Source organism: Callospermophilus lateralis, chromosome 7 (genome assembly GCF_048772815.1).
Source record: "Callospermophilus lateralis isolate mCalLat2 chromosome 7, mCalLat2.hap1, whole genome shotgun sequence".
Lineage (NCBI taxonomy): Eukaryota > Metazoa > Chordata > Mammalia > Rodentia > Sciuridae > Callospermophilus > Callospermophilus lateralis.
The window spans coordinates 132,503,959-132,642,287 of NC_135311.1; the positions used below are offsets into that span (position 1 = coordinate 132,503,959).

Genomic DNA, 138,329 nt, shown 5'->3' on the forward strand with positions numbered 1-138,329 from the left:
GTCGGTGGGGGGAGGGGAGCGTGGGGCCAGGCCCCCAGACCCAAGGCAGAGCCCGGGGGCGGGGGTCGGGGAGGTGACTGGTGGCCCTGGGGCTCCCTGGCATGGAGAGTGGCCAGCCAGCGCCCTCAGGGACCCCAGGGCGTGCTGCCTGTGGGGGCCCCTGCCTTCTGCCTGGGGGCAGCTCAGGGGCAGCTCAGGGGCAGCTCAGGGCACCCGGACTCCGCACCTCCACGAAGGCGTTGTGTTCTCTCAACTTCTTGTTGGACAGAATGTCCTTTATCTTCTGCTGCTTTTTTTCTGTCACGGAGAAAAAAGGGGAAAAAATGAGGCAGAGGTCGACGCCCCTTCCGTCATGTGCCGCGGCGACTCAGTGTTCCCATCTGTGAACCGGGGACGGCCACAGTCCCCCGCAGGCAGGTTTGCTCTGAGCCTGTGAGGGACGGTCTGTCACAGACACGGGGACAGCGCGGGACGGATCCCTGAGACTGTGCCTCCCACCCCCTGAGATACCCGGTCTCCGGAGATCCCACTTAGAAGGAGGACGCAGGCCAGGGTGTGGTCAGTGACAGAGCCTGGGCCCCCAGGACAAGGCCCTGGGTTCCGTCCTCAGCACTCCAAAAAGAGGGAAAAAAGGAGCCAGTTCTGCCGAGTTTTCTCAACCTCTGACCCGCCCCATGTTGGTAGGATTTATTGAAGAAATCCAGTCTCATCCTGTGCTCAGAGGCGCTGAACGTCTCAGGTCCTTGGACGCATCTTGCTCTCTCCTGCCTCTGGGCCTTTGCACGTTCTGTTCCCGGTGGCGCATCTCCCTCCACCTCGTCCCCCTGCCAGCTCTCACCTCCTCCAGGGAGTCCTCCCGGGGCCCCACCAGATAGCCCTGGGGCCCTCTGCTCTGTCCACGGGCGTCCCCAGCACTCGGCACACAGTGCCTGGCTGCACAGTAGGTGCTCAGAACAGGTCTGTGCCTGGGTGGTCCCTGCCGGCAGTAGAAGGCCATGTGACGGCACCAGGGGACGGCCACTTACTCTTGACCCCTTGGAACAGCAGCAGCTCCCCGTGGCCCTCCTCCTGCTTCTCCTGGAACAGCCGGTAGCAGGACCTGGGGCTGGCCAGCAGCAGCCGGAAGCCCTGGGCGGAAACACGTGGAGGGCAGCTCGTCCCCGGCCGGCAGGAAGGGCCTGCTGGGGGCTGTGGACTTGGCCAGGTTCAGTCCCGGGGCCCTACCTTCCTGTCGGGTGCTGGGACGAAGCTCAGGAACTCGTCGATGTGCCCCACGGACAGCCAGTCGGAGTAGAGTGTCACGGGAGCCTGCACCCGCTGGGCGCCCAGGAAGTCCTGCAGGGTCTGGTGCACCTCCCGGCTGTCGCCGCTGCAGCGCAGGGATGGAGGGTGTTAGGGGGAGGGGAGCGGGGGTCCCCGAGGGACGGGGGCCTTTCAGGATCCCAGAAAGCCCCCTTATCATGTCCCTTCACATCTGAGGGACTTAGGAATTGTCATTCCACTTTCGCTGAGGGGAAACTGAGGCACGGGTCACTAACACGGAGCCTAGCACTGCCTGTGGGACCAGCCCAGCTGCTGGTGTTATGGGGAAGCACAGGATTCCAACCCAGTGCAGCCAAAGCTGGCAATCCCTATTAGCTGTGCAGCACTGGGGACGTTGCTTCACCTCTCTGAGCCTCTATCTTCTCCTGCAAGCCTTATGTGAGTCAGTCCCTTGCTCTTTCTCAGTCTGTAAAGCTGCCCTGGCCTTCATGAACACACCAAGCTCATTCCTGCCTCAGGGCCTTTGCATGCACTCGATCAGCCACCAGGACATTCTACCCCAGGTGTCCACACAGCTGTGTCCTTACTGTCATCAGGACTCAGCTCAAAAGAGCCTCCTCCAGAGAGGCCTCCCTGTCACCCTAACCCAGGCCCATTCCTCTCTGCCCTTTCTGTTTTCTCACTTTTTGAGATCACCCATGATCTGTCCCCCACAAGCACAGTGGCCGAGACCTGTCTGGTCATTCACGGCTGCGCCTCCAGCTCCTGGCCCATGACAGGACGTAAGCCACAGAGCTGGACGTTGTTTGGGGCTCTGTGTTCCTCGCCCACCCTCCCCTCCTCTCTCGCTCCCTAAGGTCTCTTGAGCCTCCTGGGCTGGGAGTGGGCAGGGGACACTTCCGCCTGCCCTTTGGTTCTCCATGGCACCTGGGTCCTGGCCTCCGTGGCGTCCCTGCCCTTCTTACCTGGGGTAGCCGCTGTTCCCGATGAGAATCCTGCCCAGCGGGTACTGCTTCTCCCCGACGGTGACCGGGGGGCTCACTTCCAGATTCCCAAAGGAGTCCAGCCCAGTGATCTCCTCCGTTTGGGGCCCGCGGGTCACGTAGCCAAAGTTTGGACCCTGAGGGGGGAGAAGAGCCAAGAGTTGGAGGCCGTGGGGAGCGAATCTAGGGATGAGCCGGAAGGAATCCAGTCACCAGCCCCAGGTACAGAGCAGGCGCCGCTCTTCCTGGGGGAGGTGGCAGGAATTTTGAATCGTTCGGGGGGCAAGGAAGGGAACTGGCGTTGGCAGCATCCTTAGCACGTGGCAGCTGCTTTGTGAGCCATCACCTGGGGGTAGTGACGAATCTGCAAACTTTCCTTTTTATCTCTGTTTTGCAGAAGAAGAGCCTGAGGTCAGAGTGGTGATGGGCTTCCTCGGGTCCTGTCTCCAGCTGGTGAAGGAGTGGAACTTGGACTATCCTGATGGGTGCCCTGGGTCCACACCAAGTGCATCCAGCTCTTGGGCTGGAACGGACTCCTCAGAAAGGCTTCAGTGTCTCCACGTGGGCCTCGTGGGAGAGGGAGAGACACATGGCTCACCCCTTGCATGAGCTTCATGACCGCTGTAGCAACTTGCCATCAAGTTAGTGGCTTAAAATAACGCAGGCTGCTCTCTGGCAGTTTTGGAGGTGGGACTCTGCCGTCAGGAGGGCTACGGTCAAGGCACGGCAGGCTGTCCCCCGCGGGGCTCTGCAGGAAGGGGCTGTTTTCTCGTCCCTTGCAGCTCCTGGTGTCCGGCTGGGCTGTGGCTCCTTCTCCATCTTCCAAGCCAGACCCTCCCGTCCCTGCCTCCCCCGCCCACCCCTCCTCTCGCCCTTGAGTTTACATGGACCCCCCCCCCCCCGCCCATTATCCAGGATTGCAGGCTCCTAACTTCCTAACGTCACACCGGTGACGTCCCTCCTGCCACCAAAAGGCTCTGCGGACGAGGGAACAGACATGGGAGGGGCATGAGCCGTCTGTCCCACCCCAAAAGGGGCTGCAGCCCTAGCCCCGCCCTGCCACAAATCAACTGTCCACAGGGCGGGATTCCATGGGGCCACCGCAGGACACACCCGGGGGGTCTTCTGGGGGAGACGCGTCATCTCCTGGGGTCCTTGATTTCAGAGTTTTAAAGCCATCACTTGCAGTTAGAGCGAAACTGCTCTGGTCAGGGTCCTCGTGGGCACCAGGCCACAGCCACCAGCAGCAGCCGGGTCCACTTGGTCTCGCCCATGTTTTCAGCTCCTGGCTTCCAGGACACCGTGAGCTCTCAGGTCACCTCCTACCTCCCGGTGGCTCCTTCTCGGCCTCCTTGGCACGGGGACAGGGCCAGGCCTGTCCTTGGTCTCCTGTGTTCTCCAGTTTCACTGGCTCTTGGCTGGGTCCTGGCTCATCCCGTGAAATTCCACCCGCGAGCTGATAACGCCCACGTTTTTATCTCCAGCCCCCCCTGCTCTCCAAACGCCTGCCGCTCGCCCCCGCCCCACGGAGGCTGAGAAGAGAGGGCTGGAGTCCAAGTGCTAGGGGTTGGGAGGGGTCTCCTTCAGATGGGGAGGGAGTAGGACTTGAGGCTGAGAAGTGAACTCCAGCCCCGGAGCAGGGAAGAACCTTCCTGGCAGAGAGACTGGCACGTGCAAAGGTCCTGAGACGAGGGAGAGGTGGCCGAGGTGAAGAATGGGAAGAGCCTGGGGGGCTGGAGCCGGGGAGGGACAGAGAGAGGCCAGCCATGATGCTGGAGGAGGCTGAGTCGGAAGCTGGTGGCGCTGGACTTGGACTCTGGATCTTCTCACTCTAAGTGATTCGGGTCGGGATGCTGCTTAGCCAGAGGCTGCTGCAGCCCCTTCCTCCAAGGCTGTCTGCAGGGGAGGCGAGAGGCCATGTGAGGTCTGTCCGCTGGACTCCCGAGGTTCAGTTCATGACATCGAAGAACTGGCCGTGGTCACTCTCGGGGTGTCAAAGTAGGAGACCGGGCCACTGAGGGCCACTCAGCAGGGTGGACTGAGGAGGGGGCGCTGGCACAGTGGAGCTGGCCTGTGGGTGCCGATGCTCCTGAGATGGGATCCACTTGATTGGGTGCCCAAGCAGACACGGCCTCCACTGGTCAGCGCAGGCGCGGCCAGGAGGTGAGGGCAGGCGCAGCCAGGGAGGAGAGGCAGGTGCTGACTAGACCCAGGCTCCGTTCCAAAGCCTCAGGTGTGGGCAGGGCCGCCTCCCCTGCCCTAGGGGAGCAGGATGCTCCACTCATCCTGGCCAACCTTGTGCCCACTCCCCTTCCTCATTTTCTCTGGGTGCCGGGGCCCACAGTGCAGGCCTGGGGTCCTCCTGGGGAAGCGGGAGGTGGGGTGGGGAAGGGCAAGCTCTCTGAGCTGGACGGGCCTGGTTTGAATCCTGACTTCTCCACTCTGAGCCTCAGTTTCTTCATCTGCAAAATGGGCCCACCGATAACATCTCCAGAAAACGTGGACAAGTTAAGTGAGTCAGTGCATCGTGCTCAACAAATGCGATCGTTATTGTTATTATTTTTTAATTATTATTCTGTGCTGAGTTTGCACCAACCTGCCAGCTCAGTCAAGCCACAAATGACATACTGACTCATCAACACTGTCACTTCCCACTCCCACGTGTGGCAGCGTTGGCTGTAACGTCACATCTAGGAAATGGCTGTCGATCCTAAAACTTCCTCAGTGGGGCCCCGGGAAATCAGACCCCACCCAATGGATGGGTCCTGCCCCACCCACACTGTGCAGCCAGAGCAGGTGGGTGGCCGGACCGGGCCTGCATCCAGGCAGGGTTGTCCTGAGGAGGAGCTGACCTCATGGGTGGCAAGGGCCACCAGGTCGTATCATGGTAATGACAAACATAACAGGCCCCACCTGCCGGAGCGGGCCTCTGCGTGGGCAGCTGGGCTCCCCGGGCGGGGACGGGCCTGGCGGGAAAGAGGCGAGGGGCAGGGGCCTCACGGCGAGGGGCTTGGGCAGCTGTGCCCCCTGCCCACCCCACGCAGGTACCATGACGCGTTGGATGGGGAAGTCCTTCAGGCCTCTGTCCCTCGGGGAGTCGAAGACCACGGGCAGCGTCTGGTGCGGGGCCTGGGTGTAGCCGATCTCCATTTCATCCTGGGGGGGCAGACAGGAGCCGTGGCGCGGGGCCGGGTCCACTCCCAGTGCCCGGATGGGCCCGGAGTCTGCCTCACGCCCTCGCCCTTGGCCTCAAGGGCAAATCCCCCCGAGGAGTCTGACCCCAGAGAAGGGGCCGTGAGAAGCAGAGCTGGTGTCCGGTGATGGCCCCGTCACAGAGCGGAGCCCGCAGAGCCCTCTCCCCCTCGGGGTGGACCCTGGGCTGGGGACACGGTGAAGGACACTGTCGTCAGGGCGTAGAGCCCGGGAGCCCGGCAGCGAGCACCCAGGGTCGGAAGTGGCCCGGGGGTCACTGAGGGGCACCAGGGTGGCTGGAGGGGCCAGGGGAGACCCCTGGGGGGGGGGCTGGAGCGGAGGGGCCAGGGGAGCAGCAGGCAGCTCCTGGTCCCTCCACGGAGGAGGCCCAGACCCTCTGGGGGAGGGAGGTGCAGGAGGATTTCAGAAACGCGTCTGGAGCACATCTGCCTCCAGGGCCGGTGCCCACGGGCAGGGTGCCAAGGACGTATCTGCTGGGAATCACGGTGGACCTGACATTGCCGTTGTGGGGGGAGGGGCGCATAGAAAGTGGCCGCCAGTGGCGAGAGAGGAGGCGACTTAGAGAACCAAAAGGAAGAGAGGGAATCCTCACCGGGGGGGGGCAGCGTCTGAACTGGGATTTGGTGGGCAGGCCCAGGACGTGGGGGACGGGAAGGCAGAGTGGGCAAGGCCGGAGGAGGGCCAGGGGCGGGGGGTGCCGAAGGCTCGGCAGGGAGCGGAGAGGGGTCTGGTGCCAGGCTCGGTGCTGAGCTGAGGAACACCCCCGGGTGCCCCTGGCAGCGTGGGGGGCACTACCACAGAGGCCCCGAGTGCCAACACCGTGTCCACCGCCTGCAGGGGGCCGGATGGCACCAGCTCAGGGAGGCAGCGTGTTGGGAGGGTCTGGAAGCAGGTGAGAGATGGGAGCCATGGAAAGCGCTGGAGTGGGGTGTGGCCTGGCTGGTGGCTGAGCCCTGGAAGGCCACTCAAACTGACCGAGGGCCACCTCCTGGGCTTAGCACTTTCCAGCAGGAAGGTGGCTTTTGCCTTGGTGACCCGCGTGGTGGTCTCAGGGTGGCCCACAACTAACGTCAGATGAGCCACTGGCCTGAGTCCCCCCCGGCCCCCCACCAGCAAGGACTTTCTGAGGCTCCGCCCTCGCCACCCAGAGAGGTGCTAGGCTGAGCGCCAGGGGTCCCTGGACACTTGGCCGCTCCCCTGCCCCCCGGGCAGGGCCACTCACCTGCATCCACTGGTCATCCATGTTCTCTTCCTCGGGACAGACGGTCAGTTTGCACTTGGCTTTCTTGGCCAGGGCAGCCACTGCCTCCAGGAAGTCTTCGTTGTCAAAGATCCTAGGAAGGTTCCAGAAGCAGCTCGTCAGGCTCCGGATTCTGGAGGTCAGGCCTGGCAGGAGCCGGGAGGCGACACAGGGGCCCTGGAGACGCTTGTGACCTGGACAGGGACTCCCCTCCAAGAATCCACGAAGCAGGAACTAACAGAGACCCCTTCCACAAAGGAGCAGCCCGCGGGGAGGCCACTGCCCAAGGCCAGGCCACCCGGGGCCAGCTTGCTTTGAAGCCCGCCTGGCTGGCTGCCTGCCCACGGGCTTCCCCTGTCACTCTTTCTGCCTCCAAAGCAGCTGGAAGGGGAGAGCAGAGGGGACCTCTGGGGCCCCAGCACTGTCACCAGGGCTGCAGCACGCAGGGGGACCCCATCCCAGAGACGGGGTGCAGCTCAGGGCTCAGCCAGGAGGGAGCCTGCAAGCAAGCTCCCGGAAGCCACCGGCGCAGCAGTCCCGGGCCCGGAAACCCGGCTCAGGGACAGAGGGGCTTATCCTCGAGGTCCAGCAACCTCTACGGGAGCAGTGGCCTCAGACAGGACCACTCCCTGCCTCCTCACGGTCCCAGCCAGGCTGAAAGGTGGCCCAGAGCCTGGGTCACCCACAGCGAGTGCTGCATCCAGACCTTGGGCCCCTCCTGGCCACCCGGACCCCAGTGCTCGGGGCCCCTCACCTGCTCACGTACACCTCCTGGGGGGGCTGGGTGTTGGGGGTCATGATCCAGGGGGCCACGCGGAAGGCCACACTGTCTTGGAAAACCAGGGCCTCGGGGAGCTCCTGCAGGGGAGGGGACAGGAGAGGCCGTCACGGCAGCCCGGCCCCCACCTGCCGGCTCTGCCCCCTGCCCCAGCCAGGCCGCGGCCCGGGCCCCGCCTACCGGGTTGGACACGTCCAGCAGCGAGACGCCGAGGGAGATGAGCCCCGGGAAGCTGGCGTCCGGGAAGGTGAGGCCCTCCAGGTAGAAGTCGCTGCTGTGCTGGCCGCCCGGGAGCTCCACCAGGTGACAGGGCTGCCCCGGCCCCAGCACCACCTTGAACCTGGAAGGCAGCTTGCACCCTGGCCAGGGCAGGAGGCTCAGGTCCGCGACCTCCCTCCGCAGACCCTGCTCTCCCCTGCCCCGTCCCGGGTGCCTCCCCAGGCCCCACACCCAGCCCCACGTCTGCCTGCGCCTCACCTTAGCAGAAAAGGACCCAACCCCCCGGGACAGCGCTCCTGGGCGGGGGACAGAGGGGCACCACAGGGGCCTGGGCCACTCTGACTTTGCCCGAAGCCCACGACACACCAGCCCTCAGTCATTTCCTGTCCCAGCTGACACTGGGGGTGGGAGCAGGGTCACCGTGTCCCCCACCCCCCAGGGAGCACGTGGGGGAGGGGACAGCAAAGGCCATTAAGACAGGTGCTGCCTTAGCCGCTGTGACCCAGGGGCCCAGGGCTTCCCAGAGGGGTGAGGCCTGGGCAGGGGCAGGAAGCTGTCACCAAGCCGGTGACAGCAGGATCACTTGGGACTGGAAGTGAAGGAGCTGGATCAAGGGGTGCCCCTGCAAGACCCCTCCCTGGCCCTCCCCCAGGAGAAGCCAATGCCACCACGTGCCACCCGGCCCCGCCCCTTTGCCCCCTGCCCCCCCCAGCAGCCCCTCCCTTAGCCCTGGCACAATCTCACCTGCCCGCCCTCCCCCAGGTATCCACCTGGCTGTCCCTAACTGTCCTGCTCAAATGACAGCCCTCGGGGTCGGGAGAGGCCTGACCCCACGCCCAGCTCCACTCCCCGCCCTGTGGACTCGGACGAGGGCTGCTTGATTATTTGCCTGTCGTCTCTCCCAGCCCACTAAGATGAAGGGACCAGGACAGGGCTTTGGTGTGTTCATAGCTCTGTGCCCTGTGCCCAGAACTGAGCCGGTCACTCCCCGGTGGCAGGAACTGGGAGGAGTTAGCGGGATGCATTGATGGGGAGTCGGCTTGCAGCTGACTCCGTACACAAGGGGGGGGGGTCTGTCTGAGAGGGAGGGAGGCTGGTCAGAGGGACCACCGTAGGGACAGAGGACAGACACCTCTAGGTCTTGGCGCGTGGCCTGGCAGCCATGAGGAGACAGTGTCAGTTTCCCTCTGCCCTCCCACCCCCATTCCCACCCCCATTCCCACCTCCATTCGCAGCTTGTCGGGTGTCAGGAGCGAGGTGGGTACCTCACCCATCCCCCATCAGCCAGACCAGCCTGGGGCCAGGTGCTCATGTGAAGCCACCAAAGGTGCAGAGCCATCAAACGGCAAATGCCCAGCGGCCGTAACTTGTCACCTGCCATGATTTGTGTTCGGTTCCATTTCCCACCGCTGTGTGCTCTTAATAGCCACAGCACCCAGGCAGGCACAGGGGCGCACGCCTGCAATCCCAGCAGCTCTGGAGGCTGAGGCAGGAGGATCCCAGGTTTGAGGCCAGCCTCAGCAACTTAGAGAGGCCCTAGGCAACTCAGCAAGAACTTGTCACCAAATAAAAAATAAAAAGGCTGAGGCTGTGGCTCCGTGGTAGAGCACTTGCCTAGCATGTGTGAGGCACTGGGTTCGATCCTCAGCATCACATAAAAAGTAAATAAATAGGGCTGGGAATGTGGCTCAAGCGGTAGCACACTCGCCTGGCACCGCGTGCGGCCCGAGTTCGATCCTCAGCACCACATACAAACAAAGATGTGTCCGCCGAAAACTAAAAAACTAAAAAATAAAGAAAAATTCTCTGTCTCTCTCTCTCTGTCTCTCTCTCTCTCTGTCTCTCTCTAAAAAAAAAGTAAATAAATAAAATAAAGTTTAAAAATTAAAAAGAAGGGGGCTGGGGATGTGACTCAGTGGTTAAGTGACCTTGGGGTTAATCCTCGGTACAAAAAAAAAAAAAAAACAACCACAAACATAAAAAAACCCCAAAACACTACAGCAACTCATCCTTATCCCCAGACAGAGACGTTCATATAGGATACAGCATCAATTAAAAAAAACCCAAAAACTAGCCATTAGCTCCAGGGTGACCCCTGTCTCCCTCGGGGCTGAGTGCCCTCAGAGCAGCACACACCGTGAAACGTGCTAAACCCCAGGCCCAGAAACAGCGCTTTGCCCCTGGGTAGGGCTGCAGCCCCTTGCTCTTAGGAGAAGCCCACAAACACCTGCCCTGCCTGGCTCCTGCCCACCTCTCCCACGGTCCCAGCACGAGACTCGACTCCTGTCTCTCGTACGTGCCCCTCATCTGGGAGGTAGTGGACACAGAGTCTGTCTTGCGGGGAGCAGTGTCCTTGGTTCTTGGAACCTGGCACACAGTAGCTGCTCAGGAATCATTTGACAGATCTCTGCGCTCCGCTGGCGGGGGCAGGAGCGAAGCCAAGACGGGAGGACGAGTCAGAGGGTGAGTGCGGGCGGGAGACTCACCCGTGGCCTGAAACACCCGCACTTTGTCCATCTCGGATTTGGCCACGTGCAGCACCAGCTGGTGCTTGCTGGAGAAGTCCTTGGGGGTCTTGGTGATCAGGGTCACCAGGGACATGTCCTGCAGGTCTGGAAGGAGGACGAGGCCTGAGACCACTGTCCCAGAGGCTGACCGCCTACAAGCCACCTCCTGGTGGCACCTGGCTGCACCTCTTTCCAGCATTTAAATGACTTTTTTTTTGGCTTTGGGTTGCGCTCTGGGTCTGGTGAGCGCGGAGGGTCCTCCACCTTCGGTGCCTGCTCCCCATCAGCCCAGGAGCAGGGGAGTCTCACCTCACCGTGAGCCGGTGGCGATGAGGGGAACACGTCAGGTGCTTGTCACCCACCGTGCCTGGTGCCCCAGAACTGCCCTGGTGGCAGCTGCTTTGATTATTACTAGGTGCCGGACACTGAGCAGAGGTTGTCCCCCGGCCTCAGGCTACCTGCAGACAACTTGAAACGCGTCCATCTCTAGGAATCCCAGTAGCTCCCCCAGCAAGGCCACAACGCTGCCCCGGGCTGCCACTCTCTGTCCCTTAGTGCCCTTTTTCAGGGTAGGTGGGAAATGTGTCCCCCCCATAAGGACATCCCTGAGGAGTGTCTGCAGAGACCCTGTGCCTGATCCTGTCCTTGTGTCCCTCAATCTACCCTGGTGTCTAGATGCTCGGACTTCAAATCCTGAGTCTGCTACTTATTAGCTGTGTGACCTGTGGCAAGTTGCTTAACTTCTCTGTGCCTGGGTTTCTCCCTCCATTAAGTTCTGGGTTGAGCCCTGAAAGAGCGACTCAGAGCAGTGTGCGGCTGACAGGAGGGACCTCAGGAGCTACTCTGATACGATTTGGGGGCAATTTCGTTTTGGTTGATTGGGGGGTCCCAGGAGGGTAGACGTCTGTGTTGGGTGGGGCTGGCATGGAACCTGGAGCCTCTGGGAGGCATCAGGGACTTGGGGTTGGTCCAGCTCTTCTCGGACTGCTGTGTGACCTTGGGCAGGTCACCTGCCCTCTCAGGACCTTTGTCCATTCCTTCACCTGTAAAATGGACCTCTAGCAACCGCCTCTCAGAGGCCCTTCTGAGGCCCAGGTCACGTGGACGGAGGGCTTATTAAGGACACCCAGGACACTAACTGAGGACACTCAGTGCGCTGGCCACAGGGCCTTACCTTTGCTGTCAAGCACCTCCTCGTCCTCGCAGTCCATGCCTGAAGAGCTGGGGTTGTCCCTGTCACAGTTCACCAGCAGGATGGCCCCTTGTCCACGGGGGCCCCAGGTCCAGGTCCTCTGCGCACACCAGAAGGGAAGGAGCAGGCTGAGGACGCCCAGCAGACCCCGGCCCTGGAGAAGCCCCTTCCCCTCTCCTCTCCTGTGCTGCCATCCCGCTCCCACACGGGGCAGCTCTCGGGTCCCGAGAGAGGGTGTCTGCCAGCGTCAGAACCGAACCCCCCTAAAATACAGGCCAACAACCTTTAAAAAGGAGCCCAAAACGGGCAACAGCTTTCAAAAAGGTGCCGGATTGACAAGCCCAGTAGGTCTGCCATTCACGTACGTCACGCTCCTGATTCCCATCGTCACTGTTATGTGAACTCACAGCCACTCACTCCCCAAACTGGGGGTCCTGTTCCCGGCAGGCGGCCGGTTACCATCTGCCCCCGCCCCCCGAGCAGGGACCTAAGGGGCAGAGCCTCAGTGGCAGGAGCCCCTTCACCCTTCACCCCGGGAGTGACTGGGGGACCCAAGGGGCTCCCTCTTCTCCACACTCAACAAACCAACCACCTATTTTTAAGGCTCTGGGGACGGACCGGGCCCTCAGTGCTGCCAGGCCAGAGCTCCACCGCTGACCACGGCCTTGCCCTTCCTATGCTTTTGTCTGAGCCCACCAGGGAGCTCTGTCCCCCCCCCCAGGGCACACATGCACACCCCCTCAGGTTCAGGGTCTCCGGGGCCCACCACACACCAGCACCCCATCTTTCCACAACATTCCAGGCCCCCGGGGCTGCCGCCCTCCGCCCGCCCCCTCCCCTTCCTCCCTCTCCTATTAATCACCCCACGTGGGCAGCACCGTGGGGGTCTCTCCTGTCAGTCATTAAGGCCTGGGGCGGGGCTTCTGACCTACCTACACACCTTTCCTCTGCTGTGTAAAAACTGGGTGGCTGTAGGTTCCAGACAATACATTATTTGAACCCCCAACCAGGAAGAATATGGTCTCATAAAAGATATGGGATTCATGCAAGCCAAAACATCGCTGGTGATTTTAATTTTCTCCTTTTCTGTCTTCCTGAATCATGTCTCTCTTTTTCCCAGTTAACATGGGACCCGGGACACAGACTGCCATTTCACCCTATCGCCACAAGGAGGCGCCAGAGCCCAGTGGGGCCACAGCAGCCCTGGGGCCGGTACCTGGTTTTTCGCGGCTCTGCTCGGCTTGGCCTTGCCCGGCTGCTTGGCCTTGCCCGTGCGGGTGATGTCTGCCTGCAGGGAGATTTCTAAAACCACAGGACAGAGGAGAGGGCTGGTGAGGTGCGGAGTCGGGGCTCTCAGCCTGGCCTCCATGGATGGCCCCTTCCCCAGGAGGGGGGGGAGCCTCTCCTTCAGAGGGGACAGCCCCCGATGTCCTCAGGAAGTCTGGCTGACACTCAGAGCAGAGCCGAGGCTTCTGACTGTCCTGCTGTCCTTCCGGGGCCGTGACTATGACGCCAATAGGGAACTGAAACCCAGGGATTTCAGAGACAACTCCCGGGCACCCCGTAAGTGTTCCATACGGAGCCCTGCGAGGTCACCCAGCCTTGCTTTCAAGGACTCCGGCCCAGTCCTCAGTGACCTCGGGTGACAGACACGGGCTGCACCCTTCCATCTGCTCTTTATCACACGTGCTGCACCAGGGACAAATCGCAGCCCCAGTCCCCTGCGGTGACCAATGAATGGTGTGGCTGAGACAGCTTGATTCTAGGTCCTCCCTCCCTGTGGGGAGAGAGGACACGCTGTCCTTCCAGCAGGGTAGACCCGCGTGCCCACGGCATCATCTGTGACCGTGTCCCCCCTGAGGTTGTCCCAGTGACCTGTTAAACACAGCCACACCACGGTATTAGTGCAGCGACAGGACAATATAGTCCCGAGTGTCTGCGCCTCGTCACCCCTTCACGACCCGGCGGCATGGGTGACCTTGGACAAGCCTGTTTACCTCCTGTGCCTCGGTTTCCTCACCTGGAAAGTGGGATGATGATCGTACTGACTTTACCACATTGTTGTAAGTTTTAAATGTCCAGTCTTAGCACATGGGCTGGCACGGGAAGTGCTCTCTTGTTTAAATGTGGATTCGAGAACAAGATTCGCTGGTGAGATGAAACCGGAAGGTTTCACATGCTCTTTGTATACTTAGTATACATTGTTTAAGATGAAGCCCAAAAATGGATTTTCTTTTTCTTTAGACACAGGGTCTCTCTATGTGGCCCGAGTTGTCCTGGAACTCCTGGGCTCAAGCCATCCCGAAAATGGATTTTATTCCACAAAGAATATTGAATAAATGCAGGGCCGGGATTGTGGCTCAGTGGTAAAGCACTTGCCTAGCATGTGGGAGGTACTGGGTTCGATTCTCAGCACCACATAAAAATAAATAAAGGTCCATCAACAACTAATAAAATATTAAAAAAAAATATTGAATAAATGGGAGTAGAGATGGATCTCTGATAAGACCAAAAATGTTGAACGTGGAGTGTAAGTAATGACACGTGGGGAACACGGAGACACAGCATCGTCATCTACTTTTGTTATAAACATACTAGGAGTCAAAAAGGTGCAGAGACTGTGCACTGAAATCCCTGCACCCTCTTCCTGACTTGAGAAATGAGTCACTCCCATGTCATTCCAGCGCCCGCCAGGCCCTCCCAGGTCCGCCCCTCTGTGGCTCCTCTGTGCTGGGCGGGAGATGGCCCCTTTGCTGGCCTATGTTTAAAATAGGCGGAGGGGTGACCTCCCCAGGTGAGGTGACCTGCAGAGGCTGGGGTCACTTACCCACCCCGGTGAGGTACAGCAGGGCCTGGACAGGTGGCGTCTTAGGGCCATAGTATGAAATCCGAACCTGCGGGGTGGCGGCAGACCGTTAGGAACTTCTCTGTCCTTCCCCAGACGGGTCTGGACCCCTGCGTGGGCCAGCTCAGCTCAGCTCCAGAGACCTTGGTGCTAAAGAGGGTCCCACAGGAGGCCAGAATGGAGGGGCTGGGCCTCCCGGGAAGGCCACGGGGGCTGTAGGAGCAGGTGCCCCCGGAGCAGATCTTGAGGGGAGTGGGGCGCGGCCTCTGGGGATGGGGCTGGAGAGGCCCTGGAAGGGGACTGTCGGTCACGAGCCCCAGAAAGGACTCTGGCAAGCAGAAGGGAGGGACAGACTTCAGGACCTCCCCGCCCCGGGGGTTTGGGGAGCAGGAGCTCTGGGGGTGCTGGTCTCCGGAGGCAGGTGCTGGGGAGCTGGAGGACCACGGACTCCCTTTATCGAGGCTCAAAACCCAGGGAGGGCTGGAGCCCGTGGGTGCAGCGTGCGCCTAGCAGGTGCGGAGACCCTGGGTTCAGCACCCGCCCCCCCAAAAAAAATAAATCTGGGGAGATCACGTCTGATTGGCCCAGCTGCCACAGGAGGGCGGGGATCTGGACTGACCCACGCAAGTGGCCGGGGAGTGTCCAAGACGAAACCCAAGGAAACCCAGGGCCGTGGCAGAGAGGCTCCTGCCGGGATGCCCAGGGGACAGTGGGCGTCCAGAGCAGTACCTGGGCCGCCATGGCTTGCATCGGGACCTTGGCATTGACCTTGCCTCTCAGCTTCGGGCTTTGCATGCTGACCGCTGCTCCGCTGTGGCCTGTTGACCGCTCCCTGGGCTTTCCCTCTCTCCCTCCCTGGCCATGGGGAGGCAGGTTGGCCTACTGTCTGTCCTGCTCTCTGTCCTTCGGCTCAGGGACCACAGGCGCGGAGGGATCCAGACCCGGGGGCTGCGGCTCTAAGCCTCGTGGTCTCCCGAGGCTGCAGGCGAACTGGACCCCCGCAGGGGCATAGCTGAGTCCCCAGGGTGGGCGCTCCTGTGTGCTCTCCTTTGCTCGGGAAGCAAGGAGACCTCTTTTCCCTTTTTCGCGAAGCCTTGTCCTCAGTATTGAATGGTCAGTGGACGGGCAAGAACCGAGCTTTCCCCTCGGCGGCTGCCGACCCGTCATCTAAGACGCCAACGCAGGCCTGGCTGGAGGCGCCCTTCGGCTTCCCGTTGCTCCCCGAAACTGGGGTTCCCGGTGCCAAACCCTCTGTGCCGGCTCCCTGTCCCTCTGCACCTGGTCACAAGAACTTCTTGGCCTCCCCAACGCCTGTCTCTCTTCTCATTCAGTGTGCACACAGGTCACCCCTCCAGGTAGGGCTCACTGCTTTTTCCCTCTCTCAGGCTGGTATTATTATTATTATTATTATTATTATTATTTCAGGGATTGAACCAGGTGCACTTTATCACGGAGCCACATCCCTCGCCCTTTTTATTTTTTGAGACAGGTTCTTGCTAAATTGCTTAGGCTCTTGCTGAGTTGGTAAGGCTGGCCTCAGATTTGCGATCCTCCTGCCTCAGCCTCCCGAGTTGCTGGGACTACAGTTGTGTGCCACCACACCCAGCTCCCCGGCTGGTCTTTTATATCATCCTCAGCTTGACACTTCTTCCAGAAATATTTTCCCTGAGCACATCTTCCTGGACAGATCTGTGTTCCTACAGCAGGTGACAATGCTTTGTCCCCAGGGAAGAACCTGGTTGGCTTGTTCCCCCAGGAGTTAATGACCGTGGGAACCCCGGAGGTTCTTGCCGGGACCATCTAGAGTCAGAGGGGTGGCGTAGGTTGAATGGCAGCCTCCCAAAAGATAGGTCCACATTCCAATTCCTGGAACCCCTGAATAGGGCCTTGTTTGTGGGGGACGTCTTTGTAGATTTGAGGAGGATAAAGAGCTTGATGGAGATAGAGGTCTTGAGGAGTCAGGCTGGATCGTCTAGGGAGACCCTCAGTCCCAACAGTGTTTGGTTGTTGTCTGGTGCTGGGGATTGAGACCCTCAGGAGCGCTCTACCCTGAGCCACACCCCCAGCCCTTTTTACTTTTGTTTTGGGGCAGGGCCTCAGTAAGAGGCTGAGTCTAGTCTTGAGCTTGAGAGCCTCTTGCCCCGGCCTCCTGAGTCGCTGGATTACAAGCACGTGCTGCTGCCCCCCCCCCAGCTGGGGGTGCTCCTTAAGCTTTGGCTGAACGGATGAATCTGATCCTGACCCTGTAGCCCGACACTGCTGTGTGTGAGGACACTGTGGTGGGACACCCCCAGGAGAGGAGGCTCTGGGGGGCTAAAGGGAGGGCCCCTGTGTGAGCTGCCCCGCCCCCGTCCTTCCACACCTGCACCCCCGCTGTCACCCACCTTCTGGTCACCTGTGACAGCACTGGCCGCTCTCACCCTCAGGGTGACCTCCAGCTCTGGGTCCAGGGGCCACTTGGAGGAACCCGTGCGGTTCTTCTTGGTCGGCGGGCCACGGGCAACGTCCACCACCACTCCTGGGGAGGCGCTGACGCTGAAAGAGGTGCAGTCCCCTGGGGCAGAGCTGTGGAAGGGACAGGGGGACGGGGACAGTGAGGAGGGGCCTGGCCCAGCAGGCCAGTAGGCGTAAGCTGCAGGCAGCACTAGCGCTTACTCTGAACCCAGGAGAAAGCAAGGAGAAGCGGTCAGGGGTTGACGAGAGGAAGAGAGTCCCTGGGCCTGGCCAGCTTACACTGGAACTAGAAAAACAGCGAAGGCTCTCACACCCGATGTGTGCACGGAGCGACTGCACACCCAGAGGCTTCCTCCACACCCGCCGCACACGGCATGCGCCTCTCCTTCTGGAATGGTGGCAGACCAGATGTTCCTGAGCGTCTTACTCTTACAAAGCACCGGATCAGGGGTGAAATACACTTTTTAAAGCTTTGCTGAGCCCACCCCCCTAAATGAGCACCCATGTGCATGCACCACGGTTCAATGGAACCAAAAGGCAGCCAAGGGAGCGGGGGTAGGTCTGCTAATACCAGACAAAATCAGTGAGCAGACAAAATCCACGCTATTATCGACACCGAAGATCCCCGCTTAATGACGTTGGCCTCAAACCACCTAGAAGATGTTCTCAGCTCATAGGCAACCAGCCACATGACCTCAGTACATAGAGAGACAGTCTCGAAGGCATTCAGACAGAAAAGTCAGAAAAGAGTAATTATTAGACTGAATGTGAACTTGTAAACGGTAACAATGAAATCCAGGAGATAGCTGAATAATATCTTCACTGCATTATGAAAGAATACTGTTAACCTAGAATTTACTGTCCCCCAAAATCTTGTTTTGGGGGGGTTCTGGAAATTGAACTCAGGGGCACTCAACCACTGAGCCACACCCCAGCCCTATTTTGTATTTTATTTAGAGACAGGGTCTCACTGAGTTGCTTAGCGCCTCACTTTTGCTGAGGCTGGCTTTGAACTTTGGATCCTCCTGCCTCAGCCTCCCAGGCCACTGGGATGACAGGCATGCGCCACTGTGCCCGTCCCAAAAATCTTTAAATAAAAACATTTTCAGCTGAACAAAACCTGATAGTTTAAGATCAATTTTAAGAGTTTCAGGAAAGCAACTTCTGAAGGTATAGTTTACAAAGAAGGTAGCTGAGGCTGGAGGCCTGATCTGAGATGCAGGAAAGAATGGTGAACAAATAAAATGGAAAATATTCTGGTAAATTAAAAAAAAAAATCATCTATAAAGTCATAAAAACATTCAATTTTTTTTTTTTTTTGTGGTATGGAGATTGAATCCAGGGGCACTCAACCACTGAGTCACGTCCCCAGCCTTTTTTGTATTTTATTTGGAGACAGGCTCTCACTGAGTTGCTGAGGCTGGCTTTGAACTTGCCATCCTCCTGCCTCAGCCTCCCCAGCCCCTGGGACTACAGGTGGGCACCACCATGCCTGGCGGAAAATGTCAAACCTGTGGGAGAAAAGGAGGCAGGATTTAAATTGGCAGGAGATAAAGAGAGCTGGGGTACTCTGAGGTCTCCGAATTCTCACCAAATGGATCTGTAAATTTGTGTAATTCCAGGGTTTCTCCTTGAACTTGACCAGCTGAATTGAAAATACACCTGGGAAACCAAGAGCCAAGCTACTCTTAAAAGTGAAAAGGTAAACGCGAGGGCTTGCTGTACCTTGTGTAGGACTTCCAGGACACCATGGAAATCAGGATGGGGTCGGAGCGACCCAGGCTGGGACAAAGGGGGGTGCGACTCAGAGGTCCTACTTGGTGCACGACAGAGTGGCTTTGCAGAGAACTGGGGATAGTGGACTATGTCACAGATGGTGCAGGACATTTGCTCAATCATGTGACAAACAATTAAATTGGACAAATAATAAAAGAAAAGAATCGATCCCAGCTTCACACCATTCAAAAAATGTCAGCCCCAGGCAGACTACAGTGTCCGTGGCAGGACTTTAAATCATTTTTTTTCTTTTTTTAGTACTGGGGGTTGAACTCTACCACTGAGCCACATCCCCAGTCCACTTTATTTTTGAGGCAGGGCCTCACTAATTGCTGAGGCTGAACTTGTGCCAATCCTCCTGCCTCAGCCTCCCCAGTGGCTGAAATTACAGGTGTGTGCTACTGGCTCCTGCGGAATCTTTTGAAAGACGAGGCAGGAGCACATCTGTATGTTCTTCTGAAACAAGACATAAAACCAGGAAGAACAAAGCAAAAGATGAGTAAATTCCGCTCGATGAAAATCAGTAATTTCTGTTTGCTGAAAGTCACCATAAAGTGAAAAGACAAACGCGGTCTATGGAGAATGCGCTCCTAGCACAAAACCCACCCAGGCTCAGCGTCCAGAATCCGTAAAGCCCGCCGGCCAATCAACACGGCGGAGACAACCTGGTGGGAAAAGAAACGGCCCAAGACACAGCAGGCAGTCAGAGGGGCTGGAACACAAGTGGACGACAGGCGCACAGAGCCTCCCCTTCCCAAAGGGAAGTGAGAACGTCAAGGCTGTAAGGGGACAGGATTTATGCCACTCAGTCGGTGACAAGTATGTTATAGACCACGTGACTCAACAGAAGCGCCAACCCCCTGCTCACAGGACCGTGGCGTTGACCTCTCTGCCCACTTGGGGTTACAGACATTAGCCAACCCGACCCCCCACGCCACACCTGGGCAGACACCGGAGCCGCTCTTCCACACATACTCCAGGAGACATGTTCCGGAAGGTTCCGAGCAGCCTTTTCTCTCGTACTGAGCAGCACAACACAGTGCAAATATCCACAGGCAGAAGAATGGCTCAGGACTTGTAGCTGACTTCCAGCGTGTGGGAGACTCATGCCAGGACGCCACACACACACTTAGGATCATGTTTTCTATTTTCAGTTTGGTAAAAGTTTTCATCTCTATCTTAAAAGCTGTATGCCTTCATGTTAGAGAATTAGGAACAGTGTGTGGGCCCTGTGTCAGCCAGTTCTGCGTTACTATAGTAAAATAGCCGAGGCAATCACTGAAAAGGAAGAAAGGTTTGTTTTAGCTCACGGCTTCAGAGAGTCCAGCCCATCGTTGCTTGGACCGTTACTTTGGGCCTGTGGCAACGGGGAACATCATGGCAGGAGTGTGTGGCACAGGGGGGCTGTGCTCTTTGTGGCATCAGGAACCAGAGAGATGGGGGGACATGTTCCTACAGCCCTTCAAGGACACACCCTGATGATCGGGCACCCACTAGGCCCCGCCTCCTGAGGGTTCTTCCACCCCAATAGCACCACGAGCTGAGGACCACACTTCAACCCAGGGGCCCTTGGGAGACACAAGACCCAGACTCCAGGAGCCCCAGCACGCCCCACTCTGGTGTCCCAATCCCTGGCACCTGGGGCTGCCACCTTACATGGGAGAGGAGACTTGCCACCTTGAGATGGCAGATTGTCCTGATTACCCAGGGGGCCCTACAGAGCCACCAGGGCTCTATAAGAGGGAGGCAGGAGGGTCACAGCGTGAGAAAACGTGGTGGAGGAAGCAGAGGCCGGGGGATGTCACTCTGGAAGTGGCCACAAGCCCCAGCTAGCGGGATGTGGAAGGTGAGGCGTGGGGTCTCCCCCGCAGCCGAAGGCAGAGCGTGGCCCCGACGTCCGTCGTCAGCCCTGAGACCCAGGCTTGGACCTGTGACTCCCAGAACTGTCAGGTAATGAAGGAAGGCTGTTTGAAGTCACTAGGAGTGTGGCCCTTGGTGACAGTGGCCTAGGGAACCTAACGCAGCTGCCATCTTGGTGGGCCTCCCCCTCCCCCTCCCCCAAACCCTGCTGGAATCGGTGTCACCCGCAGTGATCTTCCAGGTGGCACCCTCTCTTGTGGGATGGTGTCACCGAGATCCTTCACCAGGGCAAACCTGCAGCGTGTGGCCTCCCTCCACGAGGCCACTAACCCCACTTCACGCTCACCCCGTGGCCTGGTTTGCTGTCCCCATTTTACAGATGAGGAAACCGAGGTTCAGAGAGGCCAAGCGACGGGTCCAGGCAACCTGCCGACAGTGACAGACCGGGGTCTGCTCGCGGCCCTGCAGATGCCCCTGCCGCCACCTGCAGCTGCTTCTTCCTCTGCGCCTGCCCCTCCTTGTCCCCTCCCTGCCCCCCTTCACCAAGCTCCTCCTCAAGACCAGGGGTCTCCAGCGTGGTCCTCGCCGACAGCAATGGCCGCCTCGGCTGGGAGCTTGTTAGGGACGCAGATTCCAGGGCCCCACACCCGCGGGACTGCAGGTGCCAGGCGCTTGGTCACATGGTCCCCGGGATCCCAGGGAGAACTCTAATGCTGCCGTGCCCCCACCCAGCCCAGGGACAGGGACGGGCAGGGGTCAGCGAGGTTAGCGGACCGCGCGGAAGGCAGGTGTCTGTGTGGGCCACCAGGTGGCAGCAGCCCCGAATGGACCGAGTTGGGGGCAGGGCAGAGCTGTGGGCAGGGAGTCACCCAGGCCCAGGGGACAGGTGCAGCCCTGGAGCAGGCCTGAGGTCACCAGGGTAGGGGAGGAGCCCTGAGTGGGCACCGGGCACAGCTGCTGATTTTCAGCTGAGAGGATGGAGGGGCTCCTCGCTCCCAGGGTGACAGGGGACGGGGCCAGTGTGGCCCACAGGTCTCCCTCTGGTCTCGCTTCTTCTTTTTGCTCCTCTGCTCCTCCGGCCCCTGTTGAGTTCCCAGCACACTCGGGGTCAGGGTGTCTGGACAAAGCAGGACCGTGGGGACAGGCTGGACGGTGCCCCAGGAGCCTGAGACCGGAGGCCCCGCCCTGGTGAGCGGCGGCAGTGACTCACATATTTTGAGTAGCTGTGGCCACCACACACCTGCCTCCCGCCCTCTCGTTGCACAAAGATTTTGCAACAAGACTTTGCAACTGTGTGCCAGAGTGCACCGGACACTGTGGCAGGACACTGTGGTCAGTTCTTGCATTCACTCAACAAACACTTCAGAGCACCTACTCTGTGCCAGGCACAGTCTTCCCCTAAAACACAGTTAACATGGCACGTTCCGCACCTCCCGCCACCTGCCGGACCTCGTGCTGGACCCGAAGGTGGTGGGGCAGGCTGGAGGATCTGGGGTCCCACGGTGGGCTCCCCAAGTCCTCCTTGACAAGGAACCCAGTCTACATCTGTGGATCTCAAATAGCAGGTGTCCCCTGGACACAGGTGGCAGCCTTCCAACAGCTCCCAGCCTGGTCCCCAGGCCCATACGGGCCAGGGAGTGGGATGACCAGGCTGTCACCTGAGCCTGGCTGAGCTGACTCACGGGGTCAAGGAGAGAGCCAGGTGGGCGTGGACAGAGTGTGCCGGCCCCTCCGACCCACAGCACCGAGGCCAGTCTGTCCCCCGCAGCCGGCCAGGCCTGAACTTGCACGTGTGGCTTTGTGTGCGGGCGTGTGGCCAGGCCTGTCAGCGGGTTCTCCACGAGCCGCTGGCTGGGCCTCAGTGTCCGGGAAGCCTCCCAGGCCAGCTGGGGAGAGGCAGGGGACACCCGGTGCTTCCAACGGCTGCGAGCTGGGCCTGGCCACGGACCTCCTGGTCTGGGCTCCACCTCTGGAGCCGGCATAGGGCTGTGAGCTCCTGTGGGTGGGGCCGGGGCACCGGAGTGGCTGCTGCCCGGTGCAGGACAGTGACAGCAAAGGAAGGTACAGCTCAGCTTGTCCCCAGAGACGTCACCGAGTGTCACCCACCTGACCAAAGGCCCACGAAGCCTGGGCTCCCTCTCCCGGGCTTGGTGTCCCCAGGCCTCCCAGCTGCAGGGCACCCCGGAGGGTGGGGCCCGAGGGGACTGCCACGAGTCGAGGCGGGACTCAGAGGACAATGAGAAGCCACGTCGTTGGGCCAGGGCTCCCTCTCCCTCCACGGCTTCCTCCAGGGGCCACGGGGGAGGCAGGACATGTGGGTCGGCCACCTGCCGGGTCTAGAGCGGTGCCTCCAGGCCTGTCACCACCTGCCAGGTGGGAACCCGAGGATGGGACAGCGAGGCCTGCTCGGGTGGCCCGGCTGGGACTCCTGCGGGGCTGTGCCCTCGCTGGTGGCTCCTCCCCCTGTTCTCAGCTCCCAAACAAGTCACCCCATACACATCTGGGGGCCGTCCTCTGTGTGACCTTGAGAAGATCCAGGGCTGAAGCTTCCTGAAGCTCCCGGAACCCTCTGCAGAGCCAGCGCCGGGGACAAGAGCCCACACAGCGACGTCCCCTCCAGCTGTGGCACCATCTCCTCACTGATGACCAGAGGTAGGACAGTGTGCTGGCACTCAGAGGCTCCCGCGGTCCCCGCAGGAAAGGCCGCCCTGCGGACACTGGATGCCTTCATGGTCGCGTCTCTCCACCGCCCACCGGCAGGGATTCCTGTCCCCATTTTGCAGCTCAGTAAATGCTTAGGGACAGTCCCAGACTTGCCCACGCTCCTGGCTGTCCCTCGGGGGAGATGCTGGGGAGGAGGAGAGCACCCATCTGCCGCGGCTTCACAGTGACAGCCGTCCCCTGTGGTCGGCACCTCCTGGCCACGCGATCGCCAGGTGTCCTCAAGTCCTCTGGGGGCGGGCGGGCTCTGCCCACCGGGAGCAGTCCCAGCGCCAGGCGCCAGCCCCGCGACACTCGGAAGGGGTGAGTGCGAGCTGGGGGGCAGGGGTTAGAGTCCACTCCGCGTGGCCTTGGGTGGGTGTTTTCGCTTCCCGCAGCCTTGGTTCACTCATCTGTAAAATGGGCACGTGGTCCTGTCTTGCTTGTGGTCACTGAGGTCAGAAATCAAGATCTGGGGACGTGCTCAGCTGGTCGGGGGCGTGCCTCCGTGCTAAGGCCCTGGTTCCGTCCCCGCCACCACGGGCACAGAGACCAGGAGAGAAGGCCCGGCGCAGGGTAGCGGGTCCCGATGCCGCCCTGGCTCTGACAGGGGTTGGCGTTCAGCCCAGCTGAAGGGGGCTTGGACCGGGCACTTCCTGGGGCAGGGACAGCGGCTTCCGAACAACAAGTGAGCGCCAAGGCTCTGCCTCCCCGCGGCTCTGAAGAGGCGCCCGCAGCCCTGCGCCTGCTCCTGCCCCAGCACCTTGTCTGTTGACGCCTGGGGACTCTGAGCCTGGGGACAGAGGGCACAGCTGCCGGGGAGGGGGCGAGGACGCAGAGCCGGTGAGGAGGGGGCGGCTCCGCCTGCAGAAGTGGGGGAAGCCTGGCCGGGGCTATTGGCCACATGGGAGGTGACAGGGAGGCTTGGCAGGTGCAGGGACCGACGGGCAGGGAGGGTTCGGAGCCGGGCAGCTTGGGTTTGAGTCCTGGTTCCCCAACTTAGTAGCCGGGGCTTCGGGTGGGTCACTTGGCCACTCAGAGCCTCAGGATCCCCCTCTGGTGGCGTTGGGGCTGGAACCCAGGGCCTCGCACACACCCCTGAGCGCTGTCTGCCTCTCGGGGCAGCTGTGTGAGCCCCGGGCAGGAGGGCGATACCGACGTCAGCCATCGCCCTGGACACAGTCAGGGGACCGTGCCCAGCTCCGTGTCTGATGACGGAGGAGGAGACAAGGGTATTGAGGCACCTGTGGGTGGGAGACCTGTCCCTCTGAGAGGTGTGGGCAGTGCCCTCCTCTTGACCAGCCCAGCCAGCTCCCCACGGCTCCTCGGCACTGGGCAGAGGGCTGGCCTGGACATGCTGGGGGTGGCCCGGCCCTCCACTCCCTCCACCCGCCACCACAGCTCATCCTCGGGGGTCTCCAGGGACACAGCCGCGCTTTTCCCTTTATTCCAGGGCTTCTCCGTTTCTGGCCACCCCATGGCCCTAGGAGGTCACCTGGGCCTTGGCTGCTGTTCCTGGGCCAGGCAGTGGGTGACACACCCCAGGGTGACACACAGGTGCTCCCGTGGCCCCAACCCAAGACCACAGGTGCCCACCGGGTGGAGGCAGCCGAGGGCCACCACAGCCACAACGACGGCGTGCGCTGTCCTGAGAGAGCACCCTCCACCATCCTGGGTGACCCACAGTGGACAGGCCCCCACACAGCAGGTACTCAACAGGCGTTTGTTGAATGAATGAACGACCACGAGAGCTGCGCCCAGCACCATGCTGGGTGCTGACAAGCATTTTCACACCTTTCCACAGTAAATCCCAATGGCCTGTCCAGGGTGGGTGTTGACCCATTTCACAGATGAGGACACTGAGGCTTAGTTGCCCAAGGCCACCCGATAGCTCACAGCAGGCCAGTTCCTAGAGTGGTCTTCTCATGCCAGAGCCCATGTCACGGCCCAGCTGTCCCCCCGCTCCCCACCAGGGAGGCTCGGAAACCAGTGTGGACAACAGACTGCACTGTGAGCCAGGTGTGGGTCAGGAGGCTGTGTGACCTCAGGCAAGTCCAGACCCTCTCTGATACCTCTGTTTGCCCCATAATGACTCATCTGTGGTGAGGTCCTGGGAACGTACACCCGCACACCCCACACCCACACCCCGCACCCCACACCCCACACCCCACACCCGCACAGGCCAAGGAGCCGCTGCTGAGCCCAGCCCCTCCCGGCTGCCCGGCTTATCTCTCCAGCTGTGCCCCTGGCAGCCGCTACCAGGGCTGAAGCCTGAGCCTGGGCCACAGCTGTCGGCAGAACCAGCCCCTGGCGCCGGCTCCCCGCTGCCCCCCATGTCCAGAAGGCTCCCGCTCACCCGCAGACGTCCAGCTGGGTCGCGGTGCCCAGCACGCACACCGCGTGGGTGGGCTGCTCGGGGGCCACATGGATCACTGTCCCCTGCGCCATCCTCCACCAGCTGTGGGATCCCCTGGGCTGGCTGCCTTATACCGTCCAGCGGAGGCCGTGAGTCAGCACCTGCGGTCTGAGGCCCAGGGCTCAGCCCCTCCCCTCTGCCCTCCTCGGCCCTGGGGCCAGCTCTTGGGTCCCCCAGAGGGGGCCACGCTGGTATGGGAGCAGGGGGGCTCTGCCAGGAAGGGACGAGGCTCAGGAAGGTGGGAGGAAGGGGCAGGACCGAGTCCCGGAGCCTTCGCCCCCTGCCTGCCCCAGGGGCCAGGAACACCTGCTGGGCTCGCCATCAGGGAGGCCAGAGAAGGAGGTGAGGAAATGCAAGGGGATTCCAAGCCAGAGGTCACAGCTACCCGAGGACACACCAGGTCTGGGACAAACTCCCGCGTGCCGGTCGGCCGCCCACGTGACCTGTCACCCTCCTGGTGCCGGGGGCCCTTCTCCCTGCTGTTCACGGAGGAGCTCGGGAGCCTGTGAGACCCGTGCTGTTATCCTCCCCTCGGTCCACCCTCGAAGCAGCTGAGGTCAGCACAATTATAGGCCCATTTTAGAGAGGAAGAAACTGAGGCCCAGAGAGGTTCCCCAGCTAGAAAGTGACCGAGCCGGGATTTGAACAGGAAGGTGTCTGTCTCCAGAGTATGCGGCTCATTAGCTGCCCGTCCATGTGGCACCTGCCCGTGAGACTTCGTCACGGCTGTTTCTTACTCTGACACAAGTTACATATGGACTCACCGCAGCCCATTTCACAGAAGGGAAGGTGGAGGCACAGAGAGGGAAAGTGACTTGCCCAAGGAGCCCCAGCTAGTGCCGGGCAGAGCTGGGAGGGGAGAGCTGTAGCTGGTGCTCCCTGCAGACTCCGGGAGGCCTCACTGTCAGACGAGGCGTGCGGCTGCCCTGGGCCTGCCCTGCTGTGGGGACGTGCACTCGGGTGGTCACAGCTGGGCCAGGCTCTGGGATGCGGTGGGGGGTGCACGGTCTTCAAGCTGGGGTTGGGGAGGCTGCAGCTTCTGCACATTTTATTTGTTTGCTTTGACTTTGAAGCAAAGACTTTGCCTCATTAATTAGGAGTCTGGCTGAGGACCAGGCAGGCTGAGTGCCAATCCTCCTAGTGCCACCGTCCCCGGAGGTGGCTCCTAGCCCTGGAGCCTCAGGGCACAGCACTCCCAGCTCTGGCAGCCCACGATCCAGGCTCCAAAGCAGCGTCTCCTGGCTCCAAGCCCCCTTCTGTTCCCAGAGGCTGCGGCCAGGCCCGGCGCCCATGCGTCCCCGGGACTACCTGCACACAGTAGGTCCTAATTAGTCCAGACTCTCCAGCTGGTCACCTGATTAGAGCCAGGTCGAGTTTCACATGGAAAGTGGCAGGAGGGAGCCCTCGATTGTCAGAGTTGGGGGGCCCTCAGAGAACACCAAATCCAGTCCTCAGGCTGTAGACTGAGGCACAGAGAGGGGGTGTGAGAAGTCCAGAGTAACACAGCAAGTCAGGGGGAGCGCTGGGCCCCCCCACAGTCTCAGGTCTCTTGGGACAGTTTCCCTCCCTCCCTCCTCCCTCCCTCCTCCTCCTTCCCTCCTCCTTGGGCAGTTGAAGGGTTAAATCTGCTGTGAATAGGCAGCAAAGGGGGACAAACACCGAAGCAGTTTTCCTAATTCAACAAACGCTGAGGGTCGGCTGAGGCCAGCACCTTCCTAGGCCCTGGGAACGCAGTGGAGGAGAGACATCTCCTGGCTTCACGGAGCCTTCTTTCTGCTGGAGAGAAACAACCAGAAAACAATAAATAGAATAAGATATGTGTCATCTAGTGGATAAGGGCCACCTGCGATTTTAAATGGGGCGTCAGAGAAGGTGACATTGAGAAAGAAGGTTCTGGTTGAGGGAACAGCCAGTGCAGCTGGTGCAAAGGCCCTGAGGCTGGGACGTGCCTGGAGGGTTCAAGGAGCAAGGAGACCAGCCTGGCAGGAGTGCAGTGGGGCGGGCCTGCCAGGCACCGGGAGGTCTTCCGACTTCTACTCCAGGTGACTCGGGGCGCCACGGGGCCTGTTGAGCAGAGGAGAGCCTTGCAGGGACGTGTTTGAGCAGGTGACTGTGGCTGCTGTGGGAATGGAATGCAGGAGGGGGAGGAGGAGTGGAGCCGGAGCCCAGTGCAGGGAGCTGCTGCCTCGGGCAGGAGAGAGGTCTCAGCCCCGGGTGGGGCCGCGCAGGGCCAGCAGTGGTCGGGTTCTGCACATTTTGCTCCAGTTTCCTCCAGGGGGATAAGCAGGTGGACTGATCAGGAGTGTAAAGATGGCCCCAAGGTTTGGGGCCTCAGCACCTGGAAGGACAGAGCTGCCCGCACTGAGCAGGGCATCCGGGGCCAAAGACAGTGAATGAGGGCAGATAGGACCAGGGCTGGCGTGCTACAGTTTGCCCCTGAACCTCTCCCTGCCTCGTGGCACACGGGTGCTGCGTGCTGATCATGAGCCTCGCTCCCATGCGCTAACGGTGGCCACTCCTGTGGTGCGTGCGGGACTTTGTGGATTCACCTTTGCCCCTCTGCAGCCTCTTGCGGAGTCTTTTGTTCTCTGAGACTGGAGGCGCCTGGTGTTGAAATGTCTGTCCCCCTCCCCCCCCCGCCAGCCAAGAGAGCGGGGCCCTGGTCTGTCTTGGCTGCACCCCCAGCGCCCAGACTTATGGTAGCTGCTCATTAAAAACATGGTTTGTGTCCCCGCATCCAGCCCAGTACTTGACCCCCAGGCGGGGACCTTGCAGATGGCTTCTTGTGAGGAACCCCGGGCCAGTGAAGGCCAGCCTCTGTCACTCTTGTGGAGGGTGCTAACACTTGGAGCCCAGAGGGGACCTTGGTGCAGGAGGCAGACTCCCCTCCACGGGAGGACCCCCCAGACCAGAGCCCCAGAGGAAGGGGCCGTCTTCTTGCTGAAAGGCCATTTCCTGGAAGAAATGAGGGTGCTCTGGGGTCGTCCAATCCCCTGTGGGTGTCGGGGGCCCTGTGCTGGACACCTGAGCTGTCCTCCCAGGGCCTGGCCTCCGGCCTGCTCAGGGGACCATGATGGATGGTGTCATTCTGAGGAGAGGAACTGGCGTCGGGGATCTCTGCCCAACTTGGGGACAGGGCGCGGCCTGAGCTGCGATGGACTCCACAGCCGCCCAGACCCTGGGCGCCACCCGCTCCCAAGTCCCGCCCGGGTGTGTTGACGGAGTTCGGGGCTCGGGAGGCCTCCTGGGGTCCTGCTCTCCTGAGGGGAACTTGGGCCTTTGTCAGATGGAGTCACAAGACCCCGGGTGCCCACAGGGACCACCCTGTCACCAGCTCCTCGGGCTCCTTGTTTTCCTAATTCTCACCGTGACCCAGGGGGGCAGCAGTGACAGCCTCGAGCTACAGAGGTTCACGGTCACACGCTTCCTCGGGTTTCAGACCAGCTTTGCCAAGAGGCTCTGCACTGCGGTGGCTCTGACCGGTGCCAGGCCCCACCTGGGAATCGCCCCAGTCCCGGGGCAGGGCGAGGCCTAAGATCCGGGTTTTACTCTCCTCATTTCCAGGGGAGGAAGCCGGGTCTGAGGGTCAGGTGACCGCCCAAGGAAGGAAGAAGGGAGGGGCGATCCTTGGGTCAGCCTGACCCCTGAGCCGGAGCGTTCTGTTCCACTCTCTGGTCACACAGGTCCCTTGGCTGACGAGTCCCTGACAGCACAAACCCTCACCTCTCAGCGTCTCCGAGGCACGTCTAGGCCACCCAGACGGAGGGAATGAGGCAGAGTCCACCCCACCCCGCCCCCTGAAGCCTGCGTCCAGGGGGGTCTCTCCTCCCCCTGCCCGCAGCACCCATCTCTGCCCTCCTCTGCAGAATCCTTCCAGCCTCAGGAAAGATTTATGGGCACAGAAAGCCCCAACCACCCAGCAGGCCCTGCCCTGCGACGCTGCACAATAAGGGTTCGGCCCACGCAGGCGAACCCCGTAACCTCCTGGTGAACGCCAGTCACCGACCATGAGCGAGCCTCGGGCAGAGATGGGAGACAGATCAGACTGTCGGCCTCGAAGGCCTGCGACCTTCCACTCCACCATCTTCGAGAACAGAAGAGCAGATGGGGCCAGTGGTCCCGTGCTCCTGTCTGCCTCTGGCTCTAACCCATCCTGGTCCCCAGGCCCCCCGTCCCTTCTCCAGCAGCCTGGGCTTCTCCAGGGGACCATGGCCACGAGAATGTCACCCTACGGAAGCAGGGATTCTGTGCACTCTCAACTGTCCCCTCTGCGTTTAGAACAGTCCCTGGTACGGGGTAGGTGCACACCTACAGTCCTTTGCTGAACTGAAAACATGGCTCAGCTACGACATGCCCGTGACTCCTGCGCCAGTGTTGGACGCTCCCTCCCCTGGATCACTCGGACATTTCTGTGAAAACTCAGTTGGCTGCTTGTGAGTTCTCTGCTCTGTCCCACTGATCCGTGTCTGTACCTCCACCAATTCAACACAGTCTGATTACGGTAGCTACATAATAAGCCTTGAAATCGGGTAGGCCAATTGCTCCCACTTTGTTCTTCTTTTTAAAAATTATTTTAACTCTTGTAGTTTCTTGGCCATTCCATGTATTTTGAGGATAATTGCATATATCTATAAATTATTCTGATGGGATTTTCATAGCAGCCGAAATGTAATCTATATATCAGTTTGGGGAAGACTGACATCTTTATATTGCTGTCTTGCAATCCATGAACAGAGTATGTCTCTCTGTGTATTTAGATTTTTTTTTTTATTTCTTTCATCAGTCTTTTGTAACTCTCAGCATAAAAGGTCTTGTACCTATTTTGTTAAATTTATTCCAAAGTATTTCATTTTTTGTTGCTATTTTAAATTATAAATTATAATTTCAATTTCAATTTCCAAAAGATTTATTTCTAGTATACTAAAAAAAAAGGATTTTTGTGTGTGGATCTTGTATCCTGTGACCTTGCTGAACTTGTTTATTAGTTATGGGAGTTTGTTGGTAGATTTCTTGGGGTTTTCTCTATGGATTATTATGTCATCTACAAGTAAGGACAATTTACTTCTTCCTTTCTGATCTATATGCCTTTTATTTCTTTTCTTGCCTTATTGCACTAGCTAGAACTTCTAGTACCAGGTTGAATATTAGTGGTGAAAGCAGGGATCCTTGTGTTATTCCCATGTTTTAGGGGGGAAGTATTCAGACTTTTATATTGTCAATGTAGGCTTTCTGTAGCTGCCCTCTAACGATGTCCCCTCTATTCCTAATTTGCCAAGATTTTCTTTTTATTATGAATGACTATTGCAGGTTTTCAAATGATTTTCTACATCAATGGATATGATTAAGTGATTTTTCTTCTTTAACTGATAATATGGTAGACTATATTGGTTTTCAAATATTGTACCAAGTTATGAATCAGTTCTTCAAGAATTTCCAAGTTCATGTTTGTGGGGTTGTTTATGACATCTCCTTATTTTGATTTTTGTTGTCTGCATCGTCTGTGGTGATATTCTCTGTTACATCTTTTATTTTGGTCTTCAGTGTCTTCTCTTTTCTCTTTTTTTAGTTTTGCTTGATATTTGACGTGGCCAGAGCAGGGAGCGGGGCCCTGCAGGCGTGTGGGCCTGGCTCACTCCTCCTGGCCTTGTCCACTGAGGAGCAGGACGGGAGTCGGCAGCAGCGGCCACAGGGTCAGACCTGGAGCTGTGTTGGGATAACGCTGTCCTGTGACATTGGCACATGGACTTGGACCTGGGGCTGGTTTAAAATAATACTGACACCGCACAGTCTTTGGGGTCAGGCTTGGGTGACTCTCTTCCTGGGTTTATTGTCTGTGTGGTGGATTGACACCCAGCAGGAAGTCCAGAGGCAGGCCGGGTCCCTGTTGCCTGGTGCGCGTTGGCCGCCTGGGAGGCTGGTTCTCCTGTGCTCCTGTTCCCAGCCCAGACCTCACCAGGCTTCCCTCCTTACTCCGCAGGGCTGCCCGGGCATCGCTGATATCACCAGGGCCCTGTGGGTTTCGAATGGACGCGCCTCGGGCCCAGGAGCCAGGCGGAGAACCATCAGGCCTGGGGTGCCATGCACCTCCCACGAGGGCACCGTCCTCCTTGGCTCTGGTCGGTTTCTGTGGGTGCACCGCAGGGCAGGCTCCCGGCCCTCTCCCGGGTCTTAGGGACATGCGGACTTCAGACAGGCGGCCCAGCGGGGTCTTTCCTCCGTGTCTTGTGCAGAGAATATTGCAGCGCTGTTATCTGCATCCTGGTCAGGAGCGTTGGCTAAGGCCCGCTGGGCTCTGGGCAGGCTCCAGGCTATGAGATAGGAATTTGGGAACAAAGGGGAGACACTGAGCTTCAAAGGAAGCGCAGAAAGCATCCAGGAGGTTGTGGCTCCTGAGCGCCAAGCCCAGGAGCGTCAGCACCGTGTGCAAGTTCAGGGAAACTGGGTGAGATGTGTAGCTCTCCCTGCCTCCGCCTCGGGGTGTGTGCTTGTCGGCTTGGGCACTGGGAACGGAGCCCAGGGCTACCCCTGAGCCAGGTCCCAGCCCCTTTTTAAGTCCGGGTGTCCCTAAGTGTTTAAAACCTCACTGAGTTTCACAGGCTGGCCTCCAACTTGTGATCCTCCTGCCACAGCCTCCGGAGCTGCCGCCACACCTGGCTCTGTTTTTGTTCTGTGGCGCTGGGGATCGACCCAGGGCCTTGTGGCTGCCAGGCAAGCGCTCTCCCTCTGAGCCAATCCCCGGCCCCCTGCCTCCCTGCTAGTCCAGCCCCCAGCACTGCCCTCCAAGGGCTGCTGTCTCTCCCTGTGGACGGAGGCGCTTTCTCCCTGAGGGCACACTTGCTCTGTCCCCCGGGAGGCGCCCCATCCTCCTTTGTATCCGTATCTACCTTCCCCACTAAACCTGTCCATGCCTTTGACGGACACGCTCTGAAATTCCTTTCTGTCACGTCCTGAGTCATGTCCCTGGGAGCCGTGTCTTCTCCCACCACAGCCGGGCGGCCTGCGTCTCCTCTCAGAATCCTCGCATTTGCCCCAGCGGAAGGGGCTGTCCGTGTCATTTTACAGGCAAGGAAACTGCGGCTCAGAGAGGGTGAGAGACGGAACCCCCCACCTAAGAGACCAGGATGACAGTCCAGACCTAGCCGTCTGCAAAGACAGAACCGCAGGCTTGCCTAGGTAATTGGGGAAGGGGGTCAAAGACCCCAGAGTCTCTGTTTTTTTTTTATGCATTCAACAGACATCTGCAGATGAGGCAGGCAGCGGGGACACAGAGAGACAGCGCCCAGAGGAAATATCTCTCTGCTGCGTATGGGTGGATAGATACGTGCACATGGACATTGGTGTCAGGACCTGTTGAGCTCTGTCTGTGTGTGGAGAGAGACAGAGACCGTCTGCTCCCCGCAGGCTGCAGACCCAGGTGGTGTTGCAGCGGGAGTCCAAGGCCGTCTTCCCGGGAGTCCCCCCGCCACCCCAGGATGTCAGTCTTTCTTCCCTTAAAGCCATTGCCTGAATGGACAAGGCTCAGTACACATGGAGGGTTATCTGTGGGACTCAAAGTCTACTGATTTCAATGTTCGTCTCATAAAGACCCCTTCACGGCCACGCCCAGACTGGTGTTCGCCCAAATAGCTGGGTCCCCTGGCCCAGCCCTGTTGGCACAGAGGATCCGCCAGCACAGACACATCAGAGAGGGAGCACATCAGAGGGAGGCGCAGGGATGCGCTCAGCTTCCCTTTCCTTGTAGACGAGGACACTGAGGCAGGGAGGGGCTGTCACTGACTCAGGGGACGGGCAAGTCGATGCAGAACAGGATGGCAGCCTTGTTTTCTGACCCAGCTAATGTCCTTCATCTCCCTCGGGAGGAGTCTGGAACAGGAGTTGGAAGCGAGGGGGTTTTTCGGGAGGCGCAGGCCACCCCACGGGGAGCGGAGGCCGTCCAGGAAGGGGAGAAGTGGGTGCCCTGAGCTGTCGGGCTGGTTAGCACCTGTGGGCACCTGGAGCTCATCCCGCTGGGCAGTGCTGGGAGGTGGGTGGAGCGCGGGAGTCAGGGAGCCGGGGTGTGGATACACCCACTCCCTGCGGCCCTTGGTGGGAGCCGCTCCTGAAGGTCCTCGTTCCCTGGTACCTTGGTCAGTGACTTTGGTGGCCTGAGAAAGCCCCAGGCACAGAATGCAGGAGCTGGAACTTGGAGGCTGGGTCTCCATGTGCTGAAGAAGGAGGGGATATGGGGAGCAAGGGCAGGCACCCATGCAACCTGCTGCAGAATGAGGGGGAGTCACCACCCCGTGCGAAGCAGCCAGCCAGGAACGTCTACCTGTAAAAGCCACAGGGGCATCTGTATAGGGACCCCTGGAGCCGGACTTGGGGAGCCACTCTGACGCTCCTGGCTTCAGTCTCCCTTGGTGACTCATCCTTCCTCTTTCCCCTTGCCCGCCCACCTGCCCTGGCCAGGAGGCAGGTGAGGCTTCATTGACACAGCTGCCCTACACCCACAGGCTCTCACGGACTCTTCCAGAAGGAGGTGGCTTGGCAGAGGCATCAGGGTCTGCTTATCAGTGTGCGGGCGTCCTGCCCTTCCCTGAGCTTCCAGCACCTGGCCCACACACCCGCCCCAACACCCCTCCTCCTGGGTTGCATAGTTCTCTGCCTGCAGGAGGCCAGGATCTCCTCGTGGACTGGCCAGTATGAGTGGTGTTGAGTAACTTGACCCACTCACGTGTGCATCCCGCGGTGCCTTTATATCAGTGTGCATCTCTTAAAATTGCAATGTGTATCAAACGTCCAGAGGAGCATGTAAACATATGTGCACTTTCAGGAACAATATTAAAGTGAACACCACGTAAATGCCAGCCAGCTAATGAAACTGAAAGCCTTCCGTGTCTTTGAAGATGTTTGGGCATGTCCCTGACCACTTCCCCCTGCCTTCAGAATGAACAATTATGCAAACCTTTGTGATCATCATTCCCTTGTTTGCTTTATGATTTTTACACTATTGTTTAGTTTTGCCTTTGTGTTTGTGGTCTTTACATAAAAGGAAGCACACTTTGTTCCTTGGTGTCTTGTTTCTTTTACTCAAACTGTGAAATTCATCCATGTTGATGTGTGGGCTATAAATTGTTCATCATCATTACTGTCTGACATCCCATCATATGAATATGAGACAATTTAGTTTTCTGTCCTACTAGAAATGGGCATTGTTTCCAGTTGTTAGATAATATGACCAGTGTTGCTAGGAATATTCCTGTGTCCTAGGGTACAACATGAGGAGTTATTTAATTCTCTAGGAGTTGAATTTATGACATAGGGTGTGGACATTGTCAACTTTACTGGGTAGCAACAAACAGCTTTTTCAGTGGTTGTATCAATTTCATCCCCATCAGTAACTATAAGGTTCCAGTGGCTCCATACCGTCAGCAACAGTTCTACTGTATGTATGTATGCATTTTTGCCTATCTGGTGAGCATGCTCTAGTATATCATTATGGCTTCAACTTGGACTTCCTTGATGACTAAAAAGGTTGAATAATGGCTTATTGGAAAACGGTGTTTCCTACTTTGTGAAGGGACTAGTCAAAGATTTGTCTCCCCCCCCCCCAATATTAGGAATTGAATCCAGGGCCTCGCATGTGCTAGGCCAGCATTCTACATCTGAGCTCCATTTCTCGTCTGTCTGTCTGTCTATTTATTTTGGAGTACTGGGGATTGAATCCAGGGGCACTTTATCACTGATCCACAGCTGTCTCCCTTTTTATTTGAAGGCAGAGTCTCTCTAAGTTGCCCAGGCTGGTCATCAACTTGTGATCCTCCTGCCTCAGCCTCCTGAGTAGCTGAGGTCACCGGGCTGCACCTGTACCAGGCTGGTCTTATTTTTCTATTTGATTGTTCCCTTTTCTTTTCTTGTGCTTATCGAATGGTAGGAGTTGTTTATATATCCCAAATATTGGTTCAAAAAGAGTAAAATAATAAAGGAAAAGAACAGGGGCTGGAGATGTGGCTCAAGTGGTAGAGTGCTCGCCTGGCATGCGCGGGGCACTGGGTTCAAGCCTCAGCACCACATAAAAATAAAATAAAGATATTTTAATTTTTTTTTTATAAAAAGAATGGTAGACTACATTAAAACAAAGAGTGTCTTCGAATGAAAAGATAGATTAACAGAGTAAAAATATAAGCCACAGAGTGAGAAACAGTATATTTTAGACAAGTAAGAGAAGACAGACAAATATACAGGATTCATAGACAACTCCTATTACTCATAATAAGACGTCTGTCCCCCTGTTCCGTGTAATTGAATTATTTTTATATTTCTGTATAAGCTATGCATTATTTGGGGGGGATATTGAGGATTGTATTCAGAGGATCTCAACCACTGAGCCACATCCCCAGCCTTATTTTGTATTTTATTTAGAGACAGGGTCTCACTGAGTTGCTTAGTGCCTCACTTTTGCTGAGGCTGGCTTTGAACTCGCCACCCTCCTGTCTCAACCTCCGGAGCCGCCGGGATTACAGGTGTGCACAACCACGCCTGGCTAGTTATGCAGTATCTTAATCACATAAACTTTTACAATATGCCCTGTTACCTGGTAGAGCAAGCTTTCTCACCTTTCCTTCTTCAAGAGGGATGTAGCTATTCTCAGCTCTCCATACGTCTATGTAAATTTTAGAATCAGCCTGTAAATGTTTCTCTCTCTCTCTCTCTCTCTCTCTCTCTCTCTCACACACACACACACACACACACATACACACCCTTGCAGAGATTCTGATTGGGTTTACTTTACCTTGTGGATCTTGAGGAGAATTGCCATCTTTTCAATATCGAGTCTTCCATCTATGAACATGGTTTACCTCTGTTAATGAGATCTTTTCCATGAAGAATTTGCACATTTTTGTTAATATTTATTTGCTTTTTATTATTCACTTTTTGATGCTATTGTGTTATATTTAAGGTTTGTCATTTTCCGTTTCTTCTTGGTAGGTGGAAATAGGATTGATTTTTGTATGTTGACTTTATAGTAAGGGTCTTGCTAAACTCTCCTGTTAATTCTTGTAGTTTGGTGATCCTTCGGAATTTTCTAACTATATAATAATTCCTTTCTAATATTAAAGTTCAGTGGCAAAAGAATCTTCTGTTCAATGCTGAATATAAATAACGAGAGCATTCTTGTCCTGGAAGGAATGGTTTGAACATTTTATCACTAGTGTGATATTTGGTGCCATAGCCACACTTCTGTTATCCTTTACTAGAAAAATCCGATGTTGCCCTGAGCAAACCGCTCCTGTGAATCATTTAAACTAGCAGCACAAGACTGATTTACCTAAAATTTCCCTAATCTCTTTCTTCCCTTTTCCAGACTGATGCAAATCAACAGATTACTGGCTACTGAGGTTTCCTGAATCATTTCTCCTAAAGATAAAAGGAGCTTAAAACTGTTTTGCCAATGCTTGTGTATGTGTGTGGGTGGGGGGATGGCTAGGGATTGAACCTCAACCCCAACACCTGTTTTCAGTTAAGATGGTCTTTAGGATATAAGCCCACCGTCTTCTCCGGAACACGTGGCTCCAACGTGTCCTGGAGTCACTGGGCGCTTTTTGGACAGCGACTGAATGGCCTTGGGTTTGGTAACCATGTGGGTTTCTTGTAGATCTGTGGTTCTCAAACTTTAGTAGCAGTAGAATGACCTAGAGGGCTTTCAAAAACCCAAATCACTGCCCCCTCCCCAGGTTTCTGACTCAGACGATCCAGGTGGAGCCTAAGGATTTTCTCACCAGTTCCCCGGTGGTGTTGATGCTGCTGGTCCAGGGACCACACTTTGAGAACCGCTATGGTAGACAGTCTGTACTGGGTTAAAGATGTTCTTTTCTAGGCCTATTTTAAAATCACAAGTGGCAATTTTAGCTGCTGGTTTTTTTTTTTTTTTTTTTTTTTTTTTTTTTTTACAATTTGTTGAGATGGTCACGTATTTTTCTTCTCTCTTACTCTGTTGAATTGATCTTTCTAAGGTAGAGTTTGGGGTCCATCTCATGAGGTCTGACAAGGTCAATCTCATGAGGTCACCCAATATTGTATCTTTTTTAACAACTCAGTTTGCCATGGTTTTGCACAGGGACGGACGCTGTGTCCCCAGGTTGCTGTCTTGCTGCTTTGCTGGGGGGGGGGGCGTCCTACCTCAGGTTAGCGGTGACATGTGGCAGTTGAGCAGCTTCGGGTTGTCCGAGTTATTATCATGGCGTCCCCTCTTGCCGCTGGCTCCTCCACCCGCCTGTGAGCTCCTCCACCCGCGGGATCCCCATCTGTTGCTTCTGAATCCCCAGAGTCTACGACCGAGCTGGACACACAGTAGGGCAAACTGTGTTCCTATTGGGTGCGAGGGCCAAGTAGCTGCCTGCAGAGGACAAGTGAACCACTAATCCCGCAGGGGTGGAAAATAGAGGAAGGAAGTGTGTGGGCCCTGCTTCTGCCTGGTGCACTCTGGTCCTGAAATAACCCCGAAGGTGGGCGCCCCGTCCTTGTGCAGCCGAGCAGCCCGAGGCTGAGCCACGGGAGGTCTCTCGGGAGTGTACACGGTAAGCGGCGTTAGGAGCCTGCTGCTCCGCGGCCTCTTACAGAGGCCCACATAGGGCGAGGTCACTTTGCACACCAACCCCCTTTGAGAATGAGAATTGGAGGGCAACTCTGCTACCCTTTTTGCATTGGTTGCTGGGAAACTCAGGTCCAAATTCTGGGTTTGCCCACATGCCATAGGTCGGTCCTCGCCGTCACATATGTGCTTGCTTTTTTCCCATGGACTTCATTTCTTGGAAATCTTCCCTGCCTGATGCCTTTATTGTTCTCTACTTTTTAATCGTCCATTTTCTGAATACATTCAACTCCCTTGAGGACACATCTGGGAAATGGTTAAATAAATGGACAATACCCAGATGTGATGCTGAGCTGCCGGCACCCTCTGGCTCAGTGGCACTCAGAGAACCACTCCTCTGTGCCGGGCCTGCCCAGCCTGCTCAGGGCCCTGCCTGCAGGAGCCCTGGGAACTGCCCGGGGCAGCGGTGACTTCCCGGAGGGAGGTTTTTCAGATTAAGATGATTAAGGCCGAGGTGCAGTTTCTCAGGACACTGAGACTCGTTGAAAGACCCAAGAAAGGTTCAAAGAGGACGTGGGCTGGCTTCCATGTTGGCCTTAAGCTCTTCCTAGACAGAGCTGCTTCAGAGGCTGGCTCGGGGGCTTCTCCAAGGTGCCCGCCTTTCAGGGAACTCTGGGGGTGACTCTCGCCCCCGACAGCCTATCAGAAACAGGTCACCTCACCAACACAGTAACGAGATGCAGGAAACCAGGGCCCCCAGACCTGGACCCCAGGATTGGGGACACATTTGGGGGAACAGAGAGCCCACCTCCTGCCCCTGGCCTTGTGGAAACCCGTCCACCCTGTCTTCAGTCCAGGGGAGTGGTGCTGGCACACTGCGGTGGAAACCAGGGGACACACAAACCTCCTGTAGCCAGTCCTCCTAAGTGTCTAACTGTGACTTAAAAGTTTATCATCAAGAAAAAGTGAGTGAGAGGCTCCTTGGGTGGCGTGCAGAGCAGCTGAGACTTCGGAGCCAAACGCATTTGTGTTTTTAGTTTCCTGGGGCAAGTGACTTCATGGTGTGTCCTCCCCCATCTTGTAGTGGCAGTTCACGGGGTGCCAGGTACTGTGCCAAGCACTGCCCACAGCAATTCCCGGAGATCTGTGCTATTACTCTCCCCTTCTTACCAACAGAGGAGAGTAAAGTTCAGAGAGGTTAAGTAACTTGTCCAAGGTCACACAGCTGGCAAGCAGCAGAGCCAAGAAGCACATCCTGGCAGTCTCTGATCTGTGCTTCAGCCTTTGCCACTTGTTTCCTGGGGAACACATATGTGCTCAATAAGCATCTAATGAATTCAAGAAGAGTGTCCTTGAGAGGTGGCTCCCAGTACCAACCCCCACCTGCAAGGCTCTCGCTCGTGAAGAACGGGCAGGTACAGGTTGGCAGTGCACCTGCTCCTGCTTCTGCAACGGGGACCCAGTTGCACATTTGTTGCTTCATTGCCCGCAACACAGAGAAGCAGGAAAGACGGAGAGGCACTTCCCCAAATGGGGGCCGTGTGTGTGTGTGTGTGTGTGTGTGTGTGTGTGTGTCTGCTTGCACTGACGGAGCCCTTGACTCATTAATCTCTCTCCAGGAAGCTACTTACTGAGGCTTTGGGCCGGGGCCACAGAGCAGAGCTGCAGCATTAATGGGCCGGGGTGGGGCTGGGCGGGGTGGGGCAGCAGCCTCAGCCCGGAGGACGAGGACGGAATAACAGGAAGAGAAGGAGCAAGCCAGACCCGGGACGCCTTCTCCTGAGAAAGGGGACTTGCCCTGTCCCCCTTCTTTCACCTGTGGATCTACAAAGAACAAACCCGTCCCCTGTGCAGAGTGTGTCTGACCGTGGGCGGCGGCTGCCTAGCCCAGGCCTCGCTTCCCAGAGCCCCTGGTGTCCTGCTGTGTCCCCTGAGCTACAGGCCCCCTCTGGCCCCGGGCTGTCTCAGGGGGTGTATCCCCTCCCTGCTGAGGGCTGAGGGGAAGCCACACTTGGGGGACTCCATCAGCCTGGGTCCTGAGAGACGGTGGGGCACAGAGCCTCCCGCCCCACTCACCCGCCCCCTGGGCCACCTCCCGCTGCTGGCCTGAGCCAGGGGCCAACCTGGACTGTGGCGGAGCCCCTAGTGTCCTGCGTCCAGGTGCAGAGCAGTTGGGGCGGTGCTCCCTCCCAAACCGCCTGCTCCCCCTGCCCTCCCACAGCCTCGCTCTCCTGTGGTCCAAGGAGAACCTTCTGGACAAGTGTCCTGGGGCCTGGTGAATGTGCGCACCAGGAGCCTCCTCCGGGAACCTCCTCCTGGGAAGGCGGCATTAAAAAAGCCTCATTTCAGGGCCGGGACGGAACCGGGCCTCACGTGTGCTGGGCACGGCTCTGTCCCTGAGCTCATCCAGGGGCACGGCTTCTGGTTTTTTCTGCAGTGAAACAGAAACATCCCAATATCCACGGACAGAAAATTACACAAATCAGTTGTGCGTAGTAAGTTCCATTCATAAAGTGGAAAAGCACGTGGCAGTGAGACAGAAGGCACCACGGTGACCTCCCTGGGGCACGACACTCACCAGGCGGGTCAGGGAGCGGCCTGCGGTGGGGACCCTCCAACGCCACCCGACGGTGGCGCGACATCCAGAGGCAGAGTGGGAGCGAGGACAGACACGGGAAACCCGAAATGCAGCAGAGGGGCTGGGAAGGGCCACCCACAGGACCCCGAGTCTGGAATGATCTGTTTGCAGAGACCGGTGCTGGGGACCCTGGTTTCCCTCCATGATTCTGCCTTTGGTCACCTAGAAACAGCGTAGAGACCACTGGGGGTCATGAAATCCACGAGTGGCTCTGGGTGGCCTGCACCCCTCCCTGTCACCTCCTGTCTGTCCACGGCCGCTCCACACAAAGTGCACAGCTTGACACGTCACCTCTTCCGGCTCCCATCCCACCCTCACCCCCAAACCTTACATGGAGCTGTCCTTTAAAAAGTGTGGGCCCGTCGGTGGCTCTCACCAAGTGACCGCCAAGCTCGTCGCGGGGGCCACCTGCTGGCCCAACCCGCCACCATCCAATGGCTGCCCGAGAAGCCCTGGTAAGTTCTAGAACACGTCCAGCCACCCCTCACCCATGTGTCGGCACCAGCGGATCTACGCCCTGGATCCTTCCAGTCCCTCGATTCAGTCCAAGTTGTCACCTCCTCAAAAGGCGTCCCTGACCGCTGTCTGAAGTGGGTCCTCCGTGGCTCCCGGCTCACCCGTCCATTTCCTGCAGGGTGCTCACCTCTGTCCTGGGATTCCCTGAACTTGAGTTAGGTGAGCTCCACGCAGGACGGGCCTCCACGGTGGCCTCCAGGATGTCAGGACTATTTTGTCCCTCATGCTCTCTCCGCGCTTCACCTGTCCCCGCTGTCCCTGCTCCTTGATTTCCAACTGTGGCCACAGTCTTCTGCCCAAAGCGCAGGTCATTTTTATTTTATTTATTATTAGTTTTAAAGGCTCTTCTAGGACCTCGGCCTGTGATCCCAGCCACTTGGGAGGCCGAGGCAGGAGGATCCCAAGTTTGAGGACAGCTTTGGCATCTTAGAGAGACCCTGTCTCAAAATAAAAAAAATAAAAGTAAAAAGGGCTGGGGGTGTAGCTCAGTGGTGGAGCACCCCTGGGTTCGATCCCCAGCACCAAGAGAATAATAAAAAACAAAAGCCCCAGCGATCCCTTACGCATGGACACAGCCCGCGCAATGACCCGGGTGCCCACGTCACGCCCTCCTTTCATTTCTCTGCCTCCCTTGCCATCCCCACGCTGGCAACACATGGCAGAGTCACAGGCTGACACACGCATGGACACGCATGGGGCAGGGTGGCTTTGAGGCCACGCCCACCTCACGTGGCACATGCCCCTCTGCGTCTTGCCTTTCTCAACAGTGCCTCCTGCAAATCCCTCCTGCTGGGGGCACAGTCCCCTCCATTCTTTGTAAGAGATGGTCCAACAACAGCCGAGGGGTGGCACACGGCACACTGTGACAGCGCCCACCCCCTCCAGATGTTTTGCCACAGTGAACAGAACTAGCTGGAGATGTGGCTGGGCCCCCGGGGGCTGGCAGCCTGCGGGTGCCCAGGCCTGGGGCCCTGGAATCTGCCTTCTAGCACACGCTGGGGGAAATCGCGCGCGCTGCGTTTAGGAGCCAGGCTCCCAGCCAGTTTTTATGCCACTGGGACTTTCTGGTTGCGGAGGTACCACGGCGGCCCCAGCAGCCCCAGAAAAGGGAGAGCGCGGCTCCTGAGCTGCTGATCCCAGGTCGGGGGTCGGGGGAGGGACCTAAGGGAGGAAGAGGGAAGTCAGAGGTGCCTCGGGGAACAGGGGGTCCTCTAGGTCTGACGTCAAAGTCACCGGGCCACATGGTGCAGGATGCCCATGTCCAGGCAGAACGTCAGGGAGGGGCCTGGTCAGCTGGGTCCTCAGAGCTTCCAGGAGATTCCTCTAGCGCGTGGGGGGAGAGCCCAGGCTGCAGAGGTCGCCAGCTCTGTGACCAGCGGAGTGCTGTCACTCCTCTGTGCCTCGTGTCCCCATCTATAGAGGGACCAGGGAGGCTGGGGAGTGCTGTCACTCCTCTGTGTCACTCCTCTGTGCCTCGTGTCCCCATCTATAGAGGCACCAGGGAGGCTGGGGAGGCCCCTCCCCCTCCCTCCCTGCAGGGCGGCTGGAGGCCTCCTGAGGCCTCGGAATTGGGCAATCTCCTGCGGAGGCCCACAGTGACTTGTTCCTCCTGCCGTCCAGAGCTGCGAACCAGGTAGAAGGCCAGGCCCCGCTTCCTGCACAGCCAGAGCCGCCTCCAGGCTCAGTCCCAAGCCACTGAGGCCAGCAGGATGTGGCCTGGGAGTCAGGCCCCCTTCCCTGGCCCCCACAGCTGATGTCTGGGTCTGGAAGGGTCTTTGCCCATGAGAACACAGGACCTGGGGCGCGCCCTCACAGACATGGCCCAAGGAGGCCATCGTTTGCTGAGCGCTTACTATGGGCCACACTAGGTGTGCCACTACCACGTCCCTCGTTACCCTATTTAAGTTCCAGGTGAGCTCTGGGAGGCAGGCAGTCACTGTGCCCACTTCACAGAGGAGGACACTAAGGCTTGGAGGGGTCACGTGTGCCGCTGGTAAGCCTGCGGCCAGCTGGCAGGGGAGCGAGGGTCGGCCGGGTGGCTTCGGGGCTGAAGGCCCTGGAAGGGACCAGGCAGTGTGGCCCGGGCAGCTGTCTGGGAAGGCAGTGGAGGATGGAGGTCGCCCTTGTCCCCAGGTTTGATGGGGCAGCTCCCAGTGCCACGCCAGGGGGATCCAGGTCTCGGCCCAGCCTCACCTGAGGCTGAGCAGAGCCCTGGAGGCAGGGCCCGCGGGTCGCCCCTTCTTCTGCCGAGTCCAGGAAGCTCCCTGGGAGGCCATGCGGGCTTCCAGAGGGCCACTGTGGGGTCCGACTCATGGAGACCAGAGACCCACTGGGGCCCGGCTGCCTGGGGAAGGCCCCGTAATGGCTTCCAAGGATGTCCACGCCCCCATCCCAGGAATCTGTGCAGGTCACCGCCCCAGCAAGGAGGACTGTAAGGCTGTAGATTTGCTCAAAGGCTGGAGCTGGCTGGAGCCGGCTGGCCCTGCAGGCCCCCTGTGGTCCCCAGGCCCTTGTGGATGAGAGAAGAGCCAGGGGACACCTGGAAGGAGCCACCTGTGGGTGGCACCTGTAGGGGATGGAAAAGGGGGGATCAAGTTCCTTCCGGAGCGTCCCACCAACTCCGTGTCTTGTCAGAGTCAGATGACAAGCCTCCTCTTATGCTCAAGGTAGCCCATGGGGACAGAAAGCCCAGGCCATCAAACAAAGGACAAAGGTGTACAGGCAGGGTCCTGACTCCCGACGTCGTCGCAGGTGGAGTGGGGTTTAGTCGCGCCCGAACTCTTGGCCACGTCTCCCGGAGCCCGGGTCTCACGCCATCTCCAGTCGCTGCCTCCGTGTGATTCATTAGGCGATAAAGTACCAAAGGCCACTCTGGCAACTGGGCTGCACGTCAAGGCTCCTGCCCCTCACCTCAGCCTGCCTCTCCCTCCTGGGAGAGTCCCCAGGATTGTCTTCAGAGCAGGACAGATTGTGACCTGTCTCCGTGGGTGTGATTTTAATGACTTGTCTCTCGGCTGCGGCTTCCTGGTGTCTCTGCCGGCCACCGGGTCCTTGAAGGCCCTGCTGGCTTTTCAACCCCGTCTCCAGGGCCATCATCTTAATTTTACAGCCTCGAAGGCGGGCCCACTAGGAATTCCTAACTTTCTGGGGCGTCTGTTAACCCCGTAAGTCCGCTTGCCTGCCTCCTGCCCCGGGACGATTTCATTCCCTAGATCCTCCGGGGTCTTGCTTTTCTTGGGGATCTCACTTCCAGCAGGAGCCAGCCCTGCAGACACCCCGACATTGGCCCAGTGACATTGGCCCAGTGAGATGACTGTGTGTGACTCGGAGCCACTGAGTTGGTGACGTGCTGGACGCTGGAGGAAAGTGGTTCATGGTGTCCTCTGCCAGGTCGCAGGTGGATGGCGTTTGGGGATTTAGCCTGCGCCACCCCCATCCACGTGGTGGGGTTGGGGTTCCTGCCGTCCAGCTGACCCATCCACACCAGCTGGAGCACAGGGGGACCCTAAGTCCCCTGGAGCCTGTGTGGATGTCCTCAGCCTCCTCGCGGGATGGTTCCCCTGGGGGAGCAGGGTGCCCTCAGCCTGTCAAGACCTGGGCACGTGAGGGGGCGCTGGGAGACTGGAAGTACTGGGCGGCCAGGGCAGCCGTGGGGAAGCTGTGGTGGCCCCTCCTGTCACCTGGCAGCTGCCCTGGGTGTGTTTCTGCGTTTTACTCCTCAGGAGGAAACGGGGGGCTCTGGAAGACGCGGGTGGGTGCTCCACAGGCGGCTGTCAGCTGCTGGGCACGAACTTTGGGGCCTGTGCTCGGGCTGGGGGGCTGTTGCCCCTCAGGATGGCTAACACCCCTTTAAATTGCTCTTTTCAGATGAGAAAACCAGAAGGGACTGGTTTAAACCAGCCAATGCCACCCAACTCCTCTTTACACATTCTCCACCAGGGCACCCCCACCCCCACCCCACCGCCATTTTTAAGTGCTCAGCGTATGAAGTCGGCTGGGAATTGCCCATGCGCAGGAAAGCGCTGCCTCTACCTGTGACGGTCTCTCCAGTGGGTAAAGGCACCTCTGTCCCCAGAGTCCCTTGCCGTCTCTGCCCAGAGAGACACTGCTTCGCTCCTCACCTGGTGACTAACAAACCTTCACTCTTTGATCTCCTGATTGTGCTTTTTGGTTTTGGGGTCACCCCGGGAGAGCCCACTGGGCTAGTCACAGGGTGGGCCGAGCCTCTCCATGGGTGTGGGTGGGAAGGCGGGTGCTGCCAGGGCCGCAGCAGGCACCAGGTTCCATGGCACTCAGGCATCCCCAGGCGCCAGCCCCAGGGCCACCCCAGGGCCACCCCAGCCCTTGCCCTGCCACGTAGGCCTCCTCCCGGGGGCTCCCGCTCATCACAGCTGTCAGGGGCAGCCGCAGCCTGCTCTACGGCGACTTTACCTGCTTACCCAAATTTGGGTTTATCAGCCCCAAATTCTTGGAGGGCCAGCCAACAAGGCCTTCAGTGGCAGAAAGTCCCCAGTCCTTGCTGTCCCACCCCAAGCCCAAAGGGCCAAAGTTCTACCCACACCATTTGTGTTTCTGCGGATTTATTAGTCTGTGAGGGAAACGCAGCGGGAGGGTACGGAACACACCCCAAGCCCAAACCAAGCCTCTCCCCACGCCCACCCGGGCCCAAGCAGCTCATCCCCAAAGCTGTCCCTCCAGCGCTGTCTCCGTGGACCCAGCCCTGCTAGTCCGCCTCTCCTCAGCCTGGCAGGAGGGGAAACCCTGACCTGTGGTCAACAGAAGGCCTAGGCCAGGCCAACTCATCAGGGGTGCCCCCTGCACAGAGAAGTCCCAGGATTATTAAAGCATCTTCATCAGGAGGTGGACCGCCAGGGCCAGCCCTGTGAGCTCCGAAAGACACTTTCCATCCTCGTACCCAGGTCTTTCCAATCTCCACTAATTCCCCCGGGTACTTTTATCTCCAGAAATTCAGGTTTCTGTGTGTCAGATGATGGGGTCGTGCGTTTAAGTCTCATGTGACTCTACAGGCACCTGCCACATGAAGGCTCAGGTGGGGTGGACAGAGTTCGCCACCTGGCCAGGAGCTTAGAGGGAGATGATGGTCCCACTTTGTCCTAAATGAACCCTTAGGTCCCTCTCTACGGGGGTGGCTTTGGCAGGATGTCTCCTGTCCTGTGTGGAGGGGTCTGACTCTAAGATTGTGTCCCTGGGGGGGGGGGGCGGGAGGAAACCAGGCCAAAGCAGAATCCCAGGGAACACAGGCCCAGATGGCTGGTGACATGTGTGGAAACTTCTAGACCCCAAAGCGAATCTCCCACCAAACAGAGGAACTGGAGGTGAGGGGACTTTTGCGGGGAGTCCCCATGGGTCACATTGATCCACATGAGAGCCACAGAAATGAGGTCCTTCTTCGCGGGAGGCCAAGAAGATTCATGCCTGAGAACCAAACAGGCTGCAGGCGAGGGGTGGACGCTTCTAGGGAAAGGTTTCTGAGGGACGGGTCACCCCCCCCCCCGCCCCGCATTCGATCTGGAACCTGGGGATCTCTTGATGCTCGTTGTTGGGGGCCACCACTGTGGGGGGAGGGGAGGCTGGAGGGACGGGCTCAGGGCACCATGTGCCACCACTTGAAGGAGAAGGGCTGCCGGCGCACGTTGGTGCCACAGTGGACCTCGCCGTGCAGCATGTGGTAGGGAGTGAAGTCGTCGATGAAGGTGCAGTGCAGCCCCAGCGGCTCCAGCAGGGCGCGCACCTGCTCCTCCAGGCAGCAGCGGCCGTTGATGAGGGGCCCGAAGGGCTTGGGGATGCCCAGGTGCTTCCCCAGCACCAGCATGTTCACCTGCGGGGGGGGGGGGGGGACAGCGCTGGATCAACAGCTCCGGCCCGCGGAACCCCACCCTAACCCAGGTCGGAGCTGACCCCGGGAGAGTCCGCCTCCGCCTATGCGGGGCCTAGTTAGGTGGCCATATCCAGATCTGTCCCAGGGAGGGCAGCAAAGCCCGCACCCGGGAAGGAGAGGGAGGGCACGAGGAGAAAGGCCCAGCCCTCCTGCGGCCCACTGCGCTGTCCTGCCCTCAGGTTACGCAGTGTCCCTCTGGCCGAGGCCGCTGGGGAGAGCCTCTGAGCCTCCGTTTTGCCAACCCAAGGACCGGAACGTTGCCCAAGCTTCCAGGGGCACCTCGCAGGGCCACGGGAAGGAAGAGGCAGGAAGGGCAGAGCCAGAGAGGCAGGAAGGAGGTGAGGCAAAGGTGTGAGGAAAGGCCCCCGCGGCTTTCAGGAGGGTGAGTTCAGCTCCTGGGGGAAGCAGAGAGGGAGGGAGAGCAGGTGACCCAAGGGCACACCAGCGCCACCTGGGGGCGGATAGAGCTGCAGCAGCCTCCCGGGACCCTCCCTCAGGCTGCTGAATCCCCGGACCCAGTGGGCCCCAGGTGTGTGTTTCAGATGCAAGACTTGGAGGGCCGGGTGGGGGGGCAACCTCTTAGGGCTCGATGAGGCCCCTACCGGGAAGCCTTCCTGGACCCCCACTCCTACCCCTTAAACTGGGAGCACTCGCCCTCCCCTCCCAACTGAAATAGAAATATGAAGTAGATCACTGGGGCTTGTTTTCAGCGGTGAGGAGAGTGTCCCTCTCTACGGATCAGAGTGGAAGCTCCTGAGAGAGGGGCCATCTGGAACCACGTCAAGATAGACGTGGGTGTTGCCCAATCACGAGCTGGAGGACGAGGACAGAATAGCCCCAAGAACCCAGGTGCAAATACCCCTTCACTCCACCAACATCAGCGCCACCCCTCCCCTGCCCTAGAGCCAGGGCCTGTCCAGTTGCAGGGACCATGACGGACAGCCACCATAAGCCACGGCGTCAGACCAACCTCCAGCCACCACAATCCCAAACATGACTGCCATTAAATGTGTCCGCGCTTGGGGGACGGAGGCTTGGAGCCTCATCGTAGGAAGGCCCAGGTCCCAGGTGGTGGGCTCACCAAATCCGGGAAGAAGGCGGTGGCCTTTCTCCTCTCAGACTTGAAGAGCTGCGGAATGTCGATGATGTCGCGGTCGGCCAGCCCCAGCTCCCGCTTCAGCACCTCGCGGTTCCAGTCGATACAGCTCTGGGGGTGAGAGGGGCCGAGATGGGGACACCCTGCCACGTGTGTTGGGGGCATACGCAGTTGAGCAGGGGCATGAGGACCGAGTGCCCACGGATCAACCATCCACACAAACCTCACCTCTGTGCCCCTTGATGGAGATATACCTGCTCTGTGCCCCACTGGCTAAACTGAGAGTGCTCCGGAATGTTCCATCTTTGACCCTCTTCTCTGAAATCCTCCCTCCTTAGGGATCTCATTCAGTCTCTACATTAAAACACTGACAGGTCCCAAGATTCTACCTGCCCCTCTCTGTATAGGGTTGTCTATGTCCTGAGCTCAGACTCCTGAGGACAACTGCCCCCTTGGCATCTCTGCTCAGATGGGTCCCAAGATGGACTCTTGATCTCTACCCCCAAGCCAGCTCCTCTGGCTGCCCAGGCCACAAGTCTGCTGTCTTTCTCTCCCTCCTTCCCACCTCCATATCCAATCCAACAACAAGTCCTGGGGGCACTACCCGTAGAACCTGCCCCTGACCTGGCCACTTCCCACCGCCTCCACTGCTTCTGTCTGGTCTAAAGGCCAGCCCTCTGCCTGGGTGACCAAGCGGCTTGCCCACTGGTTTCTCGCCTCCTCTCCTCCTGCCCACGTGGTGGTCTCCATGATGCTCCTCACGGACTTCCAACCCTCCCTGTGTTTGAGGTCACACCTCTGCTGGATGCTGACAGCCAATGGCCACCTGTCTTCCTCAGGTGCAGGACACTCACACCTTCTCCCAGGAGGAAGGTGGGCACTGGAGCCCCTGTCTGGGCCATTCCAGCCTGCGCTGTCCTCAACTGTGAGTCAACGCCCCCTGCTACCCAAGCCCCGCCCTTGCTGTTTCTATCCCCGCCCACTTTCCACCCCGCCCCTTGTCCCAAGCCCCGCCCACTATCCACCCACCCTCTCCTGTCCCGAGCCCCACCCACTTTCCACCCACCCCTTGTCCCAAGCCCCGCCCACTATCCACCCACCCTCTCCTGTCCCGAGCCCCGCCCACTTTCCACCCGCCCCTTGTCCCAAGCCCCGCCCACTCTCCACCCCGCCCTCTCCTGTCCTGAGCCTGGCCCACTTTCCACCTCACTCCCTTCCCGGGCCCCGCCCACTTCCCACCCCGCCCCTTGTCCCAAGCCCCGCCCACTCTCCACCCCGCCCTCTCCTTCCCGAGCCCCGCCCACTTCCCACTCACAGCCACGCCTCTGTACCTGCACAAACTTATTAAAGCTGATGAGGTTTTCGTTGGAAAGGACCTGGTTGATGGAGATGGTCCTGACCCGCCCATTGCCTGTGGAGGGGAGAGACACGTAGAGGGCCACTGGCTCTGGGAGGCACTCGGGCAAAGGCCAAGTTCACGGCTCTCTGACTCCTGCACACGTAAGGCCCTCTGCAAGTCCAGGACCGACCGCAGAAGTCGGGGTCCCGCCGCCTCTGTTCCGTGAACCCTAGGCTTACTGAGTCACTGGAAGTAGGAAGGCGGTGAGTTGGAAACTCGCAACCCCCCAGGGCGCTGAGTAGCGGCTGCTCTTCCTTTGGCTGAGGGGACCTGGGGTCCGCCGCTGTCTGCCCCCACCCCAGGGTGGACCTCTGTCGGCTCTCTGAGCAGTCAATCAGCTAGTTTTGGGAGTGGACCCACCAGGTCCTGGCCTGCCCTTCAGGAGATGGCTCCCCAGAAGCCCAGCTTTCCTGCCGCCTGATGGGGTCCCATGGAGATGGCCGGACAGGTGCAGGGAGGCTAGGCCCACGGTTCTCAGTCCTCACTGGTCACCTGCACTTGGCCTGCGCTGCCCTGATTCCAGAGCCCAGCATCTCAGGAGTCTCACCCTACGAGCTCCGCGTTATCACCTCCACTTTACAGATGAGGAGACGAGGCTGGGGAGGCCAGATGACTCACCCAAGGTCATACAGCTGGGACTCGGGGGCTCAGTGGTCACAGGGCCTTAGGTTGAGACGGGGAGGAGAGGGCTCCCTCCAGCACACATACACCTGCGGTTCCTGTCCCTCCGGCCCAGTTGGAGGCAGCTGGTTCCACTGCTGCCCCAGCTCAGCTGCCCCCTCCAGCCAGTGCCTCCCCTCTCTGCGCCTCCCCCTCCTAGGGTCTGAAGGGGGCTGGCTGGAGTCCTCCCAGCCCTCTGGGGATCAGGGTGGTGATGTCCACGAGCACCAAGCATGGGGTGTGGCACACCGGGGTGCCTAATACTGTGCCACCTCTACCTCTGTGGAGCCATGACCACGCCTGTGGGTTGGCCCTGAGTACAGTGGCCGCATGGCCTGGGGTCTCCTTCCCAGCCAGGCAGTGGGGTAACTCCTCTCCACTAGATTCTGGGTCAGCTCACCGAGAACATGGTCCCCCAGGGAAGATGAGGGGGCACTCCCCTCCCCACCCCGTCTGGCCCGGCAGCTCCAAGCCGCTGTCCCTCTGGGAGCAATGGACTGGGAATTATGGGCTTCTACTTTATGGCCGGTTCCAGTGTCGTGCTGGGCACAGGGTGACGTCAGCACAGAGGCCGGGGCCCTTGGGGAGTGAGGATACTTGGGAACTCCACAGTCTCCTCTCTGGGGTAGCTTTGGTCTCGGGGTCATGTGCCTACGCAGGTGGCCACGGACCAAGAGAATCCGTGATCCAATGGCAAAGGGGCTTTTGCCCTGAGACCCCTGGGACCCCAGACTTCAGGAAGGTCCCCCTGGGGATAAGGTGGTCACAGTGGGGACGGGAGGGGGTGGAGTTGGCAGACACCCCTGCATGCTGGCCCAGACGGTGGCCCTGCCCCTCCAAACTCCTCCTGTGAGACACGAAAACGTGGGTTCCTCGTTCAAAAAGCAGGAGAAAGGAGCCGTTCAGGGTACTGACCCACAGCCGCTGCTCCTCCCACCTCTCAGCCTGCCACAGGGTTTTTAATTTGTTATTTGATGTGGCACTCCTTTGAGCTTGGGACATACATGGGACAGGGTGGACCCTCGAAGCACCCAGAGGCGGAGCCCTTGGTGCATGTGCCAGGGCACAAGTGGCCTGGCAGCTCCTGAATGAGACCCGCAAATTGTGCGGCTTGGAGGGCTCCCTGCCCTTCCCCTGAGGCCTGCCACCCCACCCAGCCAACGCAGGGGCCGCAATCAGAGCGTGGGGGCCCCTCACCGGCCATGCGCTAATGCGGGGCTCACCCCTGCCAAGCCCCCAGCACATGTCCCTGCAGGCAGATCCCAGGCCCAAGCTCCTGCTGGGGGAATAGGACCACAGGGTCCCTGGGCAGTGACAGAGACAGGGAGACCTGGCAGCTGGGATCCAGAGGACCAGGGAGTGGGCAGCAGAGAGCCCACCCGGGGAGGCAGGGAGGTTGGGAGGCAGAGGCTACAAGCCTCCAGCACATGCCTGATTTACCCCTCGGACTTCACTTACAAAACACAAGTTATTAGGATCCAAGACGGTGACACAGAACATTGAACTCCAAGTTCCAGAGCCTTCTAAGCAGAGAGCTTGGTGCAACTGTACTGGTCACAGGCTGGCTATGTCCCCAATTTCTCCATGCCCACCCATATGGACGGCCCCCCCGTCCTGCCTCAGCTCCGCCCCAACACGGGAAGCAGTGGCTGGAGTCAGGGGTCCCGAATCTGGGGGGACAGCACTGCTTTAAAACCAGCCATCCCTCTCTGAAGCCACCGTGCCCCTTCTTTAGTGACACAGCGCCGTTACCCACCGATGACACCCTCGAACAGGAGGGCCCTGCCGTGGCCCCGCTTCTTCTTTTCCTGGAAGAGCCTGAAGCAGGCGCCGGGGCTGGCCAGCAGCATGCGGAAGCCCTGTGTGCGGAGCGCGGACGGCTGAGCCCCGGCCCGGCCCGGCTCAGCCCCTGCAGCCCAGCCCCTGCCCCAGATGCCGGGAGGGGCCTGCCCCCGAGTCTCACCTTCCCATCCGGGGCAGGGACAAAGCTCAGGAACTCGTCCACGTGGCCCACAGCCAGCCAATCCACAAACAGCTCCACGGGCGGCTGCACCCGCTGGGCGTGGAGAAAGTCCCGCACCACCTGGGTGACCCGGCGGCCCCTTGACCTGGCACAGGGTTGAGAACTCATGTAACTAAGAAAGACTCCACGAGGAAATGGAAGCCCAGACTCCGAGAGTTCTGCAGAACCTGACTTTACAAAAGGCATTTCTTTGTAAGCAGGGAAGACCATAAATGTGTGCATTTCATACCCCACCAGGTGCGTTCCCGATGAGGCAGACTGGGGACAGGTCAGTCACACCAGAGCAGTGACCCACCAGGCCCTGCCACCTGGACAAATCCTCAGAACCACCCTCAGACCCTGTTCTCATAGATAGACTGCAAGTCACCAGTTTCACACCCACATTCCATCCCTCCATGGTCAGGCAGTTCTTGCTTGAGTTTAACTTTGATCTCTCTTGCTGCACCTTCACCTTCCTGGATGTCAGTGGGGAGAGAGGTGGATAAGAGCATCCCCAGGGCCTTACAGTGTTTTAGGTTTGTGGATTTAAATCCTGTTTATACTTCCTCTTTCTGGGGGATCATGTGCTTGAGGACAGCTGGTCCCCTCTAAAGCTCGACTCTGGATATCTACTAATTGATCCTGAGTCTGTTCTAACAGCTTTGCTGAATTGGTGTCTTGATCTGTTCCACAGCAAATAACCACTGTGGTGTCATTCCTTGTCCACCAGCTCTTCTGTGCCACACATTCAATAACTCACAGTCTGTGAGTCTATCTGTGTCACCAGCAGGTCACTTTGCACGTCTCATACAGCCCTTGCCCTACGCTCAGGGAAAGACCCTCTGTTAGTCATTTACACTATAGTATGAATGAGCTCGGGCTCAAATGCATTGTCTCCTGGGACAGGGGGGAAGAGAAGCCTGTCTTCTGTCACTGTTAACTGGTGGACGCTGTGGTCAGCATCATCTGTTTATTCCAGAATCAGAAGGTCCAGGCCTAGTCACCCACCCTCCCTGGGTCCACCTGGAGAACTAAGGGTCAAACTGAGCCATCTCCGAGGTCCCAGCTCTGGCTCTTAGGTGCCAACAGCATCGGGAACAGCCCTCCGCCCTCCCCCCCATGTAGGACTACAGTGACGTCACTCCCTGCTGGTGCCAAGGCGTGGAGTGGTCCCTGGCCCCGGCCTTGGTCACCATGCCCGCCCCAGCCTCCACTGGACGCCAGTCCCTCCCTGCCTCTCTCACCCGGGCAGGTTGCCCCCGATGAGGATCCTCCCCAGGGGGTACTCCTTCCCGTTGGCCACCACCGGGGGGCTGACCTCCAGGTTCCCGAAGGAGTCCAGGCCGCTCACAGACCTGTCCCGTGGTTCCCGAGTCACGTAGCCAAAATCCTGACCCTGGCGGGAGACGGGGGTCAGGTGAGCAGGGAGGCCAGGGAGGACTGGACTGACTCGGGGCTCTGAGCTCCCAGAGGATGGGTGGGCAGAGCCACCATGGCTGGGGGAGACCGAGTGACCACGGAGGGGAGACTGAGTGACCACGGGGGGTAGGCAGACTGAGTGACCACAGGTCAGACCCAGCAGCCAGTTCATGCAGGCCTAGGGCTAAAGCCGAGAACACAGGCCCTAGGCCAGTGCCAGCCCCTGGTCACAGGACCCCTGAGGTGGCTCTGTGCTCCCCTCAGACACACCGGAAGCAGCTGCCCGGCCCCTCTCGGCCCTCCTGCCACGGCCAGCCCAGGGGCCAGGGTCTGGCTACCTTGGGTGCCCGCGCCTGGGGATCAGGAGGTGGATGCCGGCCCTCAGTGTCTCCCCAGGGCATCTCTCAGAAGGAACTTATGTACCATCAAGGGCCAGCAGAGGTCCTGACCCTGTGTGTCCAGGAGGTGGAGGGTCCCCCATTTGGATATACTTACACCAAAAAGTTCCTCCTTGCTTCTCTGAAATTCCAACGTAACTGGGCATCTCCTGAACTGCACCTGGCAACCTGCCCTCATCCTTACAGAACAAGCTTCCAGAATGTTCCCCGTGCCAGCACCCCAGGGTGGCCCCTCGGCTCCCAGGCCAGCTGTGGTGACGACTCACCAGGATTCTCTTGTAAGGAAATTCCTGTAGCTCCCCGTTCCGGGGGGAGTCGAAGACCACTGGGAAGGTCTTGTGTGGCGCCTGGACATAGCCCAGCTCCATCTCATCCTGCCAAAGAGGGGACATGCCCAGCTGTGGACAGCCAGCAGCTCCCCACTTCCCCGTGGGCACTCTGGGGTCAGGATGCCTGCTGATTGGAGGAGGGGCTGGAAACTCAGAGAGGGCATGTGCTTGCCTGTGGTCACCCAGCAGGGCAGAGGGAATGAGAACATGGACATGACCTTGAAGCTGTCCCAGTATGGGGTCAGGCCAGGGTGGACCCAGAGAGGCCTGAGATGGACTAATAGGCCACTGGCACAAGTCATCTCCTGGGCCTTGGGACAGCGCCAAGGGCCCTGACAGGTGCAGATCCTCCTCCTCGGACCTCGAGGGCCAGGTCAGTCCTGACCCCTCTGGTTCTGAAGGCCAGGGTGGCCCAGGGTCCATGAACTGCACACCCAGGCCTGTCGTCCCTGGGTGGCAGACCAGGAAGGTGGGGCACAGAGATGGCTCGTTATTTGCCCGAGGGCCCCAGCGGAGCAGGCTGGCCTCTCCCTGCAGGTGGAGCCCTGACCAGGCCTGCCCGGGGCACGCTACCTGGATCCAGCGGTCATTGCGGTTCTCGGTCTGCGGGCACACGGTCAGCTTGCAGCCGGCCTTCCTGGCCAGCTCGGCCACCGCTTCCACGAAACCCGTGTTGTTCCTCACGCTGTGGACGAGCCAGGGACAGGGACTGAGAGCCAGGCGGGCGGCTGGGAGCCTGGGAGCCTGGGGACCCGCCGCCCACACTCACCGGCACACGTACACCTCCAGGGGCGGCAGGGTGCTGGGCGTCATGATCCAGGGCGCCACGCGGAACACCACCGTGTCCGTGAAGATGGGGGCCTCCGAGAAGTCCTGCGGGGACCGCGGGGGGGACAGCACAGGTCTGCCGTCTGGCAGCCGTCAGGGAGGATCTCGTTCTGTCCCCGGGTCCCTAACGAAGCCCGGCTTCTCCTGGCTGGAGAGGAGCCAGCAGCGCGGTGGAGAAGCCTGGGTCCCCGGGGCCCAGGTGTCACCTCTGTGCCTCTGCCAAGCCCCACCTCATTGGAGTCGTCCAGCAGGGTGACGTGGAAGGACAGCAGCCCCGGGAAGCCGGCGTCAGGGAAGCTGAGACCCTCCACGAAGAAGCGCTCTTCGTCCCCATGGAGCCGGGGCACCTCGTAGGACACCTTGTCCTGGCCCAGCACGCACCTGTAGGCCCCGCAGGAGTCCTCGGGGCCTGGGAGGGAGGCGGGGCCGCTGTGACCGCAGGGGCCTGGGCAGCGGGAGGCCGGGAGGGCCGCGCCTCACCCCGACTGCACACGGGACAGCCCCTGCCCGCCTCTCCCTGGCGAAGGGCAGTGGGTTGCAGGTGTGACCCCCGGACCTGCAAGGTCCCCGCTGTTGGCACTCTTCCCGGGACCCGAGCCTGCCCAGCTGCCAGGGCGACCACCTGGGCGGGGCCGCAGGGACTCACCGCAGACGTGGAAGACCCGGGCCCGCCTGGCGTCCGAGCTGGAGGTGTGCAGGATGAGCCTGTGGTCCTCAAAGAGCACTGCGGGGCCCTGGGTACGCAGGACCATGAGGGACATGTCTTCCAGGTCTGGGGGCCACACAGAGGGCAGTGACTCAGAGAGGTGCTGGGATCCCCTGCACCTCCTGCCTGGCCACCTCGTCCCCAGGAAGTGAGCGCCAGGACTCAGGTGTCCCACTGTGAAAACACTGGAAGCCACCACAAGAGCACCACGGAGCTGTGTGACAGTGTGACATGTGGTGCTACTGTGAGTCCTGTTGGGCCCCCGTTTCCTCATCTGTCCAGAGATGTGACATGCAGAGCCGCCATCCCCATGCCTGGCCCGGAGAGGGCAGAGGCCACCCAGCAGCCACACAGGTGGGCTGTGATGCTGGGCAGGCCCCTTCCTGCTGGGCCTCTGCGTTCCAATCTCCCGTGGCCCCTAGGAGCATCTCGTGGGAGCACTGGCCACCCCCACCCCAGGTTGTCCCTGCCTGGTCCCTCTGGTTGCTGTGGTCCAAGTGGACCTGGCAGAGCAGGTGCCCCTGAGAGAAGGTCAGAGGTCCGGGGTGGGGTCTGGATCAGGGGCTGGAGGGGGAAACCCTGGACTAAGCACAGGGAGGCTGGGAGCCTCCTGGCCTCTGGGCCTCATCTCTGGGTTGGGATGGTGACACCCTTCCACCCGATGACCAGACAAGATACGTGAGAAGGGCAGGGCATACAGTAGGTACTCAAACAATGCTGCATCCTTTGGTCCTCTAGAGGAAGGGGAAAGTAGGGTGGATCATTTCCAGAGGTTCTGCAGCAACGGGAGCGCCACTGGCTCTGGGGACACCAGAGAGACATGGCACCAACCTGAGGTGGGTTTTGAGCAGTGCCACAGTGTGCCCAGGGTGGCCACTCTGGCCCCCAGTTCTGCCACCAGAGCCCCACCTGGGGGTTGTCCAGAACCCCGGGGCATCTGAGCCATGACCTGGACGAGCAGGGGCCCAGGCTGCCCGGCCCCCACCTTGTAGGCAGCCCACGTGCTGGTCATAGTTGTCCTGGACATCGCTGCTGAGGTCGTCCCTGTCACAGTTCACCAGCAAGATGGCTCCATGCCCTCCAGGCCCCCAGACCCACTGCCGCTGTCGGTGAGGAAACAGAGCAGGCGAAGGGCTTGACCCGGCCCGTGCTGCCCTCCAGCCCCGTGAGCTGGGGCCCCTGCCCGTCCCTGCACCCGAAGGCTGCCGAGTCCTCCTCGCCCACCAGCCTCCTGGACCCTCTTCTGGACACGGGCTGCATTGAATGCACCACTATGGGGTGCAGAAGTCAGTCACAGTTTCACGTTCAGCAGGTCCCTGTTCACCCAGATGGGGTCAGCTTCTTGTGGCCAGCGCCACACCTGCTGGCTGGCTGTCCCCGTGGTCAGGTTCTGTAGCCTCCCTCCCTGGCTAGGACAGTTGCACGGGTTATGTGCTGACTGTGGCCACTTTTACCCCACTGAGGCAGGAAGACGCCCGGCCCAGGGCCTCAAACGTCCACCATCTGACCTTTATTTTTTGAAACGCTTGCCCACCCTTGACTTTGCCCACAAATCCAGAACTTTTCAGGAGGCTGGGAGCCTCGTGCCTGGTGATTTCTGGTGAAGATTTCTCTCTTGGTGAATGAAGATCCCATCCATGCCTGGTCCCCTGGGCCTCAGCATCCGCTGGGAAGCAGGGGGATGCCTGTAATGGCCTCTCCCCGTGACCTGGGCTTACAGCAGCTTGACACTCCACCCCCACCGCCTGGGCCCAGGTGGAGAAACCTACCTTGTCCACGAAGTTCCCGTCCTGCCCGCCCCCACGGTTCAGGTCACAGTCCAGAGCGATGTCTGCAGGGGAGGCAGCGGGTGAGTCCCCACGAGGTCCCCAGGAGCCCAGAACAGATCATGACTCCTGTGTTTGTAGCCCAGTGTCAGGGCCCGTCTGGGGCTGGACAGAGGTGTGGCATCTCCCAGCAGGCACAGCCAGAGGTAGAGGCTCTGTAGCCTCCCTCCCTGGGCTGGGTAAGAGCCCACGGGGAAGATGAGGGGCAGGGCCACAGCCACCCCCTCCAGGAAGCCGTCCTGACTGCTCCCTCTCTGTACCCCCCTGTCTCGGGCACAGCCTGCACTGAGCCTGCGCCACCACGGACACTCTTGGTGTGAAGCGGTCTGTCTTGCCTCCTTGGGTTGGGACAGCGAGCCTGGACTCTGGTCAGGCTGACCAGGATGCCCATCAGCTCTGCCACCTGCCAGTCGTGTGGCTTCTCGGAGCCTCCACTTTAGCTGCGACCCACACTCCCAGATCCACATCCCAACTTGACAGTTCTCCCTAGGAATTTGGGAGATCTTGCAGTGCCACTGAAGTGTTCAAGGGGCCTGAATCAATCTTTCTGCACCTGCAAAAAACTTCTTAGTCCAGGCACGGTGGCTCATGCTTGTAATCCCAGAGGCTCAGGAGGCTGAGGCAGGAGGATCGCAAGTTCAAAGCCAGCCTCAGCAACTTAGAGAGTCCCTGAACAACTCAGCGAGACCCTGTCTCTAAATAAAAGATGAAAAAAGGCTGGGAGTGTGACTAAGTGGTTAAGTACCCCTGCGTTCAATCCCTGGTATCAAGAAAAAATAATCTTATTTCTTAAGAGAGAAGGGGCGGGGATTTCAATTTTTTTCTTTCTCATTTTTGGTGCCAGAGATTGAACTCGGGGGCCCCCGACCACTAAGCCACACCCCCAGCCCTATTCTGTATTTTATTTAGAGACAGAGTCTCCCTGAGTTGCTCAGTGCCTTGCTAAGTTGCTGAGGCTGGCTTTGAACCCAGGATGCTCCTGTCTCAGCCTCCTGAGCCGCTGGGATTACAGGCCTGCACCACCGCACCCGGCTCAAATGACTTTTTTACCATATGACAAGATACTCAGGCACCAGGCCACCAGGGAATGAACCTCATAAACGTAACCTGGGGCAGAAGGAGCCCAACCCAAAGGAACACGTGAGAGACGATTCCATCCACAGCGTTCAGGCTGCAAATCCAGTCTATGTGGTCTGGCAGGAACATTTAGGTGTAAAAACCATGAAGAAACACAGGACATATTTATCACAAAACAGTGTTTACCTTTAGGAGAAGGAGGAAGTTGTGGTCAGAGAGGGCTGGGGGGAGCTTCGGGGCGCTAGTTGTATTTTATTTCTTGACGTGGGAATGGCCACTCCAGTGTTTGCTTTGTAATTGTTCATTTAATGTGTGCGTACGTCTGTGTGTGTGTGTGTGTGTGTGTGTGTACATACATATAATAAGCTTTATGAACTTTCTGCATGTTTTCCAACGAGTTGGGGGGCAGGATCTGGGGGCAGATGCCCATCCCCACTCCTAACTAACAGAAGGCAAATTTAAGCAACCGGGGGGGATGGCGACCTGTCACACTGGCACAAAGAGAAGAGGCTGAAATCTCAGCTAGCCAGGAGGCCCACATGCTGTTGCAGGCACCAAATGTGACTCAGAGTTTTTGGAAAGCTATCTGGCCACATCTATCAAAATTTAAAGATGCATCCCCTTGAGCCCAGCCGCTCTGCTTCTGCGGATGCCTCTGACACATAAAACGTGCTCAACTTTCCTGCTAATTGCTGCCATGTGCAATTTTGTAGGCTATGGTGTGAGGTAGGGCTCTAAGCTTATCTATTCCCCATGCTGACCTCTGAACCCTGGGTCTGTCCCCAGGCTCTCTATTGGTTCATTAGTCTATGTACTTAACCTTGCACAAATTTCATGCCACCTCAAGTACTATAGCTTGGAAAATTCTTGATATCTGGTACTGTGAATCCTTCCACCTTGTTCTCAAAATTGTCTTGGTAATTCTTTTTTTTTAAAAAAAAAAGAAACTTTTTTAGTTGTAGACGGGCACAATACCTTGTTTTATTTATTTAATTTTTAACGTGGCGCTAAGGATCGAGCCCAGTGCCTCACCTATGCTAGGCAAGCTCTCTACCACTGAGCCACAAGCCCAGCGCCTTATCTTAGTAATTCTTGCTCTTTGTGCTTCTTGTGAATTTTAGGATCAGCTTTACACATTTCTATGAAAAGGCTATTTTGAGATTCTGATGGGAACTGCATTGAGTTCAGACCATCTGATTCTGTCCCAGAGTTCTCAGGTCTGTGTTGCTTGTTTCACTTGTTTTTCTCTTTGTTACAGTTTGGGTAACTTCCACTGACCTATCTTCAGGTTCACCAATTCTTTCTTCAGCTACATCCAGATTACTAACAATCCATCTAAGGCATTTTTCATCTCCATGACTGATTTTTGCATTTCCTTTGAATCATAATTTTCAGTTCCTTGTTGAAATGCCCCCCTGTTCCTAGAACCATTAACACAGGAATCCAAGTCATTTTCCACTCCCTGCCTGAGAGTTTCAGCATCTGAACTTGAACAGAGCTTATGTATCAGTTATCTCTCTGGGAGGATGCTGGCTTGGGGAACAGGAAGCCCTGATTTGGAGGGAGGGAGGTCTACTTTTAAGTGTAGACTCTTGTACTGTTTGAATCTTCTGCACTTTTTAAATTTTAAAATATGCAACTAATTTTTTAAAGACATCTCTGGTTCGCTGTCATCCCTAACCACCTCCCTGCCCTTAGCCAGGACCCCTTGGCCTCGCCCGCAGCAGAGCCCCCCACTTACCAACGCAGGTGAGGTAGAGCACCGCGTAGGCCAGGGGCAGAGACTCCTGGCTGGAATGATAGGCGATCTGAACCTGCGGAGAGAGGGGCTGGTCAGGCTGTGAGGAGAGCATGGGGGCTCTGAACCTCGGCCCCACCCAGCTCTTCCTTAGCCTGCTCCGAGTTATTCATTGTTCTGGGCCTGGGCTGGCCCGTTTGTGGAACGGAACTCTCTGGGGGAGTCTATGGAGACCCGGGTCCCAGTCCTACCAGCGACCCGCTGCGTGGTCTTGGCAAGCCCCGGCTCTTGGGTCTCAGTTTCACCATTTGTAACGAGAGGAGTTTGGACCAGGCAGGTTTAAGAACAGGTAAAGCCTGGACGTAGCCTGGACTTGAGCCCAGCCCCTCTGGCCTCTGCGACCTTGGCCAAGGCCCTTCCCCTCTCAGAGCTGCCTCTGTTTTCTCATCTGTAAAGCGGGGACCATGTAGGTCCACCCCGGAGGATCGTAGTGTATCCCGAGGAAGTGCCCAAGAACCACCAACTGTTGTCCTCGGTAGGCAGGTGGCCTCACGGGAGGGTCAAGTGCAGGGCTCTGGACAGCCTGGGCTTGGGTCCTGGATCCGTCAGGGGAGAACACCTTGGGGGGGTACTGGCCTCCCTTTTCCTAACAGCGGGATAGTAATCCCGCCCAACAGCATGGACGGTGGGGACGCTCACGGGGCTCCTCGTGCTGCCGGCTGGAGTGGCCCGGTCCCTGCAGAGGCCAGGACCCCGAGGCTGGTGATGATGTGGCTGGAGGCGGAGACACCCAAGTCCTCTCCCGCCCGCCTCTCCTCGGACCTCCCCCAGACGTGGGCTCCGCTCTCGGGCTCTGTGTTCTCAACTCAGCGGAGGGAGGAGGTCTTGCCGAGGTCCCCGACCCACTCAGTCCTGAGAGCTCCTAAATCCTGCCGTGACTGATCCCCATTGCCAGGTGGGGTCAGGAGGGAGGCGGAGGACCCTGGCCTTGCTCTGTCCTAGCAGCCATGGGGCCAAGGAGCTCAGGGTGGGGAGGCAGCCCCAGAGCCTCCGTTCTGCAGGGCACCCTCCACAGGCTGCCCGGTCCTCCCGTGCTGCTCGGGGCTCCTGCCCTGCCCCTCGCTGACTCTGCTGCTCACTAGCAGGTGGGACTTCAGGGGACCCGCACCCCTTGGCCTCGGTGTCTCCATCTGCAACGTGGGTTCAGTGAGCCCTGGCCCACGCGCCCCACGGAGCTGCAGCATGGGTGGGAGCAGAGAGGGGACTGAGGCCACCGGCCACCTGCGCTGATCTAGTCCTCCTGCCCGTTAGCTGTGTGGCCCTGAAGAGTTGCTCTCAGTCCCCGCGAAAGGGGGACCAGCCCCTCATGTCACCGGCTGGTGTGTGGGTGGATGGCGTCCGCCGCCCCCAGCCTGGCAGTGGTCAGTCTCCACAGCGCTGCTCTGGCCATGGAGGGGGGCCCACGTCTCCACCCCCCGAGTCCTGGGTCCCATTAGCCCTCCGAGGGGTGCCAAGCTCAAAGGTCACCCATTTCTTCCATGTTTTAAATGCCCCCCGCCCCGTCCTGAAAATGGGTCAGGAGGAGAGTGTCTTTGAGGAAACTGAGGCACCTTAGGGAACTGTCACCTAGGCAGGGCGTCTCCTTGGGCAGGAGTGTCCCTCCCTCCCAGCTTGCCCTTCTTCACTCGGAGTAGCCGAGATTCCCGAGCCAACCCACAGGCCACAGTGGGGACTGTCACACTGTCATTCTCGAGGTGAAGAGCTGGGACTCGAACCCCAGCCTCTGGCCCCAGGGCCAGGCACTCGCCCCCTCCGGGGAGAGGGGATGTGGGCCTGTGGGTGGGTGGCCGCCTCTGCCCCCTCCCCAGCCCAGGGCCCCACTCACATGACCGTCGTTGAGGTCGTTGCTGGGGGAGTTCATGACCACGACGATCTCCAGGCCCTCATCGAAGTGCCACCGCCTGGTGTCCGCGCGCTCCCGGCTCCTCTCGAGGCTGGGACAGACGTAGACGTCCACCCCGGGGGTCCCGTACACCTCGAACATCTCCGTGCCCTCGGGGACCGACCTGGGAGAGCAGGAGCCGAGGACATGCCGAGGGCAGCCCTTGTTCAGGTGCCCGCCCGCCGCATCCAGGACCACCCTGGGCCGCGGGACCCTACCAGCAGCTCCCAGGCGTGGAGCCCCCGCCCACAAGACCCCGCTGGCTCTCAAGCTTGCGTCCACTCCTGCTCCCCTCCAGGGTGTCTCTGCCTCCAACAGAACCGCAGACTCCTCCCCAGTCAGGACCCAGCTGCCTGCCCAGGCCCACCTCTGCCCAGCGGGCTCCGTGGGGCTCTGCGTCTCCAGCTTAGGAAAGCAGTTCTCACCCCAGGTCCCCGACATGGCTCCTTAGCAGGCGGTTAAGTGTCCTTGGGGTCTCCCTTAGGAAGAGATTAGTTTTTGCTGAGTGTGTGCTGTGTGTGTGCGTGGGTGTGTGTGGGTGTGGGTGTGGGTGTGGGTGTGAGAGCGAGCTTACATGCAAAGTGAGCAGAATCATGCCCATCTGATGAGGGAAGGAAAGTCTCCTTCAGAGAGGTCTAGCAACAAGCTGAAGTCACACAGCATCACATGGCAAAGCCAAGCATGCACTTGCCTCTTTCTGACAGTGTGTCCAGGCTGTCCCACAGCACTGCCGTGTCCCCTGGGAAACTTGGCCAGATTGGATCAAACAACCAGGTGTTAATTACAGGTTTAAAATCTCCACAATGCCATCGGTCCCTGGAACGGTGTCTCCCCATTCCTGCTTGGGAACCCTGCCTGAAAACCAGCCTGTCCATCCCTTGATTATGGGGTTCATGCTCTGCACCCCAGCACCGCGGGCTGAAGTAGGTGCATTTACCACTCTCCCAACGGCCTCAGAGCCTTAGACCCCTGGCATCGCCCAGGGCAGGTGGCTGCAGGCCTGCATCTTGGCTCAGCGGTCACCACGTGGAGAGAGGCCTCTGTGGCTGAGAGGCTAGAAGGCCTCCTGGGTTTCAGTGGCCGACCCTGGAGGGGCCCTGGCTGCACACTGGCCCTATGGAGCGTCTTTGTGAGCTGTACCATGTAGGTCTCTCAGCTCTAGGAGCTGAGTGCTGCCGCTGCCTCCCATTTTACCGATGGGGAAACTGAGGGTAAGAAGTCTGCCCAAGGTCATGAGGCCTGGAAGGGCAGGCTGGGATCCAAACCCAGGCCAGGCTCAAGTGTGACAATTGTCAGGAAAGGCTCAGAACCACCCTCCTGGGCGGGGAAGTCACAATAAGAGTAAGCAGGGCGCAGGAAACAGGTGGACGGAAGGAGGGGTGAGGCTGGGCGGCTGGAAAGGCTAGTAGAGGAGCCCGCTTGGAGGGACCGAGGTCTCCGTCCTGCAGCCTCAGGTCAGGGGCAGACAGACTCAGGCTGCGGCGGGTTGGTCTCTGCTTCATCCCTATGTAATGGGGAGCCAGCGATGGTTCTTCAGCTAGGCGAGGAAGCTGAGCCCGACCCTGGGGAAGCAGCCTGGGCTTGGACCCCAGCCCTGGGGGACTCAGGCGGACAGCCTCGCTCAGTGCCTGTGTCTCTGGTGGGGTTGGGGCGCTGAGGAGATGGAAGGAGCCCCGGGTGCAAAAAGCACCCCGGATGAGTGAAGGTCATGGCCTCATTTCACTGCCAGGGAATCTGAAGCCCAGAAGTGACCAGAAGGCACCTTCCAGAGGCCCAGCCCTGAACTCACGCCCCGTCCTGGACGCTGTGCATTGGAACTGTCACGTGGTGGCTGCCAGGAGGGGACCCCACGTCAGGTTCAGGAGGAGCCGGATTTCCCATCCTGGAGGACAAGGGAAGCCTGCAGAGCCTCCCCGGACACAGCTGTCCCTCAGGCCAGGCCACCCTGAGCTGCCACGTGTGGCCGAGTCCTGCCGTAGACGGTGCTCCTGGCCCAGCCAAGGCCACACAGGCGAGGCCAGTCCAAAGCACGCCCAGCCCCTGAGGATGGTGAAGGCAGCAGCGACCCGCAGCCCTGCTCCGCTGGGACCCAGGTGCTGTGTCACGGACTCAGAATCAGCACTACAACATGCCAGGCCCCAGCAAGCCGGCAGAGCTGGTCCCCCTAAAGGTGGCCGGCCTCTGACCCACCTTAGGGAAAAGCAGATTGGTGGCAGCAGGGGCAGGACTGCAGGTGGCTCGAAGCCAAGCTGTCCCTGGACACCGTTCCGATGCTTGCTGAGGGAGCGTGGGGCTCAGGGTGCGCTGCCCCAGATAGGCTGGACCTTGGTCCCCCAGGGCAGATACAGGCGGCTCAGCACAAGGCCACCCTCCTGGGAAGCGACCGGCAGCTCTTCCTGTCTCTCCCTTCCCTGGTGACAACCATGAGGTGACAGTGGGTGCAGGGAGCTCCCACAGCTGCATGGCCTGTGCACTATCATCCCCACTTTGCAGATGAGGAAACTGAGGCTCAGAGATGGCAGGTGATTTGCTCAAAACCACACAGTGGATAAGTGGCAGAGCCATAGGCTCAGCCAGCTCTATGGTCACTACAAACCCAAACCCGTCCTCTCCCTTCACGGGCTCAGGGCCTCAGCTTCTAGAACAAAACCAAACACTTCAGGAAACTGAGGGGAAAAGTCCCTGTGGTTGGACAGAGAAAGATGGACAGGATGTCAGATAGGATCCCCCGCCCCAGGATGGCAGATTCCAGTGGGCTCTGCATCTCTCCCCAGTCAGCAGGGGTCCCAGGTCCCCTCCCCAGGCCAGCCTCACAACAGAACCAGGTCCAGGAAACCTCTGTCCTCCTGACCCCATGCCCTGCACCCCGCCCCGCTCTGCCCTGGGAAATGGTGGCCACACCAGGACTTGTCCCGAGGCCCGAGCAGTTGAGAAGGTGGAAGACGCGCCTGCCCAGGGCCCAGCTCCAGATCAGCGCTCTTGCCTCAAACGTCCAGCGTGGACAGAGCCCGTCAAGTCCGGGATGGGGCTCAGAGGCCCCCGAGAGCAGTGCAGAACCCCCTGCTCTATGCCAACCCTTCAGGTCCCCGGGAAACGGAGGCCCAGGGAGCCGCAGAAAGTCATGCAAGATGACGCAGCCGTGGTGACAGAACTGGGACCCAGACTCAGGGCTTCTGGTCTGAGACAATCAAGGACCACCGTGGAGGGACAGAGGCGGGGACAGTGCGGTACACCGCGGGGCGCAGGGGGCGTGGCGGCAGGGCACGCTGAGTTCAGCAGGCCCGTCATGAGACCCCAGGGAGCTCGAGAAGCCGAATTTTTACACCAGATGAGACTGTCACCAGAGAAAAGCCTAAATAAACCCTCGGCTTCGCCTGTTCTTGCCGACTGAGTCGCTAATACTGGAAGCCACACAGCTGGGCCACGGGTCACACCTCTGACGCGTGGGTCACGACGCTAACCGTTGCCCAGGTTACTTCTCGGGGACCTGAAGGCTACTTTTGCCCCAAATCGGAGTCTTCACTGGGGTTCGCAGCTGCCTGATGGCATCCGGAGGGGAGCTCTGTCTTCATGTGACATCTGGCTCTTGGCCGCCTTCACTTTGGGGTCAGATTCCACTGGGCTCTGCGTGCACTGTGTCCCCGCCCCTGGGGCTGGTGTCTGTCCATGAGCTACTCCAGCAGCCACAGCAGCCTGAGTCCCCGAACCCTCAGGCCCGTCCTGGGACCTGGATGGAGCCAGAGGCCAGGATGTGGGCACAGGATGGTGGTGCCAGCCTCAAGGGTACAGGCTGACAGTGACCTTGGCCGTCTGATGCAAGAAGAATCCCTTCTGGAACCGTGTCCCTGACCAGGGACCAGACCCTAGCCCGCCCCAGCAAGTCAGTAAAAGCTCCCTCTCCCTTTGTTCAGGGCCAGCCTGGCCCTGGATCAGTGCTGCCCCCTCCGCTGAAGCCCACTTAAAGTCCCGCGGTACCTTCCTGCTCACTAGATGTTGTTCCTCCTGTCACCAAGTCCTATCAGTTCCATTAGGCACGTTTTAGGTGTCAGGAGCTGAGTGTCTTTCCCAGTGAGGTGGTGGTTCTCAACCCTGGCCGCACAATTATCCCTAATGAGTGCTGAAAAGAGCCTTCGGTGCTGGGCCCCTGGCGGCGAGGAGCCAGGCTTTCCCATGTACAGGGGAACCCAGGGCCTCGCGTGGAAGCAGGTGCCCCGCCATGGGCCCCGCCACAGGCCCAGCAACGGTTTTTTTTTTTTTTTTTCCTGGTAGCTCAGGGCACTTTACCCTGAGCTACAGCCACAACCCTTTACCATCATGATCCTCATTTCTAATTTTGAGACAGGACCCCGCTAAGCTGCCCAGGCTGCCCTTGAACTTGCAGTCCCCCTGACTCAGGCTCTTGAATCACTGGGATCACAGGTGCGCGCCCCTGCATCCGGCCCAGCAGTATATTTTTAAGGTCCCCGGGTGATTCCAAGGCACAGCCAGGGTGGAGCAACTCTGCTGGAGAAGAGGAGGCTGACAGCTCAGCGCCGGGCATGGTCCCCCAGGAGACACCTGCTAATGGAGGAGGGATCCCCCCCACCCCCGGGGGAAAGGCGGCAGCCTACGTCCTGCTCAGGACCCACGAGATGGAGCTCAGTGGGGGACTCCCTGCCTTCTGGCTTTTCTAAGTGCTGCTTCTCGGGGTCTTTCCAAGGTGAGCGAGATGTATACCCCCCAGGTCAAGGTTGCCCCTTCTTGTCAGCGTCTGGGCTGGCATCCTGAAGGAGTTCAGCGACATCTGGTGGCCCCGGGACTGCTGTGTGTGCCGGGCCCTCTGCAGCCATGCAGGTTGGACCTGACAGCTTGGGGTCTCTGAGAACACCCGGGGCTCCAGGACCCTTGGAGCCAAGTACAGAGGGTCCCCAAGTCCCCCAGGGCCCCCCAGGTGAGTCTCTGCACCTCTGTGACTCAGTTTCCCTGTCCCCAATATTCTGAGCCATTGGTTTGGGAGACGTGGCTTTTAGTTTCACCTCTGCCCCTAACTTACTCTGCAGTCCCTTCCTGCTCTGGCCTCAGCCTGCTAGAACCCCCAGGGCTGGCGGAAGCGGTGGCTGAGCCTGCGGGGTCCCCAGCCCCTGGCATGCACCAGCCCCCAAGGAAACACTGATGGACGTGTGAGCGAGCCAACCAGAAGCTCCACCGGCCCCGGGTGGGCGGGGCACTGCAATTTAAGGATCGCAGTTTGAAGACCTGGAGTCTCTGCCCACCCCCACCCCATGGTTGTCCCCCCCACACGGCTTTCTGTGACTCCTCAGCATGGCCCATCTCGCTCAGGTTGCCCCAAGACCAGTGGCCTCTGCCTCCTCCAGGTTTCCTGGCACAGGTCAAATTGAAGACACCTCTGCCCAACGGGCACACGGCAGCTGGGGCAGTGAGTCACCCCCGTGGGCACGCAGCCCTGGGGCAGACAGTGGCGCCGGGCAGCAGGGATCTGCCCCCCTCACCCTCCTCCTGGCCCCAGGAGCCACTGATGCCTCTTCCCACCTTCACGCCCCGGCCCCTCAACCAGTATTTAGCTCCTGGAGGCCAGCTGGACCCTCCATGACCAGCTTCTCACCCTCGTCGACCAACACTTTGGGACCATCTTGGCTTCCAACTAAATTCACTTGGATCTCTAAATTCTTAAGTCTGGGACACTGGTTCTCAAAGAGTGGGTGATTTTAACCAGGCATGGTGGTCACACCTGTAATCCCAGCTACTCAGGAGGCTGAGGCAGGAGGTTCACAAATTTGAGGCCCGCCTGGACAACTTAGTGAGACCCTGTCTCAAAAAAAATAAAAAATAAAAATAAAAATGGCTGGGGATGTTGCTCAGTGGTAAAGCACCCCAGGTTCAATCCCCAGTACAGAAAAAAAAGAAAAGAAACAGCAGGTCATTTCACGCCCTAGGACCATTTGGTAATATCTGGAGACATTTTGGTTTGGGGTGTCGCTGGCCTCCAGAGGGAGGCCAAGGATACTGCTCAATATCATACAAGGCACAGGACCCCATGAGGACGAGGTGGACAGAAACCTGGCCCAAAGGGAGGCTGGGAGGCAGAAACGGTCACAGGGATCCACACCCTGCCCACCACAGGCATGCTGACTGCCTGTCCCCAGCTCAGCCTCAGAAACGAGACTCCTCAAAAGCCTAAGAAGCTGGCTCCTGGGTGCTCCCTAGAGCCCAGCTCCTAAACCCCTACCGGACCCTCCTTTCCTTCCTGGGAGAGAGAAACCACAAGTCATGAGGTGCTAGACTGGCATGCAGTTGGGGCCTAATGCATGGGCGTTGAATGGCTGGAGGAAACCAGAACTGAAATCCTTCAAGTGTCAGGACAGCTGAGCTAGCCTGTGACAGGCTCCAAACCCTGGCTTTGCCACTTGTTACTGTGTGGCTTGAGCAAATGTTTCACCTTCTCTGGGCCTTGTCAGCCAAGATGATGCTCACAATGAGCCTAGACCACAGGCTCATCTTCAGGGTGGAATTGCTGAGTTTACGCTCAAGAGTTAAACTCAAAGGGCCTGGCCAGCTCCAGAACACTGCCTGGAGCCGACAGGTGCCGCGGAGGTAGACACAGTCTTTAAAACACGGTTCCGTGCTGCGTTCTCAGCCTCAAAAGCTAGGGGGTTATTGGCAAGGACACGCCTCTTCCTATCCGTGTGCCTGAGACAGACCCCCAGCCCCATCTACAGGATCTCTGGATGGGGAAAGTGCCCGGAAGCCTCCAAGTCCCTGGAAGCCTCCAAGTCCCTGGCAGCCTCCAAGTCCCCAGCAGCCTCCAAGTCCCCAGACCCAGCTCAGCCACTGCCAGTCTCTTCTACTGAGCTTCAGCCTCCTGCAGTTGGAGTCCCCTGCTGGAACCTGAGCAAGCTTCCCTGATTGGCTGCTGTTCCAAGGCCAAGTCTGAGGAGTGGACAGCCAGGCCAGGCCAGGCCAGGAGGAAGCCTAGAGGAAGTTCTTCACAGCCCCTGGAGAGGAAGACCCATGGGGTCAGAGCCAAGGACGCACAAACCCCTGGCCGTCGGGTCTTACCCATAAATGTCTATGACGGTCTCCACACCGGCCACGCACACGGCACTGGTGGGATGCTCCAGGGACACGCGCACAATCCTCTGCAGTGACATGCTGGCCTGGGACTGGGCTTAGGCCACCAAACCCAGCACTACCCCAGAGGCCCTTTGGGATGTGGTTTAAATGTCCCCGGCCCCGCCCTTCCAACCCAGGGTGCATGCTCATTGGCTCTGGTCCTGGAAGCCCAGCCTCTTTCCAGAGGCAAGCGCTCTCGATTGGCTGGAAGGAGCCCAGTATTTGCATAGGAACCTGTTGCTTCCACCTCCGAGTTAATTCCTGGCTCAGAGGGGAGCAAGTCCCCACAAGTACCGGCCAGGGCATTGGGTTGTGGGGGGCAGGGGAGGGGGACGGGCAGAAATGCGTGGTCTCCCTCTTGGCCCTGGCTCACCCCCGCACCCCTTTCTCTGCATTTTCAGAAACAAGGTTTAGTGGTTTAGCTGGGGAAGCTGGTGGAAGTGCCCGCTGGAGGCCACTGGGACCTTTTACAAGCCTCCCAAAGCATTTCCGTGGTCTTGAGAAGGAAGCGCCGGCGTCTTTCATAAGAGCTTGGCTTTTGAGGCAGGAATGTCTCAGCCTTGGCCGCTTCCGGGCTGGATGACCTTGGACAAGCCTCACTTTTTCCATCTGAGAAATGGTTGTCGTGAGGCTGACATGGGCCAATGCTGATAGAGCTCCCTGGGACCCAGGCGTTATCTTATTACTGTTGTTAATATTAGATGCCAAAACCCCCTAAAGGGACAAGTGACGAGAATGAAAATCCTCTCCCACCAACGGGAGCTCAGAATGTCAGAGCAGGAAGCCGGTTTGTCGGGTGGGGAAGCCGAGGCCAGGGGGACACTCGGGCACCTGGAACAGCAGGAGCAAGGGCCCTGGGAAGAGGGATCTTGGCCCAGATCCAGATCCAGGCTCCCGTCAAGTGGCCTTGGGTCTCCTCCTCTCCCGGGGCCCCAGTTTCCTCATCTGCAGAAAACGCAGCTAATCACCATCCTGCAGAGATGATGGCGGGACCCGCCCTGCCTGGCGGAGGCTCTGAAGGTGCTGAATAGAGGTTTCCGCGCTCCTCCCTGGTGCTGCTGGCCGTCGGAGGCAGGGTGGGGACAAGGGCCGCTGCCATCAGTCCAGGGATCTCAGCTGGACCCTCAGGCTGTCGCTTCTATATCCCAGTTTCTGGAAGGGTGTTCTTACCCGGAGAGCCACGGGTCACTGGGCCCAGGGACAACTCACTTTATTTATCTGTAAAATGACTTGGTGGCCAACTCAGCTCTAAAAGAAGAACGAAGAGTTTGGAAAGGCGCCCCCGACTGTCTCCCTCACCTGCCTCTGAGCGCAGTCAGGGAGCAGCTAGAGAACCTGGTGGCCTCCCCCAGGGTGCTGGCCCACTGTGCTTGGGGACAGGAACTGCTCAGAGCCCCGTGTCTCCCTCTGGAAGCAGGTCCACTCCTTCATCTCTCCCCAGCTTCCAAAAACAGATCTGTGGTTCGTTCAGACTTAAGTGTCCATGGCTGATGGGCCCCAAGCTAGAATAAAATCAGTGAGTGAGTGAGCACCCAAGGGTGTATCTGAGGCAGCAGCGGGTGTGGAAGTTGAGAGGGGTGATATTTTCAGGCCCCTGAAACTGCTGAGGCTGGGCATTGTGGTGCCCTGTGCCCGGGGGCCAGCCCTGTGGGGAATCTCCCCCTCTGCTGACAGGGTCCAGCCCGCCCAGCTGTCTTCAGCATCCCTGACAGAGGGAGGACGTGGCCCAGGCAAGGAGAGAGGAAGAGGTGGGACCCACCCTTGGGACCCACCCTCCTCCTACAGCCATCTCAGCAGGGCAGGTGCCCCTGGTGACGGGCATGTGCCCAGCGTCCTGCTGAACCAGCTGCCTGCCTGGTGCTCACTCGCCAGATGCAGGTGCTGTCCCTGCGGCCAGCAGAGGCTGAGCCAGGAGCCGGCGGCAGGGTGGCCTCCCGGACGCAGGCTCCTCACCCCCACAACCCATCCTCCCCCAGCCCAGAAATCAGGCCAAGGAGGCAGCCGGGTAACGAAATGCACGTTGACTTTTTTATTGACCCGAGAGGTGACTGGCCACCCCAGCGTTCTTAGACCAGACACCAGGACCCCCAAGCCCTGGCAGCGACTCCAGAGCCCCACGCTCAGCGTGGCTCCCCAGGCTCACCTCCCTGGGCTCCTCCCTCGCTCCCTCCAGGGCTCTTTCCCCAGGGACTCCGGACCCCGCCTCACACCCTCAGCCCTGAAGAGCTGCCCCTTCCTTCCTGGCTCAGCCTCAGCGGGTCACCACCACAGAGGAGCGTGCTCGGGGTAGGAGCGGGAGCTTGCAGATGGGGCTCCGTGGAACCTTCTGGAAGGGGAGGATCCGGGTTCCCACCCACCCAGCCACGGCAGCTCCAGGTGCCTTTGTTCCCAAGGAGCTCCAGGCCACAAGAGCCATGTGGCAGAAGTCCAGGGCCCACAGCCCCCGGTCCCACGGCCGGTGGGGGCAGGAGGGCAGGCTGCCGGCTCCCTCCTGCCGCGCCTGCAGCCCAGCCGGCCCAGCCTGCCCGCACACGCCTGTGACCTCACCAGGGCTATTAGCCTCCCATGGCGTCTTGGTCCTTCCTCCTGCCACAGGGGCTTACTCACTGGCAAAACCCAGGGTCCCTGGTCACTGAGGGAGAGCGGGTGAGCCTTCCCCTCCCACTGCTCGCAGAGCGAAGGGGAATAATTAAGTCTATTAAAGGAAATTAAGCCCCACCCTCAGAGATAACCTAATGGTCCCCCACCCCCTGCCACATCTGGAACACCCAACTGCCTTCAGATTCAGAGTCCAAAATCCAAAGCCCAGGAGCCCCATGCCCCGGGCCCGAGATCGTCGCCCAGCCTCCTCTGCCACTCTGGCCTCAACCCTCCGGCCCAGGCCTTCTTCACTGGCCTCCCCAGGCCTCACTTTGCCTTTCAGCACTTTGCAGCCGGAAGCAGCCTGCTCTCCTAATTAAAGGCTCTCGGCACAGTAACGAGCACCCTTCTGAGGTCGGAGTCAGGCATTAAAGAGTTTCTGTGGCTTGCTTTTGTTATCATGGTTGTTTGTTTGTTTGTTTAACAGGCCCTGGCCACTGGGTTTTCCGGTCCCTATCGCCTACGTACACCTGCAGGGCGCTGGGGATCACAGCCTGGGTCCCCTTTGGAAAGAGGACACTTTGGACCTCCCTTCCTGGTCTTGCACGAGCCAGAGGAGGCTCAAAACCAGGGTCCTTGGGGCAGAGCCTGGGACACTGGCCCCCACACCTGATGGGGGCACAAAGCCACTCTGGTGCCCCAGGGAGGCGTCCGAGGAGAGGGGAGCACTCAGAGTGGCCGCCCGCCGAGGCCATCGCTGCTCTTCTCCAACATGCTGAGGCTGCCCGCCTTCTCCAGAACCTCTGGGGGCCGTGGCAGGGGGCTGAGGGAGAGGAGGCCGGTCCTCGGGCTGGTGGGTCTCTCCAAGGCCAGGAAGGGTGGCGTCCGCCCCTGCAGCCCGTGCCGTGGTGGCCAGCAAGGTGGCAGGGCTGGGGGGCGGCGCGGAGGCTGGTCCTTATCCTCACCCTCGAGGCGTCCCCCCAGGAAGGCCGAGAGGGCCACGGGGCGGGCTCAGGGCACCATGTGCCACCACTTGAAGGAGAAGGGCTCCCGGCGCACGTTGGTGCCGCAGTGGACCTCGCCCAGCAGCTTGTGGTAGGACAGGAAGTCGTCCACGAAGACGCAGTGCAGCCCCAGCGGCTCCAGCAGGGCGCGCACCTCCTCCTCCAGGCAGCAGCGGCCATCGATGACCGGCCCGTAGGGCTTGGGGATGCCCAGGTACTGGCCCAGGACCACCATGTTCACCTGCAGGAGAGAGGGCAAGAGCGAGGCTGGGCGGCTGTGGAGGCTCCACGTGGGCCTCGAGCTCTGGCTGCTGCCACCCAGGCCCAGGGCTGCTGCTGCTGGACAGCATTCCCGGGCGCCAGGGCTGGGGACTGCCCGAGGACCTCTGCGGAGGCCAAGAAGAAATGGACCGTGGTTGGAGGGGAGCGCCCACAGTGCCCAGGGCCGTCGGCAGCGTACACGGTAAACGTGGCCATCAGTCACCCCTTCCTTCAAAACTGTCCTCCGTCTTTAAGAAACTGTCACATTAGTATCCCTTGTTCTTGTTAGAACAAGAGATTTTGCTGTCATCTGCCAGAAACAAACACAAAGCCACACGCCCGCGGGGTCTCAGCCCTCGTCGGTGGGTGTGCTTGTGCAGTCGACAGCGGGCCCTGTGGTCCTTGGCAGCCTCGCGCGTGGTTGCGTTCACTGAGCCTCTTCTCTGTGCCCGATGTATCGCCACCACATCCCACGGCCTCCCTCTGAGGCTCAGAGAGGTTAGGAAACACAATCCAGGCCACACAGCCAGAGAACAGGGAGACTAAACCTTGAACCTGAACTCGTACCAGAACTCATGCTCTTTACACCTTGCCAGAGTGGGGTCTCCTGTGGGGCTAAGGAATTGGGGGAAGGGGCTGGGGGCCCTTGGGGACACCAAGTTGACCTGCAGTGGCACCTCTGCTTCCCTTGGCTGTAGACCTGGCTTGGGGTCCCAGTGTGGGGAAGGGAAGCCTTCCTGGTGCTAGATCATGGCCACTCTTTAGGGGACATCCTTTGCACGGATGGCAAAGGCCGCATGGGGCTGCCCCTGGTGTCCAGGGGGTCCTGGACTCGCCCCTGAGTGTTGGGTGGGCTGCCCTGGACTCTGGGCCCTCACACTCCTTGCCTCTCCCCCCAGGTCTGCCCTGCAGGGCCACGTGCATGGGGTCAGTCCCGTGGCCTTGGTCCTGAACTGCCTCAGTGACCACTGATGGGCCAGGACGTGATGGGGTCGGGTGAGGCAGACAGGGGACAGGGGCAGCTACTCCCCGCTGGGGCTGCGTCAGTGAACAGGAAGCCACATTCATATTCTGTTCTCCGTCCCCACGAGCCTCATTTCAGTGTCCCCTGGTCACCTATGGCTCAGTGGCTACTGTCTTGGACCATGTACCCAGAGCACTGTGATCAGCGTAGAAGGTTCCAGAAGACAGCAGTGCCTTCAAGCATTGGGCCTCAAGGAGGGGGGGTTTGGGGTTGTCGTGACCAAGGGGGTGCAGAGGCCAGGATGCCCCTGAACCTGCCCCTGAGCCCGGGGTGCACCACCACAAAGCCGGAAGCAGCCCAGTCGGCCACCCAGCTGGAGGGAGAGACCCCGCCCGGAGGTCTTGGCCTCAGAGTGAGGTCAGGAGCCCCCTGGGGCCTCCCCACCTGCCTCCAATCTGCACCCGGCCCCGAGATTCACTTCCATCCCTTGTCCCACGAGGGGGTCTCGAGGTAACCCTGCCGTAGGAGAGGAGGGTCTACCTCCGCCCCGGGGCCCAGGTCCTCTCCCAGGTCATGGGCACTCTGGCCAGGCCTGCCCCATAGCATCGCTCAGCTCCTGCCTGGTGACACACGGGTGAGATCACACCCACTCATCTGCTCGTCAGCTGCCCAGTGAGTGAGTGCCAGGGAGAGGCCACCGCCTGCCCCGCCTGGCCAGCTCGGGAGCCCACCGGGGAGTCCCCAGCAGGGGTCCAGGGTGGAGGGGAGGCTGGAGACAGACCCCGGAGCACCCCCTGGGGAAACAGATACACCAGGGTGGGGGCTGTCCTGGCCTCTGCCCACAGGTGCCAACAGCACCCCCACGTCCACCTGTGACCCCTGGGACACGCAACCAGCTCGGGAGGGACCCCAGGGTGCAGCCCGCGGGCCCTGCCCATGGCCGCCTGTCCTCCCGCCCCAGCGCCCTGCAGCCGGGGAACCCTCACCATGTCGGGGAAGAAGGCCTCGGCGCGGGTGCCCTGCAGGGAGAAGAGCTGGGGGATGTCCACGATGTCCCCCTCGGCCAGGCCCAGCTCCCGCTTCAGCACCTCGCGGTTCCAGTCGATGCACCTCTGGGGGGACAGGCCACCAGGACACGAGGGTCACTGCCCAGGGCCACCCAGCGCCACAGCCCACGACAGCTTTGCACACCCACGGACGTCGCTGCCCGTGAGGGGGACCCCGGGGGGCACAAGGCCTGCCTGAGGTCATGGAGCTGGGGTCCGGACCTGGACATATGCACCGTCTCCTGCCTGTGCTCAGCCTCAGCAGGTGAGGGGAGAGCGAGGCCACCTCCAGGGAGGGCCAGCAGCCCCCCGGGCTGAGCACAGCCCTGCGCCAGCCCCTGAGCGAGTGGGCACTACCCAGGCCATGCCCTGCCCGGCCTGAGCCCTGCTTTCTGCACAGGTCCTCGGACTCTCACCCACAGGACCCCACGGCTCCCCCCATCTCAAGCCCCAGACCCCTCGCCTCGGAGCCCCATCTGCTGCCAGGAAGTGGGTCACTTCCCCGAGCGGACCCGACTGTGTCCCCAGAGCCCCCGGGGGCACGGCCCTGACTCCTCCTCCCGCCTGTGGGCTCTCCCAGCCCCTGTCCCCGCAGCCCCAGGACACGCAGAGGCCCAGCCCCCACCCCAGGGCCCCCGGGCAGCTCTCCTGGAGGAGGTGGCCGTCACCGTCACCTGTACGTAGAGGCTGTCACTCCTGAGGCGTTGGTCGGCCAGCATGTCATTGATGCTCCTCTTGGCCTGGTCTTTTAACCCTGCGAGGCAATGACAGGCCTCAGGAGCTCCTGGGCCCACAGGCCAGGGTGCCCCCGCCCCAGCACCAGGCCCAGCAGCAGGTGCAGGAGGCCGGGAACCCAGGGGGCCAGCTGGGGTGGCAGGGAGGACCCTTGGAAGGCCCTCGGGACCCGGGGCGTGTAATTACAGCCGGCTGCCCTCACGGACCGCCCACCACGCTCTGGGGGAGCCATTAAGGTGATATTAATATTAATTTAATATCAATATGTAAACCACCCGAGGAGGAAGAGAAGAGGAAACCGAGGCACCGAGGGGCTCAGAGCTCACCCCTGGCTGGTCCCACAGCTGGCCAATGGCCCCAGGGCGGGTGACAAAAGGGCAGTGTCCCCGAGAGGTGACAGGAGCCACAGCACACTCACCCTCAAACTGGGCCGCCTCCCCATGGCCCTGGTCTCTCTTCTCTTGGAACAGTCTGAGGCAGGCACTGGGGCTGGCCAGGAGCAGCCGGAAGCCCTGGGGCAGAGGGCAGGGGCTCAGGTGCAGGGGACCCTCTCCCAGACTGGCCAAGCTTGGGGCCCAAGCCGTGCATGGGGCTCCCTGCTCGTCTCCGCCCCTCCCACAGCCACCAAGGCTGCCTGCAAGGCCACAGCACCCCTGCCGGCTCCCCCACCCCGGCCTCGGCCTGCTGCTCTAGGGCCGGTCCAGGCGGCTCCCCCAGAGACAGAGGTGGAACTCGCATGTTCCTCCTGCGGCCAGGCCTCCCGCCACAGCCTCTCCCTGGGCTGGAACCACCGTCCCCGGGAGCCTGCCCTCCCCCCTCTGCAGGGCGGAGGAGCTCAGAGGTTAAGGTGGTCACCAGGGCCCACGCCTGGATTTGAACCCCACTCTGCCGCCTGCAGACTGAGTGAGCTTGGGTAAGTCCAGCCTCTCGGAGCCCCAGTTCCCTCACCTGTAAAATGGGCACAATAATAAGAGCACCTGCCTCCCGGGCTTGCCGGAGGGTTACGTGCATTAAAGTGTGTGGCGTACTTGGCACATAGTAGGGGCTCAGTAAGCTCCACCCACGAGGATCAGTGCACTCCTGGCTCTTGGCTGAGGGATTTGGCTCTGAACGCACACTCGGTGTGAGAACGAGTGCGGGCAGTGAGCAGGTGAGTGCCCGAGGCTCTCGCCTCCTCCAGGAAGCCGCCCCTGATTAACACCCCCTGACCCAGGGTGCCCTGGCCCGGAGCTCACTCTGGACACCCGGCTGAGCTGGTTCCAGGTGGCTTTGCCCTGGGGCGTCCCTGGGGTCAGGCAGGAGCAGAGGGGTCTCGGGGGAAGGGGGTGGGACACACCTTTTGGTCGGAGGTGGGCACGAAGCTCAGGAACTCATCCACGTGGCCCACGGAGAGCCAGTCCGAGTAGAGCTGCACGGGCGCCTGCACCTGCTGGGCCCACAGGAAGTCGCGCACCACCTTGGCCATCCGCCGCCTGCCGGACCTGCCAGGGAGGGACAGCGGGCAGTCACCCAACGAACGTCATTCAGGGTGCCTGTCCCCCCATACCTTCCTGGAGACCAGGAATGTGTCCCTTGGCTCAAAGGAGCCACCGCAGACAGCTCCATCTAGTAAAGGAATGGAGACCCCATCCACAGCCCAGACTCAGGGAGGTTGACCTCCCACTCTGGGGACACACAGCTTTTGCTCAAAATATGACCTGATCCGATAAGCCCCTCCCCCAGCCCCAGGTTCCCAGCGTGCAGGCCTGGGTGGCCGGGGCTTAGGTTCCACAGGGGTGGTGCGGGGGGCCGGGGTCTGATGCCCACCACGCCTCACAGTCTTGGAGGATGTGGCTCAGGAATGTGGGGTTTTGATGACCATCTGACTCTTGGGTGCTCCAGAGCTTGAGAACCACTGCCTGGCCAGCGAGGGGCTTAGAGCAGGGCACGGTGGAGCCGTGCAGCACCCCCTGCTGTGGGAGATGCTACTGTGCATGGAGGGACCCTGGTGTCCCCACGTCACAAACCAGGCAGCAAACGAGGAGTGCCTATTACCCCGGGGACATCGCATTGTCCTGGCCACAGGGACATCGCCTCCACCTGGCCCCACACACACGTCCCATCTATTTGGATCCTTTTTTCCATTCGCTTTCTACGTCCTGCCCTTGCCTGTCTAGCTGAAGGTCACATCGTGGACAAGCTCCCAGGCCCGCACCCAATGGTGGCTCGACCCCAGACAAAGGGCAGAAGCCAGCCCTGCGCCCTCCACTGGTCAGCTGACTCCCTGTGACCCCTCCTCCTCAGTCCAGCCACAGGGACTCCTGCTGACCCAGCCCTGGGAGGCATCAGACTTTGCCTCTGCGTCACCGTCAAAGCCGCCACCAGGGGGCGGAATTGCTTAAAGAATGCTCTGAGCGCAGGGCAGTGGGGTGGAGAGCCCGGGGGGCTGCAGGACTCCACCGGGTCCACTTTACAGATGAAGAAACCGAGGCTGGGGAACACGGAGTTCTGTAGGTTTGCTCGCAAACCCTCGTCACGGTCCTGTGCTACTTATCCGTTAGGTGGGCTCCTGGCCTGCCTCTTCCTGCCAAAAGTGAACTTGGGCAGACTCGCTGCCGAGGCCCGAAGCCAGGGCCGGGACAGGGCAGCGGCCCCAGCTGCTCACCTTTGGTTTGGGAGCCAAGAGGAGCTGGATTCTGACTGGACCATGAACATGCTGTGGGACCCTAGACAAGAATTGCCCCTCTCTGAGCCTCAGGGTCCCAATTGCCCACCAAGGGTCTTGTTCTTGACCTTTAACCGCTGAGGGGGTGGGGCACCGCCACACTGGACACCCAGCCGGCATCCCTCCCTGTGCCCGGAAGCTCCAGGTCCTGGCTCTGCTGGCTGGCGAGGGAGGCTGGTGAGGGAGGCTGGCGAGGGAGGCTGGCAAGGGAGGCTGGTGAGGGAGGCTGGCCGGGTGGGCAGGGAGGGCGTATGTGGGCAGCAGTGTGATAGAGACACGTAGGGACACAGGCCAGAGAGGGGGACACAGTCCTGGACTCCTCCAGAGAGCCTCTCCCCTTCCTGATCCTGTGTTCTCTGAGCCCTTCCGCCCTGAGACCGCGTCCCCAGGCTGCTGAGGCAGGGACACGTCGTGAGGCCTCGGAGCCCAGGGCTATGGCGGACGACTCTCCCTGAGTGGAGCCTGCCTGAGCCCTGCCTGGGGCGGACCCATCCATCCCTTCCCTGCCGTCCACCGCTACCTCCACCGCTGCCTCCCGCGGCTCCCGAGACCTGACTCTGGCCTCCAGGTCCCGGTGGGAGGTCCCTCTACCCTGTGGCGCCCTCTGCTCAGCTCGGCTCCCAGCTCCACGACTCATCCACATGGACGCTGCCCCAGACGTCCCCCTCTGTCCCATGGGGTGTGGTCAGCCTCAGTCGCCTACAGACCCTCGAGGGCTGCTTCCTGCCCAGCCTCTGCCCTGAGCATGGGAACTGGAAGATTCTCGTACAAAGGGGACTTGCTGGTCTGTAAAATGGGCACAGTGACGTCCCAGCAGATGGGGCTGTGGGGTGGGGGGTGACCTGGGCAGAGCTTTATGTGCGTATGTGGCCGGGGACTTCCAACCCCAGACGCATGGCTGGGGGATGGGGGGGACAGCCAGGGACACCTCAGCACTCACGAGGTGTTAAGGGGAGGGTCTGTCCCCAGGGACGCTGACCAGGTAGCTGGAAGGGGTCACTGGGCTCTGAGGCGTGGAGGAGGAACACAGCGTGGGTTTCAAGTGCGTCCCTAGTGCCCTCAGCCCAGCCTGGCATCCGCAATCGTTTTTAAGTGGATTAAGTGAGCACCTACACGGGCCTGGCACCACGGCAAGCCCCGGACGGCGGACAGACCCCACCGCGAGGCTGGCGAGTGGCAAGGCCAGGACTCGCACCCAAGTCCCTCGGATCCCAAGGCCACAGCAAGACCATCTGGAGGCCTCTCAGCCCCAGGGTGTGGGCAGGGTCCAGCGGGCACTGACAGTGTGAGTCACGGCAGGCTGAGCACTTCCCGCCCCTGCCACCCTCGGGCCCCGCCCCCAGCCTGACTCAGGGCCAGAAACCCTCCCACACCTGGTCCAGGGCCCTGGGGCCACAGGGACGCCGGGTGAGGCTGTGTGGCCTTCCCTGCTCTGCCTGCTCCTCTGGGCCTGGCAGCGGCTCGGGGTCAAGGTGGAACTCACCCAGGCTCCATGCCATCCCCACAGATGGGACGGGGCCCCTGGGCTGGTGGCGGGCACAGTCTCTGGGCCCTTCCGTGGCCAGGACGGCAGCTGTCATGGCTTCCAGAGGGGAAGGCAACGGGCCCCTTCCCCTGCCTCAGAGCCCCACCCCGGCTCATCCACTGATCCCAGAGAAGCTGGAAATCCGTCTTGTTTCGAGGTGCACTTTACGAGGGACACTCAGGGGCCCACGACTCAGGTGGCCCAGCTACCGCGGCCCGCGCTGCTCCCCCCCCCCCAGGTTCCGTGGAGACACCAGGCCTCGGAGCCAGGCCCAGGAGGGATGTCAAGGCCACCTCTCAGACTGAGGCACGGGGTTGGCGAGAGGGGGCTTAGTTGGCGAGGTGCCCTGTCCCCAGGCCCACCTCCCCCCACTGGCCTCTCACTTGGGGAAGCAGTCGCCAACGAGGATCCGGCCCAGGGGGTACTTCCGGCCGCCCACCGCGATGGGAGGGCTGACGTCCAGGTTGCCGAAGGAATCCAGGCCCGAGGGGCCAGCGTACAGGATCTCCCGGGTCACGTATCCAAAGTCAGGACCCTAGGGCAGGACAAGCAAGACCCCGCCAGCCAGGAGGGACCCGTTAGGACAGGAGGGGCAGCGGGGAGGGCGGCCGGCCCACGCACCCGCTCCCTGGGCCTTCTCACCACGGAAAAGGTCCCCCCACCCTGACAAGCCCTGCTCCACGGCACTGCGCAACCAAAGCCGGTCACCCAGGGCCACCAGAAGTCACCAGGTCCCTGAGAACGGAGCAGCACGCGTCCAGAGAGTCACAGATCAGAGGCCAGGAGGGTCCCGGAGACGAAGGAAGAAGATATATCAGAACTGTCCCTGCGCTGGGGAGGGTGCTGCCTGGGGACCCCGCACGCCGCATGTGACACCAGGAAGAGGAGAGGCTGAAAGCCCTCAGTGTCCCCGTCACTGGCCCCGGGAAAGGAAAGTCGAGGACACCAGAGAGGAGAGGGGGGACAGGAGGCCCCCATCTGCAGGAGCCGGGCGGCGGGCAGCCCCGCCCTCAGGCCACACGCTGTCCCTGGTGGACGCACTCACCCTGAAAGGGCTCCTCGTCACTGGCCCCGGAAGAGGGCGGATGTCCCTGCTCTGTGCACCGTGGACTTTCTCCTGACGGCTCCCACCCGGGCCAGCACTGTCCCAGCAGCGGGCAGAGACAGGGGACCCCCTCAAAAGGCCGTGGAGCCCGGTGACGGACAGAGTGCAGGGGCCGCGGAGGCAGGAGGCGGCCTGTCTGGTCTCGTCTACTGAGGCCACCCTGATTCACCACGCGGCCTTGGGCCAGATCCCTAACCTCCCTGAGCCCCAGTTTCCTCATCTATAAAGACGGATAACATAACCCGACTTGTTAAGAGCCCAGAGTGTGCATTAACTGAGTTGGCCCATGGCACACTACGAAACAGTGCCTGGAACTCAATACGTGATGGCAGGTGCTGCTGCTGCCTCCTGTGCACAAAAAGTAGCCTAGTGCCTGGCGTGCGATAGGGGTTCAGAAGACGTCTGAAGACAGACCCCAGCTCTTCAGAGCAAAGTCCACGAGGATTCACCAAGGGTGCTTCCTCTCCAAAAAGCAGTTTGGTCTCCCCAGAGCTGCTCACTCTGTTGATTCACCCGCCAAATAAGCTCCTTACCCAGAAGAACTTTGGTGTTCTACTCCTCCCAGGTCCCAGGATGGGGATGGGGACAGCTGGGCTGGTTCCCTGTTCCAAGCCTCCCGGGGACCCCAGGTTGCTGAGAGTCCCCCTTCTGCCCCCCTCTCCCTGAGCAGGGTCTCCCCTGGGAGGCGCCCCCGGGTCCCTGCTGGGCACCCACCAGGATCTTCTTGTGGGGAAAGTCCCGCAGGCCCCTGTTCCGGGGAGAGTCAAAGACCACGGGGAAGGACTTGTGAGGGGCCTCGATGTAGCCAAACTCCATCTCGTCCTGGGAGGGGGGGAGGGGGAAGGCGCGGTGAGTCCTGCGACAGGGGAGCCCAGGCAGACCTGGGGCGGGACGGGCAGCCGGTCCTCCACGGGGCGAGGGCCCGGACCGAGCAGCAGGAGGGGGCGGGGGCAGGCGCTGGCCGTGCACACAGGCCGTACCCCCCACGTCCCAGCGCCCAGGGGGACATAGGCCCTTCCTGCAGGCGACCCCTGCCCACCTGGATCCAGCGGTCGTTCCGATTGTCCACCCGCGGGCAGATGACCAGCTTGCAGTTGGCTTTCGAGGCCAGGTGGGCCATGTCGTCCAGAAACTTCTTATTTGAGCCGTGAGCGTCCATCACACTGTAAGGGCCAGGGAGAGGGGGCGCACAGTGACCGTGACCACGGCTTGCAGCCCTCAAGTCCCTGCGGGGGAGCTTCGCATTTGACCCCTGCCCCGGGGGGGCTGGGGCGATGGCAGAGGTGGGTGACGTCCCGGGTCACGTCAGGAGACGCCGTGTGAGGGCAGGGCGGGCCCGTGGAGCCCAGAGGCCCACACCTGAACCAGCACAGGTGGTGGGGGGCCGTGACAGTGGCCCTGGCAGTGTCACAGGTCAAGGCAGAAGTGGGAGGCACCTGGCCCCCACCCTGCTCACACAGAGGCCTGGCCCAGGGGTCAGAGGGAGGCCCCCAGGAACACCTGTGCGCACCTGGGCCAGGTGGGCAGAGCAATCCTGCTTGGCCACGCCCTCCCCGGCCCTGGGTCTGCGTCCAGCTCAGTGTGTCCTTTCCCCTGCTCCAACCCCAGGGCCCAGGGCTGGCCAGCCCACCCTTCACCAACGGCCGGCCCAGACTCAGAGCTGGCAGAAGGACCTGGGCCCCTGGGGTCCCTGGAGACTGGTGTCCTCGGGGGGCCCGGGAGTTCCCCACGTCAGAGGGGCCAGGGCTCCTGTGGCCTCCAGCAGGACGAGGTGGGCAGGGATGCTGTGGTCCCTGCAGCCGACAGCCCAAGGCCACCTGGCCGTCCTGTGCCCAGCTGTCCTGTGGCTGACCTCCAGGACCCGTCCAGGTGGGGGACCCACCTGCACACGTAGAGCTCCAGAGGGGGCTGGGTGTTGGGGGTCATGATCCAGGGGGCCACGCGGAAGGCCACGGTGTCTGTGAACAGGGGCACCTCCGGCAGGGTCTGCGGGGAGAGGAGGACTCAGCAGCCCCGCAGGGAGCCTGGACCCCAGGACCCCGAGAGGCCACAGCCCCCGCCCACCCCACGCCGTCCGCACCGCTGTGTCCATCAGACTGACGCTGAGGGAGACCAGGCCCGGGAACTCGGCGTCGGGGAAGGCGAGGGCCTCCACGTGGAACGGGACCTGCCGCTGCCCCGGCTGCCGCTCCACCTCGTAGGACCTGCGCTGCGGCCCCAGCACCTGCTTGTAGTCGGAGAGCGAATCCCCACCTAGAGGAGATGAGAGTCAGGGCCGGGGACCGCGGGGGCGCGGGGAGCACGGCGTCCCAGGTCTCCGTGGGCTCCGCTCTGAGCTCTTCCGAGCCAGCTGTGTGGCCTTGGCTCCGGCCTCGCCCTCTCTGAGCCTCCGTTCCTCCTCCAGCTTCAAACCAGACAAGGAGAGGAAAGCGCCTGGCACAGAAGGTGACCACAACCCCAGGGTCCACCCCGGGTGAATCTGAGCAAAATGGGCTGCAGCCAGAAGACAGGACACCGTCCACCCGTAGAAAGTGAGAAGGTTCCCGTGAGGCCGCACCCGCAGGCTCCCGAGGACCCAGGATGAAGCCAGGCACAAGGCCCTTCCGGACGGGTCAGTCCCCATGGACAGAGCAGACCGGCAGTCGCCCAGGGCTCCAGGAGGGTACGGGGACGAGAGGGGGAGGAGGTGCTGACGGGTGTGGTCTTATTTGGAAGGTGAAGCCACCTGGGGGTGGCCTGGTGGCCGCACAGGAGGTGTCCCCTGGCTGGCTCTGCCGCGCCCTGGTCGGGGGCTCAGAGCTCCTGACCCCGCCCCACCCCCACCTCCTCAGTCACCAGGGTCCTTTGGGGCCCCAGTTCTGGTCAGGGAGAAGAGGAGGGCGGAGGGGCAGCGGGTTATAAAGCAAGCGGGGGTGGGGGCTGGGGTCGGGGGGTGCCTTTTTGGCAAGGCCCCAACGGAAGGGGGACAGGGCCCAGCTGGCTGGCCCCCACCCTGCCCTGCCCGCATGTTCAGAGCCCAGCGGCAGCCAGGCTCTGTCCGGTGGGGACAGGCAGGACTTGGCCCAGGAGGCCAGGGCCGGGGTCCCTGCTCCCCGCCGCTGGCCCATGAGGGTGGACATGCATCTGGGCCTCAGTCTCCCTCTCTGTGGAGTGGGCTGCCCGCGCCTCCTCCTCGGGCACCGAGCTGGTCCCCTCCCGGTGGCAGAGGAGGGGACCCAGCCACCACTCACCCTGCGCGCAGAAGACCCGCAGCCGTCTGGAATCCGGCCAGGGCGCCTCCAGGACCAGCCTGTGGCTGTGGAAGACCTCGTCGGGGCCGTCGCAGCTGAGCACCATGGGGGACATGTCCTGCAGGTCTGGGGAGAGGGGCCCCTTGAGGAGGCCCTTCCCACCCCCAGGCCCCTCCCACCCCTGCCCACTCCTGTCACTCACCCTCCAGGGACATCAGCTGGCTGTTCTGAAGGTCGGGCCCCATGGACTTGTCACTGTCCTTGTCACAGTTAACCAGCAAGATGGCCCCGTAGCCCTCAGGGCCCCAGCGCCAGGTTTTCTGAGGCAAAACAGGAAGGTCAGTGGGAAGCAGGAGGCTCCAGAGAGGACTCCCATGTGGCCCCGGGCTGGCTGGCGAGCTCGGAGAACTTGTCCCCTGGGTTTGCTCACAGATTTAAGGAGGGACCTTAGACTTGGGACCTGGTGAGGCCTCACCTTGTGCAGTGAACAACCTGAGCAACCACAGACGGCGACTTTGCCCAGCCACGACATTGGAGGAGCCAGGCTGACGTTGCCAAGCCCAGAAATGGTCCTCAGAGCTGGCTGAGCTTCATCCCTACCTGGGGGCCAGGCTGCCCACCTTGAACTTGACTTCACAGGGCCACTGTCAGCCTATACAGCACTCCTTGGCACAGCTGTCCACCTCTCAGGGTAGATACCACCCCAATGCACATGATTTGCATTATACTCCCACCTACCACCTAGACCAAGCACCCTTGTGCAGTGAGCAACCTGCACAGCCTCCCACGATGGCCCTGCACTACCTCGTCCACAAAGCCCTGTGTTCCTGGCTGCCCCTCTGGGCTGCTGTTCCTTCCACCCCTTCCAGGTCAGCTTCCAGCTGCTTCCTGTGGTGTGATGCTCAGAGCCCCCCCATTATCCCCTTCACTCTCCCTGGTCCCACTGGGCTGGTACCACGGCCCCCTACCAGGAGGAGATCACTCAGTCACTCATGGAGCACCCGCCCTGCGTGGGGCCCAGATTAGAAAAGGCAGCAAGGGAGGGCCGTGTCCAGCAGTCACGCGGGAAGACGCTGACGTGCTCTCGTGCCCACGTGCCATCCCTGGGTGGCTCCCTCGCTGCCCCAGGCCCCGGGCCCCGGGATTCCATCTCCCTGTAGAAGGAGGGCCCCGTCCGCCCGAGACCGCCCCAGGTCTGCCGGCCAGCCCCGGGTCCTGGGGTAGCCGGGCGGGCCTCACCTTGTCACGGCCGCTTCTCCTGACCTTGCCGACGCGGTCAGTGTCGACGTCCAGGGAAACATCTGGGAAGGGTGGACACTCGTGAGGTCCAGATTGGCCAGCCCCCTCCCCAGGTCAGGAAGGACAGCAAGCCCAGCCCTGGGCACCGTCCCCTCCTCTTGGGAGGCCCTGTGGTTCTGGTCCAGGGTGACACTCAGGGCTTGGCTCTCGAGTCACCCGCTGGTCTGTGTGTGCTGAGTCCATCCTGTGGGTGGCCTTGGGCTCACAGGCCACATGCCGGTGGCCCCCAGCCCTGGCTGCTGGGGACTCAGAGTGGGCTGCCCTGGCTCTGGGTGAAGGGGCCGTGTGGCCTCAGGGCCTGGCTGGGGATCCTGGCGTCCAGTCGGGGCCTGTGTGGGCTCCAGGTGAAGGAGGCCTCCCGTGGCTCGGGTCCTTGGTCTCTGGACGGAAGTTTCTAGACCCCGTGGCCCTGAGTTTGGCTGGGTGTCCACCCCGGGGGTTCCAGAGTGGGTGGAAGGGTCAGTCCTCCCTCTGAGGGCCCCTCAGGACCCTGGCGCAGCCGGCCGTCCGCGGAGGGCAGGGTGGCACTTACCCACACAGGTGAGGAGCAGCACGCTGCGGCCCAGGGCCTCACCCCCCTCCTCCCCGAAGTAGGCCACCTTCACCTGCGGAGCAGAGCCCGCCCTCAGCCACCTTCAGAGCCACCTGCTGGGCCCTGGTGCAGACAGGGGACGCTCCCACGGCCCTGCCCAGCAGCAGGGCCGGCACAGGAAGCCCAGGGCCACGAGGTCCCCAGGGTCCTGGGCTCCGGCTTGGGCGCAGAGCCGCCTTCTCAGCTGGGAGGCCGGGGGATGGAGGGGCAGGAGATGGACAAGGGAAGGGCGACGTGGCCTCTCTAAGCCACCTCAGAGGAGGGGACCCCACGATCACAGCCCAAGGCCAGGGGCCTTCCTGAGGGGCAGACCCCGCAGCCTGCTCAGGGCCTCTCCGTGAGCCAGGGAGGCCGTCCAGGCCCTGACCGAGCAGGACACCGGAGCCACAGCCCTGGGCCTGGCTTCTGCCTGCGGGGGAGGGGCTGTGGCCCCCGGGGCAGCCGCCTGGACAGGCGGTCAGTGAGGGCTCAGGCGGTTCTGCTGCGCAGGGAGGGGGCTGCGGGGTCTGTGTGCGGGGGTGATGTGGGTCCCCAGTGGAGGTGACAGGCAGGCGGGGGCTCCCGGGGGACCCACAGTGCCCAGCTGTGCGGCTGACGGGGGGTTCCAGGTTTGGTGGCCGTGGAGTTGCATCAGGGACCCGTGGGGTGACGGTGGATGGCGCGGTGGGCAGCTCTTCCCCCAGGTGGGGTCAGCCCCTCACTCTAAGGACATGGGCTCTTACCTTGAGGTCATTTAAGTCCTTGCTGGCTTTGTCTGCAGAAACGATGACCTCCACACTGGTGTCCAGGGGCCAGGGGGCCTTGCCCGCAGGCTCTGTCACCCGAGTGGAATCATAGGCCACAAAGATATCCAACTTGGAGCTCCCAGAGACGTCGAAGTTCTTGGCGCCCTTGGGCACATCACTGCAGAGGAGGGGGAGAGGATGAGGCCCAGGGACCCAGGAGGGTGGCCACGGGGGTGGGGGGGGTGGGGTTGTGGCTGCCAGGGAGCCCAAACGTCACCCCTCACAGCTGGTCTAGGGACCACTCCCACCCCAGCCCTCAAGGCCAACTTTGCCCTGGCCACCCGGCCTTCCTGCTGGTCCCTAAAGACGCCAGGCTGGGCTGCCGCAAGGCCTTTGCACTGGCCGTTTTCTCTAGGTAGAATGCTCTTCCCCAGATACCCACCAGGCTCCTTCTCTCAGACTTCAGGGCTCTGCGAGGATGTCACCACTCCATTTAATGCCGCACCTTCCCCACCCTCTTCCCCTCTGCCCCGTCCCCTCACCCTGCTGGGATCCCTGGTCCTGCCTGGCTAGGGTCCATCTCCATGGCTAGCTCAGCTCTGTGCTCCCTGCTGCATCCTGGGAACGCATGCCTGGCACCACAGTAGGTGCTCAATGAACCCCTGTCAACACATGAGTGGACGCGCACTTTCCCAGACCCCGCAGGGGGTTCCGGGGCTCATCTGCACTCGGATGGGGACATGGCACTTGGTCCACACAGGACCCGGTGCCACTTCTCTCCAGCCACCTATACCCCTGAGCCCTGGGGCACCAGAGTACCGCCAGCCACCTCAGCACAGCGGGTTGGGAGCGGCCTTCCTGGCCCACAGCTTTGGGGAGGGGAGTGCCCCGTACTCAGGCCACAGGACACCGAGAGTCGAGCCAGCGGGGCCTCTGGGGGGCAGCTTGTCCTTCCTCACCCCCACACAAGAGAGCTGGGCACCTCTGCCAGGATCCAGGAGGCCCTGGGCCACGGGGGCCACCAGGAGGGAAGGTCACTCCCTCACGTCCATGGCGGAGCCGAAGCCTCAAGGCCACCCCAAAGCCCGGTCCCCGTAGAGACGTCCACTCGACCACCAAGATGCCTCTGGAGGGTCCTTTCACCTACGCCTCCGCCCTTCCCGGACCCCAAGAACCCACACAAAATCACATCCTCCCCAAGCCCTGCCTCGGTCACTCTGTCCCCAGCTGCCCCCGTTGACCATGGTGACAAGAGTCACAGGTCCTACATCACAAGTCCCGCTGTGGTGGCTCACAGGGCCGCTTCCCAGCAGAGACAGTGGGGCCCCCGAGGCCCCGGCCCCGGCAGGATCGGCTCCCCAGGCCGAGGCTCCGTCCCCATCGCTGCCGGACGCCCGTTGGCGGCCCTTCGTATGTCCACCCGTCCCCACAGGGACCCCGAGTCTCAGGTCTCCTGCTCATCCACGCGTGACCACGTCTTTCAGTCTCACGACAGGGTCACCTTGGACAGTCCCCTGGGCCTTCACCTGACAGCCCGGCCACCTTGTCCCCACGGCCACTCCTCCCGCCCCCTCGGCCCCTGGCCCCAGCGGGCAGGGCCCTTCCTACCTCCCTGTCCCCTCCCAGATGGCCTCTTTCCTTCGTCCGTCGCCCCCTGTGTGAATTGAAACCTTAGGTGCCACCACCTATCCCACGGTCACTCTGCCCTGGTCCCTTGAGGGGGCGGCTCCTGCCCCTGTCCCCAGCCTGCCCTCTCCTGGCTTCTTTCAATGGCCATGTGGACAGCACACCCCAGCCTGGCTGCCCAGTCCTGTGACCTTTGCTGTCCCCCTCCGACCTCGCTGCCCCATGGGTGAACCCCACACTCTGTCGTCACCCAGAACAGCAGGCGCTGCCGGTGTCCTCTTGTGATTGTCACCTGCTGCACCAACCCCCACAGGGCTCCGCGCACTGGGACCGAGGCTGAGCCTCCCAATTTCTCGCCGTCCCTCCCTGCCCGGTCCCTCTTCCCTTCACCGCCTCTGTCCCACGCCCGTGGTGGTCACTCCCTGCTCTGGTCCCAAGGCCTTGGCCCCTCGCTCCTCTGCCACTCGAGCCGCAGAGGACCAGCGCCCACCGGCACCGCGCACGCGCCCACGTGGCCCCCAGACTCCGACCCTTAACCTCCAGGGACATGTGACTGCTGGCTGTCCTGCCACCTTTCTGGAGACGCTTTCTGCTGAGTCCTAGGAACACGGGCCACCCCTCCCCTCCCTCCCGAAGCCCCGCCACCTCGTCACCCAGCGCGCATGCCTCTGAGCTCACGTCCCCACTGCCCTCGTGAACAAGGGACAAATGGCCTGGCATCCTGCCCAAGACCTGGCCTCCGCGGGTGAGGGCCCCAAGGTCACGGTCCCTTCTCCCTCTCCCCCATCCGGCACAGCCACGGCTGCCAACGTCCCCATCCTAAAACCCGACTCCCCCCGCCCCACCCACCGGCCCGTCCTTTCTTGGGAAAATTCAGGAGCTGGGTGCCCCGGCAGCCCCCACCAGGACCGCTCTGCCACCAAGTCCAGGGTCCCTGGTTGTCTTCTGCTTGCTGACCTTGGTCCCAATGACCATGTGTTCTTGAAACACATCCCCACCATCCGGCTGCAGGACCCAGCTCTGCTCTCCCGTGGCCCTGCCCGGCCTCGGCGTCCCCGGCTGCCCTGTCCCACTGCCCCACCCTGCTGACCCCAGCAGCAGCACTGGCTGGGGAGGACTTCTTACGCACACACACGCATTTACACAGGTTTGCTGAGATGAAGTGTGTGCGTCCCACGGCGCACAGATCTGAAGGCCACACGCACGTCACTCTTTCTCGTCAAATGTGCGAGGCTCCACGAAGCTTCCTGTCACCGCACACAAGCTGCGTTGGCGGTTTAGACCACGATTTGACAAACCTGCTGCTCCCCAACCTGCTGGTCCCAGTAAATTCGCTGTCGCTAAATCTGAAGTGCGACCTGATCGCGGGCTGATATTTTTGTTTGGAAGTTGTCTGGCGAGTGTCGCTCAAGTCACTTCCTTGCTGAAGCAGACAGCATTGGGAACGGCTGCCGGGGTTTTCTGTCACCCCAGCATGATGGTTGGACTCACTCCTAAGTTTCAGCTGCGTCATTAGCCTCTGTCCCTTCCTTACATCCACGGTGCGAATAATCTGTGAGGCCCCGCTCCACGTCCTCTGCTCCGAACCTTTCACCTTGGAGTTTCCAAGAGACACATTCGCGCTCAACTGTGTCCACCACCCACGGCTCCCGGTGGAGAGCAGGGGCTGGGAATTTTCAGAGCTCATCGCCTTTGCAAACGGTCCCCTACTTCCTTAGGAGGGCTCAGCCTTTGTTGTAAAACAGGCTGCAGGCGGCGGTGGGGCTCTGAGCTGCGGGAGGCCCGGCTAGGCCGCGCTGTCTAGGAGGCTGGGCCGTCCCAGCTTTGCTGGAGCAGGATATTTTTAAGTTTTGATGGGTTTATTTTTCAACTTTTGATGGGTTTATTGGGGTGTGGCCCTCTGACTCAGAACTTTTCGCCCAGCCCGTGTCCCTACAAGCCACCTTCCCTCCCCGGCTCCCCGCTCCTCCGCGAGGCTGCCGAGGCTGCAGTCCTCTCTGTCTGGAACATTCTGCTCACAGCTCCCTGCAGGACGCCCAGCACCTCACTCTCCTCTCAGAAAGGTCCTTCCGGCCACCTTTTGCAAGCTCCCTGCCCCCGCTTATCCCTCGGCCCTGGTCACCTGACATGAGGCCCCTGCTCACCTCCCCCTGGAAAGCTGCAGATTCTGTGGTCTGGTCTCCCTGAGACAAGACTGTCCCCTCAGCATCTGGCTCAGTGCCTGGCCTGGGCAGGCGCCCGGTGACGGCATCACGAACAAGTAGGTGTCAGGCCCACCTGGGAGCCGCCAGGGCTGCCTAGGGGTCGGAACGCACCGGCCCCAGAGCCCTGTGCCACACGTCCCCAGGGCAAAAGTGGGCAGGCAGGAGCCTAGGCCAGCTTGGGGACACCTGCTCCACCCAGGGACTCTGCCACCCCATCAGCCCTTCCCAGAACACAGCTCCTGGGAGCAATCCCGGCTTTGGGCAAAATTGACTTCTAGGAATAACAGCCTCGGCCTCAGGAAGCCTTATGTGGAGTCTTGGTAGGAAATTAATAATAATAATAATAATATGCATGTGCCCTGGGAGGGAGGGCTGTGCCCTGGAGGCCCAGACCTGCCCCCTCCCTTCCCGGACCTTGCACTAGCCCCTGCGGCAGCTGGACTCTCTGGGGCTGCCCCCGGCTCTCCTGCAGGTGCCAGGTGAACAGGGTGGAGCCTGGGGAGAAGCCTTCGCCCTTCGGCAGGAGGCACTGCCGGGCAGCGGGTGACCGCTGGCTTCTCCCAGGGCCTCTGGGAGGGGCCTGTTCAAGACCCGCCCCCCTGCTCACCGTCGCCCCGCCCCGTGGTGTCCAAGAGGTCCAGGTCACTGCAGGCGGGAGAGGATGGTGGGTGTCCCCGGGAGGGGGTGGAGAGCCTGGGGCTCCTCGCTGGTGACCAGGGGTGGTTACCGCAGGTGGCGCTTTGCAGCCTTGGAGTCTCATGGCCTCGGCCCCCCTCCGGTCCCCGCCCTGGCTTCAGAGACAGGGCTCACAGGTTCCCAGGGGTGTGGGCGTGGCCATGGATTGAGTGACAGGCAGGTGGGGCTTGGGATGAGCCGCACAGTGAGATCTGCGCCCCCATGCCCCTGCTGTTGGCGGTCCCTCCTGCCATCACCCCACCCCCACTGTGCGGGTGTCTCATGGTGCAGCCCCCAGATCAATCCTGATGAGGTGACGCTGCGGATCTGAAAGTGCCCCTTTAAGGAAAGGGACCTCGAGCATTACCATCTGCTACCCTTCCCCACTGCTGCCCAGACGGGGTCCCCTGGGGGCGGGGCCATCTTTTGCTTCTCCAAGACCCACTTGAGACGCCACCTCTTCCCCAGAGCGTGGCGTGGGCTCTGGAGTGTGGCCTCAGGTCTGGCCCCTGAACCACTGTGGGCCTCGATTTTCCTCCTGTGTGACATTGACAGGATGCAAAGGGCCACTCCAAGGGCAGCCGGGGGGCGCGGCCGCACCGCAGACATGCACCCGCAGCGTCACCCCTATGGGTCTGGCGCTGTCCTCGGCCACTGTTACTCTTCTGGGAGCCCCTGCCGCCCCGCCCACTCCAGCCACAACTCCTGTCCTCTGCCCTTCCACAGCCTCAGAGCAGACCATCCTTGTGACCCTTAGCAGGCCATCTGTGCCACCCAGGGCAGTGTTGACTCACCCTGCAATGTCCCCGTGCCCAGAGCAGGGCCTGTCACACCAGGTTCATGGAGAGGTGGCTACGGGGAGAACGGAGTCAGTTCTTAGGAACCTCAAAAAAGGAGGCGCGAGGGTGGGGCAGGGAGCAGAAGCTGGGCGTAATCCCCGGCCCTGCCAGCTTGCTTGGGCAAGGCGTGTGCCCGCTCACAGGTCACGGCATGGGTGGGTGCTTCCCTGTACTGCTGGGGCGGGAAGGAGCCTGAATTTTCGAGCACCCGCTCTGTACATTTGGCTTTCCATGCCCACGGTCTCGTCCAGGCCTCCCAACAGTCCTCCTGGGGCGGTACTGTCTCCATCTAACCAATGAAGACATTTCCTCAGAGAGGTTAAGTAACTCTCCTCTGGCCACACAGCTGGCTAAGAGAGCAGGGGGCAGCAGGTCTGTCTTCTGTCCTGGGCTGTCCTGGCCCATATTGAAATGAGCCTGTGTGCCCGGAACATGCCCGGGTCAAGCTAGAGGGAGGAGACAGGCCGGGAGGACGGAGGAAGGAAGCAGGACAGGTGGAATCTGCGAAGCACAGGTTCCTCGACGTGGAGACCTATGGCAGCCCCAGAGCTAGGTCCCCACCCCAGACTGACCCTGGCAGGGACAAAGGTCAGTGCAGGCTAGGAGGAGGACCCTGGTGACCTTCTGGTCCCTGCTGGTCCTGGGATGAGAAGACAGCAGGTGGGCATACACATTAAGTCCAAAGGACCCGGGAGGTCATCCCGGCCAGTCCCCTGCCCAGGGCAGGACTCCGTGCTTGGACGTCTCCCATGACCGCCGCTCCCGCCCTCGCCCCTCGGCCTTGGCAGTGAGGTCATTAGAAAGCGCTTCCTCTTCCCGGCGGCAGCCTTCCTTCCAGAAGCTTCCGGCCTCTGGGGCTCTGGAGGTCACTCCTGATCTCGTCACCCAGGGAGTTGACCATCCCGTCTCCAGGGAGAGGAAACCGCAGGCCGGAGAAGCCCCCAGGCCAACCCTGAAGCCTGGCCATCTCCAGCTCTGGGGCAGTAGCTTGGGGGGATTGAGGGGCCATGTGTCCTCAGGGGTGTCCCGAGCGCCATGCTGGGAAGTGGCCGGAGGGGCAAGGGGCAGACTCCAATGGCAGCGTGCAGACCGGACCTCGAGGCCGGTGGCTCCCCAGCCCACAGAGCCCCACAACTGCCAGTCCCCAGAGCTGGTCAGGCCCCACAGACTCAGGTCCCCAAAGTCAGCGCCTCGGGGCACATGGAGCGCCATCGGGGCGTGGGGACTGTCCCCACACACTCTCCTGAGCACCTTCCACGCATCAGGTATCACACGGGGCACCAGGGACACATTGTGACCACTGGCCCAGCCCCCTAGGGCGGTCCCTCACAGTCCAGGGGGTCCTTCCCCTGCGCTCCACCCCCGGGTGCCGCCAGCCGAGCGGGTGTGGCCATTCCGCCCCAGTGTGCAGAGGCAGAGGTGCAGACGGCGTCCCAGAGGGTGACTGATGGTGGCAGAGCCGGGATTCAACCCCAGTGCTCCCCAGAGCTCCTCTTCTGCTGGCCCCCATTCCCCGCCCCCACACTCACCCAGCAGCGGAGACCACTGCCAGATACTGAGGTCTCTTGGGGTTGAGCTCACCGAGTCAGGAGTCAGGCAGACCCGGGTTCCCATCCCAGCCCTGGCATTTGTGCGCTGTGTGACTCTAGACAAGTCTCTCAACCTCTCTGTTTCTTTGTCTGCACAAGGGGGATGGTGGTCGTTCCTGCCTCCTGGGCTTGCTGAGGTTTAGTTGAGATACTGCAGTGTGCACTTCAGACAGGGCTGCTGCCCGCGGCCATCACTGCCGGGGAGGTGTGGAGGTGCAGGCCTGGGGAAGGGAGGCCACAGGGCCTGCACCTCCCTTGTCTCCTGCCTGGCCAAGGAAACAGAGTCGGTGTGCGACCCAGGAAGCCAGCGTCCTGGGGTGGTCTTGCTCCCGAGGAAGAAGGCAGCGACCCGCAGGGAGGCCCAAGCCCAGGCGAGCCGGCCGGGGCAGGTGCCTGGGGCGTCTGTGAGACGGCCTCGGCAGAGAGCCTGGGCCTTCCCCTTGGGGGGGTGCGCGGGCAGCAACGGGAGGTGCAGCTCTGGCTTTGCCCATCTGGGGCTGGCCAGGGCCACAGGGGTCAGGAAGGCCAGCCCCATGCCGCCGTGTCTTCTCAGAGCCTAGCACACACGGGCGTGGCTCGTCCTCTCCTGCCCCGAGATAGCGATCACTGCTGGTGCCTCGGCCCGCCCAGGGATCCCAGGAGGGCCAGGCCAACAGGACTTCCCTGAGCGGAGCCTGGCCTGCCCAGGCATGGAGACCGGAAGGGGCAGCTGTTTGTCCCTCACTGGGCAGGGGCCGGGGGCCACAGCATCCTGAGAGAGCGGGCCCTGAATTATGGGGCGCTTTCCCCTGCCCTAGGTACGTCTGTGCTCTGTGCATGATGAAATTCCTCATCTGCAAATGGGGAAAATCAAGTTGCCAACTTCAGAGTCCAGACAGAGGCGAAGTCACACCCAGCCTGGGAAATAGGCCCAGAGAGGCCAAGTGATTGGCTCGGGTCACACAGCCTGCGAAGACCAGACGGACCCTAGCTGGCGGTCACGACCAACAGCCGTCCTGTTGTCAGAGGTCACTGAAATGGCTGTCAGAGGCCTGACCCCCGCGGCCCTTCCTCCTTAGAAGCCCAGTCAGCGTGGTGCCCCTGGCCTGGCCCGTGGCTGGGGCTCCCCTCCGAGCCTCCTCAGCTGGGCACGGACTTGCCAGTTCCTTCCACCCTCGTCCCCTGACCAAGGGCCAGGACCACTGGGCAGAGCCGGCGGCCGCCTGTGGAGCATGGGGAGCACAGGGGGAGAGAGCATCTGGGAGGCTGCGGAAGTGACCTCCCAAGCAGAGAAGCAGCCCTGCGTTCCCTGAACCTGGAACCTTCCAGGGTCCACTGGCTCAGGACCAGGAGGTCCAGGACCTGCAGGGCCCTGGGTATGTCCTCGGGAACCCTCAGCCCTCACCTTTGAACATCACTTCCAAACCCGGGTGTCCTTCCTGCCACGGCCGCGCAGCTACCGGAGCGAGGAGAAGGGCGTCCCCGCCCAGCGCCCGCAGCCTGTCAGTCACCGGGACCGTGTCGGCACACCCCTGTCATTACCTGGCGAGGACTGCCATCACGCCTCACTGTCCCTCTGTGGAGTCACAGTCACTCGTCTGCTCAGTGTAAACAACAGGGGCATATGCACACCGCAGCTCCACCAACCTCCTGCACCAGGGAGCCCCAGGAAATGCACCTGTGGGGTGGCCTGTCTGGGAAGGCCCGGGGCCTCCTCTCTAGAGAAGCCCACCCCTCGCTGACCTGAAGGGTCTATTTTGCTTTGGGGCTTTTGCAGGGGTGAGGCCGACGCAGGAAGATCCGGGGGAATGTCCTGGAGAATCCCCTGCCCGTCAGCCTCTCCCTCTCCCAGCATGTGGTTCTCCCCAGGACCTGTTCTGGCTTCTGGACAAACAGGGAGGACCATGATGGACCCCCCAGGGGAGTCTCCAAGATGCCCACCCATTCCTAACCGGTGTGAGCCTCTGAGGGCCACCTAAGGTCCCCAGGCAAGAACAGGGACAGCCAGCGCAATCTGGCCAGATCCAGGGATCAGGGTGGTGAGCTAGCCCCCTGGAGTATGGGGTCAGAGTGGTGAGCTGGTCTCCTTGCAGGAGGGGGTCAGGGTGGTGAGCTAGACCACTGTGTTGGGGGAGGAGGTCAGGGTGGTGAGCTAGCCCCCTGGAGTATGGGGTCAGAGTGGTGAGCTGGTCTCTTTGCAGGAGGGGGTCAGGGTGGTGAGCTAGCCCACTGTGATGAAGGGGGTGGTCAGGGTGGTGAGCTAGCCCCCTGGAGTATGGGGTCAGAGTGGTGAGCTGGTCTCCTTGCAGGAGGGGGTCAGGGTGGTGAGCTAGCCCACTGTGTTGAGGGGGGTGGTCAGGTGGTGAGCTAGCCCACTGTGTTGAGGGGTGTGGTCAGGTGGTGAGCTAGCCCACTGTGATGAAGGGGGTGGTCAGGTGGTGAGCTAACCCCCTGGAGTATGGGGTCAGAGTGGTGAGCTGGTCTCCTTGTAGGAGGGGGTCAGGGTGGTGAGCTAGCCCACTGTGTTGAGGGGGGTGGTCAGGGTGGTGAGCTAGCCCACTGAAGGGAGGGGTCAAGTGGTGAGCTGGCCTGCTGGGGTGTGGGGGTCAGTGGAGATAGCCTGCTGGGGGGTGGGGTTAGGATGGTGAGCTAGCCCATTGAGATGTCGGGGTCAGTGCAGTAGCCGGCTGGGACGTTGGGGTCAGGGTAGTGAGCTAGCCCACTGGGATGCTGGGGTCAGGGCCTGGGATGCTGGGGCAAGGGGCGGGATCTGCAGCCTCTGCTGAGCCAGGGGAATCCTAAGGGCTCTGGGCTGGGCTACCCCAGGGCACATAATTATCCCAAACACAAACATTTCTCCAAATTGCCTGCCCGCGCAGCCCCTGGTGAATTAATCACTTCCGGTGATGTCACCCTGCACGCCCGTCTCCTGGAGGGCCCGGACCCCGGGAGCTCAGGTGACCAGCACGCCTCCTCTTGGGGGCTTCCCTGCTCCGAGCACCAAGACCAGTTGGAAATCCCTCGCTTGACCCCAGCTGGCACCGGGCACCCAGCGAGGGGACGGGGAAGCTCAAGTTCAACCCTCACCAGCAAGTGCAGCCCTGGCACCCCCCAGCCTGGACCTGTGGGAGCTTCAGGCTCCTCTTGAGCCCGCCCCCTCCCCTCAGGCTGCAGACCTCATGGCAGGGGGTCCCTCCCCAGGGCTGCAGAAGGGGCTCCTGTGCTCTGGCTGAGACTCTCCTGGCCCTCGACACCGTCGCACCGGGTGAAGCTTCCAAAGGCTGCTGGGCAGAGACTTCCATGTGCTCACTTCAGGACCCGGGCTGCCTCCCACCCAGTTCCAGCTCTGGAGGGTGCTGGGGGGCTTGGTGCTCCCTGGGGAGTTCACAGACAGCATGCCCTGTGCCACCACACACGCCCAGAGCTGTCCCCTCCCCTCCCGCCTCGGAGGAGTGATGGGAAGAACAGACGCGGAGGAGGAGCCCCCAGAGCCCTCAGAACATGACCTCTCCCTGCCAGGGCACCCGCCACGCAAGAGCCCCGTGAGTGCCTGGCCTCATCTATCCTCCCCCAGACCCATGAAGGTCCCTGTCTCCCCATTTGCCAAGTGCAGAAACAGGCTCAGAGAAGTGCAGCAGCTTGCCCAAGATCACACAGCCCTGAATAACCAGAGCCAGGATGAGAAGCTGTCTGTCCACCTCTGGGGTCTAAGTGTTTACCTCCCTGTGGAATAGCAGGGGGGACCCAGCTTATCTTGCGGGGCTCAGGAATGAAGCCCAGAGAGGGCTAGTGCCTTGGAAGTAAGTCGGCCAGCAGAACCGGGACCAGAGCTCAGCCCTGCCGGCTTCCTGTCAAGTGCTTCTGGCCTGAGTCAGAAGCAGGACAAGGACCTAAGGAAATAGCCATGTCCCAGATGAGGACAGGGCCAATCAGGAAGGTGGGAGCCCATTGGGGACTCCTTCCCCGTCTCCGTGTTCAAGCGGGATTGCCAGAGGAAACGGAGGCTGCCTAGCTGTCCACCCGGGCTTCCGCTAAACAGCAGATGCTTGTCGTGTAAGTGTGACCCACTCAGACGTTAAAACAATGATTTGGGACTATGGGTGCAGCTCAGTGGCAGGGCACTTGCTTAGCATGAACGAGGCCGTTCGGGTACATCCCCAGCACCACACACACACACGCGCACACACACACACACACAAAGTGTATATATATGTGTCTGTGTGTGTGAGAGAGAGAGAGAGAGAACTGAACTCAGGTTTAACTGGGCATCTATTTACTTATTCACTAGATCTGGCAGCCCTAAAAGAACAGGAGGAAACGGGATCTCCACTGGCCACACAGATCAGGATAACCAGCACCTCCCCATCGAGGCCCCCGGCAGAAACCTACAGGGTCTGGCCTCCAGGGCTCCTGGCTCGTCCCCCAGCCCTGTCACGGGGCCTCAGGCCACTGCCTAAGAGAAAGAAGGGGAAGGCTGCTGGGGCAGAGGCTGGACGCAGCATTCACCCACCACCCAGGGCAAGCAAGGACCGGGACCCGGAGGACTGTGGAGCTCAGGTCCCGCCTGGTGACAGTCCCCAGTCCCCAGTCCTGCTAGAGGGGCACGCTCACCCAGGACCCTCAGATCCAGCCCCTCTCGTCCAGCAGGGATGGAGCCCCTAGTCAGTCTGTCAGTCCCCCAGAGGGCGCCAGGTCCAGCTCCCTCAGTGACCCGGTGGGGAAACTGAGGCTGAGCCGGGTCCTTCTGGGCAGAGCCAAGACGGGGAGGATCTAGGCTAACAGGAGAAGCTGAGGCTACAACTTCCCCTCAGATGCCATCATTGCCTCCATCATCACCACCGACACAGTCACCGCCCCACCCTCGTCCCCACCATCGTCCCCACCATCACTATCCCACCACCGTCACCATCACCACTACCACCATCACATCATCCCCACCATCACCATCCGCACCATCGTCTCCACCATTATCACCATCTCCACTGTCACCCCCTTCACCACTATCACCATCCCACCATGATCCATCCCCACCACCATCACCATCTCCACCATCTCCACCATCTCCATCGTCCCCACCATCATCACCACCTCTACCACCATCATCTCCATCCCTCCATCACCCCCTCCCCGACGCCTCTCCCGCCATCATCTCATGGCAAGCCCAGGCCCTGGGCGGTGCTCCAGGCTCACGCTTCTTATATTAAGTCATTGATTGTCTTCTAGCCACTCCCTCCTGATCCCAGGCACCTCGTCGCCCCTGGCTGGCCTCCAAGGACCAGACTGCCACTCACGCCCCTCACTGAGGACAGAGAGGAGTTGGCAAGACACTGAGGGAGGGCAGGGGGGTCCAGCTTGCTTGCTTCTCGAGCTTGAGCAACAATTCCCTCTGATGTTCCCAGCGAGTCCGTCCTCCCCCAGAGCCCAGAGCCCTGACCCTGGAGCCTGGCCCTGGGGCTCGCAGCTGCGACCCGACCCGGGGCCCAGGAGCCAAAGCCTGACTGCCCACAGCCAGACCCTGGGCCTCCTCCCGGGTTGCGCAGCCAACTCCGCCCTCCCTGCTGTCACAACAGCCTCCCGCACCCTCCAACGGGCCCCACTTATTTGCCAGGAAGCCACCCCATTGCCTTGGGGTCCCGCATTCAAGCCCAGCCCTCCCCAGCCAGGTGGGCACCTGCCGGCTCTCACCTGTGGATGTCCACCAGCGTCTCGACTCCCGCCACACACACAGCATAAGTGGGCTTCTTCAGGGACAGCTTCACGGCTCTCTGCGGGGCCATCCTGTCCCCTGCTGCCAGCCTCCAAGGTCAGCTCGGGCACGGGGCACCCCAGCTCCCCGGCTCCTCTCCTGGGCACCTGGCCACCAGGAAGGAGTGTGAGTTCTGACAGGTTGGCCTTCTCCTCCTCCCTTTTAATTTCACCCTGCGACCTGGTTAGCCGACCTGAGCCCAGTCCCCACCTCCTGGCTCCCCGCCCAGCCTCCTCATTCACAGTCTGTCAATCAAGGGGACCAGGGACAAGGCTCCCGAGGCCTCTCTGAGAGACGGAAAGTGGGGTTTCTGTGGGGTCCCTTGGTGGATCTGACTCAGCTGCCCACAGGAGACTCTGAGCTCTGGAGTTACCCCCGCCCCCCAGCCTTGCCCCGACCCCCGTTTCCTGGTGCCTGAAACCACACACAATGACGTCATTGTTTCTGAGGACTGACTATGCACCGGAGCCAGGCCGGGGGGTTGCAGATTGATCTCACACACACAGAGAGCAGGGGGCGTATAAAGCACAGCGGGGCAGATACCCCGGTGCAGATTCGAGCTCAGGCCACCAACGATGGGCTCGGAGACCACGGGCCTGGACTTCTTGGGCCTTTGTGGCTCAGTTTCCTCCTGTGTGAGGGCAGCCAGGAGGACGGGGTCTGTCCCGCTGGTTTGGGGAGGAGACATGAGCTTCCCATGAGATGTTCAGCACAGTGCCCAGGAGACAGACGCCCCCGCGCGACAGTCAATAGCATCCTGCCTGCAGGTCACAGTGCCAGTCAGTGGCAGAGCCATAATTCGCACCCGGGTCTGCCTGAATCCCTGCACGATACGACCCCCAGACTCAGAGATGGCAGGAGCCAGCCCCGTGAACACCCTTGGCCAGCCAGAGGGCTGGGGACTTGGCAGGAGCTCGGAGCAGCGCTGGGTTGGGGAGTGCAGGTTCTCTTCTGCAAACCCCTCTCCTCTGAGCTTGGGACACGAAGGAGACTCAGAGCCGGAGCCTGTTCGGCAGGGATCTCATTCATTCATTGACAAGGGTCTGTTGACCCCCCTGGGTGAAGCCGGACAGAGCCGGCCTTGGGAGGCTCTTCCAGGCAAGAGATGGGGGCGCCTTGGTCCCCGCGGAGCAGTGAGAGGTGGTAAGAGGTGGTCGGATCGCGAGCCTCGAAGGCAGATGGCTTGGACGTGGACTAGAGAGAAAGAGCCTCAGGAGACCTGAGCAAACCAGAACGAAGGGGCCGTCATCAGAGAAGGGGCAGGCTGGGCGCGGGCAAGGTGGGCAGGGCGTGTGGCCATTCTGCGCTGGACTTGTAAACGTGAGAGGCCCCTGAGACCTCGGAATGGAGATGGGGACTTGCCGGTGGCATGTCTGTTTCTAACTCACTTCAGCTGGCCACTCTGCGACCTGGAGAACGGAGGGCACACCAACGAGAAGGCTCCCGTCCACAGCTTGGAGGGGACAGCAAAGACGGAGAGGGAGGGGAGCAACCAGTCTGAAGGGGCCCCAGGGGCGCACAGACCCCGCCCCCGGGACCCCGGCTGGTTAGGGAGGCAGGACGTATCAAAGTGCATTCGCATTTACTGATCTTGAGGACTTTCTGGAATGATCTTACGGCCAACACATCTGATTGCAAATGTTGTCAATCTGCAAAAGCTCATTACGTCCAAAGTCCCCAACCTCTGGAGACGGAAAGCAGCACATCAGCTCTCCAGGGACGGCTCTTCCCCGCCCTCCCCAAGCCCAAAGGAGCAAGACCTGGACCATTTTGTGTAATGACATTGATTCACATAAACGTGTCCATTTCACATGGACGGTGACGGGGATATAAAAGGGGCATCTAGGAGCACGCGGTGTGTTCCCATTGGAGAAGACAGACAGGTGGTGATGGGTGGGTGACAGGTGGGTGACAGGTGGTGACAGGTGGGTGGCAGGTGGTGGGCACAGGGAGGGATGAACATGCCCTCCCAGGAACGCACCATCTAATCTTCATGGCAACGCCAGTGACAAGGACCGATCAGGCCTGGAATCCCGAGTTCAGACGAAGCACGGCACAGACAGGCCTGGCGGGCAGGGCAGGGGCCCAGGCCGGTCACCGTCCTTCAAAGCAATGTCCTTAGGGCGGAGGGGAAAGGCAGGGGGCTCCTGGCCGAGGGCTTGGCAGGGAGGCCAGCTGAGGGTGGGCTTCACAGACAGAGCACCGAGGCTCAGGGGGTCAAGGGTCCCGGGGGGCTTGTGCCCGGGCTGTCTGGACACTGTGGGCTGGTGTTGGCGGCCCCTGGGGGAGCCAGGTCAGGTGCTTCCTCTCCTGTTGCCGGGTGTTGTTCGAGTGGTTGTTCAACATTTTTACTCTGGCGGGGGGAGAAAAAGGCTCCCTTGTCCACCAGCTTCCTCCTGGTGGCCTCCCGTCCACCTGCCCCCTCCCCCGCCCTTCCTCTTTCCTCCTGCCCCAAGAGCATTTCCTTGGAGACACGGTGACCTGCCCAGGACCCTGCCCTGCCCGCAGCCCGCAGAGACACGTCCTGTGCACACATTCTGTGGTCTGTTTGAACTCGGGATTCCAGGCTGGAGGGTCAGAGGGGGAGGAGCGGGGGTGGGGGCCCGATGACGTCACTGCCCCCTCCCCTCCGGCCGTGGGGCCTTCCCCTGGGAGGGCCTGTTCCACGCAGGGGACAGGCCAGCCAGCTGCCCGGTGACTGTGGAACTCTGAATGACCCCCGGACACCCCTGAGACAGCCAGGGAAGCAGGGGTGCTGGGCGCTGGGCTGTGACCCCAGGCCTCGTCCCCCCCCCCAGCCGTGTCTGAGCACCCACCTTTGTTCTCGGCCCTGGAGACACAAGAGTGAAGCCACCAGCCGAGCCCTGCCCTCGTGGGGCACTCGGAGTAGCCGGAAATAAACCAGCAGGTTGGGGACCCTGACGTCCAGGGACCAAGGTCCAGAGGGAGGGAGTCTGCGAGTGGGCCCAGGGGGTGGCCGAGAAGCCCTCCCCGAGAAAGGACACGGAGCCCAGGCCTTGGCCGTCCAGGGCTCTTCCAATCTCAGCCTCCTCGCCATCGGGGTGTAGTCCAAGGTCAGGCAGAGGGTGGACGTGGAGCTGCCAGGAGATGCACCAGGGGTGGGTGGTGACTGCGCCGCAGCCTGGTCCAACCAGACGTCGGTACCCCTTACAGACTGTGGGTGCTGGGGGCCAACCTGGCCCTTAAATCCTGAGTCGGAGGCCTCAGCACCATCAGGGTATGGAAATCGGACGCCTCAGGCCTCGTGACCAGTCAGAGTGGCTCATCATGACTGACTCCAGCCGTGGCCTCTTTGAGGCTAGGGGTCTCCACCTAACACACACACACACACACACACACACACACACACAGCCTGTGCCTCGGTTTACCTAGGACAGTGTGGAAAGGGATGGGGGACCAGCAGAGCCCTGGCCTCTGGACTCCTTGCCCTGTGGCCACTCTCCAACTCCTGGGACCCAGACAGTCCTCCAGGACTGTCAGGCTGGGAGGGCCCCGGAGGGCCCCAGCGACCCCTGGACCAGGCCCTTTATTTTCGTCTGGATAAACCACGACCCAGAGAAGAGCGTCGCCTGCCCCAGGTGGCCCAGCGAAGGCTCAGGAAGCCGGGTCTGCATCCAGAGTGTCCGTTCGCTCATTCATTCAACAAACACCGACCAGGTGCCCGCACGCAGGCGCTGCTGCAGACCACAGAGCTCAGCACCTGTGGGCTGCCCAGGTCCTTCTACCCCTCAGGATTCTCCCCGGGGTAAACCGCCAACCCCTGGGCCCTCGGCACCCAAGGCAGGGTCCTGGACCTCCTGGTGGGTTGGCCAGGGGCCTCAGGGGCTGACTAGGAAAAAGCAGGTGCCTCAGTTCCCACTCTGTAATGGCGGGAAGTCTACACAGTCCACCTCTAGCCCGAGCCAGGCCCTGGCCTTGCTGGGCAGTGTGGGCCTGCAGGAATCCCCAACTCCGTCCCTGGGTCTGGGGACACCTGAGACTCCACGTGGCCGCATCAGCAGTGCTAATGACACGTTGGCAGGGCAGGGCTGGGCACGGCGCAGGCCCCAGGTGAGCAGGCACGTGGACTCCACCCAGGAGGGCTTATGATCAGGCCAGTCACCCACAGGTGGCCAACTCAGCAGCCACCAGGCACATCACCTCCCTGCCCTCTCCTGGCCTCCCCCCCTGCCCAGGCCACCAGAGCCAGAGACCCCAGCCAGAGAGCCAGGCAGCCTCTGCAGCCTCCCCCTCCCCACACCCCAACCCAGGTCACCCCTCCTGGCCCGTCAGCTCCACCTCCCAAGTGTCCCTCCCCCAGCCCAGCCCTGCCTCTGCCACCACTGGGTGCCACCATCTCTCTGGCCTCCAGGCTGGCTCGCTGTGCCCCACCAGGCACGCAGGGCGACCTCTCTGAACCCAGACTGCTCCTGTCACTGCCCAGATGAAAGGCCTCCCTGGCTCCCTGGGGTGGCAGCGAGGGACAGCAGAGGCCCTGGAGCTCCACAGGGTGTGCCCATCCAGGCTTGGCGGCATCTGAGGCTCCAGGCAGGACCCTGGGCACAGGACCCTGGGCAAGCGGCTGACTTTCTCCAGGGCGCCTGATTGTCTGAACCTCGGTCTCCTTTTTTGTAAAACGTGGATAAAGTAGAAATGAGCATACGTAGGTTAGAAAGTCCCTGGCTCACAGCTGACCCTCGAGAAATGAAGCCCAGGCCGCCCAGGGCCCCAAGGCCAAGCCCTGACCACCCCCCACCCAGTGCCTGACCCCTCCGGCCACCCCTGCTGCTGCTGGGGGCTTGCTCCTGACGGGGGGGTCTCTGAATCTCTGCCCACCCCCCACCTGCTCTCGCCTTCCCTCTCCCCGCCAGCCCCCACCCAGAGACCCAAAACTTCTGCTTCTCTGTGGGCCTCCATCCCACACCCTACTAAAAATGGTTGATCACCTGTAGAATGTGCCTTCGAGAAGGTTTTGTTGCTGTTTTCCTGAGTAAGGAAATTAAGTCAAAGAATGAAGAAAGAAGAAACAGGTATAGAGACCCTGTCTGGTTGGTAGCTATGAGTTCCCTAGAAACCCAGGAAAAAGGGGAAATGGAATCGATTTCATGAATCATGATGCTCACAAAATAAGATTCAGCCAGTCAAGAGAGAAGCCCAGGGAGATCCACCGTCTGCTGCCTCCCGGAGGGCTTAGCAAATAGGGCAAATGTGGGGTCCTGAACTGTGGGGTCCACGGCACCCTTAGCGTTGGGTCCAGCCCAGTCCCAGGTTTATTTGGGGTGGGGCGTCTATGGAACACACGCTTTGTACCCTTCCAAATCGTCCACGAGGCTCCTTTGTTTTAACCAAGGCTTTGATAAGTGAAGGATGGCGGGGAGCTGGGGTCTGCTCCCTCATGCTGGCCCTTCGAGCAGAGACCCAGTCTCCTCCAACATCAGCCCACCTGGGGTGGAGCAGAGCGCCATAGGGCCTCGGCCCTGGCCCAGCACCTTCTGCTGACCCTGTCAGGGCCGGCACATCATTCTAGAAAGGGTCAGGGGCAGTACCCCTGCTGGGCATCACCGAATGCCGGGCTTTACATCTCAGGAGGACCTTCCATAAAATTCCGTCCACCTGCCTCCTTGAACACATGGAGACAGAGAGGGTGTGTGACTCGCCTAGAACACACAGCCAGGTAGAGACAGACTTGGCCCCAGAGTTAGAACCTAGATCCTTGGGCCTCGGGTCCCAGTCCCTCGATCCCTTCCCTTGGGGAAGCTCTGCCCGGCTCCACCTGGGTCTGGCCAGTCCCGAGGTCCTCACCCCCCCCCCCGTGCCGGTTAGACATCGTGCCCCAAGGCCCCAGGGCCCCGTGTGCAGAAGGACTCTACCCTTCCCAGGTCCCTCGCTCATTTATTCAGCCAATGCTTCTTGGCCACCTGCCTCGGGCCAGGCACAGAGCTGATGAGCTGCAGCTGGCAGAGCTGGCCTTATGGAGAGCTCTGCTTGGGGGGACGTGGAGGGTGGACACAAGTCACCAGGAAGTTTCACAAGAGCCATCATAACAAGGAATGTGCTGAGACCCAGGACACACACCTGGAGGGAGGGAGGTGACCGTGGAGCCGGTCTCCATGGAGCAAGCACAGAGCCGGGTGTCCGCTAGGTCCTGCAGGCACCCGCTGCCATCCTTGCAAACGCCCGGAGCCAGGGCGCCGTGGGGACGCAATCTGATCTCGGAGAGTTTAAGCAACATGTCCAAGGTCCCCCGCTGGCGAGGACAGAGGCAGAGCCACACCCCAGCTCGTGGGCTCCAGAGCTGGTGTTTGCAGGGCTGCGTCCCCCAGGTCCCATGGGACGCAGCCCGGGAGCCGCGGGGCACTTGGATGCGGGTGGCCACATTCAAGACCTGCCGCAGGGAGGACCCTGATGGCCAAGACAGGGGACAGGTACCCTCCCGGGAAAACCAGAGGAGGCTCTGGAGACGGTCTGCGTCCCGGGGCGTCACCTTGGAAACAGATAAAGAGGAGAGGCCACTGAGCCCTGAGCAGAGGGGACCGGAAGGGCACGGTCCCTGGAGCCCTGTGCGGGTGCCGGGGCTCCACCCACTTCTCAGAGACCCACTGGCCTCAGTGGGGACAGGCCACCCTGGCTCTACCACCCGCGGGCTGGGCGGCCACAGGGAGCTTCCTCACCACCACCCGGGGCTGCCCGGGCCCATCTGCCCATGGAATTGCTATGAGCACCTACTGCATACATGGTCCAGGTGCTGGGGCACCTCCCAGGGAGGCGGCTGGGCTCACCCCCGTCAGCCCCTCGCCAAGCCCAGCAGGGCCCCAGGGCCCCGTGCACGTGGGCCACCTCCTCCAGGAGGCCCTCCGGGCGGCGCCAGCCCCCAGAGCGGATGTTCTGTCCTCTAGTGGCCCTGCGGCTCCCCCTGGGAAGGTGCCCTTGCTCCCTGTCCCTGTCCGGACAGGGCTGAAGGGCATGAAGCTGGTTGAAGTGAAAACACACCCAGACTCCAGGTGGCATGAGAGCCCCGCCACGTCCCATGGCTGGCCAGGAAGCCCCCAGCCCCAGGAAGGGGTCCCGGTCACCCCTAGACAGAGCTCTGGCTGTCCCCTCTGTGTCCCCAAACCCGGAGCTTGGCTGGTGGCCTCAGGGAGCCAGTGTCACCTGCGAGCGGAGCTCCTGCCTTGTCCCCCGTCCCAACCAGAGGGGCTACCAGGGGACAGAGTGGGAGAGGAGGGGACAGATGGACTGTGAGACAGAGGGCAGGACAGACATGGGGGGAGCCATGCCATGAGGGACAGCGGAGGCCCAGCCACGAGGCAGCCCAGGACCCGGCCAGCACGGTCCCCTCGGCTTCCTGCTGCCCCAGGTCACCTCTGCCCCAGGACAGGGCCAACACTGTGAGGGGCAGGGATCCTCGCTCGGCCCCTGACCCGACGCTCCCAGGTGGGGGTCTGATGAAGAGCCCGAGGCTGGAGCCCACGGGGACCCAATCCCCTAAACCAGATCCACCGTCGCCAGGGTGAGAGCAGGAAATGTGGAGAGAGACTGAGGCCCAGAGAGGGTGGTGACCGCTGTGGGTCACACAGCAGCCAGCGGCGGAGCCAGCGCTGGATGCCAGCTCCCCGGGCACCTTGCCTGGCTCCAGAGGAAACAGGAATCTCATCAGGAGCTGGGCAAGGTGGCTCTGGGTCTTGTCAGATGGCCGTGGCCAACACCCTGCAAGCTGGCCACACATCCGGCCACCTCCTGCTCTCGTCTGAAAGGGCAGCTCTGGGACTGCCCAACCTGCGCTCTCCCGGAACCAGGTCCCGGCTGGCACCCTCTGGGCCTCCGACCCCTCCAATCTGGACTCCCCTAGAGAGCTGACCAGAGGCAGAGTGGCCGTCTGTACACCCCCAACTGTGACATCCGCAAAGTGTGTCCTCGGCCTCCCCAAACTGTCCTCTGCTGCCTGGAGGAAGGGAGGGGACCAACATGCTGACCTGCCACCAGTGGCAGCCCTGAGCACTGTCTTGGGTCACCGGTCTCCTGTGTCCCCCACGTCCCCCACGTCCCCCACGGCTCAGAGAGGAGATGACGCAGGACCCCTGCCAGGGTCACAGGGGCAACGTGGGACAATCCTCCTCCCCAAGCCCTGCTCCTGCCACTCTCAGGCTCCCTGGAGACTGTCCCGTCCACTGTGGCCACCAGCCCTGCAGCCGGCTCTCTGCGCTGGCTCTGTGCCGGGGATACATGGGCTGGGAAGAGGGGACCGTCCAGGCTCGGGACGGGGGACCTGTCGGGCCCTCCCAGGCCTCTGCCTCGGGTCTGCACGGTGTGGGTGGAGGCAGCCGGTGGCCTCCTGGACCCGCAGGCTCTCCTCGTGAGCTCCTGTGCCGTCGGGGCCGGTCCTCACTGCCACCTTCAGGGAGATGTCAGGTGTCCAGAGCCTTCGGGGACAGCCTGCGGGCTGGGAGGACATGCTGTCACCTGCCTGGCCCTCCTGGCCCTGGAAGGCAGAGGGTTGGGGCCAGAGTGCAGGGGCCACCACAGCGAGCTGCCACCAGGGCGGCAGGAGTCCCCAGGAGGGAGAGGCCGGGCAGCTCCCCAACGGCAAGCGCGAGGAGGAGCCCAGCACCCGGCTCCGGCCTCCTGGGGTGGCACTGGGTGGCAGCCCGAGGGAGGAGCGGGGTCCAGGCCCCGGGCAAGCGTGTCCCTTGCCTCCTGTGGCCCCTGAGCTCCCTGGGGCTGGGCCCACCCTGCTCCAAGCTGCTCACGGTGTCCCCTCCCCAATGAGCTACAGAATGTCAGAGCCAGAGGGACCTCAGTGACATGTGAGCCACTGGATGGGGACACTGAGGTGGTGAGCTAGCCTGAAGCACCTCCCCAGGGCAGTGAGCATTCCAACCCACCCAGCTCGGCAGAGCACCCACCCCGGCCTCCAGCCTCCAGCCTCCAGCCTCCAGCCTCCGGCCTCCAGCCTCCCGCGGCTCCTCCACACCCGCCTTCACTGAGCTCCAGGAAGCAGGATCCAGGCCCAAGGACTCCACCGTGCCCAGCCTACACCCCAAGCCAGGGGGACCTCAGGGGGAGACCCGTGCACGAGCACACGTTCAGCCCATGGGTGTTGCGGAGTCAGGGAAACTTCTAGAAGCAGCGCTCACTGCAACGGATTTAAAGACCCACCCCAGAAAAGACGGACACCGTGCTTTCCGTCATCCTTGAGTGCCAGAAGGTTCCTTAAGAGCACTTCTGTCGCCTGGCTGGGGGGAGCGCTGCCCCTTCACAACCATCTTATTTCTCGCTCATTCTGAAAGCCTGGTGCCCCTCCAGAGGCCAGCTCTCTGCAAAAACAGGGGCCACATCATGTGCATCTGGGGGACCCCTCCTTGCCGCTCGGGGCCCCTCCTCTGCTTCCGATGCTCCTGGAGGGGCTGAGGAATAGAGGGAGGGGACTCCCATTCAGAAGGGAAGCGGCTCAGGAGTCCTTTATCTGCAGAGGACCCACGTCCAGAGCTCATGAGGATGGAGAAGGGGGAGGGGGGGCTCCTGATTTTATTTATGATTTTGGTGCAGAGACCAGACCTAGGCCCTTGCTCAGCACTTGCTCCACCACCAAGCTGCGCCCCCAGCCCCCTTCTGTTTTTTTTTTTGGGGGGGCGGATTGGGTGCTACCGGGAGACACTCGGCCCATCCCCAGCACCATTTTGTTGTTTATTTAGAGACGAAGTCTCACTGAGTTGCTTAGCACCTCTCCATTGCTGAGGCTGGCTTTGAACTCGCTCACGATCCTCCTGCCCCAGCCTCCAGAGCTGCTGGGATTACAGCCGTGCACCACCACACCCGGCCCCTTCTGGTTTTTTTTAATGAGCAGAAAAACTGAGCAGGCACCTCGTTTCTAATTTTAAAAAGATGTTCTTATTCCAGATAGCCACGGAACACGAAAAGACGCACAGCTCCCTTGGTCACCAGGAAAATGCAAATAAAACCCAGGGGGATCCAACACACTCCCCCCAGACGGCTAAAGTCAAAAGCCAGATGTTGACCGGGATGTGAAGGAGCTAGAACCCCCGCGTGGGGACGTCCTTGACCTTGACACCGACAGGTACACGTTTCACTGTGTGGGAGACTTAAGAAACCAACGTCCCCCCCCCAGAATGAACAAACTGGGACCAGGTTGGAAGCCAGGGGACATGTCAGTGACCATGTGCTCATGCAGCAGGGCGTGGAGTCAAGAGGAGTCAAGTCAGGAGGCTGAGGCAGGAGGATCACTGGAGACCAGGGTTCGAGACCAGCCTGAGCAACATAGCAAAACCCTGTCTTTGAAAAAAAGACCACCATGGCTGTGTCAGGTAGGGCCCTGCCAGTCCATGAGGCACCTTTGCGCAAAGGCGAGGGGAACATGCTTCTTCTTTGGAACTGACAGAACCCACGGGAAGGGGCAAGTCTTGGCAAGAGAAGCTCGGAGAGGGAGTCAGCCCCGACGCCTCCTCAGACGTCTGTGAGCAGTGAACAACCTGCTCGACCGTTCACCGCCGCCCTGCGTGGTGGAGTGGGACTCAAAATTCACACCGCAGAGATTTTAAGCAAGAGCCCCCAGGAGATTCCCTGCTCACAGCCAACTTCCTGGCGGCAACCCTGGGCCTCTCCTGAATCCACTTGTGCCCTTGAAGCGGGGGATTTGGAAAGTCTCCTGTAAAGTGCCCGTGAGCTTGCGGACTCAGAGAGAGAGAGGGGGTGGACAGGAGAAGGGGAACCGAGGTAGGAGAAGGCCAAGAGGAGCAGGAAAGCCTTGCAGGCCCTGACCTGCCCCTGGGGCTGTGTGGGCTCTGCTCTCAGGAGAGCTCCCCCCAGGATGAAGTGACCCCCTAAGAGGACAAGCTGGGTCTCCCCAAGAGGCTCTGGGGGCAGGGGGGAGCAATGGACCGGGACCCGTGAGCGCAGGGTTCCAGGTCCAAGGCCCCGCGGACTGGCCTGGCGACCTTGGGCTCCCTCTCTGGTCCAGCCTTGCCTCTGCGCACGGAGGGGATTGGGTCACTGCTGCCCGGAGGCCGCCCCCTGGACTCAGTGAGGCCCAGCGAGGCCCCAGCCCCAGGCCCCTCCCCGGCCCCCTCCCGGCCCTCCCCGGCAGCCGCCCGGCGCCCCCAGCCTCAGCTCCCCTGCGGTGCCCACGGTGAGGCCCGAGCTGAGCTGAGTCGGCCACCACCAGCCCCGCCCCGGCCCGACCCGGCCAGCCTGACCCCGGCCCGGGATCGAGGTGCAGCGTGGTCTGCACCTGCCTGCCCCTCAGTCCCCGCGTGAGACCCGGCCGTGGTCCCAGCGCCAGCCCCACACAAGCATCAGGCCACCGCAGAAGCCCCCTGGGGCTGGCTCTGAAGGTGTCCCCTCTGCCATGCTCCGTGGGACCCCAGGCTGAGCCGACGGCTGCCTGCCCCGGGGCCTCCTCCCTGGAGGTGAAGACAGCCCCTGACCCTGGGACCCGCGTCTGATGGGGGAGACACAGGTCCTAGGGAGCCAGTCTGCCTCGGGGGACACGGGCCCTGTGAAGGCCGAGGCAGCCACACGGCGGCCACAGCCAGCGCGGGCCCAGGCTCCCCTGCCCACTGGGCCCTGGCTGTGGCAGGGGGAGACCAGAGCGAGGACAGAGGGCTGGCGGGGAGGCGGCCGCCCCGGGACTGAGGGCCTCTCTGGACAGCAGGCTGGCTGCTGGCAAGTCCCCCACGTGCCTCTGTGGTAGCCTGGTCACCGTCCAGGAGCAGGGCCAGCCAGGGATTGGCCTCCCCGTGTGACAGCTGAGGAAACACGGCCAGAGGGGACGACGGTGCGAGGCCACCCACAGGCAGCGCTGGTCACCTCCGAAGACCGTGGAGGCGGGCGGGAGGCGCGGCAGTGACTCAGGGAGCAGGTTTCCACACCCGCCGGGAGGCTGGGCCGCTGGGCACTCCGCCCCGCGTCCCTCAGACGCCTGTCTCAGGCTTCCTCAATCCTGCTGGGAGCGTGCTTCTCCCCTGAGGGAGGCCTGCGCGCCCGGGTTTATGGCCTGGTTTATTGGTCTGGCCTGGAAGCCTGGGGCACGGTTTCTTCAAGAGCCAACAAACAGCCTCTGAAGTGCGGCTCAGACCCTAGCTTCCCTGGAAGTCACGGCTGGGAGGGGGCTGGAGTGCCCAGGGATCAGAGAGGACCTTCAGGATGAGTTGGGAATGGAGGACCAGAGAAGGCCAGTGACTTACCCGTGTCACACAGCAGTTACCAGCAACAGAGCTGGAACCTGACACTGCTCCCTGGGTCCAGGGTCAGGGCTCTCACCAGCACTGGGGCCATTGGGGCAGTCCTTGACCCCAGTCTGTCCTTGCAGGGACAGCTCAGGGGGCCAGAAAGAGCTGTTTGGGGCATCTGGGGACTGCCTTTTGTAGGACAGTGCTCCTGGCTCGCATTAGCCTCGGAGCATCAACTAAGGAGGCCGACCCAGAACCTGGCCAGAGGACCCTGCCAAAGTGGGCTTCAGGGGACACAGAGGGCCACGTCACCCCTCCTCCCTGCCCCCACCAACCTCCGAGACCCCCTGAGACAGCTGAGCTGCTCAGCCCGGGGAGGGAGAGGGACTTACCGAGACTCAAGCGCCCTGTGCCCCAGCCCCAGCAGAGCTCCGAAGGTGACCCTCGCCACCTCGCTGAGTCTGAGCACGAGCCAGCGGTTCAAAGGTGTTGAGACCCATTGCCTGCGGGTCACACTGTCCCCTGCGAGGAGCCGAGCACTGAAGCCTCGCTGCATTTCTCCGCTGTGCCCACAGCCGCACTCCAGAAGGGCCGGGGGCTGCCTGCCTCCCCCAGGGAGCGCCTAGCCACCCTCACACCTCAGCCTCCGCCGGCTCCTGCAGCCTTGGAGTGTGTCCAGCCAACGGAGCTTCCCCAGGCTGGTTCAGGGTTCAGGAGGAGCCCAAGGGCTCAGCGGAAGAGGATCCATGGCCAGAATGAAGCTTGCACAGTTCCAAGGCTGGGATGGGGGTGCAGGGGTTTGGACTCTGCCGTGTCCTGCTGTGTGACCTTAGGTATATTGCTGGCCCTCTCTGGGCCTGCTTCACCAGAAGCTGGCCACTGACACCCCATGGTGCATGAGCCTACATGTGCCCTGTGAGGCCCAGAGGTTCAGGCAGGGCCTTTCCTCTGCAGGGAGGGAAGAGGGGAAGGGAGCTGAGCAGACCTCGGGCTGTGCCCCTGAGGTGGGGCTCTGCCTGGGGCAGTCTTACCAGCCGCAGCATCAGGGACTCCCCCAGGTAGAGGGGAGCTTGCTGGGGTCTCCTGGCAGGTTTGGGAGTCCCCGAGGGCCGGGCCGTGGACTCAGTTGCTCTGTGATCACAGCTCCCTGGGTCTCCATGGCTTGTGTTGGAACTCAGCCGCGTGCGGGAGCCGGCCCTGGAGGGCCAACTGCACCCCTCTTCCCAGCTGCCTGCCCAGCCATGGCCCACCGCGGCTTCAAACTGGCCAGAGGGCATGGGCACCCTGTGGGGATGTGCACCCCACAGGAGTTGATCGCCGACAGACGGGGGCAGTGTTTCTGGGTGTGCTGGGTTGGCTCAGAAAGGCCACTTGTCGATCATCCACAGGGACACGACTGGCCAGGCGCACAAGACATCGTTCTAAAAATTTGTCCCTTCCGTCTACGTTCTCAGATGCGTGGGCATATATCTGCTTTTAATTTAAACTTAGCTTTAGCAACTAAAGAATTAAAAAAAAAATAACCCGGACTTCATCAAAATTAGAAAAGTTTGTGCTCCAAAGGACGACACCAAGAAAGTGAAGTGACTGTTCCCAGGGAGGGGGGATGGGAAGGGGGAAAGTATTTGCAAGTTGTCTCTCTGAAAAGGGCCTGAGAGTTACAATATGCAAAGAGCCCCGACAACTCAACAATAGAGAGACAACCGATGGCGGATGGACAGCAGACCTGAACAGGCCTTTCTCCAAGACACACGAGTGGCCGGCAGGACTGTGAAGAAGGGCTCAACGCCATCCACCGGGAGGGAGGTGCCCGCTCGTGCCCGCTGGGTGGCCACCATGGAAAGGATGGAGTGGTGGCCTTGGCTGGGCGCTAGGAGCCACCTACGTTGCGGGTGGGGATGGAAAATGGTGCGGCCACTTTGGAAAGCGTCACTGCAGCTTCCATGTGACTGCAAAGTCCTTCTGCCTCCTGGGGGAAGAGGAGGGACAGAGGGACCTCCTTCCAGGAGGCTGCGCCCACTTCTCTGGACACAAGAGGCACAGGTGACCTCCCCAAAGTGATTGACGGGCTGAGTGCCCCCCTCTTGGGGTCCCTCAAGGCGCCTAGCTTCCTGCCGTGTGTCTGCATTGTCCTGTCCTCTGGGTCTTCTCTCTTCCTCCCACGGAACCTGGATCCTCAACCCCCTGATCCTTTCCAAGAGCCAAGTCTGGGGTGTTTGATCTGATTTCCCCTCATTTCCATCTGGCGCTTGCTCTCTCCGAGTCCCTCGTGCTGGCTGCTCCGGCTCCTGGAGAGCGGGGGCTCCCCTCACTCATCCTCACCCTCTGCTTGTCCACCAGGCCGGCCCTGGCCCGTGTGTTTTGTTCTAGAACCACGTTAGCCGACTCAGCAGCTTTCCTCCGCCGACTTTTTATCACTGCTCAGCTCATAATTTCCGATCAAGGTCTCCTGTGACCCGTGAGTTATTTAGGGGACGGTTTTCTGAATTTCCAAATGAATGGGGCTTTAAATGGGCCTTGCGGAGTTAATTGCGTTGGAGTCAGAAGCTGTGGTCTGGATGAGACCATTTATTTCCATTTTGTTGAGACTTGCTTCTGCCAATAACCTGCATCAGGCAGTTTTCCTACGCAGTCCACGAGCCTGAGTAGAAGGAGGGTTCCTGTGATGGACACGGGCTGTCTATACGGAGACTGGATGGAGCGTTTTATTTGCGTGCATCATCCTTTATTTTTTAATTATTGAGACATGTTAAAATCTTCTAATGCTAGTGGATTTGTCCAGTTCTCAGAGTGCAATCAATTTTAGCTTCACATTGAGACAACCGTGGCTTCCTAAAATGATTTGAGGAAGAACCGCTCCTGTTGTGTTTTCTGGGAGGGATTGCATGGAATTGGTTTCAACTCTAATGATTTGGTAGGATCCTCCAGTGGTTGGTAGGAAACCATTTGGGCCAGGAGATTTCTTTTTCAGGAGTTTTAAAATCATGAATTCAACTTCTTAATAGTTACAGAGCTCTTTAAATGATCTATTTCATATTAGCTGTGGGTTTTTTTTTTTTGTTTTTGTTTTTGTTTTTTTTTTGCTTTTTGTGTTTTTTGAGAAAGTTATCCATTGCATTTAAATTGTTAAATGCATATAAAATTATAGTATTCCCTTATGATTATTTTAATGTTTGCTGGGTCTTTATTGATACACTCAGTTTGATTCCTGATATTGGGAATTTGTATTCTCTCTCTTTTTCACTCATCAATTCTTTGTAAAATATTTGTCCATTTTATTGCTCTTTTTTAAAAAATCAGGATTTTTGTTTCGTTGATTTTTCTCTATCGTTTTTCTGTTTCAATTTCTTTGATTTTGGCTCCTGGTTGCTTTGGGTTTCTTTTGCTCTTCTTTTTCTGCTCTCACGAAGTGGGAGCTTACATTATTGACCTGAAACTTCTCTTTTCTGATGTAAGAAGTCAGTGCTATAGATCTTCCTTTCAGCGCTGCTTTTGTTGAGCGCTATAACTTTTGTTATGTTGTATTTTTAAAACTTTCCTTGAGACTTCCTTTTGACCCACGTATTATTGACAAGTGTTTTGTTAATTTCCAGGAATTTGGAATTTTTCCTACTATCTTTCTGTTACTGATTTTTAACTCCAGTATGGATAGAGAGCACATTCTGTATCACAATTCTCTGAGATTTGTTTTATGTATGTCCCAGGATATGATTTAACTTGGCATATGTCCTATAGGTCCTTGAAAAAAGAATGCATATTCTGTTGTTGGGCAGAGTGTTAAATACTGACTAGAACTTTTGGTTGATGGTGGTGCTAAATTCTTCCATAACTTTATTGATTTCTATCAAGTTGTTCTATATTAATTGTGAGAGACTAAAGATTTCAACTCTGATTGTGGATTTGTCTACTCTCCTTTTAGTTCTGTCTTTCTTTGCTTTATGTGTTTTGAGGCTTTGTTGTTTGGTATGTACACGTTGAGGATCTTCATGTCTTCTTGGTAAACTGACTCTTAATATTATGTAGTGACTCTATTTCTGGTCACTTATTTGCTCTGTAGTCTATGCTATCTAATATTAATGTAACCACTTTTGCTTTATTTTGATTAATGTTGGTATGCATGTCTTTTTCTATCCTTTTATTTTTATTTTACTTAGATTATTCTTTGAAGTGTGATTCTTGTCAACAGTAAGTAGTTGGGTCATGGAATTTCATTTTCTTTGTCTACTCTGCCAATCTCTGTCTTCTAAATAGTTTATATAGACCATTTACATTTAATGTAATTGCTGATGTTAGGGCCTTGGTCCGCCATTTTTCTTTTTTCGTGCTCTGTTTTTCTTGCCTTCTTACGGGTTATTTGAAAATTTTTAAGATGTTCATCTTGATTTGTCTACAGTATTTTAAAATATATCACCTAGTATAAATTTTTTTTTTGTTTGAGAGAGAAAATTTTAATATTTAGTTTTTCTTTTTAGTTTTCAGTGGACACATCTTTGTTTGTATGTGGTGCTGAGGATCGAACCCGGGCCGCACGCATGCCAGGCGAGCATGCTACCGCTTGAGCCACATTCCTAGCCCACCTAGTATAAAAATTTTAATGGTTAATCTAGATAATGTACTACAGATCCATAACACAACTGATGGTATCATTTTATCAGTTCAAGTGAGCATAGAAACTCCTTTTGTCACTTTATCCTCTCTGCTCATAGTTTTAAAAATATTTTTAGTTGTAGATAAACACAATAACTTTATTTTATTTATTTTTTTATGTGGTGCTGAGGATCAGACCCGGTGCCTCACATGTGCTAGGCAAGTGCTCCACCACTGAGCCACGACCCCAGCCCTGTCCTGATATTTTGTCTACATACATTAAGAATCACATCAGTGTTATGCTTTTGGCTTCAATCATCAAAAAATTTATAGAACTCAAGAGGAGAAAGAAATTCTGTTGCCTACATCATGATTCTGTTCTTTTTATTGTTCTTTCTTCTTTCCTGATGTCCCCAAATCCCTTCTTTTGGGCTGGGTATAAACCTCAGTGGTAAAGCACTTGCCTACCATGTGTGAGACCCAGGCTCAAATCACAGCACTGGGGGGGAAAACTATATAATACGTATGTATGTGTGTATATCTGTATCTATGTGGTCTTTCTCATTACCTGGCTGTTCAGAAAACGTCTTCTAGGGTAGGTCTGCAGGAGACAATTCTCTTAGTTTCCCCTCATCCGAGAGCACCTGATTTCTTTTCCATTCCTGAAAGGTGGACTTTAGAAATCTGGGTTGAGTTCTTTTTCTCCAGCACTTGAAAACCGTTGTGCCATTTCCTTCTGGCTTCCATAGTTTCCGATGACAAATCTGCCGTTGTTCAGATTATTTTCTCCGTCGACAAGATGTCATTTCTCTGATGTCAAGATTTTTTGTTCCCCCTATCATTCGGCCAAAGTTTGACTATGACATGTCTTAAATCAGACATTTTGGGGTTTATCCTGTGTGAGTTCCCCTCAGCTCTTACACTGCAGTTTATGATTTTTGCCAAATTTTTTTTTTGTGGGGGGGGGAGTCTTTTAGGACTTTTTCAGTGCCACTCTCTTTCTCCCTGATGTTCTTTTCATTTCTATTCAGTCTATTATTTTTCTCTGAGTTCATATTGGGTAATTATATTATTCTGTCTTCAAGTTCACTGATTCTTTCCTATGTCTTTACTATTCTGCTGCTGAACCCATCCACATCCACAAAGTTTTTATTTCAGCTACTGTATCTTTTTTTTCCTTTTTTGGGGGGGGTTGGGTACTAGGGATTGAACTCAGGGGCACTCGACCACTGAGCCATATCCCCAGCCCTATTTTGCATTTTATTTAGAGACAGGGTCTCACTGAGTTGCTTAGCACCTCACTGTTGCTGAGGCTGGCTTTGAACTCACGATCCTCCTGTCTCAGCCTCCCAAGCCACTGGGAGTACAGGTGTGCGCCATCACACCCAGTTCAGTTGTTGCCTCTTAGAGCTAAAATTTCCATCTGGTTTGTCTTTGTATTTTCTACTTCTTTATCAAGTCTTTCTCTTTTTTCGTTTATTTCAAGAGTATTTGTAGAGCTAATTTTTATTATTGCTGCTTTAATTTTTTTGTTGGACAACTTGACATCTGTGTTGTCTCAGGATCGACTGTCTTTGCTCATTCAAGTTCAGATTTTCTTACTCTGTGATGTGACACATTATTTTCTCTGGAAGCCCTGGCTCTTGGGTGTCAGGTTACCGACCTCCAGACCTTATTTAAATCTTACGTTATGACAGGTCTCTCCGATGTCACTCCTCGTTGATGAAGACCCACCATAACAACTTGTCACCTCTGAACACACTCTGACTCCAGATAAGGTCACATTCTGTGGCGCTGGAGGTTAGGATTTTAGCACATGAATTTTAGGGGTTGGGGGGGGACACAATTCAATCCACAATAAGTGGGAAAAACTGACAAACCCTTCCAGGCCTGGAGACCAAGGTGAGTGTCGAAGCTGTTGGGCTGTAGTGATGGGCACCGCAGAGCAAGGCAAGGTCACTGTCCTACACAGGGGTCAGGAAGCCTCTGCTGGGACTGCTGGCTGAGTCCCCCCAGGGGAGAAGCCAGGGCAAAGCCAGGCACTGGGCCTTGGACTCCAAGGAACCCTGGGGGGCCAGTGGGTCGGGGCTGGGTGGGAAGGACAGGGGCCGGGAACCAGGAGAGGAAGTCAGAAAGGTGACAAAGGGAATCTTGTTGGCTTTGAAAACCAAGAGAAGGGCAAGTGCACCTGGAGGCAGAGGGCAGTTGTCCAAGGTGGAACCAGACGAGAGACCCAGTGCGGCTCCAGCTGGGCAGAACCCCAGGTTCTTTGCAGACCACAGACTGTAAGAGGCCAAGGCGGGAGTGGAGAGGCCAGTCAGGGACGGCCGCGATGTTCCTGCGGAGAGACGAGGAAGGGGCCGGGGAGCCCTAACAAGGGTCACACACGGATTATATTCTGAAGGCAGATTCAGAAGGCTTCACTGATGGAGAGAGGAGGAGGCCCCGGGATGATTCCAAGCATTTGGCCAAGCAACCAGAGCCAGGAGCTGCCCTGACTGAGCCGGGAAGTCCTGAGGAGGTTCAGGTTTGTAGGGCTGGTGTTGAGACTGAGGTCCCCATTAGGTCCCCACATGGAAAGGGACTGTGTCATTCCACTGGGGTCCAAGGGGGATCTCGCCCGAGACAGGATGCGGGAGGGGCAGGCGGTTTCTAGGTCGGGAGGGCGTGGGGACCGGAGAGCTAAGGAGAAGGACTGAGTCCCAGGCTCCACTTCAGAGGCAGGACGACCAGGGAGACAGGGGAGGGGACTCAGAGGTGGGCGGGCCTTCCAGGTGGGGACAGGGTCAGCTCTGTGAAAGACAAAGCCTGAAACTGGCCCCGCCCGGGCTCGCTTTCCAGTCTTAAAATCAACTTTACTGGGGTCTAATTTGCAGGCCATAAAGTCGCCCATTTTCAACACCAAGACCTGGAACATGGTCACTCTTCAGTGAGCCGCCTTCCCAACCCTGAGCCCCAGGCAACTGCGAAGGGGCACTCGATCCCTACAGACGGATTTCTGCTGATTCCCAGAGTTCATTGTGTAATGCATCGGGTTTGCCCTCTTTCGTATGAATTTTAGTTACAGTCATATGCAAATCTTTTCATTGTTCTTGACAAGTACGTAGGTCTTGCTGGCTCATGTGGTACATATATGTCTAATTTTATAAGGAACTACAGCTGGTCGTTTTCAATAGACCCTGCTTCCACACTCACACTTTTGACACATATTTATTTTGATTATTTACCACCCCTACTTCCTTGAAGACTCTAATTCCAAACCCTGAGGATTTGCAGGACCTATGCTGCCCGGGGTCTCTATTAAAACTTGTTCATGAGACCTTGTTTCTTTGTGTGATTTTACGGTTCTTCCTCGGGAGCTCATGACCGTTAGGGCTCTAGCTGTAGGTATTTTATAAGGTCTGGATTGGCCTGTTTTCCTCGGAAGGATTTAGCGTGTTTCTGAGGGACACGTGGCGTACTCCTCAGCAGGGACTCCTGTCAACTAAATCCTCAGCTGGAGTTTTCTAGGCCAGGTTGGGAATAGGAACTGGGCCCTGGCCCCTCCTGAGAGCTGGCTCACGGACTGAAAATGAGAGGAGGTGGCTACAGAGAAATATGAGGAAACTGAGGGAGAAAAAAACTGTCTTGTATCCTTTTTTTTTTTTTTTTGGTATTGGGTATTGAACCCAGAGGCGCTTAACCACTGAGCCACATCCCCAGGCCTTTTTTGTATTTTACTGAGAGACAGGGTCCCACCGAGTTGCTGAGGGCTTCACTAAGTTTCAGAGGCTGGCTTTGAACTCTTGATCCTCCTGCCTCAGCCTCCCAAGCCGCTGGGATTACAGGTGTGCACCAACACGCCCAGCTGAAACTGTCCTGTGTCTGATTGTGGGGGTGGGCACCCAATTATATGCACTTGTTAAAACTCAAAGAATTTTATACTAAAAAGGGAGAAGTTGACTGTATGTAAGTTTGGCCACAATTTTTGAAAACACCAAGGCTCTATTAGGGCAGGAATCTCATAGGACAGAATCTCCCAAGGCTCATCCCGCTCTTGATTCAGGCACGCACCCGTGTATGTGTGTGTGTGTGTGTGCATGTGTATGAGTGTGTGCCTCTGTGTGTGTGCCTGTGTGTGTGTGCCTTGTAGTGTGCGTGTGTGTGCCTGTGTGCATGTGTGTGCATGTGTGTATGCATGTGTGCGTGTGTATGTGTGTGTGTGCCTGTGTGCATGTGTGTGCCTCTGTGTGTGTGCCTGTGTGCCTGAGTGCATGTGTGTGTGCCTGTGTGTATTTGTGTGCCTGTGTGTGTGTCTGTGTAGTGTATGTGTGTGTGTGCATGTGTGTCTGAGTGCGTGTGTGTGTGGTTGTGCCTGTGTGTATGTGTGTGCCTGAGTGTGTGCATGTGCCTGTGTGTGTGTGCGTGTGTGTGTGCGTGTGCCTGTGTGTGCCTGAGTGTGTGCGTGTGCCTGTGTGTGTGTGCGTGTGCACATTCTGAGGGCTTCCTGGCTTTCTTACCAACTCAGTCACATATTTTGGGAGCGTCTTGGAAAGCCTCTGTGCGGAGTTCCGGGTTATCGAGGTGAACACCATCTTCGACCTCAAATGATGCCCGTCCAGTGAGGACAGGACAGGCGGGCAAGGGGACCTCCGAGCTGGGGCTTCCCGGACCCGCCTGAGATCACAGAACTTTCATAACGACGGTAATGGCTATAATTAACTGGCATAAAAATGTGAAGCTCAGAACAGCGGCCGGCCCGCAGCCGGGGAGACGGTGCTGTGACTCACGCTCTGCCCAGGGAGCAGCAGGCCAGGCCCTGAGGGGCCGGTGGCCTGACTGCGCTCCCCAGAGAGACCAGCAGATCTGCAGACGTCCCTGGCGTGGGCAGCATCAAGGTCAGGGCCATCCTGAAGGACCCGGGGCCTGCGCTCCCCACATGAGGCGAACAAGGCCCCACGGGGCCAATTCACTGGCAACCCTCGGGGCCGAGTGCTCCCGAGGACCAGGGGGGACCGGCCAGGACCAGCCACCAGGAATCCTCAGAGCCTGCCCGGCTGCTGGTGGAGGGGCGGGGAGGGCTCAGTCAGCCACCGTGTGTGAAGCGCTTAGCACCTGCCTGCCACCCGGTCGATGGTGCCATTCTACCCCACCCCACTTAACAGATGAGGTGACTGAGGCCCAGCACTGTTGAGGGACTTGTCCCCAGCCACAGCCAGGTGTGCCCGGCTCTACAGCCTCACAGCATGGCCTGCCTGCAGCACGGTCACACCTAGATGGACGTGTCCAGGCCTCAGGGGGTGCTTACCGCACTTTGAGGCGGTGAAGAGGCTCCCTGGGCCCCTCCCCTCTGGTCTGAGCCCCTCTCCCCTGGGCCCTCTGGTACCATCCATTCCCTCCTGTTGCTTGTTTCCCAGGCACAACACCTCCTCCGGGGAGCCTCCCTGGATTCTCCCAGCTTCCACATCTCAAAGCACAGGCGTCCTGTGCACGGCCTGAGGGCCTGCCGGGTGCCCCGGACGGCCGAGGCTCAGGGAGGCCGCAGTGGAGGAAGCAGGGTTCGGGAACCTCAGGGAGACTCTGGGACCAGGCCGGCGAGGGAGGAGGGGCCGGAAGCCAGGTCCTGGTCCCACAGAGCCTGGTCGGCCCGCTGGGCACTTCAGCTTTGAGGCAGTGAGGTGGACCAGGGCAAGGTTCTCGCGGGTGCCGCGCAGGAAGTGGACGCTCGGGAGGCAGGACGGGCAGGGAAGCGGGCTCCAGGCAGGGGACAGTGAGCTCTTCCCCAACGCTGCCTTCAGGGCCACTGTCCCTTCTCTGGTTTATTTCTTGGCTCCCACATCTCTTCCTGGAAGCCTCCTGGTCCCCTTGCCCCTGCCTGTCAAGGAAACTCCCGGGCTGTGCCCACCCTGGTCACCCAGAGCCGCCCTCACACTACAGGATCCACAGCTCTGCTGAGGGCGGAATCCAAGGCCGGGGACGGTCCCTCAGATCAGAGGTTTAAGGCCAGCTGACTTCAGAGGTGACCTCCCCCCCATCCCCCTTACTACCCTTCTGCTCCAACAGAGACCAGAGCTCTGGCTCCAAAGTGTGAGGGGTCACTCTGCAGAGGACGGGGCCTCCTGGTCCTGGCTGTTCCCAGGTTAGTGCCAGCCTGGAGCCACCCCCGGCCCTCCGGCCACCAGGGCAGACAGAGCTAGCCCTCCCTCTCATCCTCCTCCCCCAACGCTGCGCAGGCAGAGCACTGCTGCCTTCCTTCCCAAGAAACACCTGCTGAGCACCTACTGTGTGCACTGAGATCAAAGATGACCAAGGCACAGCTCTGCCTCGGGGCTCACTGTCTGGGAGAGGCAGATGGGCCAACAGATGGTGGCGATGGTGGGGATGGGGTGCTCGGGATGAGGGTGCTCGGGATGGGGTGCTGGGGATGGAGATGGTGGGGGTCCTGGGGGTGACTGGGGGGTGGCGGAGGAGGAGGAGGAAGCTCCCGTTTCTCAAGGCTCTCCTGATGCCGGATGGTATTAAGCACTTGACGTCTAACCCTATGACAGCCTATGAGGTAAGAGTCATTATTTTAATAATGGTGACATTCACTACTTACTGCATGCCAGACATTCTTGTAAATGCCCTACAAGTGTCAGCCCGTCCTAGGCAGGTCACGGTGTTGCCCCTGCTTTACTGGTAAGTAAACACAGAGAGGTCGAGGAGCGTGCCCAGGTCTTACAGCCAGCTATGCAAATGCGTCTGCTGGTGTGGACAGCGGGTGGCGTGGACAGGATGCGGACAGACAGAAGAGGACCTCACAGAGTAGGCGCCTTAGGACCAGCCCTAGGGGCTCGAGGGTCTTGCCAGGTGGTCAGGAGGTAGGGGCTTCCAGGAGGAGGATCAGTGGAGCAGGGGCCCAGAGGCCGGAGGCACGGGGTGGAGTCACTTGGGCTGGAAAGAGACCAGGTGCCCGAGGGCCTGGGGGACTGGAGCCCCCCCACACTGCCCTGAACCGCGAGCCTCGTCTCAACCCTGCTGGGTGCTGGAGACCTAAACCTGCAGGAAACCAGACCTGCTTAGCGGCCTCCACCTGCCCCAGAAGATGGTGGGCCCTGCCTCCCCGGTCCTTGTCACACCCAGATTGTCCCAGGCCTCCCATTGTCACCCCTCGACACTGCACCCAGACTCAGCGTGTGGCTCCTGGACCCCACTGCCCTGTTCCGCTGCCCACAGGCCCACTCCTCCAGCCGCCTGCCTCCAGCCCGCTCCTCCCTGGGCTCAGCCAGGGACCCCCTCCAGAAAGCCCACCCTGGTCACTCCAGCCCAGACGAGCTTCCGTCTTGGCTTGACCACGGCGGGCTCGAGGTCCCAGCTCTGTCCTCACCAGCCCAGACCCCAGCAGGATGTAGGATGTCGAGGGCCAAGGTCACATCCCTCCGCTGGGCATCAGAGGCGGGTGCCGAATCCCAGTGCTCCAGGCATGTCCGGCTGCACGGCCAGCTGAGGCCACACGGCCAGCTGAGGCCGCACTGGCTCCTTCACGCAGCACCTCCGGGCCCTCTGCGTCCTCTTGAGATTGGAGGAAACGGAGGCTCAGAGAGCTGAGGATTTCTCCCCGACACCCCGACTGGATTTGACCTCAAGTGCACGGGAGACCCTGCCTCTCACAGCCCACCCACCCCCCTCCCGGGGTGCACACAGCAGGTGCTCAGTGGAGACGCTGAGGCAGGGGACCCAGCCCCGGAGTCACCTCCTGTTTCAGCTGGGGTCCTCTAAAGGGCTCTCTGCCGCCCCCCCCCCAGTAACCGCCACAGACACCGCTCACAACACTGGGTGTGGGTGGCCCCTAATTCCTGGGGGGCTGGAGGCGGAGATGTTAAGGTTCCGAGCTCCAGGTTGCGGATGCAGCCCCGTGGTGGGGAGCTGGCGTGAGGTGTGGGGACCCCCCAGCAACATGGGGGGCAGGTTCCGAGTCCCCTCACAGATGCTGGCCCGGACTCATCCTGAGGCCGTGGGCAGGAGTCAGGACCCCCCAGTTCAAGGTCACACCGCTGCCCTGACAAACCACCAGCAGAAAGTAACACCAGGCCCCGGCCCCGGGCCAGCTGCTGCGCTGACCCACAGCCCCCTCGCCCGGCTCCTCTCGCACCACTGCACACACCAGGCGGGTGAGGCATTATCCCACCATCCAGGCACCCACTGAGCCCACGGATAGGTATTGAACACCTACTATGTGCCAGGCCCGGAGCCCAAAATTGGGACACAAAAATGTGTGCGATACAGGCCCAGCTCGTTGGAGGGCAGCGTCTGGCTTCAGATCCCAGACAATCCCGCCCCTGGGCAGGGGACAGGCCTCACTGATCACTGTGGTGGGGAAGGGAAGGTCACTTAGCGGGTCCACACAGAGCGGGGACTGTAGCGGCTGTCACTTATCCTGTCGGTTGCCCCCGGGACACACTGCTCTCCTGGGGGGACGCTGAGTCCTGCTGTGTCCCCACCCCCTGCACCTTGCCAGCATGGTGAGGGGTGGTGACAGAGCCTCAGGGGACCCGGGGAGAGCAGGTCACGATGGGGAAGCTTCTGCGGGTGGAGGGTGGGCCTTGGGCTTTGGCAGCAGGCCCCGCGTCAGAGGGCGGCTCTCAGGGGTCACGGGCTGAGGAGTGACCTGGGGCCATCCAGCCGGTGGAGCCAGCCTAGGGCACAACCCTGCTGGGCAGCTGCTGAGTCACCAGGTCCCCACCAGGGCCAGGGTGGCTTCCTCATGAGGCCCGTCATGGTCCCGTGACCAGCCGTAGCCACCGGGCAGTTACTCACAGGCTGATCCAGAGGCCCGAGGCGGGGCAGGGAGGTGGACAGCTTGGCCCAGCCTGGCCTCTGGCCTCCGACCACCACCTGCTCCAGCTTCTCCCCTCCCCGGCCTTCCGGCCACTGTCCCTTCTCTCCCAGGGCCTCTGTGGAGTGGGGGTGGCTGAGCCGCCACCTTAGAGGGGCCTCCTGCCAGGCAGGCCTGGCCTCTGCCACGCCAGGACTCACCCTGGGGTCACTCCTCAGGCCAGTGACCCTGCCTGGTAGACAAGAAGCCGGGGACCCCTCTCCAGGGCTCCTCCAGCCCCTGTCCTGGGACACGGGCCAGCCCTGGTGGACCTGCCCGTGTCTAATGGAAGGTAAGAAGGGCCCGGGGCAGAGCTTCAGGGCCGCGTCCCCCCCAGGCGCTCACAAGAGACAACCTCAGACTCACAGAGGCCTGAGTGGCCCGCCGCAGCCTCCGGCCATGGGACCTGAGGCCACTGACCTCATCCCCTCTGTCACCTCATCTACAAAGTACAGACAGCAACAGCCTCGTCACCTCGTGGAGCTGGCCAGAAGTGAGTGGCCACGTTTGTGCAGGGCAGCTACCTGTGGTGGCCCAGAGGTGGGCACTATGGTCATCGCTATCAGAGGAATCACGAGAGATGCCACACCCCAGAGGTGGCCGGCACTCTGCAGTTTACAAAGCGTGTCCATCGGGGTGACCTCTGAGATGAGGCTCCTGCCCAGCACCGCTGTCCTGGCCCAGCAGGTGACAGGTCTGTGCTGCCTGTTTGTCTTTACAAGCTGAGTGCGTGGAGCACGTCACATCCCTATGAGCCTCAGTTTCCTCATCTGTAAGTCGGGGACAGCAGTCCGTCTCTCACAGGCTGGCCGGGAAGAGAGGATGAGGACGTGGGCAAGAGAAGAGCCAGCTCTGTCCAGGAGCCTGCTCGCTGATGTCGTTGTCCCCTGAGCTCCCATGCCTGCTGGGTGTTCTGCTTAAAAGTCACATTCAAGGGCTGGGGTGGTGGCTCGGTGTAGAGCGCTTGCCCAGCCCGTGTGAGGCCCTGGGTTTGATCCTCGGCACCACATAAAAATAAAATAAAGATATTGTGTCCACCTAAAAAAAATAAAAATAAAAAAATTACACTAAAGGCCAGTGAGATGTTGCACGCCCGTAATCCCAGCAACTCAGGAGGCTGAGTCAAGAGAATCAAAAGTTAAAGACCAGCCTCAGCAACCTAGCAAGACTGTCTCGAAATAAAAATTTAAAAAGGACTGGGGTGTAGCTCAGTGGAATGGCTCCCCTGGGTTAAATTCCCAATACCAAATAATAATACTAAAGAAGACTATCCTCCTTTCCCCCCTTTCTCCCTTCTCATTAGTGGGGATGCGGATGTGATAAAGGGCCCAGGGCAGCCTCTGTGGATCATGAGGTTGAAGGCAATGATGAGAAGGGTGGAGCAATGAGACAAAGGAGCCTGGTCCCCAACACGTCTGTCAGTCTCTTCAGTAATCCTCGACGGCACACATCCACCCTTCCTCTCTCCTCTCCTGTCAAGGCCATGGCTTTTTTGATATTTATGACAGCAGCCAAACCAGTGTGCCAACCAGGGCGGCCCAAGAGGGAGGGACCCTGTTAACATCCGCCGTCTCTCCCTTGATTTTCTGGGTACATGGCGTCTTGTATGTCAATACACAGTCGGGGGTTATGTGCACAGTCACGGATGTGTTTTAAGAAGTGCATTGTTGGGCGATGTCATCATCGTGTGAACTTCTATCACAGCATGTACTAAACCAACACTGAGACGGCTTCGGCACCACCGGGAAATGCAATCTTCGGGGAGCCCAGTGCTGTCCGGAGTCCATCGTTGACCGGACGTGGTCACTGCCGCAGGTGACTGTATTCGAATGCGCGAGGCGAGGGTTGCCCAGTGCACACACTGGAGCCACCAGGAGGCTGGGTGTTATTTTCCTGCAACCGACGTGGCTTGTGTCTCAAGTTCCTCGCTCCCTGTGGCGGGACCTGAGCAGGCCGCCCGCGGGCAACCTACATCGGCCTGGGTCAGTGTCAGCTGGTGAGGGTTGGTTTGCCTTTGAACATATCAAGGTCGTTCCAGCAGTTCAGGGTCCCCTTCTGCCCCCCACCCCTTCCTTCTCTCCCAGTGGTATTTGAGTTCCAGTTAATGACATCACAATGTGGCTCTTTAGGCAGCGGTGTCCCTGCCTGGTTCCCGGCGGAGGGGTCTCGGCCGCCTGGGCCCAGTGTCCCCGGGTCAGGAGCCCACGGTGCCGCTGGGAGTTCCCGCTGCTCTCACCTCACCTGAGACCCGAGGCCTCGGGGGATGTCGGCGGAAGCCCCTCTTCTGTCTTTGTGGATATAAAATACGGTGCTCACCCCGAGGTTCTGACAGAGGTGGGGAGCTCTGGCAGCCTCTGGTGTTCTTCCCATTCTGCAGGTGATGAAAGTGAGGCTCAGATCATGGACACTCAGATCATGAGGCTAGTAAACAGGGACCTGGGTTGAACCCAGACAGTCCACACCCTGGCCTTGAGGTCACCCTGCCCTGTGCAGTGTCCTGCCCTTTCCAATTTCACCCGCGTGGTTTTATTGACGCTCATAGCATTGCTCAGCCACGGGGCAGGAGGACCGCCCCAAGGTGTCAGGAGACAGATCCAGGATCCAACCGAGCGCGATGTGCCTACAGGTTGGGGCAAGAGTGACATCCAGGATGGACCTGGCTGATCTTAAGATGGTGCCAACGAGCCAGGCACGTTCTGGAGCCAAGTCCAGCTGTCGAAGGGCTTGGTCTACTTCAGGTTTGTTAGAAACCAACAGGAAAAATCAGCCAGGGGCACTTGGGCACCATCCCGGTGGTGACGACCCAAGATGGCTGCAGTCACGTCAGGCTGAATGATCCACAGACCAGGAAGACCAGGGGCTGGGCAAAGCCCCCCTGCCCACGGTGAGGGACACAGGCCCTCCAGGAGGCAGAGGGTACTGGACTGCAGTGACCTGGCCAGGAAGAGTGGAGCCAGTCTCCTCGGGAAGGGCCTGACCCTGTCCAGCGACACTGACAGCACCCACAGACACCCCCAGGTCCTCTGCACCCAGGTGTGAGCCACACGCAGAGCAGCCTCCCCTCCCCCGGGGCTTCTTCCCAGGACACAAGATCATGGCCCGGGCCTCAGGCCCCGCCTGGCTCTGGGCAGCTGGCGGGAAAGTAGAGCCAGAGTGTGATGAACGCTCCAGTCACCAGCAGTGACTTGGGAAGGGCCTGCCCGTCTGCTCCCGGAGCCAGCAGGCACAACATCAGGGGCCACTCGTGAGCACACCAGAGGGAAGCTGGCCCAGGGACCAGGAGGCCGCTACGGTGGGCAGGAGCCGGGAGAAGCCGGGCTCCATGCCCTCTCCTCCACCGTGCAGCCGGGAAATGCCACTACCCACCCGTGACATCGGGGCGGCCCTCTGGCATCACATCTTTTAACCACAGTAACGATCATTTCTTGTGCTGGAGAATCTCTGAACCCTTTGGAGCAGGGATCGTATTGGTCTTGCCTGTTGTTAGATCCCCAGTATGGGGCCTGGCACACAGTAGGCACCTAATAAGTGGAGTGATTGAGTGGCCACTGCTTTCTGTCTACACACACTTTTATAAGCCTCCTCTCATTTAATTTCATGTCACTGGGATTAGTATTCTCATCTACAGATGAGGAAACTGAGGCTCAGAGAAGCTGAAGCATCGTGAAAGTCTGTACTATTAAATTCTAGTGCTAATTTGTCCTGGCTGCATCCCACTTGGCCTTCATTTTCTCTTTTCCTTAAATTCCTTGTTAGCATGTGTGTGTGTGTGTGTGTGTGTGCGCGCGCGCGCGCACAAGTCATGGTGTCCACACGTACTGTCTATCAACTTTCTGTTGCTATAACAAAATGCCCAAGATAATTAGCTTCTAAAGAGAAAAGGTTTATTTTGGCTCATGGTTTTTGTGGATCAGAAGAACCCACTGCTTTGAGCCTCTGGCTGGGGAGCTGATGGCAATGGCAGGAGTCCAGAGCAGAGCAGAGCAGACTGCTCACCTCATGGCCTGGAAGCAAAGGAAGAAGGGGCCAGGGTCCCACCGTCTCCTTTGAGGGCACACCCCCAGGGACCCAGGACCTCCCCCCAGGATGACCTCCCGTGGGGCCCATCACCTCCCCAGGTGTCACACTCAGAACCACACCTTCAACACACGGGCCTTTGGGGGCAGCCAGCAACCAAACCACAGCTGGTGCAAACACGTCCACTGCTCAGAAAGAGCAGAGTGCTGGGTCCTCAAGAAGGGACACCCAGGATGGATGCCCCGCCCCCCCATCCATTCTCTCTTCCTAACAGTCGGGACCTTGAATTTGCCAACCTGGTGCTGTGGGAGAGTTGACCCACCCTCAGCAGCCCAGTGGGTACCAACGGACTCAAACCAATCGAATCAGCACGTCCCACCCGTCCAGGCCCAGTCAGGAAGTGGACAGATGACCCAAGGCAGGAGACAGGCTAAGTGGGGCCAACAAGACCCCATTCCAGAATTTTTTTGAGCCACCAGGAAGGTAAACTTTTTCTTTTTTCCTGCATTTGAATCTAGAAACAGAGTTCTAGAAGCTTCTTGTGGCCATCTTAGGAACACAAGAGGAAAATCTGACTGAAAATGGAGCAAATATTAAGGCTGTAAAACGGAGCATGGATGAGCGACTGGATCAAGCTGTACCTGAAGGTCAGTCTAGGGCTTTGCAGTAACCTCAATCAATAAGTTCCTCTGATTAGTTGAGTTGGGTTTTCTGTAACTTGCAGCTGCTGAAAAGTATCCTAACAAATATAAACTGTTTCAACTACCTCCCCATAATAAACACAGGGACTGCTTTGATAAGGGTTTCATGACCCTGCGTGTTACCAGAGTAAATTGCCAGAATCAAGGAAGGGACCTACTTATCCATCAGCCCCCTGGCACCGACACCTCTCTCGACACCTCTCTCTTGGTTTTTGGTAACGTCAAGGTTCTATCCCCAAATGCAAATCTGGGATGAAGCCCCGAGGCTGCTGGGTAGGTGTGCAGGCCTATTTAAACCACCTCCAACAGATGACACTAGCCAAGGGGCCCGGGCCAGCCAGTGTCCACCCTTTTGCATCCGCAAGGGGCCACTTGTCCTTCATAAGCAAGTTCCTGACTTTTGGCCAGCCCTGGGGGATGGGCAGACATTCCACCGGCAACAGCAACTCCTGGGTGGTCAGACCCCCGCAGCAGGCCTTTGGCCTTCCTGTCCCCTAACCAGTCTTAGCTATTGAGCACCTTCTGAGACACCTCAGTTTGTAAACATGTGCTGGAGCAGCTGGGGGAACCTGAGGGACGCTGAGCCGTGACCTCCCGGCTTGGGAACGAGGGGCCGGACTCCCCACCTCCATGGAGTCCTGTGAGATCCTGGGGTTGGGAAGCTGGCCCTGAAATCGCAAAGTCCACGGCTCCAACTGAGCCTCACGATACACCTGGCTCCTCACCTGCCAGGGGAGCCCTTCACCGCCCCCTGGGTGGCCTCCCCTGCCTGAGGCTGGCCCGGCACCAGCTCATCTTTCTTTCAGACCTTTGATCTTGAGCCAGGACAACATAGCAAGGATTAGGGGAGAATCTGGGAGGGACTGGAAGAAACTCAGACAGGGCCAGGCCCCAGCCCGGATGCCAGGCGCGGCCTGAGCACTGGGGACAGAGTTCCAAGGCGCCGCCATGTGTACTCTCTGCTGGCTGTGGGATTCCCAGAAAGGCACTTAACCTCTCTGAGCCTCTGTCACCCCACCCACAAACTGGGGAGAAAAGTTCCAGTAACAGCTGGGTGTGAGGCCGCTCCCTTCACACCCACCCCTCTCCCTCTCCCTCCTCCTCCTTTTCCTCCCCCATCTCCATTCAGATCCAGGTTAACTCCCTTCTCAGTTCTTTCACTACCCCTTATCCCCAGGGACCTAATAAAGGGGAGACAGTGTCCCATGGTGGGTCTGAAAGATAAAGCCAAACCCCAGGGAAGCCACCTACCAGCCATGGGAACCGGGGACAATGACTCCATCTCTCCTGGCCCCCATTTCCTCATCCAAAAACTGGGATAATGAGAGCCTGCCTCCCTCCCAGAGCTGTTGATTGAGCACCCAACGAATAACCGTGTAAAGTATTTAGCAAGGATCACCCACAGTAAGTAGTTAATAGAGGTTACCATTAAATTGCCTTGAAGCCCCACCCACCCAGAGAAGGCCACCCAGCCAGCTGGGCTCCCCCTGGACAAATGCTTATCAATGGCTACTACACGTGAGGTCTCCCTAACTCTACCAGGATTCCCATTTTGGTGTGTGTGTGGGGGGGTGCACACTGGCGATGAATCCAGGGGCACTTTACCCCTGAGCCACATCCCCAGTCCTTTATATTATATTTATTTATCTTATTTATTGAGACAGGGTCTCACTCTACTGGCCAGGCTGGGATTACAGGCGTGCCCCACGTGCTGGCTCCTTAACCAGAGGAGGAGGAACCTGCGCCCCAGAGTCACCTGCCCAAGGTAAGCAGCTGGCGCAAGGCAGAGCGGGGTCTGAAGGCAGGTGGGGGGACTCAAGGCCTCCACTGCGCTCCTCGGCCTTGGAGGCGCGTGCGGGGCTCCTGGGGGTCTTGCTAGGACGCATGGGGCTGGGGCGTCCACGCGGGTCCACGCAGGACCAGAGTCGTTGGGGTTCCCAGCTCTGCGCTTACTAGGTGCTCGCTCCGTTACTATTGTATCTTTATTTGTTATTGATTTGTATGTGGATCGAACCCAGCGCCTCGCAGGTGCCAGGCAAGCGCCCTGCCCCTGAGCCACAGCCCGGGCCTCGCTCCGGTTATTATTAAGGAATCCCGTGAGGACACTGGGGACTGAGCCTCCAGCTTGTGCAAGCAAACGGCACAGGTGGGATTTGAACCCAGGGCCAGAGAGCACCCCTGCGCCGGGCTGCCGCTCCTCTGGGGGAAGCGCAGGTGCCCGCGGGAACCAAGGCCGCACACCCGCCTTCCAGGTCCCCGGAGCCGTGGCTGCAGGACCCGGGCTCACACACCTGGCGGTGTGGCCACGCCGTCCAATGGCCTCCCGCGTTTCTTCCGCGCCGGGCGGTGATTGGCGGAGGCGCAGGCCTGGGCGCTGGGGCGCGCGGAACGGTGACTGGGACGCGCGCCTTCGTCACCCTGGGCCGGGATCCTCGCTAATCCCGAGCTAATCCTCCTGCTCAGCTCTCTGTCGTCACGGGTCAGGGCCGGGTCAGGGGCGCCTCGCCCCGTCCGTTCACGCCTTGCGATTTCACCCTCCCCCCAGGACCCAGCAGCCACCCCGACCCCGCTCCTGGTTCCAGGCCAGGGCGCAAGGGCCCCAGAGCTCTGGTCCAGAGGAGCATTCCCCTGTCACGGGTGGGGAAAGAGGCCCAGCAAGGAAGGAACTTGCCCAGGGCCAGCAGAACCGGGCTTCCCCGTGCAAGGTCCAAACGACTGTCACCATCCTTCTGCTCTAGACTAGAAGAGACCTTGGTGGACCAAACTGGCGCCCTGTCTAGTAAGTGATGAGTGACTTGGGGTCCACGGAGCACCCCACGCTGAACTGGTGAAACAGACAAGTCCACAGCCTGAAGACTTAAGAAGTGAGGGGCGGAATATTCTGGAAGGTATAGAATAGGCCAGTAAAATACGTCTGTTATACAAATACCCGCTAGAAAGGCAGCCCATCTAGGCTTAGAGCAGTTTTTCTTTCTTTCCTTTTTTTTTTCCCTTTCCTTTTGCCAAATGAAAACGACTACTTTCCATATCAGACACTGGGCTGACGGTTTGCTTCCATATTTAATCCTGTGACACAGAGATTGCATCCTCTTCTTTTGTAGTTGAGGAAGCCAAATGGAATCAGAGGGGTTCCTTGACTGGACCAAAGTCCTGCAGCTAGACAGAGGTAGCACCATGATGGGAACCCAGCTCTGTGCTGTGTTCCATCGGAATTGAGCTGAATGGCCATTGAAGGCTTTTGGACTTGAAGTTCACGGCTCTGCTAGGGTACCTAGTATTTTGAATTGATATTTTTGGTGCCTCGGTCTGTTCCCAACCTCCGTGCCACGTCATCCCAGATGCCAGCCTGATCCCACGGCCTCCTCTGGGAGGTGTTGCTTTGCAGAAAATCTCCCAGGAAATGTGCAAGAGTTTATGCTCCAACAGACACTTGTCCAGTTTTAATGGACGGAGAAAACCCCAAACTGATGCTTGGGAGAACTGTGCAGCTCGATTCCGCACACCTGTCCTGACGCACTGTGACAGGTGCTGTGCTCAGACCCAAGAGAGAAGGAAGGGTAAGTCACGTCCCCTCCCTGCCCTCTGGCTCCCTATCTGCAAGCTGAAAGTCTGGCGAGGCCAGAGAGGGCAGAGAGCACAGAGGCCCCGTGCCTTCCGGCAGACATTGCTCGTTGATCACAACGCAGTCTCCTGGTGACACACATCCCGGCCTCAAATAAGGACTCCCAGCCGCTCCAGGCACCAAGGGAAGAGGTGCCGGGGAAAGTGAGACCTCCTGTCCTCGCTGGGCTCGTGCCAACTGCCTCCACGGCCCCTGGGATCCCCAGCCCTGTGGTCTCTCTGCTCCTGGAAGGGGTCTTCTCCCATGACGGGGAACGCTGTGGGTAAGCCTTCTGCCACCTCTTCCATGTGTCACAGAGGAAAGACACTTAGCAAGTCCTCTAAGGACCTGCTCCTTAACTCCTTCACTGGCTGCTTCCCAGCCCACCCCAAGGTGGCTTTGTACTCCCAAAATCACACCTTGGCCTCCTGCCTGCCAAGACCACCTTGGCTCGGGCTGAAGTTGAGAAAGGAAGTACCAGTGGAAAGATTGGACTCAGCCAGAGACTGTGGCTTCCCATATCCGGCATGGTGCTACCTCCAGGCCTCTGCACGTGTACCACCCTCTGCTGTGACTGCCCTCCCCCTTGTCTGTCGGTGAACTCCTATTCATTCCTCAGAACCCTGCTCAGATGCCCTCTCCTCTGGGAAGTCTTCCTTGCAGCCATCCACTTCCGGCTCAACACCAGTGCCCTGAGCACATATTTGCCATTTCCTAGCCACCTGCTGACTATGCGCTTCTGTCCCTCTCTGGACTACAAACTTCCTGAAGGCAGCCCCATGTCTTACTCCATGGGGATCACCTCAGCCCCGGTGCAGGGAGGGAACTCTCTAAATAGTAGGGTAGCTGTTGATCCAGTCCCGAAGCCTTCCACCTGAGAAGCTTAAAGCCCTGAGCTGCTGGGACGAAGACAAACATCATTATCCCCAATTTGTGCGTTGCGTCAGCTCAGGCAAAAGGACACGCGGAAAAGTCACCTGCTTGTGCCACTGGCTAAGTCAGGGCAAGGACCTGGAGTCCAGCTCCTCAGCATTCCAAGCCGGGGAACGGCCCCTCCCTGGGAGGCTGCACTTGGCATTGACCGCCCTAAGTGCCCATTAGTGGGATTTTGCTACTTATATCCCAAGGCGGGAGCAGTCCGCCCAGGTGGCCCGGGCTGGGCACCCACAGAATCAGCCAAAAACCTTCTGTTTCTGCAAACGTCTTGTAAGAAACCAAGAAACAAAATGTTACTATCCTAATAAACAAGAAGCTCTAGAAGTAGATGAGGGTGAGAACCAGTGAAAGTCACGTTGAGACGAGCCTCGGAATCGCAAATCCGCTTGGCAGTCATCGTGGAGCTGCTCCTGTGGGCCAGGTACGGCCCCGGGCATCGGTGGTCCCTGGTGAACCAGACAAGATGCCCACTCTCCAGGTGGGTGGGTGACGGGGGGCAGGCGACATGGACCCATCAGCCACAAGCTCATTCATGGCCAATGGCAGGTCCGCCCAGCCAATGAAGCAGGGCGACCGGACAGGGGTGGTCAGGAAAGGTCTCCCAAGGGGAGGGAAAGCAGGCTGGCCGGAGAGAAGGGCACCGAGGAAAGCACCGGGTCCAGGAGGGGCCACTCGGTGTGAGAGAGGGGAGCGTGGGGGAGGCGGGCTTACGCCATGACCAGCTTTGTGTATTGGGGTGTGGTGAGCAAGAGCGGGACCTCCTCTGTTACACCTGCAAACTGTCACAATTGGCCACTGCGTGGAGCTGACAAAGGAGGTCCCTGTGTGGGACCAGGGGGAGCTGAAGGGGACCTGGAGGGAAGGGAAACCTGCAGGGCAGGTAGAAAAGCATCCAGGATGTTTGCAGAGTGGAAATGGGTAGGACTGGCCAAGTGTGGGCTGATCGGGGCAAACAATCAAGGATTGCTTATTTGCATATAGATATGACGTGCATGTCCCCTGCAACCGTATGTGCAAATTTAACATGCGTGTAGGACATGGCTGCCTCGAACATCTGGGTAGATGGCAGGATTTCTTCTTAGGTGGGAGAAACAGCAGAGGGGGGTCAGGAGCTGGAGGAAGTGTTGAAATGGAAATTGTTCAAATCTATTGAACTTGAAATCTGGGCCCTGCATGCCGGGCACTGGGGTTCCTCAGCCGCAGCACTGTTGAGGTTTGGGGTTGGGTATTTCTTTGTCTGGGGATGCTCTGTGCATTGGGGGACAGTTAGCAGCCTCCCTGGCCTCTGCTCACCGGATGGCAGTGGCGTGCACCCGCACACACACACCCAGGACATTCCTAGTTGGACAACCGAAAATCTCCCCAGACACTGCCCAGCGGCCCCTGGGGAAAAGCCACCCCTGGTTGTGAACCCCACTTCACCCAAACTCTCTCACGCAGTCCTCACCCCCTGATGAGGGCCCTGATGACCCCATTATTGTCACCATTGTACAGACGGGGAAACTGAGGCCCAGGGTCATAAAGAAACTTATCCAAAGTGATGGTTGGGGTTTTTGTTTTGTCGTTTCGGCCAAATCGGGCTTGCATGCCCAGCAACCGTCACGGACAGCTGTGGACCAGGCAGGTGTGTGGAGGGGACCAGGGCTCAGGGAGGAGCTGGGGTGAAGGTCGAATCTGCAGTTGGGAGCCTCTGGTGTCTGGGTGGGTTATCTCTGCGGTGCTGAGGTTGAACCCAGAGCCTCGAGCATGTGGCAATGCCCTGCCACGAGCACCCTCCAGCCCCTGGATGGGACGTCAGCAGGGGACTGGCTGAGGTCGCCCTAGGAGAGTGCAACATCCCTCTTTCTCTGAAGGACTCCATCCCCCTCCCCCCGTGGGCTGTGCTCTCTCCTCTGAATCACTCCTGAAGGCAAATCCAGGACCTGTGACCGCTCCTCCCCCAGCTCCTGCCCCTTCCTCTGCCCCCTGCAAAGCAGCTTCCTGGAGGAGTCCATGTGGTCTGGACCCACCTCCCATCCTCCCTCCACCCCTTCACCCACCAGGACAGATCCCATGCCTCCCAGACCAGGGCTGGCCCCTTCCTCCAGCTGTGCAGGGGCCCAGCCCCCTGCCTTCCCTTCGCTGATTACACAGAATAAAACACAGGCGCAGCCTCAGAGAGAGAGGAGCCCGCCCAATCCTGACAAGTGAAACGCCCCGGAAAACAAAGGTCTCTTCTCATCCAGCAGTGGAAAGACCGAGACTGCTCCGTCCTGCTCAGTGAGGGTACAGACGCGGGAACAGCCCCTCCAGGGGACAGGCGAGTGAGTGACCAGGATGGTCAACCCTGTGCTTCACCGTAAACATTTTTCACTGACATAACTTCAGAAGAATTGCAAGAACGATACAAAGAATTTCCAGATGCCCTCATCCGCGTCACCCAGATTCCCCAATACTAACATCTCACTCTGCCCTCCCCTCCGCCTCCTCCTCCTTCTTTTCCCTCTCCCTCTACGCTACCTATATATTTTATTTATATTGAACCTATTTTTATATCTCACATATTTCATATATTATATATTTTATTGATAGCCACACCACTTGCTACGAATTTGCGGTCATGAGGTCCTTTCCCATGACTTCCAGGGAAAGTGCACACGCCCAGGGTGGGTGGGACGCTCTCATGGAACCCGTCAGTGATCGCAAGCAGGGAGTCAACGCTGATGCAGTAGATTATGGATTTTCCTGGGGTTGCACCGTCTGTCCGCAGGGCATTGGGTTTTAGGGAAGGAAAATCCCAGATGGTGTGTGTGACCCAGTCGTGGTGTCCCTTTGGTTTCTCTTGCCTTGGAAGTTGCTCAGTCTTGCCCTGCATGACCTTGACCTTTCTGCCAGTCATTTCATAGACCTGGAGTCCGGGCTCCTCGGCTGATGCTCCCTCCTGATTAGACTCGGGTTGGGCTGGCGTTGGCAGACCCGCTTCCCTTCCCTCTGCCTACAAGGCTGGTCTCTTGGCCTTTCAAGCTCCTCTTCTCCGCCCCCCCCCCCCCCCCCCCCCCGAGTGTCACTTCCAATGTCACCTCTTCCAAAGAGCCTTCCCTGGCCACTCCTCTGGAGCAGGTCTGCTCTTCTCTGTGGAGCAGCCTGCCTACTTCCTTACCTGTGATCTGATTGACATACGCATTTGCGTGGCCTGGAGTCCCTTTCTGTTAAGTGAGCACCGTGAGCAGCTTCCTTCCCTGCCTTGTTCTCTGCCTCTGTCCCGCAGCCTAACACCGTGCCTGGCATATAGTAGGTGCTCAAGAAATGTTTGTTGAACAAGTGAATAATGAGAGTGAATAAAATCAAGTGGTAGAATAAAATAGATGATATCAGTAGGATCCCATTTTTCTGGGGGGAAGAACATGCCTATGATTATACATCTATTAGGGATGGACTAGAAAGATGTGGTTCAAAGTAGAA

At 59.7% G+C, this 138,329-nt stretch overlaps 3 protein-coding genes across 3 annotated transcripts in view; all 3 read right to left on the minus strand.

Annotated features, from left to right (window-relative positions):
* LOC143404994 (protein-arginine deiminase type-4) overlaps nucleotides 1-25,478 on the minus strand; it is a 27,371-nt gene extending 1,893 nt beyond the window's left edge. The window contains exons 1-14 of the mRNA XM_076863304.2: nucleotides 25,387-25,478; nucleotides 16,625-16,805; nucleotides 14,223-14,289; nucleotides 12,612-12,697; nucleotides 11,378-11,495; nucleotides 10,183-10,308; nucleotides 7,658-7,836; nucleotides 7,454-7,557; nucleotides 6,682-6,793; nucleotides 5,295-5,402; nucleotides 2,229-2,383; nucleotides 1,225-1,369; nucleotides 1,026-1,128; nucleotides 227-297 (exon numbers count right to left, since the gene is read on the minus strand). Of these exons, the coding sequence (XP_076719419.2) occupies nucleotides 227-297; nucleotides 1,026-1,128; nucleotides 1,225-1,369; nucleotides 2,229-2,383; nucleotides 5,295-5,402; nucleotides 6,682-6,793; nucleotides 7,454-7,557; nucleotides 7,658-7,836; nucleotides 10,183-10,308; nucleotides 11,378-11,495; nucleotides 12,612-12,697; nucleotides 14,223-14,289; nucleotides 16,625-16,805; nucleotides 25,387-25,478 (1,647 nt within the window). The remainder of the gene's footprint in view (nucleotides 1-226; nucleotides 298-1,025; nucleotides 1,129-1,224; nucleotides 1,370-2,228; nucleotides 2,384-5,294; nucleotides 5,403-6,681; nucleotides 6,794-7,453; nucleotides 7,558-7,657; nucleotides 7,837-10,182; nucleotides 10,309-11,377; nucleotides 11,496-12,611; nucleotides 12,698-14,222; nucleotides 14,290-16,624; nucleotides 16,806-25,386) is intronic.
* A 21,298-nt stretch (nucleotides 25,479-46,776) lies between these two features.
* Padi3 (peptidyl arginine deiminase 3) lies at nucleotides 46,777-69,638 on the minus strand. The gene is made up of 16 exons (XM_076863305.2): nucleotides 69,547-69,638; nucleotides 62,434-62,614; nucleotides 60,552-60,624; nucleotides 57,677-57,738; nucleotides 56,893-57,010; nucleotides 55,848-55,973; nucleotides 55,432-55,610; nucleotides 55,143-55,246; nucleotides 54,947-55,058; nucleotides 54,311-54,418; nucleotides 53,472-53,623; nucleotides 52,189-52,333; nucleotides 51,982-52,084; nucleotides 49,498-49,577; nucleotides 48,152-48,277; nucleotides 46,777-47,010 (listed from the first exon to the last, which is right to left on the minus strand). The coding sequence occupies exons 1-16, from the start codon at nucleotides 69,636-69,638 to the stop codon at nucleotides 46,777-46,779; spliced, it is 1,995 nt and encodes a 664-aa protein (XP_076719420.2).
* Nucleotides 69,639-73,191: 3,553 nt separating this feature from the next.
* Nucleotides 73,192-100,059, minus strand: Padi1 (peptidyl arginine deiminase 1). The gene is made up of 16 exons (XM_076863306.2): nucleotides 99,968-100,059; nucleotides 87,368-87,548; nucleotides 86,586-86,658; nucleotides 85,994-86,055; nucleotides 84,957-85,074; nucleotides 84,755-84,880; nucleotides 83,605-83,777; nucleotides 83,407-83,510; nucleotides 82,564-82,687; nucleotides 82,239-82,346; nucleotides 80,803-80,954; nucleotides 77,527-77,671; nucleotides 76,609-76,702; nucleotides 76,130-76,209; nucleotides 75,396-75,521; nucleotides 73,192-73,425 (listed from the first exon to the last, which is right to left on the minus strand). The coding sequence occupies exons 1-16, from the start codon at nucleotides 100,057-100,059 to the stop codon at nucleotides 73,192-73,194; spliced, it is 1,992 nt and encodes a 663-aa protein (XP_076719421.2).
* Between the last annotated feature and the right edge of the window lie 38,270 nt (nucleotides 100,060-138,329).

Coding starts and splice junctions, on each gene's coding strand:
- Padi1 (XM_076863306.2), bottom strand. CDS start 100,059: ATGGCCCCGCAGAGAGCCGTGAAGCTGTCCCTGAAGAAGCCCACTTAT. Junction 85,075..85,993: donor GGAGAAGCGGCCGTGACAAG/GTGAGGCCCGCC, acceptor GTTTTGCCTCAG/AAAACCTGGCGCTGGGGCCC. Junction 82,688..83,406: donor CTGGAGCTCTACGTGTGCAG/GTGGGTCCCCCA, acceptor TGGCCCTTACAG/TGTGATGGACGCTCACGGCT.
- Padi3 (XM_076863305.2), bottom strand. CDS start 69,638: ATGTCACTGCAGAGGATTGTGCGCGTGTCCCTGGAGCATCCCACCAGT. Junction 54,419..54,946: donor GCAATGACCGCTGGATCCAG/GTAGCGTGCCCC, acceptor CCTCTTTGGCAG/GATGAGATGGAGCTGGGCTA. Junction 53,624..54,310: donor TTCCTTACAAGAGAATCCTG/GTGAGTCGTCAC, acceptor GTCTCCCGCCAG/GGTCAGGATTTTGGCTACGT.